This window comes from Bos indicus x Bos taurus, chromosome 16 (assembly GCF_003369695.1).
Source record: "Bos indicus x Bos taurus breed Angus x Brahman F1 hybrid chromosome 16, Bos_hybrid_MaternalHap_v2.0, whole genome shotgun sequence".
In the NCBI taxonomy this organism is placed as follows: Eukaryota; Metazoa; Chordata; class Mammalia; order Artiodactyla; family Bovidae; genus Bos; species Bos indicus x Bos taurus.
In genome coordinates, this window is record NC_040091.1 from 4,805,799 (window position 1) to 4,949,977 (window position 144,179).

The window sequence follows — 144,179 nt, forward strand, 5'->3', positions numbered from 1 at the left end:
CCAGAGGGTCACAAAGAGCTGGACACAGCTGAGCGACTTTCACTTTCACTTTTAAAAGGTACAAACTTCCAGTTGTAGAATAAATTAGCCATCTGTATGAAATGTATAGTGTGGGGGAATATAGTAACTATGTTATATTTTTGTATAATGACATTTTCTAATTCTACTTATCATGGTGATCATTTTGAAATGTTTCAGTTCAGTTCAGTTGCTCAGTCATGTCCGACTCTTTGCAACCCCATGAATCATAGCAGCCAGGCCTCCCTGTCCATCACCAACTCCTGGAGTTCACTCAGACTCACGTCCATCGAGTCAGTGATGCCATCCAGCCATCTCATCCTCTGTCATCCCCTTCTCCTCCTGCCCCCAATCCCTCCCAGCATCAGAGTCTTTTCCAATGAGTCAACTCTTTGCATGAGGTGGCCAAAATGTTTAGAAATATTAAATTATCATGTTGTGTAACAGGAACACTATGATACATGTTGTGTACCATAATGTTGTTCTAAATCAATATACTTCAGAAACTAACAAAGAAAAAGAGATCAGACTGAGATGATTGGATGAAAGCAGTCAAGAGGTACACACTTCTAGTAAAAAGATAAATCTGTACTAGGGATGTGATGTGGGCTTTGCCAGTTGGCTCAGTGGTAAAGAATCTGCAGGAGACTCAAGAGCCACAGGTTCAGTCGCTGGGTCAAGAGGAAGAAATGGCAACCTGCACTGGTATTCTTGCCTGGAAATTTCCATGGACAGAGAAGCCTGGCAGGCTACAGTCCATGGGGTCACAAGGACTGAGCACATTCACACACAGGGATGTAAAGTACTACATAATAAATATAATGCATGTTGTATATGAAACATATGTTACATTGAAAGTGTTATATGCTATCACATATGCTGTATGCTATATATGAAAGTGTTAAGGGAGTAAATCTTCAGGGTTTTTACTCACAAGAAAACATTTTTTCTATTTAATTTTGTATCTATATGAGATGATGGATGTTCATTAAACTTACTGTGATAATCGTTTGGTGATGTATATAAATCAAATCATTATGCTGTACACTTTAAACCTACGCAGTAGTATGTGTTAATTATATCTCAGTAAACAATGTGAGAGTTGGACTGTGAAGAAAGCTGAACGCCGAAGAATTGATGCTTTTGAACTGTGGTGTTGGAGAAGACTCTTGAGAGTCCCTTGGACTGCAAGGAGATCCAACCAGTCCATCCTAAAGGAGATCAGCCCTGGGTGTTCATTGGAGGGACTGATGCTGAGGCTGAAACTCCAATACTTTGGCCACCTCATGCGAAGAGTTGACTCATTTGAAAAGACCCTGATGCTGGAAGGGATTGGGGGCAAGGGGAGAGGGGACGACAGAGGATGAGATGGCTGGATGGTATCACCGACTCGATGGACATGAGTCTGAGTGAACTCCGGGAGTTGGTGATGGACAGGGAATCCTGGTGTGCTGTGATTTATGGGGTCACAAAGAGTCGGACACGACTGAGAGACTGAACTGAACTGAAACTTGGGAAGGGGTGGGGAGTAAGAAGCTGCTTGCTCTTCACTTCCTTTGTCCCCAGAATCAGGGCTGAAATGCAGACATAGTGCTGGTGAGCGAATTTCCACCATGTTTAGGACAGCATCCTGTGGGATGCTGAAGCAACAAGGAAGAAGGAATCTGGTCTTTGGTTGAAGTGCTGCTCTTCATCCTGTTCACAGTGCCAGATGTCTTGTTGCTCACATCGTCTGCACTGTTTGCTGAACCCAGGGTGGGCAAGGTGCGAGCTTGGAGGATGCAAGAAGATGTGAGAACCGCAGGGACTGCAGGGGTTTTTTTTTTTTTTTGCAGAGGTGTTTATTCTTTTCTGGCTGGCACAGCAGCTGTAGCAGCAGACATAACATAACACAGCTGCTCTCCTGGCTGACACAACAGCCATAACACAGTGTTCTCTCCTGGCTGATGCAGCAGCCCTGGCAGTATTCACACTATATTCTTTCCGCTTGTGCCTGACCCAACAGACACAGCCATGGCGCAGCAGTAATTCCTGCCACTTTATTGGTGGAGCTCATATATCTGCGCAGCACAAGGTAGTCGTGTGCAGGGCTATAAATGATCTCACTTCAAGTTTTCTATTTACAAAACTTGGGGCGAGAGAGCCTGAACACGCCATCTTGGCTAATTTCCCCACTGTTGATCATGTGGTCAGAACAGCTGACCATCCTAAATTCCTTTAATGCCTCCTCTTTCATGAAAGACAAATAAACTTCTGTCTACTTTGAGCCACTGAGCTTTCTGATGTCCTATTTCCTGACAAGTACAGGGTGAAAGTGAAAGTGGAAGTTGCTCCGTCGTGTCCAACTCTTTGCGACCCCATGGACTTTACAGTCCCTAGAATTCTCCAGGCCAGAATACTGGAGTGAGTAGCCTTTTCCTTCTCCGAGGGATCTTCCCAACCCAGGGATCGAACCCAGGTCTCCCGCATTGCAGGCAGATTCTTTCCCACCTGAGCCACAAGGGAAGCCCAAGTACAGCGTAGGGACTCCCCAAATATTAGTGCTTATTAGTGTTTTCTCTGTTGCTGTCCCGTGTCTCCAGAGAAGCGGTTTCTGGTCTTCTGCCTACTTGGTTACTTGAACTTCTATCATGCAAAATGAAAAGGTTACTGCTTCTATATTCTCTTTGAATTCTGTTTTCTCCCTCCACCTCCTCGGCCTATTTCCATCACATTACTTTTGCACTATCAATGCTGAGAGAACTTTCAGTCTTTCCTGAGATACTTGCTCCTTTTCTTAGAATGTAGAGGATTTGCATTTATCTCTTTGTTTTAACAGCGTTTTCCCTTCCACTATGATTAGTTCATCTTTGTATTTCACTCAGAGGTTTGCTCATAGTGGTGCCGAATAATTATATTGTGAGTAAAAAGTGTATACAGTTATGTGAAATGTTAATTTGGTGCTAAAGTTTAGTTCAGCCTAAGAGAAGTTAATTACAGAGCCTCTGCTGCCAAATATTTTCTGACCACAGGAAAATGAATTACAACAAAGTGAATTATTTCTGTTTTAGATTTAATAATCTTGGGGAGAAGTAAATTGGTAAACCATAGGTTCTGTCAAGAAAAATTTTAGCTAAAGGGAGACTATATTGATTGTACTGCCATTTTATATTTATGGGAACCAAAAAAAAGGCATGTTATTTTCTAAAATTCATCTGAATTCAGGAATTATTCTTCCTAGTTCTTTCACCAATTTTAGGCAAATAATAAATTTTCTGGTATGATAACGAGTCTATTTGCATAATTAAAAATTTGATGAATTCTCCTTCCTATGTTCAAAGTATATTGAAATATTCTACATGAGTTTACATAATTTAAAATTTTTATTTCTGAAAATACTTGTTTTTCTTAAAACCATTAGACGTCACCTAGCTCACCTGACAGGAGTTTGGGTATTATAAGTTTTAAATTATATCCATTTTTATTGTGTACCAAAATGTACATGTATCCATCTGGGTCTGATCTGGAAAGAAAGAAACGACACAGTGATTTAAATGGGGAAAGTTTAATATAAGGAATGGTGAACTTTTGATACAAGAGAAACTTTAGGCTTTAAGAAAACTCTATATGTTTTGCTAGGGCGGCAGGAAGGTACTCAAGCAGGACAAACGTCAAAGGTGGCCCTTTTCTGATGTTTGGGTTTAGATCTTGTTGGAAAAGGCATAATTGTAACCTACTAGATGCCAGAGAAGTTCAGTAAGTTGCCTGAACCGGAGCTGGTCTGCAGAAACCAAACCTTGGGAGTGCAGGCAGATTGTAACTGAGCTGCAGCTGGTGACTATGCTTGTGGGCCTCCAGCTGGTCCGGGGCAGGACAGCATTCTTTGTTTGTGCAGGGGCTGCCCGTGGTAGCCAGGAGCATAGGTGTCCATAGTGACAGGGAACCCAGTTGCAAGCCTACAAGACAGAGATGGGTGTAGGCACATAGCAACTGGCAGCCAGGTGTGCAGACATGCATCAGAGTGCTGGTATGGCAAAAAGTCTGGCATAGCATCCCTGTCAGGAGAACCTATAGGAAGCTTGTGGCCAGGCCAATTCATGGCTGCAAAATTACCATGAAATTCTGCTTTCTGAGCAAGGACCGGGGCTGACTGCTGCTAGATAACCTCACGCTCACAATGCTAACCTACTGTGAAGCAGCAGGAAACAGCTGGAGATACCTTCTTCCTACAATGTTCCTTTAGCACCCTCTGCTGAGAAAGCTTAGCATCATGCTCACTGCAAAGGGGAAATACTCATCACAGTTGTCTGTAATTGGAGTCAAAGGGCAATATAGTGATAACTGGCAGAGAATTTATACCTTAAAGTTGCTAAAACAGAAATGTGAAGTCAAGACACTCCATGATTGCTTCAGAATTAAATCTATAAAGAAGGAAATGCTAGAAGAGAAGCAGAAAATTCATTAAAACTCAGGTTTATTTATTTATTTTAATTTTTGACTGCACCACACGGCATGTGGGATTGTAGTTCCCCAACCAGGGACTGAACCCATGCCCCCAGCAGTGGAAGTGAGGAGTCTTAACCACTGGACTGCCAGGGATGTCCCAAAACTTAGATTTATAATCTAAAGGTTCCATCAAGGGAAAAATGAGAAATGTTATATATTTTCTGTTGGTTGATAAAACTAGACATATTTCTGACAGAGGGCCTTATTTACTCTTACTAAAACAGGTAATATTAAATAGAAAATTAAACTTGATCTCAGGTTACTTTATAAGAAACTGAACAACAGCGTGGACAACACCATCACCAACTGCAAAGCTCTTCTTTCAATAGCCAAATGTATAGCCTTTATAAGAACTGAGTTGGTTGATCTATTAAAGCATACGTTGAGATTGATGCATTTGAAAGGAGGTAAGCTACTGATATTCAGATAAATAGCTACTAAAGCTCTATTTTGAAACAAAGATAGACCCTGGAATACATAGAGAAATGAATAAATAGCATCTCCGTTAGATTTGTGGTTCCCCAATTTGTTGCATAAGAGAATCACTAGGGCCATTTCAGGAATGTTTCAGATCCTTGAAGCCTTACCAGATGTATTTCTTTAGGGGATAGAGCCTGAGAATCTGGATTTTTAACCACCATAAGGCATTTTGGGGGAACACCTGAGTTTTAATGAATAAAATAATAAATAATAAATGAATAAAATAATAAATAAACCTGAGTTTTAATGAATTTTCACCTAAATTTGCAATCTCTCCTTGAGGGCATCTGATAATTATTCACAGGTTGATACAGTGTTTCAAAGGCTCACCTCCCTTGACCTTGATCTTCCATCTTTTGAGTGCCCCGGGGGATCTGCTGTAACTTCTGATGCAACTGCTTCTCAGGTCAGCTTGTCCCTGCACCCAATCCTGTCCCCATCATGCCTTTAAGGCAATGTTCCTGAAAGGACTCCTGAATGACCCATCTGCGTGCAGCCTCCATCTTTGAATCTATTTCTCAGGGAATGGAATGTATGAACTATTCATTGGTTAACCCAACCTATGAAATATCTCCTTTTCTGATTTACTTGTTCTTTGTCCATATTTTTATGTGCTAGTTCTATTTTTGGAATGATTTGTAAAAAAGTCTTTTCTCTTTATAGTGTTAAGTCTTAATTTGTTATATATGTTTTAATTATTTTATTATCTTTTCTACTGTTTGAGGTGTGAATGGTGTAAAAATTATACTTGAGTTAAGCATTTTCCTCTTTGTTTTCACCTTTGATATTGTGTTTAAAAACTTTATACCCCCCAAAATATGTGATTCTCCATGGACATTGAGAATGCTCCCAAAATAAAAAAAATCCATAGATAAAGGAAAAAACAAACAATTCATAGATAAAAGCAATCTTCAAGGATTGCCTACAATTAGATCCATAGAAAAGGACATGTCAGAAAAGTAAATAGTGAACAAAATGACAAAGGGATAGAGTGAGAATCAGAAGGAACAGACTGGGGATTCTAACTGTTACTTCTGAAGTTTTGCTATAAAGAAGAAAATATTAAAGATCTCATCAGCAAACGCATAAATGCCCTCACACTGAAATTACAAAGCCCTGAGAGGATCTGGCTCCAGCAAGAGGGCACTTATAGTCAGAACACCTTTGTCATGGGTAATATTTGAGGATACAAATGTTTAGTGATGACATTTGTATCATGCTTTAATCACGAGCAACAAATTTGGCCTCAGACAACAATCGATGTACCTATGTGATGGTTTTAATCAAGTCCTCACTTTCGAATCCAAATCTTTCAAGAGTGTTTGGGAACTAAGACAGTATAGATGCTCCTACTCAGCATGTAGGAGCTGCTGCTGCTAAGTTGCTTCAGTCGTGTCCGGCTCTGTGCGACCCCATAGACAGCAGCCCACCAGGCTCCCCCGTCCCTGGGATTCTCCAGGCAAGAACACTGGAGTGGGTTGCCATTTCCTTCTCCAATGCATGAAAGTGAAAAGTGAAAGTGAAGTCACTCAGTCGTGTCTGACTCTTAGCGACCCCATGGACTGCAGCCTACCAGGTTCCTCCGTCCATGGGATTTTCCAGGCAAGAGTACTGGAGTGGGTTGCCATTGCCTTCTCTGAGCATGTAGGAGACTCTGGTTCAATATCATAGTATTTCTTATCTATTCAGTTTCTATCCACCTCCGAAATATATCTTCAATTTACTTCAGAAAGGCTCCAATTCTGTCTGCCACAACTTTGTCTTACATGATTTCGTTATGCCTCCATCATTGTCCTATCACTTCCCCCTAACCCCAAACATCACCACTCTCTGGATGTGTAGTGGTCACTCCCTTTATGTTATTTATGAAATAAGTATGCATCCTTAATTACTAGCTTGCATGCTCAGTCACTTGAGTCATGTCCGACTTTTTGCAACCCCACGGACTGTAGCCCACCAGGTTCCTCTGTCCATGGAATTTTCCAGGCAAAAATACTAGAGCGTGTTGCCATTTCCTTCTCCAGGGGATCTTCCCAACCCAGGGTTCAAACCTTCGTCTCCTACATTGGCAAGTGGACCTTTAACCACTGAGTTACCCAGTAAGTCCAATTACAAGCTTGGGGTTGATTTATTTCTTTTTATTATTGGGATCATACAATATGTATTATGGACTCAGGTGGCTCAGTGGTAAAAGAATCCACCTGCCAATGCAGGAGACACAAGAGACACAGGTTGGATCCCTGGGTCAGGAAGGTCCCCTAGAGGAAGCCATGGCAACCCACTCCAGTATTCTTGCCTGGAGAAACACATGGACAGAGGAGCCTGGTGGGCTACAGTCCATGGGGTCACAGAGAGTCAGACATGACTGAAGCGACTTAGTACACACATTCATGCACTATCTCAATTGCTGCTGGTGAGATGAGCTTTAAGGTGGATTTTATTTATGCATTGTTTAAACAATTATAGGAGCTAGTTCTTCATCTAACACTCTGAGTTAGGAGTAGCAGGTTTTAATGCTTTCATTTTTCAGCAAATAAAATCCAGACCCCAGGACAGGAAGATATCATAGATCCAGCTTTCCTAGCCTCCAGTTCTACATTTTTTTCCCCAGTGAACACTGTTCTTTTTTTGGTTAGGTCATGGGAATCATCCTTCTAATTATCCCTCATGGGCAAGGTAAGCAAAGGGAACAATGAACTATTATGACATGTTATCAATTTGAAGACTGGTTAAGGGGAAGGAGGAAATTAAATATCTACTGACACTTTTCTCTGCAGTTAATCATTTGCAAGGACAATTAACGGTTACTTCTTATCTATGCCAACTGCTCATTTTTACCTGACCAGACAGCCACCAATCACATTGCTGGAACTCAGAGGATTTTCAGCTGAGCACTTGCTTGAAAGGCAAGGATGTTGTGATAAATTCTGTTGTAGAGAGGGTTAAGAATATCTGAGATCAAAGGTAACTCATTCTGAGAGAAAGAAATCAAGGCAACACTGTGGAGTCTGTTTCTTGTTCAGAAACCTACAGGTAAGTAATTTACTAAGCACTCAGATTACCTTAAGGAAGAGACTGATGTTTTTGTCTGAGGAGTGAAGGCTTCAAAGGATAAGGCAGAGAGAAATAATCAAGTGTCTGTTCATCAGAAATCCTTTCAGGATTCCTATGTTTTGTGGTAGAAATAAAACGGTTTGTGGGACTTGAAAAGTATTTAAATTTTTTTGAAGACTTGCCTACCAATGAAATAAATTGGAAAGTAAATCAGGAGTGTAAGATGCTATTTTTACTGATTCTAAAATATGTGTGTTTGTTGGTTTTCTGCCTATGTCTCACGTCTGGGAGAAGAAGCTGGAAGTAACTCAGATTTGCTGGAAAGACAAGAGGGGTCCAGTGAGAAAGTAGGACATAGAAGGTCTGGTTTTCAGAGCCTGCATTCAGCAAATGTGTTAGGTTTCTCTTTGGAGATTTCATCTACCTGTCATCAGTCTTTGAAAGCAAAGATTTGTAGATAATAAGTGGATACTGGTAACCCTCTATTCAGTCTTTTAAGCATGAAATCATAGTCTTCCTCACCTCTTTTCTCTCCTCACTTTCCGTAATTGGCATTGTTCTCTTCTGCCTTGAAATTCTCTTCTACCTTGGTTGAGCATGGCATACTTGCATTTTGGTTGCGAATTCATTCATTTCACCCACTACTTACCTTGGCTGCATCTGTTCTGACTTAAACTGGTAGTAAAAGAAGAGTGAAAGTAAAGTAGCTAGAATAAGCAGAAGCATTAAAACAAAACAAAACAAAACACCAAAACTCAGAATGGATCTCAGACAAGCAGAACTAAAACTGTGAAACACTTAGAAGAAATTATAGGAATAAAATCTTCACATTGAGTTAGGCAATGGTTTCTTCAATACATAAGCAACAAAATTAAAAAATAAATTAAAAATTCATCTAAATTAAAAACATTTGTGCTTCAAAAGATACTATCAATAATAAGTAGAAATCCCACAGGATGACAAGTGGCTTGTATCCAGAATATATAAAGACCTCATACAACTTAGAAACAAAAAGGCAATTAACCCAATTAGAAATGAGCAAATGATTTTTAATAGAGATTTCTTTAAAGAAGATATCCATATAATAATTAGCACATAAAAATATTCAACATCATTAGACATTAGAGAAATGTAAATCAAACCCACAATGAGGTACCACTTCATACATACTAAGGTGGCTAAATTAAAAAAGACAACCAATTTCAAGTGCTGAGGGATAATGCAGAGAAACTGGAGCCCTCATTCACTGCTGCTGGGAATGTAAAATGATGCAGTCACTTTGGAAAATTATTTGGCAGTTCATCAGTATATTAAACCTAGAGTCACTGTATGATCCAGCAATTCTAGTCCTAGAAAAAAGGGAATACACCCAATAAAAAAATGAAAACAAGTGTATATGCACAAAAATGTACATGAATGTTCATAGCAGAATTATTCCTAATAGCTCAAAAGTGGAAACAACCCAAATGTCCATCAGCTAAAGGATGGAAAAACAAGAGGTGGAATAGTCATAGAGCAGAATACTATTCAGTTATAAAAAGGAATGAAGTACTAAAGTTATGATATCAATGAACCCTAAAACATTATACTAAGTGAAGGAAGCCAATCACAAAATCCCATACACTATATGATTCTATTTATATGAAAAGTCTAGAATAGACAGATCCACAGAGATGGAAGGTAAGTTAGTGGTTGCCAGGGCCTGGGAGGGAGATAGACATTGGGGGGTGACTGCTAATGGATATAGCACTTCTTTGGGAGTGATAAAAATATTCAAAAATCAGATGGTGGTAATGGTTATACAACTCTGTGAATGTACTGAAAGCTGTGAATTTTATGCTTGAAGTAGGTGAAATTTGTGGTTTGTGAATTATTTCTTAGTAAATCTTTTTATAAAATGATTACATGTGGGATGAAAGAGGGTAGAATAAGGTTTTTATTTTATAAGATTTTTATTAACATACATGCCCCATAAAAACCAGAGATAGCTGGGCGCAGAGATCCGTGAATGATTCATGGATGATGGTCAGAGTCAGGAAGCTGATGAGCTCCTCCCAGGAAGACAGTTAAGGTGAGGGAAGAAGCAGCCCAGAATAGAGCTCTATGGATGCCCCATGGTCTGGGTATGGCACTGGGTTTCTCTATTACCATGAGCCATAGTGAAGGCCAGACCAAGGCTTCTGGCTGAAATCCAGCGTGCCTTCCTCTGCACCAGGGCTGAGTTAAAAACTCCTGGAATTGTAGCCACCAGTCATTATAAGTTTAGATCATTATTGTGATGATGTTTTGTCTTCTAGGAGTTCACCTTCCAGCAGAGTCACATGCTAATTCCAGTTCTGTCCCTGTCTTCCCTAGGTTTAACAACTGCCAGCACCATGGCAGTTTCAGTGACTATGCCAAGCCCTTTACAGAAAATATTCTTATTTAATTTTCTCAACAATTGTCAGAGAATTGTGTAGTTTTTATAGAGGAAATTTGGGCTTAGCTGAGTATCTTGCCATGGGAACACATTTCGCATGTGGTAGAACCAGGAGTAAAATCCACATGGCCTGGGCCTGATTCCAGAGCTCACACGTGTGTACTGGCCACACACTGTCCTCCTCTGTAGATAACACTTTGGCTGTGGCCTTGATACGTTGAGATAAAAGGAGTGAAATCATTTCCCATCATTTTCCATTTGCCATCATTGCCTAACTTGGCTGTGAGCTGCAGAGAAAGGAGAAACATTTTTTATTACTCTCTCTCACTCTCCTTTTACTGGTCTTACGCCATTGCTCTCCATTAACTGGTTGATGACATTGACTCAGGTTAAAGATGGGGAAGGGGAACCTTGGAACCTACAATGAAATCACCTGGTAGTATCTTACTAAAATAAAGAGATGCTGATTCAATCCCTTGGTTAGGGAGAGCTCCTGGAGAAGGAAATGGCAACCCATTCTTGCCTAGGAAATCCCATCTGTCCATGGGGTAGCAAAAGAGTTGAACACAACTTAGTGACTAAACAACATCTTTAAGATAAATACAATCTGACCACACATACACACACACACGGATAGAAATGGACATGAAGCATTTTTTCCTCTTTAAAGCATATTTTGTCATAAATTTAGAAATATTTGTTCAGCACCTTTTCTGTGCAAGGCGGTCATAAATGAGGGTTTTCACCCTCTCACTTCAAGGAGTTTATGGTTTAGCTGAAAGACAGACTTTTGACATTAGCTGTAATCCAAGTTGCAATTAAAATAGAATTATGAGCACTGAGCGCTGAAGAACTGATGCTTTAGAACTGTGGTGTTGGAGAAGACTCTTGAGAGTCCCTTGGACTGCAAGGAGATCCAACCAGTCCATTCTGAAGGAGATCAGCCCTGGGATTTCTTTGGAAGGAATGATGCTAAAGCTGAAACTCCAGTACTTTGGCCACCTCATGCCAAGAGTTGACTCATTGGAAAAGACTGATGCTGGGAGGGGTTGGGGGCAAGAGGAAAAGGGGACGACAGAGGATGAGATGGCTGGATGGCATCACTGACTCGATGGACGTGAGTCTGGGTGAACTCTGGGAGTTGGTGATGGACAGGGAGGCCTGGTGTGCTGCGATTCATGGGGTCACAAAGAGTTGGACACGACTGAGCGACTGAACTGAACTGAACTGAAATTGTAACTGGAATATGGAAGCTGGAATTTTGGATAGGACCAGTGTTTGAGATGTGTCTGGAAAATGGGTGGGATTTAATGGAGGAAAGGGTGAAAGAGCAGATGATGTAGACAGGTAAGATGTGAACTAGTAAGACAGTGGAAAAGTGTTTGAAAATTTCAGAATATATTGAAGAATACAAATAATTTCAATTGAAGATAGTCATGAGAATATACTTAACATCATTTTAAGACTGTCCAATGCACTGATCACGTGTCAGAGCTAGTGTTGTTAGAGTCTATTATTTACAACGAGTGTATTCAATGCATATATTTTCCTTATAAACTTAAGTACAAATATGGAGTTATTTAGAGGAAATTTTCATTTTAAAGTGTCATTACAAAAATTTAAAGCCATTTACTTCTTTGCCAACATTTTAGTATTTTAAGATTTTTTATTCCTTTCATTAAATGACCAGTTTACCATAGCTAGCAAATTACTGGCTTACTGACAAACTACAGTTTTTTCTTTTTCTTTGGGAAGATTTAAATATTTTTGAATAGTTCTGTGAGCTTGGAGTTGTTTGGTTTTCATCATGTACAAATTGTCTTGTGACAGCTCCCTCTGCCTTAGAGGAAGGTGGTAAGGAGACATCCCAGATGGCGACTGGACAAAGGTGGTCAGTGGTCCCGCCTCTCCTGGGGCTGTCCCAGTTTTAGTATGGAAAGCCTCACATCCTAGAAGACCCCCTCAGTCTCAAGCAAACAGATGGTGACCCTGTGTCGCAGAAGTGGGATGGTGTGAATGCCTCAGAGACTTAGATTTCTATTTCTGCATGCTTGCAGAACATGCTGACTCATTCCATATATACTCAACATTACTTGTTATAGACAAATTTGCTATTATGTTGACTGAATTTTTGGCAGAATTGAAGTCATGAATAGAGCATGTGGAATGAGGCAGGAGGATTGGGTACACATGCAGGAGATAAGTTTGGAGGAGTGGTGTGATTGCAAGATTTAGAAAGTTAGTGTGATTTGAGTCTTCACTCAATCAAAGAGCTAAGCCGCTGCTAAAATAGACAGCTAGTGGAAAGTTGCTCTGTATCACTGGTGGCTCAACCTGGTGCTCTGTGACAACCTAGATGAATGGGATGGGCTGTTCAAGAGGGAGGGGGCTATGTATACTTATGGCTGATTCATGATGTTGCATGGCAGAAACCAACACAATGTTGTAAAGCAACTATCCTCCAATTAAAGATTTAAAAACTGAGCAAAGCATGTGAATAGATATTTCACCAAGGAAGAGATCAGATCAGATCAGATCAGATCAGTTGCTCAGTCGTGTCCGACTCTTTGCGACCCCATGAATCGCAGCAGGCCAGGCCTCCCTGTCCATCACGAACTCCTGGAGTTCACTCAGACTCACATCCATTGAGTCAGTGATGCCATCCAGCCATCTCATCCTCTGTCGTCCCCTTCTCCTCTTGCCCCCAACCCCTCCCAGCATCAGAGTCTTTTCCAGTGAGTCAACTCTTGGCATGAGGTGGCCAAAGTACTGGAGTTTCAGCTTTAGCATCATTCCTTCCAAAGAAATCCCAGGGCTGATCTCATTCAGAATGGACTGGTTGGATCTCCTTGCAGTCCAAGGGACTCTCAAGAGTCTTCTCCAACACCACAGTTCAAAAGCATCAATTCTTTGGCGCTCAGCCTTCTTCACAGTCCAACTCTCACATCCATACATGACCACAGGAAAAACCATATCCTTGACTAGATGAACCTTTGTTGGCAAAGTAATGTCTCTGCTTTTGAATATGCTATCTAGGTTGGTCATAACTTTCCTTCCAAGGAGCAGGTGCCTTTTAATTTCATGGCTGCATCCACCATCTGCAGTGATTTTGGAGCCCAGAAAAATAAAGTCTGACACTGTTTCCACTGTTTCTCCATCTATTTCCCATGAAGTGATGGGACCAGATGCCATGATCTTCGTTTTCTGAATGTTGAGCTTTAAGCCAACTTTTTCACTCTCCACTTTCACTTTCATCAAGAGGCTTTTGAGTTCCTCTTCACTTTCTGTCATAAGGGTGGTGTCATCTGCATATCTGAGGTTATTGATATTTCTCCCGGCAATCTTGATTCCAGCTTGTGCTTCTTCCAGTCCAGCGTTTCTCATGATGTACTCTGCATATAAGTTAAATAAACAGGGTGACAATATACAGCCTTGACGTACTCCTTTTCCTATTTGGAATCAGTCTGTTGTTCCATGTCCAGTTCTAACTGTTGGTTCCTGACCTGCATACAGATTTCTCAAGAGGCAAATCAGGTGGTCTGGTATTCCCATCTCTTTCAGAATTTTCCACAGTTTATTGTGATCCATACAGTCAAAGGCTTTTGCATAGTCAATAAAGCAGAAATAGATGTTTTTCTGGAACTCTCTTGCTTTTTCCATGATCCAGCAGATGTTGGCAATTTGATCTCTGGTTCCTCTGTCTTTTCTAAAATCAGCTTGAACATCAGGAAGTTCACAGTTCATGTATTGCTGAAGCCTGGCTTCGAGAATTTTGAACATTACTTTACTAGCGTGTGAGATGAGTGCAATTGTGTGGTAGTTTGAGCATTCTTTGGCATTGCCTTTCTTTGGGATTGGAATGAAAACTGACCTTTTCCAGTCCTGTGGCCACTGCTGAGTTTTCCACATTTGCTGGCATATTGAGTGCAGCACTTTCACAGCACCATCTTTCAGGATTTGGAATAGCTCAACTGGAATTCTATCACCTCCACTAGCTTTGTTCATAGTGATGAGATACAGATGGCCAATGAGCACATGAAAAGTTGTATAGCATAATTAATCACATGGGGACACAAATCAAAACCACAGTGAGATCCCACTGCACATCCATGAGGATGACTGTCATCAGATAGACCAACAGTGACAGGTCTTGGTGAGGATGGAGAGAAATTGGAATCCCCCAAGCTGCTGGTGGGAATGTGACATGGTGTAGCTGACATGGAGAACACTTGGGCAGTTCCCTTCAGAAGTCAAACAACTTACCACATGACCTAGCCATTCCATTCCTAGGCATCCTCTAGAAGAACTGCAAACACCTGTCCTCACAATGACTTGCACACCATGAGCACAGTAGCTCTAGTTTCAACACCACATGGAAAAAGACCCAAATGCCTATTGATGGATGAATGGATGAGCACATTCTGATGCAGTCATATAGTATTATCCAGGAATACAAAGGAAGCAGCCAATATAGCACAAATACACACAACAATATGCATATATCTCATAATAATTCTATGAGAGCGAGAAACCAGACAAATAAGAGTATACCTGTATGTTTCTGGTCACACAGCTTTCTAGAAAATGCAAACTATCCTTCAGTGACAGACAGCAGGCCAGAGGTTGCTGGGGAAGGGTGCAGAGGGAATAGGAAGAGGCTGGAGGGCTGGATGATGAGGGGAAGACTGTGGTTGATGAAGGTGTAGAAGTGGCTTCACAGGTGCCACATGGGTTAAACTACCAGACTGCACATTCATACATAGGTTTATTGCATACAAAACACACCTAAACAAAATGTTCAGAGGAGGGAGGAAATCATATTTAGCAGCAATCTTTTCTTTTATGGATTCAGGATCTCATGACATTTTTCTCCTAGTATATTTTTGAAAGAATGGGCAAAGATTTCTTAGGAACAACATCTCAGATAGTTTCATTTTTCATGTGCATATAATTCCATTTGGAATTTGTTTGAAATACTGTGAGGTAGAAATCCAGCTATTTCCCCCAATTAGGTCAACACTATTCATTGTAAAAATTCATCTTTCTACCCTTACTTGAAAAGCTACTTTATCCCATAACAAAGTGTGTATACATTTGGAAAAAAAGAGAGTTAAGCTGCTGTGTACAATGTGAGAGGTACCATAAGCTTCCCCCCGTAGCAAGGAGCACAGTGACAGCTTTGGGGAAAATAGAGAGAAAACTGCTTTGACTTAAGTGGGCATCTGCTGGCAATTAGTATAATTAAGGGTCAATGGTAATATGAAACCATCTCAATCTATGTCAGTTTTTAGAGTAAAAAGTGAAATTTTGGATTTTACTGAAACTTAATTTCATATATCAGGCTTCCCAGGTGACTCAGTGGTAAAGAGTGATAAACAAGTAGGAGATGCAGGTTCAGTCCCTAGGTTGGGAAGATCCTCTAGAGAAGGAAATGGTAACCCACTCCAGTATTCTTGCCTGGGAAATGCCACTGACAGAGAAGCCTGGCAGGCTACAGTCCATGTGATTGCAAAGAGTTGGAGGTGACTTAGCGATTAAACAACAACAATTTTATATATCGCTTTAGATAAAAGGACTATTTCTTAAGTAAACTAAGAGTATTTGAGGTTTTATCCCCCAATTACGGGGTAAAAATGGCCCAATAGGGCAGGCCATTAAAGACGTCTCTGATTAATGAAAGACCAGAACCAAGAAAAACACCAGGAATGCCTCTCCCCTTTCCTCCTTCCTTCCTTTCTCCCCCACTCCTCTCTTTCCCTCTCTCTCTCTTTCCTTTCTTTTTGGTGGCAAAACCGATGCTTTTAAAAGTTTGAATTGACCCAAAGGATTACTGTTCTTGTTGATAGCTGCCATAAGAAACGTACATAGCTACAGATAGATATATAAGTTGGTAAATAATAGATAGATCAATAGGTGTAACTCCTTTCCTCTGTCTCATCATTTCTCACTTTTCTTTCATTTGCTTCTACTTACCTAATTCCTGTGCCATTTCCTTGTTCAGAGCATTTCCATTGGTTTATCTGGCCAATTGCAATAATTTTCTTAATCTCCCTGTCCTCTCTCTCTGCCTCTTTCAGTCTATCTTGTTCACAGCTGTCATAGTGATCCCCAAAGCAAAGCAAATCATGTCACTTAAATCAGTGGCTGTCCATTTCCTAACCAAACTCCTAACCTTGGCACTGAAAACTCAATAAATCCCAGTTCTAATCAGTCCTATCTTTCACCATTTGTCTCTATCACACATTCCTTACCTGCCAAAAAAATGGAAGCACTAATTACTGTTGCCCAGAAATAATCTTTACCTTATATACCTCACTGTTATGTTTTTCTATATCTTCATTTTTGTTTTATTTTTTAAATTTTATTTTATTTTTAAACTTTAAAATATTGTATTAGTTTTGCCAAATATCAAAATGAATCCGCCACAGGTATACATGTGTTCCCTATCCTGAACCCTCTTCCCTCCTTGCTCCCCATACCATCCCTCTGGGTCGTCCCAGTGCACCAGCCCCAAGCATCCAGTATCATAGTTCGAACCTGGACTGGCGACTCATTTCATACATGATATTATACGTGTTTCAATGCCATTCTCCCAAATCTTCCCACCCTCTCCCTCTCCCACAGAGTCCATAAGACTGTTCTATACATCAGTGTCTCTTTTGCTGTCTCGTACACAGGGTTATTGTTACCATCTTTCTAAATTCCATATATAGGCATTAGTATACTGTATTGGTGTTTTTCTTTCTGGCTTACTTCACTCTGTATAATAGGCTCCAGTTTCATCCACCTCATTAGAACTGATTCAAATGAATCCTTTTAATGGTTGAGTAATACTCCATTGTGTATATGTATCACAGCTTTCTTATCCATTCATCTGCTGATGGACATCTAGGTTGCTTCCATGTCCTGGCTATTATAAACAGTGCTGCGGTGAACATTGGGGTACACATGTCTCTTTCCCTTCTGGTTTCCTCAGTGTGTATGCCCAGCAGTGGGATTGCTGGATCATAAGCAATCATAATTCTATTTCCAGTTTTTTAAGGACTCTCCACACTGTTCTCCATAGTGGCTGTACTAGTTTGCATTCTCACCAGCAGTGTAAGAGGGTTCCCTTTTCTCCACACCCTCTCCAGCATTTATTGCTTGTAGACTTTTGGATCGCAGCCATTCTGACTGGTGTGAAATGGTACCTCATAGTGGTTTTGATTTGCATTTCTCTGATCATGAGTGATGTTGAGCATCTTTTCATGTGTTTGTTAGCCATCTGTATGTCTTCTTTGGAGAAATGTCTATTTAGTTCTTTGGCCCATTTTTTGATTGGGTCATTTATTTTTCTGGAATTGAGCTGTAGAAGTTGCTTGTATATTTTTGAGATTAGTTGTTTGTCAGTTGCTTCATTTGCTATTATTTTCTCCCATTCTGAAGGCTGCCTTTTCACCTTGCTAGTAGTTTCCTTTGTTGTGCAGAAGCTTTTAAGTTTAATTAGGTCCCATTTGTTTATTTTTGCTTTTATTTCCAGTATTCTGGGAGGTGGGTCATAGAGGATCCTGCTGTGATGTATGTCGGAGAGTGTTTTGCCTATGTTCTCCTCTAGGAGTTTTATAGTTTCTGGTCTTACGTTGAGATCTTTAATCCATTTTGAGTTAATTTTTGTGTATGGTGTTAGAAAGTGTTCTAGTTTCATTCTTTTACAAGTGGTTGACCAGTTTTCCCAGCACCACTTGTTAAAGAGATTGTCTTTAATCCATTGTATATTCTTGCCTCCTTTGTCAAAGATAAGGTGTCCATATGTGTGTGGATTTATCTCTGGGCTTTCTATTTTGTTCCAGTGATCTATATTTCTGTCTTTGTGCCAGTACCATACTGTCTTGATAACTGTGGCTTTGTAGTAGAGCCTGAAGTCAGGTAGGTTGATTCCTCCAGTTCCATTCTTCTTTCTCAAGATAGCTTTGGCTATTCGAGTTTTTTTTGTATTTCCATACAAATTGTGAAATTATTTGTTCTAGCTCTGTGAAGAATACCATTGGTAGCTTGATAGGGATTGCATTGATTCTATAAATTGCTTTGGGTAGGATACTCATTTTCACTATATTGATTCTTCCAATCCATGAACATGGTATTTTTCTCCATCTATTAGTGTCCTCTTTGATTTCTTTCACCACTGTTTTATAGTTTTCTATATATAGGTCTTTAGTTTCTTTAGGTAGATATATTCCTAAGTATTTTATTCTTTTCATTGTAATGGTGAACGGAATTGTTTCCTTAATTTCTTTGTTTTCTCATTATTAGTGTATAGGCATGCAAGGGATTTCTGTGTGTTGATTTTATATCCTGCAACCTTACTATAATCACTGATTAGCTCTAGTAATTTTCTGGTGGAGTCTTTAGGGTTTTCTATGTAGAGGATCATGTCATCTGCAAATAGTGAGAGTTTTACTTCTTTTCCAATTTGGATTCCTTTTCTTTTTCTGCTCTGATTGCTGTGGCCAGAACTTCCAAAACTGTGTTGAATAGTAATGGTGAGAGTGGGCACCCTTGTCTTATTCCTGACTTTAGAGGAAATGCTTTCAATTTTTCACCATTGAGGATAATGTTTGCTGTGGGTTTGTCATATATAGCTTTTATTATGTTGAGGTATGTTCCTTCTATTCCTGCTTTCTGGAGAGTTTTTATCATAAATGGATGTTGAATTTTGTCAAAGGCTTTCTCTGCATCTATTGAGATAATTGTATGGTTTTTATTTTTCAATTTGTTAATGTGGTGTATTACATTGATTGATTTGTGGATATTGAAGAATCCTTGCATCCCTGGGATAAAGCCCACTTGGTCATGGTGTATGATCTTTTTAATGTGTTGTTGGATTCTGATTGCTAGAATTTTGTTAAGGATTTTTGCATCTATATTCATCAGTGATATGGGCCTGTAGTTTTCTTTTTTTGTGGGATCTTTGTCAGGTTTTGGTATTAGGGTGATGGTGGTCTCCTAGAATGAGTTTGGAAGTTTACCTTCCTCTGCAGTTTTCTGGAAGAGTTTGAGCATGATAGGTGTTAGCTCTTCTCTAAATTTTTGGTAGAATTCAGCTGTGAAGCCATCTGGACCTGGGCTTTTGTTTGCTGGAAGATTTTTGATTACAGTTTCAATTTCCGTGCTTGTGATGGGTCTATTAAGATTTTCTATTTCTTCCTGGTCCAGTTTTGGAAAGTTGTACTTTTCTAAGAATTTGTCCATTTCTTCCACATTGTCCATTTTATTGGCATATAATTGTTGATAGTAGTCTCTTATGATCCTTTGTATTTCTGTGTTGTCTGTTGTGATCTCTCCATTTTCATTTCTAATTTTATTGATTTGGTTTTTCTCCCTTTGTTTCTTGATGAGTCTGGCTAATGGTTTGTCAATTTCATTTATCCTTTCAAAGAACCAGCTTTCGGCTTTGTTGATTTTTGCTGTGGTCTCTTTTGTTTCTTTTGCATTTATTTATGCCCTAATTTTTAAGATTTCTTTCCTTCTACTAACCCTGGGGTTCTTCATTTCTTCCTTTTCTAGTTGTTTTAGGTGTAGAGTTAGGTTATTTATTTGACTTTTTTCTTGTTTCTTGAGGTGTGCCTGTATTGCTATGAACTTTCCCCTTAGGACTGCTTTTACAGTGTCCCACAGGTTTTGGGTTGTTGTGTTTTCATTTTCATTCATTTCTATGCAAATTTTGATTTCTTTCTTGATTTCTTCTGTGATTTGTTGGTTATTCAGCAGCGTGTTGTTCAGCCTCCATATGTTGGAATTTTAAATAGTTTTTCTCCTGTAATTGAGATCTAATCTTACTGCATTGTGGTCAGAAAAGATACTTGGAATGATTTCTAGTTTTTGAATTTACCAAGGCTAGCTTTATGGCCCAGGATGTGATCTATCCCGGAGAAGGTTCCATGTGCACTTGAGAAAAAGGTGAAATTCATTGTTTTGGGATGAAATGTCCTATAGATATCAATTAGGTCTAACTGGTCTATTGTATGGTTTAAAGTTTGTGTTTCCTTGTTAATTTTCTGTTTAGTTGATCTATCCATAGATGTGAGTGGGGTATTAAAGTCTGCCACTGTTATTGTGTTATTGTTAATGTCTCCTTTCATACTTGTTAGCATTTGTCTTAACATATTGCGGCGCTCCCGTGTTGGGTGCGTATATATTTATAATTGTTATATCTTCTTCTTGGATTGATCCTTTGATCATTATGTAGTGACCATCTTTGTCTCTTTTCACAGCCTTTGTTTTAAAGTCTATTTTATCTGATATGAGTATTGCTACTCCTGCTTTCTTTTGGTCCCTATTTGTACGGAAAATCTTTTTCCAGCCCTTCACTTTCAGTTTGTATGTGTCCCCTGTTTTGACGTGGGTCTCTTGTAGACAACATATGTAGGGATCTTGTTTTTGTATCCATTCAACCAGTCTTTGTCTTTTGGTTGGGGCATTCAACCCGTTTACATTTAAGGTAATTACTGATAAGTATGATCCCGTTGCCATTTACTTTATTGTTTTGGGTTCGAATTTATACATCGTTTTTGTGTTTCCTGTCCAGAGAATATCCTTTAGTATTTGTTGGAGAGCTGGGTTGGTGGTGCAGAATTCTCTCGGCTTTTACTTGTCTGAAAAGCTTTTGATTTCTCCTTCATATTTGAATGAGATCCTTGCTGGGTACAGTAATCTGGGCTGTAGGTTATATTCTTTCATCATTTTAAGTATGTCTTGCCATTCCCTCCCGGCTTGAAGAGTTTCTATTGAGAGATCAGCTGTTAGCCTTATGGGAATTCCCTTGTGTGTTATTTGTTGTTTTTCCCTTGCTGCTTTTAATGTTTGTTCTTTGTGTTTGATCTTTGTTAACTTGATTAATGTGTGTCTTGGGGTGTTTCACCCTGGGTTTATTCTGTTTGGAACTCTCTGGGTTTCTTGGACTTGGGTGATTATTTCCTTCCTCATTTTAGGGAAGTTTTCAATGATTATCTCCTCAAGTATTTTCTCATGGTCTTTCTTTTTGTCTTCTTCTTCTGGGACCCCTATGATTTGAATGTTGTAGCATTTAATATTGTCCTGGAGGTCTCTGAGATTGTCCTCATTTCTTTTAATTCGTTTTTCTTTTATCCTCTCTGATTCATTTATTTCTACCATTCTATCTTCTAATTCACTAATCCTATCTTCTGCCTCTGTTATTCTACTATTTGTTGCCTCCAGAGTGTTTTTAATTTCATTTATTGCATTATTCATTATATATTGACTCTTTTTTATTTCTTCTAGGTCCTTGTTAAACCTTTCTTGCATCTTCTCAATCCTTGTCTCCAAGCTATTTATCTGTGATTCCATTTTAATTTCAAGATTTTGGATCAATTTCACTATCACTATTCGGAATTCTTTATCAGGTAGATTCCCTATCTCTTCCTCTTTTGTTTGGTTTGGTGGGCATTTATCCTGTTCCTTTATCTGCTGGCTATTCCTCTGTCTCTTCATCTTGTTTAAATTGCTGAGTTTGGGGTGTCCTTTCTGTATTCTGGCAGTTTGTGGAGTTCTCTTCATTGTGGCGTTTCCTCGCTGTGTGTGGGTTTGTATATCTTCATTTTTAACATAAAATGTCTTGCATCCAATGCTCCAATTTCATAACAGTGTCTGCCACCTCAGATGTATCCATGTCCATAAAGCCCACTCCCATTTCTTTACCTGGAATTAACTGTTCTCCTGAGCATGCTCCTGAAACAGATATATGCTATCTTTTATTGCAAATATTTGTGCTTAATGTTTTATCTTCTACACTCAGTTGTAATCTCCTTGAAGGGATGGTTCCCATGAGATTTTTTGTAGCACTTTACATGGGGAAATTCAATAACTATTTATTAACATGAGTTCTTCCAACAGAGAGATATTGAGGAAACATCAGATCATGCATCCTCCAAGAGTTCCACATGGGGTCCTTGATACAAAAAGGAAAATAGCAGCCAGGCCCTTCTCTGGGCTGTGGAAAGTCTCTGATCCAACTCTGTTACAAATGACCTTGGTCGCTGGTCTGTTGGCTTCTGTTCTTGGTGAGTAATGGGAAAATGAGGTCAGATTGTCACCATACAACTGAGTTCATCAGCACATCCTATTTTAACAGTTGTCTAAAAGATACCCATCCTTAACACTGTGGAGAGTATTTGGCCACTTGAAATTTAGGGAAATTTATTATAACCCCCTGCCTTCCCCCAGCGCTAAAGGTTTATTATGGTCAGTTTTAATACTCCTTTTTAGAGCTTTCTCTCCAGGGACTCTTCAAAAGATCTAACCTTCATTGCCTGTGTGGTTCTTTAGAAAGTAGTGAATTGGTGTAATTATGCTGGGGCTCCCATCCCTTTATTTAATTATTCCAAGGGAGGTAGAATTAAGGCTTTACTTTTTAAGGATTTAATTAATCTCTACCTTGTGATGCTTTTTGAAAAACATTTTATTTTCAGATATATAGTCTATTTAAAACCATGTGTAAAATAGATAGCTGGTGAGAAGTTGCTACATAACCCAGGGAGCCAAACCTGGCATTCTGTGATGACCTGGAAGGGTGGAATGAGGGGAAGGGATACATACATAACTATGGCTGATCACATTGTTGTATGGCAGAAACCAACACAACACTGTGAACAATTTTCCTCCAATTAAAAAACAAGTTTAAAAAAGAACTAGTAGAGGGAAAAAAAGAAAAAAAAAAATCCCAAGGGTCCTAAAGGACATAAGGAAATGTCTCCTCATTTCTGACTCCTGAGCCAACTAATCTTATATAATGCTATTATTGCTAAAATATATATTATTTCTCAGACAAGAAGATAGGATTACATGGCAAGGTATAAATGCCAGTGTTCTGAATATGTAGATTGGGGAATCTAATATAATGATGAAATTCAGGTCTGTTTTTCCATTTTCTGACAAATTATCACATATACGGGAGAGGAAGGATGAATTTTTTCTGCCTTTTCCCATTATTGTCATTGTTATCAAACAACAAACATGCTTTATGGATTGTTTACTATGTTTTCATTGAACAGCAGAGTAATAGGAGTCATGATAAAGAGGAGCATGATCTCTGCTCTAAAAGTCCTATTACTGAATAATTGAGGTGCAATGTCCTAATCTATAACTTGATTCTCCTTGTCATTTTGGTATCCAGGAGATTGTGGTCCTCCACCTGATTTACAGTTTGCTTCTCCAGACAACAAGTTGAATAACAAAGACTTCAAAACTGGAACTACACTGAAGTACACCTGCCTTCCTGGTTATAGCAGAATCAAACCAAGTTCAGTTACTTGTAATGATAGAGGCTCATGGGACTATCTTGTTTTTTGTGCTAGTAGGTATCAAAGTTTATTTTTCTCACCTGTCAGTTCAGTTGCTCAGTCATGTCTGACTCTTTGCGACCCCATGGACTGCAGAACCCCAGGCTTCCCTTTCCAACATCAATGCTCAGAGCGTGCTCAAACTCACGTCCATCGAGTCGGTGATGCCATCTAATCATCTAGTTCTCTGTCATCCCCTTCTCCTCCTGCCTTCAACCTTTCCCAGCATCAGGGTCTTTTCCAGTGAGTCAGTTCTTCCATCAGGTGGCCAGAGTATTGGATTTTCAGCTTTAGCATCAGTCTTTCCAATGAATATTCAGGACTGATTTCCTTTAGGATTGACTGGTTGGATCTCCTTGCAGTCCAAGGGACTCTCAAGAGTCTTCTCCAACACCACAGTTCAAAAGCATCAATTCTTTGGCTCTCAGCTTTTTTTATAGTCCAAGCTGTATATCCACTGTACTTTTTTTGGGGGGGGGTGGAGGGGGTGGAGTTCTCTTAAGAACTTAATAAATTCTTTAATTCAAAGACTACTTTGATGAAAGTAGTCTTTAAAATTAACATTACCTATAGTAATTGAAGCCAGTATTTGGAGCCAGTCTGTTGGAAATATACACAGATATTTTGCTAACAGTAAAAATAAAGAATATTTTCCTTTCTTTTGTTTCCTTGTGACCAAGGACAGATATTTTTAGAACATACTTTACATGGATAACTTGTCCATCCTTTATTATCACAATGATCTAACTAAGCCATCAAATATAAGCATATTTTTTCTTCTTTTAAAATTTTTTAAAATATTCGAAAAATGGGATAAATGTTTACTTTTATTTTTCCTCAAAATATAAAGTTCAGTAAGTCAGGGTGATATATGGCAAAACCAATACAATATTGTAAAGTAATTAACCTCCAATTAAAATAAATACATTTATATTAAAAAAATTTAACAAAGAAATAAGTTTTGAAAAAATTTTCTGTGTTTATGTGGAAGTAGCAGTTAAAGCCAATCAATCAGACTCCCCCCCCGCCCCCATTACTGCTATTCAGTAATTGTAATCAGTCATTAATTTCATTTTCCTTCTAGAGAAGCAATGCAGAAACCTAGGAGACTTACCAAATGGGAAAATAGAAGTTAAGACAGATTTTCTTTTTGGTTCAACTGTAGAATTTAGCTGCTCAGAGGGGTAAGTATAAGGCAATCCAAAGCAATACTTTTCCTTGCAATTAATTTTTTATATGTAGATAATGCATTCACATATTTCAAAAATAAAATGATATGGAAAAGTATCATCCAGAATTCTTACTTCCCGTCCATCTCATTCCTCTCTGCCCACTGACAGGCAGTGACTTTAGTTTCTGATTTATTTTCTTAGTTTTTACATGTGTAAATACAAATGAGTACTTTATCACACAGAAGACAGCTGACTACCCATGTTAGTTTAAACCTTGCTTTTATTTTGTTCACTTAACAATATTGCCATGGATTGAATGTTTGTATCCTTCCCAAATTTGTATGTTGAACCCTGATTTTCAGTGTGATAGTATTTGGAGATAAGGCCTTTGGAAGTTAATGAAGTCATAAGAGTGGAGCCCGCATGATGGGATTAGGCCCAATATAAGATGAAACGCAGAGCTAGTTTCCTTTCTGTTTGCACCATGTGAGGACACAGCAAGATGACTGCCACTTACAATCCAGGAAGAGGGTTCTTGCTGCAACATGATCATGCTGGTGTCCTGATCTCCAACTTCCAGAACTGTGAGAAATAAATTTCTGTTGTTTAAACCATCAATCTATGATATTCCATTATAGCACCTTGGACTAAGATACATATGTACTGGAGATCTCTGATATTCATGTGCTGTTTCCTCATTCTGTGCATATATGTTTACAGCTGTATAGTTTTTCAGTGGATGAATCATAGCTTATCATAGTTTATTTAATGGTTCCTATTGATAGAATTTGTGAGTTTCTATTCTTGTGTTATTACCTACAATGCCCTGATGCATAATTTTCTGTACATGATATTTTGCATGCATGCAGTTATGTCTGTAGGAAAAATTCCCAGAAGTAGGATTACAGGATCACAGAAATGATACTTTAAAATATTGATAAATATTGCTAAATTTCTCTTCACAGACTTTGTACAATTTTGTAATGCAAACAAACATCTATTTTCCCACCATCTCTTCAATTGAGGATTGCCCATTCAGATTAGAAAATAAAACTTCCTTGTAGTTTTAAAAAACTTATTAATTTGAGATGTGTAGGTTGATATGCAGTCACAAGAAACAGCAGAGAGAGATTCTATACATTATTGTTTCAGTTTGTCCCAGTGGTACTGTCTTCCATGACTGTAGTACAGTATCACAATCAAGAAATTGACACTGATATAATTCATTAACCTTATTCAGGTTTCATTTCTCTCTCCGTGTGTGTGGGACTTTATTGCTGAGACTATATTTCATGGTATGAAATTTGTTTAGCCATTCACCTGTTGAAAACATTTGCATATAGGTTTTGTGTGTGTGTAAATGTGAACTTACGTCTTCATTTTTTTCTGGGGTAGATACATAGGTGGGTCATATAATAGTCATAGATTTAATTTTTAAAGGAAATTGCCTGTTTTCCAGAGATGTCGAACCATTTTATGTTCCCATCAGCAATGTCAGACTAATCCGTACCATCCACATCAGCATTTGATGTTGCCAATTATTTTAGACACTTCGATAGGTGTGGTGATATCTCACTGTGGTTTTAGTTTGTATTTCTGTCATAGACATTGATGTTGAACTTCTTTTTATGTGCTTATTTGCCATTTGTATCTTCCTCCATGATTGTTGCTCAGTCATTCAGTTGTGTCTGACTCTGCGACCCCATGGACTGCAGCACACCAGGCTTCCCTGTCCTTCACCATCTGTGGGAGTTTGCTTAAACTTATGTCCATTGAGTCAGTGATGCCATGCAACCATCTGATCCTCTGTTGTCCCTTTCTATATCTGTTCATATCTTTTGCCCATTTTCTAACTGGATTATTTAGCTTTTTACCATTGAATTTTCAGATTTTTTTAAAAATATATTCTGTATACTCGTCCTTTGTTGGATATATGATTTGCTAATGTTTTCCTCTAGTTTGTAGTTTGATTTCTCATCCTTTTCACAGATCTTTCACAGGGTTAAGGTTTTTAATTTTGGTGAGGTGCAACTTTTCAATTTTCTTTTAGGCATCATTTTATTGGTGTCAAGTCTAAGAATTTATCGTTTAGTCTTTGACACTGTGTGCTTGTGTGGATCTATTTCTGGGTTTTCATTTTGTTCCACTGGGTCTATTTTTCTGCCAACACCACACTGTCTTAATTACTATAGCTACATAGGAAGTCAACGTTGGGTAGAGAAATTCCTTTCACCCCCTTTTTGTTTTTCAAAATTGTTTTAGGTATTCTAGGTTCTGTGTATTTCCATATAGCTTTTAGAATAAACTTCTCTATGTCCACGACAAACTTTGCTAGAATTTTGGTAAGTCTTGCATTCTGTATAGAATTTGACATCTTTAAAATGTCTAGTCTCCCAATTCATGAATACAATGCTCTTTTCCATTTACGTAAGTCTTTTAAAATTTCTTTTTCAAAATTTTGTAACTTTTAGTGCATATTTTATATACATATTTTATTATATTTATATCTATATTTGTATCATTTTCTTTGGAGCAATGGTAAATGGCATTGTCTCTTAAAGTTTGATTTTCTCATATCTGTTCTTGGTATATAGTAATATGATTGATCCTGTGTGTTGATCTTTGTCCTGCTGTCTTACTGAACCCACTAAACTAGTTCTGAAAGATTTTTGTTTTGTTTTTGTAGGTTGCTTGTGATTTTCTACTTAAACATTAATGTCATCTATTAATAGAAACATTTTTTTTCTGCCTTCACAATGTGTATGTCTTTTATTTATTTTTCTTTCCTTATTGTGCTAGCTAGAACTTCTAATTCTATGTTGAACAACCACGGTGACTGTGGACACCCTTGCCTTATTCCCAATCTTGGAGAAAAGCTTCAATCTTCCACCATTAAGTATGTTAGTACAGGCTTTTTTTTTTTTTTTTAATAGATGCTCTTTATTGAGAAGTGCTCCTCTATTCTTAGTTTACTGACAGATTTTATCATGAAAGCTTACGGATTTTTAAAAAATGTTTGTTATTCATCACTGTGCATATGATCACATAATTTTTCTTTTTTTTTTAATCCTGTTGGTATGATGGGCTACACTGACTAGTTTTCAAGTTTTAAAACTGTTTACCTCAAATAAGTTTCATTTGGACATGATGCATCATTGTTTTTTACAAATTCTTGGGTTGATTTTCTAATATTTTGCTGAGGATTTTTGTGGATACTTTTAAGAGAAATAAATTGGTCTATATTTTTCTTTTTTTTGTACTATGTCTGAATTTGATACATGAGTAATGATAAGCATTATAAAGTGAGTTAAGAAGTGTTCTTTTCTCCTCAGTTTTCCAGGAGATATTGTGGAAAATAATTTTTTTAAAAATATCTGACAGAATTCTCCTATAAAACTATCTGGGCCTATATATTTCTTTTCCTGTACTCTTAATTATGAAGTCAATTTCTTTAATAGTTCTAGGATTACTCAAATTGTTTATTTTGACTTTGTTGCATTTTGTACTTTTCAAAGAATTATTCTTTTTCTTTTAAGATGTTGAATTTATGAGACTAAAATTGGATTGTCCGCGGCTGAAGTGAAGCGGTCGCCCGGGCGGTGGGGTTATTACTGTTGCCGCTGCCGCCGGCCCGGAGGATAGGGAGAACGGGCGGGGAGAGCTGGCGCCTACACTTGCGCCTGGCTCGCCTCCAGGGCAGGTCCCTTGGCCCGCCTCTGGCTTCGCGGAGGCGCTGGATCGACTGGGAGGGCCCGGGTGAGCCCCGCGCGTCGGGCCTTTGTCCCCCGGGCGGGAACCCTAAGCTCACGGATTATTTAAAAAAAAAAAAAAAAAGAGAATAAAATTGTTCATTCCTTTATTCTTCCTTCAATGGCTTCAGGATCTGTAGTGAAATTCTCTGTTTCATTTCATGATATTCATGATATTGCTGACTTCTGTCTTCTACCTTTATCAATCTTATAAGAGATTTACCAATTTTATCATTTTTTTTTTAAGAGTCAGCTTTTTGTTTAATTATTTTCTTATTGTTTTCCTGTTTTAAACTTACTGATTTCTGCTTTTGTTTCCTTTTTCCTCCTTGCTTTGGGTTTATGGCTTCTTCTTTTTTCATGTTTCTTGAAGTAGGAATTTCGATTCCTGATTTGAGAACTTTTCTATTTTCCAATGTAAGCATTTATTGCTATGAAACTCCATTTCAGCACTGATTTATCTGTGTTCTACACATTCTCTTATGTTATAGTTTCATTTTTATTCTGTGTATTTAATTTCCTTTGAGATTTCCCTTTGACCATGGATTATTTAGAACTGTGCTATTTAATTTTCAATTGTTTTGAGATTTTTCTCTTGTCTTTCTGTTATTTGTCTCTAGTTTAATTCCATTACAGTCAGAAAATATACATTGCATGATTTAAATTTTTATATGTCTGCTGAGATTTATTTCATGGTCCAGGGTATAATTTTTCCTGATGAATTTCTCTGGGTGCTTGGGAAAATGTGTATTCTGCTGCTGTTGAATGGTTTCCCTGTAGTCTTAATGTGCATTTTTCTATTTACAAGTGATGTTGAGCATATTTCATATATCTGAAAGATGTTCAGCTGATGCTGAAGCTGAAGCTCCAGCACTTTGACCATGTGATGAGAACAAATGACACATTGGAAAAGACCCTGATGTTGGGAAAGATTGAGGGCATAAGGAAAAGAGGGCGACAGCGGATGAAATGGTTGCATGGCATCACCGATTCAATGGATATGAACTTGGGCAAACTCTCGGAGATGGGGAGGGACAGGGAAACCTGGCGTACTACAGTCCATGGAGTTGTGAAGAGTTGGACACAACTTGGCTACTGAACTACAACAAAAAGATATCTATATTTTTTCTTTTTAAATGTCAATGAATTACAGTATTTTTTTCTCACTGTGTCATCTTTCCTTTGACTTGTCATCCTTTCCTTTCACTTTCCTTCCTCTTTCTTGCCAAGCAAAATGTATGTGCCATATATGTTGAACTTATCAATCTTTTTTTTTTTTTTAAAGGCTTTTGGATTTGAGTTATAGTCAAAAGGCCTTCCTTGCTTGAAGATTGTAATTATCCACAATTATTCAACTACTTTTATGGTTTAATGTTTTAATTCAGAGTTCAGAGGCACTAGCCAATTTTATCTTTCCTTAGGTGGATTTCATATTGTCTTGCCACCATTTATTAAAGTCCATGATTAATTCTCTGGTTGGCTTCCCTGGTGGCTCAGATGATAAAGCGTCTTGGAGACTGGGATTCGATCTCTGGGTTGGGAAGATCCTCTGGAGAAGGAAATGTCATCTGAAAATAATGATACTATTATTTTTCCTTTCTAATTTTTTTTCAGCATTTTTAAACCATATATATTTTTTGATCTGTTTTAGATTTACAGAAAAATTATGAGGATAGTGCAGCTACCTCCCATATGCCCTATACCAAGTTTCCTCTAGTGTTAACATTTAACATCAGTGTGACACCCTTGTTACAACTCTTGAAGCAGTATTGAGACATAATCATTAGCTGAAGTCTGACCTTTATTCAGATTTCATTCAGTTCAATTCAGTTCAGTCACTCAGTCATGTCCGACTCTCTGTGACCCCACAAATCGTAGCACGCCAGGCCTCCCTGTCCAACACCAACTCCCGAAGTTCACTCAGACTCACGTCCATCGAGTCAGTGATGCCATCCAGCCATCTCATCCTCTGTCATCCCCTTCTCCTCCTGCCTCCAATCCCTCCCAACATCAGAGTCTTTTCCAATGAGTCAACTCTTCGCATGAGGTGGCCAAAGTACTGGAGTTTCAGCTTTAGCATCATTCCTTCCAAATAAATCCCAGGGCTGATCTCCTTCAGAATGGACTGGTTGGATCTCCTTGCAGTCCAAGGACTCTCTAGAGTCTTCTACAACACCACAGTTCAAAAGCATCAACTCTTCGCCACTCAGCCTTCTTCACAGTCCAACTCTAACATCTATACATGACCACAGGAAAAACCATAGCCTTGACTAGATGGACCTTTGTTGGCAAAGTAATGTCTCTGCTTTTGAATATGCTATCTAGGTTGGTCATAACTTTCCTTCCAAGGAGCAGGTGTCTTTTAATTTCATGGCTGCATTCACCATCTGCAGTGATTTTGGAGCCCCCCAAAATAAAGTCTGACACTGTTTTCACTGTTTCTCCATCTATTCCCCATGAAGTGATGGGACCGGATGCCATGATCTTCATTTTCTTAATGTTGAGCTTTAAGCCAACTTTTTCACTCACCACTTTCACTTTCATCAAGAGGCTTTTTAGTTCCTCTTCACTTTCTGCCAAAAGGGTGGTGTCATCTGCATATCTGAGGTGATTGATATTTCTCCCGGAAATCTGGATTCCAGCTTGTGTTTCTTCCAGTCCAGCGTTTCCCATGATGTACTCTGCATATAAGTTAAATAAGCAGGGTAACAATATACAGCCTTGACGTACTCCTTTTCCTATTTGGAACCAGTCTGTTGTTCCATGTCCAGTTCTAACTGTTGCTTCCTGATCTACATACAGATTTCTCAAGAGGCAGGTCAGGTGGTCTGGTATTCCCATTTCTTTCAGAATTTTCCACAGTTGATTGTGATCCACACAGTCAAAGGCTTTGGCATAGTCAATAAAGCATAAATAGATGTTTTTCTGGAACTCTCTTGCTTTTTCCATGATCCACGGATATTGGCAATTTGATCTCTGGTTCCTCAGTCTTTTCTAAAACCAACTTGAACATCAGGAAGTTCACGGTTCACGTATTGCTGAAGCCTGGCGTGGAGAATTTTGAGCATTACCTTACTAGCATGTGAGATGAGTGCAATTGTGCGGTAGTTTGAGCATTCTTTGGCATTGCCTTTCTTTGGGATTGGAATGAAAACTGACCTCCTTTTCCAGTCCTGTGACCACTACTGAGTTTTCCAAATTTGCTGGCATAATGAGTGCAGCACTTTCACAGCATCATCTTTCAGGATTTGGAATAGCTCAACTGGAATTCCATCACCTCCACTAGCTTTGTTCGTGGTGATGCTTTCTAAGGCCCACTTGACTTCACATTCCAGGATGTCTGGCTCTAGGTCAGTGATCACACCATCGTGATTATTTGGGTCATGAAGATTTTTTTTGTACAGTTCTTCTGTGTATTCTTGCCACCACTTCTTAATATCTTCTGCTTCTGTTAGGTCCATACAATTTCTGTCCTTTATCGAGTCCATCTTTGCATGAAATGTTCCCTTGGTATCTCTAATTTTCTTGAAGAGATCTCTAGTCTTTCCCATTCTGTTGTTTTCTTCTACTTCTTTGCATTGATCGCTGAGGAAGGCTTTCTTATCTCTCCTTGCTATTCTTTGGAACTCTGCATTCAGATGCTTATATCTTTCCTTTTCTCCTTTGCTTTTCACTTCTCTTCTTTTCAGCTATTTTTAAGGCCTCCCCAGACAGCCATTTTGCTTTTTTGCATTTCTCTTCCATGGGGATGGTCTTGATCCCTGTCTCCTGTACAATGTCACGAACCTCAGTCCATAGTTCATCAGGCAGTCTATCTATCAGATCTAGGCCCTTAAATCTATTTCTCATTTCCACTGTATAATCATAAGGGATTTGATTTAGGTCATACCTGAATGGGCTAGTGGTTTTCCCTACTTTCTTTAAGTCTGAATTTGGTAATAAGGAGTTCATGATCTGAGCCACAGTCAGCTCCTGGTCTTGTTTTTGTCGTCTTTATGGAGCTTCTCCATCTTTGGCTGCAAAGAACATAATCAGTCTGATTTCAGTGTTGACCATCTGGTGATGTCCATGTGTAGAGTCTTCTCTTGTGTTGTTGGAAGAAGGTGTTTGCTATGACCAGTGCATTTTCTTGGCAAAAGTCTATTAGTCTTTGCCCTCCTATTAGTACCACTTTTCAGTTTCAGGATTCTATCCAGGATAACATGTTACTTTTAGTTGTCACATTCCCTTGGACTCTTGGCTGTGATAAGTTCCGAGTGTTTCGTTGTTTTGGGTGACCTTGTCAGTTTTCAGGACTACTGGTACTTTGAGGATGCCCCTCTGTTGGAATTAGTCTGATGTTTTTCATGGTTAGACTGGAGCTGAACACAGAAGTTGGCAGTCAGTGGATCAGGGTTAGGTACTACTGTTTGCTCTTAGACTCAGTATCCTTTTTCTCATTATTATGCTAGCAATTTTATCTCAAATAAAATACTTATACTGGCCTTTGCTTTCTTCTTCTCGACTTTAGCAGAAACAACTCTAATATTTCCTGCCTAAGTTTGGTAGGGCTCTGTCTCCACTGTTTCCCATTATATTGGACATTTTTGCTAAGAATGCTTGATTTTTTTCAAATGTCATTTTCTTCTTAGATTTATTCATGTATATATTAATCTGATCAGGCTGTCACAGCAATAGAAATTTATTTTTACAGTTCTGAAGCCTGGAAGTCCTAGATTTAGGTCTGATAGCATTCAGTCACATGGCCTTCCCTCTGCATATGCATGAGGTTGAGAGAGAGTGAGCTCTGTGATGTCTCTTCTTATAAGAACTCTAATGCTAGTGAATCAGGGCCCCTCCTTTATCACTTAATTTAGCCTTAATTACTTCCTTACTCCAGATACAGCCATACTGGGGTTGAGGGTGTCAATATATGAATTTTGGGAGGACACATATATTCAGTTCATAACAATATATTGTATATTGATATATTTCCTAATTTTGAAGATTCCTTTCATTTTTTGTATAAACCTATTTGATTATGGTATGTTTCTCTTTTGAAGTGTTTTTAAATTTTGTTTATTTTATTCAGGAACTTGTTATTGATATTCAGGATATATTGATATATAATTTTTTTTTAAAGTAACAAGTTCTGGAAGAATTACTGAGACTTGTTTCAAGGGCAAGAATAACAAGATGATATATAATTTTTTTTTAAAGTAACAAGTTCTGGAAGAATTACTGAGACTTGTTTCAAGGGCAAGAATGACAAGATGATAATCAGGAAGTTAGTGATTTATGAGAGTAAGCCGAACTCTAGTGCCAGAAGAATGATTCAAATTAGAGGTCAAAATTGTTTTGTTAATCAGCAATTTATCTGGATCTTCTATTCAAATGAAACTATATAGGAAACTCAAGTATATTTTTACTCTTTTGTATTGCTTTATTTGTAGCTTGTTAGATAAAGAGTTTAAGTGGAGTTCTAAGATTCTGAATGCAAACCTTGACATTTACTTTTTTTTTTATGATGAATATATGCCCTGTAGAAAAAGCTTAGTAATATGGTTTAAAAAATAAGTAAGTAAAAGAAAAATGGAAAAATAAGTCTTTCTCCTTGATATGATGAAATTTAACTCCACATTGGCCTAAATGGTAATTAGTAATCAAGAGATCATTATTTTTTCATTTTTAAATGTTGAATAAAATTTCTTTTCATCCAGACCTTATGAACTGGAAATTTACACTTAGAATAAGACAAATTCCACTAAAATCTCTGGCCTGTCTTATTCAGATATTTCTTGATTGGCTCAGCTACTAGTCATTGTGAGATCCAAGATAAAGGAGTTGACTGGAGTGATCCTCTCCCTCAATGTATAAGTAAGTAAAGACTCCTTATGACTTGACTATAAACCTAAACCATGTTAGGTAATAAAACACCTGTGCCTCTTTGTTGCTTATTGTACACTCCATTAGAATTTGCATCACGAGTGTTAGATTTGTAAGTATGCCTTCCCTCATTATTTCTTCCTCTTCATTCATCTCAGTTGTCAAGTGCAAGCCTCCTCCAACCATCAGCAATGGGAAGCACAATGGTGGAGATGAAGATTTCTACACATATGGCTCTTCTGTCACCTACAGCTGTGACCCTGACTTCTCAATGTTAGGCAAAGCCTCCATTTCTTGCAGAGTGGAAAATAAAACAATAGGTGTCTGGTATCCAAGCCCTCCTACTTGTAAAAGTAAGTGACAATACTGAATGTATTAAAAGAAATGGAATGATTCAAAGGCAAACTAATCAAGGCAAAGTTAAATTAATTCACTTGTTCAGCTACTCATATGCTATTATTAGTCAGAAAGCATAGGCTATACTGCAATAATAATCAATACCAAAATCCCCAGATTTTTTTAACAGTAAAAACTTTGTTCTTTGTTTGGTTTTTGTTTGTGTGTGTGTATATATATGTATATATATATATATATACACACATATATCAGTCAGTCAGTTCAATCACTCAGTCGTGTCTGACTCTTTGCAACCCCATGGACTGCAGCATGCCAGGCCTCCCTGTCCATCACCAACACGTAAATGTATGAAAGTGAAAGTGAAGTTGCTCAGTCACGTCCGTCTCTTTGCGGCCCCATGGACTGTATGTAGCCTACTAGGCTCCTCCGTCCATGGGAGTACTCCAGGCAAGAGTACTGGAGTGGGTTGCCATTTCCTTCTCCAATGTAAATGTATACATATATACACATTTTAATTTTTTTTTAGGCTCCTTGTTAGTGCACAGCTCACTTGGGAAATCCTCTAGAGGGCAGTCATTTACATGGTAATCCAGATTGTTTATATCTTCTGACAACTCCCTCACAAAACATCCAAAATCTCGTCTGTTCTGTACATCTGCATCTAAATTCCTGTTCTGCAAACAGGCTCACCTGTACCATCTTTCTTGATTCTGCTGCTGCTGCTAAGTTGCTTCAGTCATGTCCGACTTTGTGCGACCCCATACACGGCAGCCCATTAGGCTCCCCCGTCCCTGGGATTCTCCAGGCAAGAACATTGGAGTGGGTTGCCATTTCATTCTCCAATGCATGAAAGAGAAAAGTGAAAGTGAAGTTGCTCAGTCGTGTCTGACTCTTAGCAACCCCATGGACTGTAGCCCACCAGGCTCCTCTGTCCATGGGATTTTCCAGGCAAGAGTACTGGAAAATGGGTACATATGCATTAATATACAATATTTTTGTTTTTCTCTTTCTAACTTATTTCACTCTGTATGACAGACTTTAGGTTCATCCACAGCACTACAAATGACCCAATTTTGTTCTTCTATTTTTTGGCTGCAGAAAATAGCACAACATTGTAAAGCAATTATATGCCAACAAATAAGTTAAGGAAAACCACAAAACTTCCACAATCAGTTCATCAGGGGATGTGAACAAGTAGACAGTCCTGGGCTCATATATTCTTTGACTTGGAAGTAAAATATCTTGCTTTTCATTAAAAATTTTGGCCAAACTAGTCCCTTGTTTCTGCCTAGTATAAATGAAATAGGAAATATAGTTTTCTGTTTCCTTGGAACAACTAGAAATATGGGTGGACACCACACTTGTAATGTTAACCACGTATGTATACAGGGCACACAAAGTCATACCAACGTTAGCAGATCAAAAGTAAAAGATAAGCATAGAAGATATTTTACCTTTCATTTCTAAAAGCCATGCCAGGATCAGGAATGACTCATCTTACTGGTATAAAACACCTCTAATTGTGGCATTTAATGGACTTTAACAACACAGTGTCATTTACTGTTTTGATTTAGTACAATGCTGGGGCTAAAGAAATAATCGTGAAGTGTTCGAAATGCCTAGAGTCTCACTGCAAGAGCTGGAATTGACAGGACCTGAGTCTGGAAAGTTTGCAGGGCTAGGTTATGAAGGACCTTGTCTGTCTTCAGAACTTCAGAACAGACAGAATGTCTGTGAAGGGCAGACACTGAGAGGCTTTAACCAGGGGAGTAAATGTGCTGCATTTTAGAAGGAGAAGTCTGGCTATAGAGTGAGCAACAATTCAAAGTGGGACAGAACTTAACCCATAGACATCTGCTGCAGCTATCCAGCCAAGTAGTGAGGCTGGTTTCAGCCGAGGCAATGGCAGTTGGCCTGGAGAGAAGTTGAGAAATGCTGAAGGAATTAAAAGTGGCAGGACTGACAGGTCTTGATGACTGATGGCTGTGGGGTGGCGGGGGAGGGGGGATTCGTTCTGTGCTTGTGATCTGGGATGCCCTGGCTGCTCTACATCACAACCATCACATCAATACTATTGGCCACTGAACATGAAAGTGAAAGCTGCTCAGCTGTGTCTGACTCTTTGCAACCCCATGGACTGTATAGTCCATGGAATTCTCCACGCCAGAATACTGGAGTGGGTAGCCTTTCCCAACTGGCCACTGACCCACCACCAAAATCATCCAGGAGTGTAAGCCATTAGAAGAGGAAGATTTTGGGGTCTTTGGAATTTGGGTTTTAGATATTGATTAGGGGTTTTTGAGATATTGACACATAATATTAATTTCATATGTACATCATAGTGGTATGATATTTGTGTATATACAGTGGAATTGATCATAATAAGTCTAGTTGACATCTTTCACCATACATAGTTACAAAATAATTTCTCTTGTGATGAGACTATTAAGACTCTACTCTCTTTGCAACTCTCAAATATGTATTGCAGTGTTATTAACTATAGGCACCAGGCTGTACATCACATCCCCATGACTCATTTATATATCTGGAAGTTTGTACCTTTTAACCCACATCACTCATTCCCATTGCACATTCCCTCCTCTGGAAACCACCAATCTATTCTTTGTAATGATGAAATGGGTTTTTCAAATACTTCTTTGATGAGAAATATTAGGACTTTATCCACATGGACTAATATGACAGGACCTCATTTTGCTGAGATTCCTAAGAATTAAAAACACATACATAAAGCTTTAAAATATTTTCTTTGTATGTACTTGATGTAGGCTTGTATCAAGTCTCCCTGAGAACTATATATCAATAGTAATCACATCATTATTGCCATTTCTCTTTTATAACTCATATGTCCTTTTTATGCTTCGTTAGATATAGTCTGTCACAGACCACGAGTTCGAAATGGAATCATTCTGTCTGGATTTGGACCCATCTATCACTACAAAGACTCTATTCTGTTCAGCTGCAAGAAAGGTTATATCCTCAATGGAAACAATTTAATCCATTGTGATGCTAATAATGAGTGGCATCCTTCTCCTCCCACTTGTGAACTCAGTGAGTATACACCAAAGGGATTTTCATAACTGGCATCTAAAGTTATCCAGGAATATGGGTGTAGCATGCTCACAGGCACAAGCCCACTTAAATCCCAAGAGTCATTTTACATTAAATTAGTACTTTTCTCTAGTTTTCTCATGTCGGGAGAAAGGTTTTTTCCTTTCTTTTTTTCCTTTTCCTGCTAGTAATCTCTTTGTGTTATCTGAGGGTTTTCTATACATATACATCAAACAGTTTTGAGCCCAGTGACATCACAGACATGGCAGATTTATTTATTCCTTACAAAATATTTCAGTAGACACTAGTAAATTGTCTCATCCTAACAAAATAAACATATTCTGAGAATTTTTTGAAAGATGGAGGTAAAATTCCTTCAAGATGTTCCATTTTAAAATTTGCACAGAGATGCTGTATGGGCTAATGTTGGCCTTGATACCTTGAAGTTTTAAATACATACAGCTCAGTCATAAGGTTAATGATACTTATTGCTAAGAATTATTAAGTACTTTATATCAAGCATTGCTCTAAGTACATGACATCAATTAATTCATTTAGTATTTACCATGATCCTAAGAGGTGGATATTACTTTTTTAAAAATCACATTTTAATGATGACAGAACAGAGTGATTAAGTAACTAGCACAAGCTTACATAGTTATTTGGCAATGGAAGCCACTGCTACATTGTGATATATTCATTTCCTTCTGCCATTAGGAGAAATAGGTGATGATTTACATATGTACTGACAAAATTTGATAAATATGTGATTTGACAGATCTGTACCCCTTCTTCAATCCATATATACCTTTGGCATCATATCCATTAGGGAATAAAAGCAGAATCCAATATTATGTGAAACAAGGTTTAAGCTCAAATCAGAAGTTCCTGGTGACAGTGTTATAGTATCTGTATAGTATCTGGGGAACACAAAAACTCTTATTCTAATTCCCTTTTAGGCAAGGAGAATCAGGTGAACATTTCATTTATTTAGCAGCAAACTTGTGCTGTGTATCCTCAGTGATCTCTGATGCTCCCATGCTGAAGTGCTTTGACATCGAAGGAGAACTAAGCTCCTGGAGGTTGACCCAGTAATCTAGATATTGCCCCTTTCTGCACCATGGTGTGTTGCCTCAATAACATCCTCTGGATTGCTGTGTGCTTTGAGTGCTTGGCAATAGTCTATCAGAGGTTGATGCTGTCAAGTCTGTTCCTAGAATTCCCATCTAACCTTTGCCATCTGTTTCTCCCTCAGTTAATATGAGCTACCTTTTCTGGGGATAGGGGCGGGTGTGTGCCAGGCTTATTGGGTCAGTCTGCCAACCCCCAAAACAGGTTTCTTTCATCCTTGCATTTTTTTCATGATCAGATAGTTGTATTGGGTTACCAGACATTCCTCATGCTGTCTGGGATGGAAAAGACAACAAGCTAAAAAATCAAGAGGTATTCGAAGTTGGGACCGAGTTGAAATATCAATGCAAGTTTGGCTACAGACCTATTCCAGATGAACCTCTGACTTTTACTTGTCAGAAAAATTTCACGTGGACACCATCCAAAGGGTGTGAATGTAAGTAAACTTTGTTTTGTGTACTCTAATTTGTGGTATCTTCTTTTCCACTGAAAATGTTGAGCATGTGCTCGGATTTTGTACTTTACTGGTTACAATTGATTTCTTAAAATGTATGCTTTGAAATACTTCCAGAGTTAATTTATTGGATCTTTGCAAATTAGTAGAGGAGCTATTTTAAAGGTCATCCTGAAGACTGGGAGAGCTAAAAAATCATGTCCTTCATGATTTTTCGAAGGGCCTCTGCCCCTTCGAATTCAGCATCAAATGAAAAATCAACTTGGGTATCAAATATGGGTATCACCTTTATAATTGGTAACCCTCTAGGGCAGCTGTCATTTATATGGTAATCCAGATTGTTTAGATCTGTAACAACTCCAGTGTAAAACCTCAGTGGTCAGTTTTGCAGGCAAAATGAACAAGGAATCAAAAATCTTTGACCTGGAAATGGTATATCTTACTTTTCATTAAAGCTTTTTGGCTAGTCTGGTCCCTTTTTGGGGCTTCCCAGAAGGTGCTAGTGGTAAAGAATCCATCTGCCAATGCAGGAGATATAAGAGATGTGGGTTCAACCACAGGGTGTGGAAGATCCCCTGGAGGAGGGCATGACAACCCACTTCAGTGTTCTTGTCTGGAGAATCCCATGGACAGAGGAGCCTGATGGACTTCATGGGATGTGTCCATAGGGGCACAAAGGCACACAACTGAAACCACTTAGCTCACACACACACACACACCCGCGTGCACACACACAGAAAGAATACCCTATCGCTGCCTAGTGAAAAATAAATAAAAAATATAGTATTCTGCTTCTTCTGAAGCAACTGAAAATATCAATGGACATCACACTAATGATGTCAACGGGCCTACAGGACAAAAAAAAAGGAAAAATCATACTGACATTAGTAGATCAGTAGTAAAAGGCAAGCAGAGAAACCATGTTCACAATCTTCTCTGGAAAAATCAGAAGGGAGGTTATGTAAATTTCAGTGATGACTTGGCTTCCTGGTCTAAAACTTATCTTTACAGCAATTAACATCACAGTGTCATTTACGTCTTCATTCAGTACAATGCCAGGCCAAGAGAGCATTTTTGTTTTTTAGTCACTAAGCTGTGTCTGACTCTTTGGGACCCCATAGAATGTAGCAGGCCAGGCTTCCCTGTCCTTCACTATCTCCCTGAGTTTACTCAAATTCATGTCCATCAAGTCAGTGAGGCCATCCAACCATCTCATCCTTTGTCACCCACTTCTCCTTTTGCCCACAATCTTTCCCAGCACCAGGGTCTTTTCCAATGAGTTGGCTTTTCTCATCAGGTGGTCAAAGTATTGGAGCTTCAGCTTCAGCATCAGTCCTTCCATGAGTATTCAGGGTTGATTTCCTTTAGGATCGACTGGTTTGATCTCTTTGCTGTCCAAGGGACTCTCATATGTCTTTTCTAGCCTGCAAGTGCTGAAATGGACAGGACCTGAGACTGGAAAGTTAGCAGAATTAGGTTATGAAAGAACCTGTGTATGACTCTCAGGAGTTCAGTATGAAGATGAAGGGGAGACAGTGAAAGTCTTTAGCCAGGGGAGTAAATGTGCTGCATTGTAGAAAGAGAAGTCTGGCTATAGGTGGGCAACAATTTGAAGTGGAACAGAACTTAACCCATAGACTTCTGCTGCAGCTATCCAGCCAAGTAGTGAGGCTGGTTTCAGCTGAGGCAATGGCAATAGGCCTGAAGAGAAGTTGAGAAATGCTGAAGGAATTAAAGTGGCAAGACTGACAGGTCTAGATGACTGACCAGCTGTGGGGTAGCAGGGGAGGGGGAGGTTTGTTCTTTGCTTGTGATCCCTGATGCCTCTACATCACAACCCTCATGTCATTATTATTGGCCACTGACCCACCACAAGAGAAACAAGACCAAGAGCTGACTGTGGCTCAGACCATGAACTCCTTATTGCCAAATTCAGACTTAAATTGAAGAAAGTAGGAAAACCACTAGACCATTCAGTTATGACCTAAATCAAATCCCTTATGATTATACAGTGGAAGTGAGAAATAGATTTAAGGGACTAGATCTGCTAGAGAGAGTGCCTGATAAACTATGGACAGAGGTTCTTGACATTGTACAGGAGACAGGGATCAAGACCATACCCATGGAAAAGAAATGCAAAAAAGCAAAATGGCTGTCTGGGGAGGCCTTAGAAATAGCTGTGAAAAGAAGAGAAGCGAAAAGAAAGAAAAGTAAAGATATAAACATCTGAATGCAGAGTTCCACAGAATAGCAAGGAGAGATAAGAAAGCCTTCCTCAGTGATCAATGCAAAGAAATAGAGGAAAACAACAGAATGGGAAAGACTAGAGATCTCTTCAAGAAAATTAGAGATACCAAGGGAACATTCCATGCAAAGATGGGCTCGATTAAGGACAGAAATGGTATGGACCTAACAGAAGCCGAAGATATTAAGAAGAGGTGGCAAGAATACACAGAAGAACTGTACAAAAAAGATCTTCACAATCAAGATAATCACTATGGTGTGATCACTCACCTAGAGCCAGACATCCTGGAATGTGAAGTTAAATGGGCCTTAGAAAGCACCACTATGAACAAAGCTAGTGGAGGTGATGGAATTCCAGTGGAGCTCTTTCAAATCCTGAAAGATGATGCTGTGAAAGTGCTGCACTCAATATACCAGCAAATTTGGAAAACTCAGCAGTGGCCACAGGACTGGAAAAGGTCAGTTTTCATTCCAATTCCAAAGAAAGGCAATGCCAAAGAATGCTCAAACTACCACACATTTGCACTCATCTCACATGCTAGTAAAGTAATGCTCAAAATTCTCCAAGCCAGGCTTCAACAATACGTGAACCATGAACTTCCAGATGCTCAAGCTGGTTTTAGAAAAGGCAGAGGAACCAGAGATCAAATTGCCAACATCCACTGGATCATCGAAAAAGCAAGAGAGTTCCAGAAAAACATCTATTTCTGCTTTATTGACTATGCAAAATCCTTTGACTGTGTGGATCACAATAAACTGTGGAAAATTCTGAAAGAGACGGGAATACCAGAGCACCTGATCTGCCTCTTTAGAAACCTATATGCAGGCCAGGAAGCAACAGTTAGAACTGGACATGGAACAACAGACTGGTTCCAAATAGGAAAAGGAGTACGTCAAGGTGTATATTGTCACCCATATTTAACTTATATGCAGAGTACATCATGAGAAATGCTGGGCTGGAAGAAGCACAAGCTGGAATCAAGATTGCTGGTAGAAATGTCAATAACCTCAGATATGCAGATGACACCACCCTTATGGCAGAAAGTGACGAGGAACTCAAAAGCCTCTTGATGAAAGTGAAAGTGGAAAGTGAAAAAGTTGGCTTAAAGCTCAACATTCAGAAAATGAAGATCACGGCATCCGGTCCCATCACTTCATGGGAAATAGATGGGACAACGGTGGAAACAGTGTCAGACTTCATTTTTCTGGGCTCCAAAATCAGTGCAGATGGTGACTGCAGCCATGAAATTAAAAGACGCTCACTTCTTGGAAGGAAAGTTATGACCAACCTAGATAGCATATTGAAAAGCAGAGACATTACTTTGCCAACAAAGGTCCTTCTAGTCAAGGCTATGGTTTTTCCAGTGGTCATGCATGAATGTGAGAGTTGGACTGTGACGAAAGCTGAGCACTGAAGAATTGATGCTTTTGAACTATGGAGAAGACTCTTGAGATTCCTTGGACTGCAAAGAGATCCAACCAGTCCATTCTGAAGGAGATCAGCCCTGGGATTTCTTTGGAAGGAATGATGCTAAAGCTGAAACTCCAGTACTTTGGCCACCTCATTTGAAGAGTTGACTCTTTGGAGAAGACTGATGCTGGGAGGGATTGGGGGCAGGAGGAGAAGGGGACGACAGAGGATGAGATGGCTTGATGGCATCACTGACTCGATGGACGTGAGTCTGAGTGAACTCCGGGAATTGGTGATGAACAGAGAGACCTGGCGTGCTGCGATTCATGGGGTCGCAAAGAGTCGGACACTACTGAGTGACTGAACTGAACTGAACTGACCCACCTCTTATCTTCATTACTGCCACCATATTTGGCCTCAGGTCAAATGATAGGGAGGGAACACAGCCCCACCCTTCAACAGAAAATTGGGGTAAAGATACTGAGCATGGCCCTGACCATCAGAACAAGACCCAGTTTCTCCCTCAGTCAGTCTCTCCCATCAGGAAGCTTCCATAAGCCTCTTATCCTTCTCCATCAGAGGGCAGACAAACTGAAAACCACAATCACAGAAAACTAAGCAATCTTATCACATGGACCACAGCCCTGTCTAACTCAGTAAAACTATGAGCCATGCCTTGTAGGGCCACCCAATGGACGGTTCATGATGGAGAGTTCTGACAAAACATGGTCCACTGGAGAAATGCAAACCACTTCAGTATTCCTACCTTGAGAAGCTCATGAACAGTACGAAAGGCAAAAAGATAGGACACTGAAAGATGAACTCCCCAGGTCGGTAGGTGCCCATCATTCTGCTGGAGATCAGTAGAGAAATAACTCCAGAAAGAGTGAAGAGATGGAGTCAAAGCAAAAACAACAACCATTTATGGATGTGACTGGTGATAAAAGTAAAGTCTGATGCTATAAAGAGCAATATTGCATAGGAACCTGAAATGTTAGGTCCATGAATCAAGGCACGTTGAAAGTTGTCACACAGTAGAGGGCAAGAGCAGAGAAGGCAATGGCACCCCACTCCAGTACTCTTGCCTGGAAAATCCCGTGGACGGAAGAGCCTGGAGTCCATGGGGTCGCCTAGGGTCGGACATGACTGAGCGACTTCACTTTCACTTTTCACTTTCATGCACTGGAGAAGGAAATGGCAACCCACTCTAGTGTTCTTGCCTGGAGAATCCCAGGGATGGGGGAGCCTGGTGGGCTGCTGTCTATAGGGTCGCACAGAGTTGGACACGACTGAAGTGACTTAGCAGCAGCAGAGGGCAATAGTGAACATTGATATTTTAGGGATTAGCGAACCCAAATGGGCTGGAATGGGGGAATTTAACTCAGATGACCATTATATCTACTACTGTGGGCAAGAATCCCTTAAAAGAAATGGAGCAGCCAACACAGTCAACAAAAGAATCCAAAATGCAGTACTTGGGTGCAATCTCAAAAATGACAGAATGATCTCTGTTCGTTTCCAAGGCAAACCATTAAGTATCACAGTAATCCAAGCCTATGCCACAACCAGTAATGCTGAAGAAGCTGAAGCTGAATGGTTCTATCAGGCAAGTGTATGCTCCTTGGTTCTGTCTTGTCACAGCAAAGATTTGGAGTGATGGACATTAAAGCCCTCGGCGTGCCACAGCTCTCAGGTCTTGGACAGACCATGTTACAGCTCTCAGGTCTCAAACAGACTGTGTTATAGCTCTTAGACAAATCAGGGTTACAGCTCTATTTTACTTAGAAGATAGCAGGATCCATCCTCAAACCGTGAGGGCATGCCAACCCAAAGACGTGAAGAGAAAAGAGTGGAGGAGTGCACCAGCGTGCTGGAGACAGAGAGACAGAGAGAGAGAGAGCCCACTGGCTCCTCTTTTTATATGTTTTTCCCTCCCCCTGGGCCTGCCCTATGCAAATTGGGCTAGCCAGGAGTGCTGTTTGTTTACCCGAAGGCCTCACTCTGGTCCTTGGACCTTCTTTTGACCTTCCTTTGTTCTATTTTCGTGGGCTTTTCCCTTCCTTGTCTTTTAGCCACTGCCATTCTGGACTCCTGTTTCCTATTCTAACTACCTGACAGTTCTATGAAGACCTACAATACCTTCTAGAACTAACACCCCAAAAAGATGTCCTTTTCACTAGAGGGGATTGAAATGCAAAAGTAGGAAGTCAAGAAATACCGGGAGTAATGGGCAAATTTGGCCTTGGAGTACAGAATGAAGCAGGGCAAAGGCTAACAGAGTTTTGCCAAGAGAATGAACTGGTCATAGCAAACACCCTCTTCCACAACACAAGAGAAGGTTCCACACATGCACATCACCAGATGGTCAATACCAAAATCAGACTGATTATATTCTTTGCAGCCAAAGATGGAGAAGCTCTATACAGTCAGCAGAAACAAGCCCAGGAGGCATGACTGTAGCTTATAGCATGAACTCCTTATTGCCAAATTCAGACTTAAAATGAAGAAAGTGGGGAAAACCACTAGACCATTCAGGTATGACCTAAATCAAATCCCTAAAGACTATACAGTGGAAGTGAGAAATAGATTCAAGGGATTAGATCTGATAGACAGAATGCCTGAACAACTATGGACAGGGGTTCATCATTTTGTACAGGAGGCAATGATCAAGACCATCCTCAGGAAAAAGAAACGCAACAAGGCAAAATGGTTGTCTGAGGAGGCCTTACAAACAGCTATGACAATAAGAGAAAAGGAAAGGAAAGTGAAATCACTCAGTGGTGTCTGACTCTTTGCGACCCCATGGACTGTAGCCCACCAAGCTCCTCTGTCCATGGGATTCTCCAGGCAAGAATACTGGAGTGGGTTGCCATTTCCTTCTCCAGGGGATCTTCCTGACCCAGGAATTGAACCCAGGTCTCCTGCATTGCAGGCAGATGCTTTAACCTCTGAGCCACCAGGGAAGCCCCAAATGATAAAGGAAAGGAAAGTGAAGAAAATAAGAGAAGTGAAAGGCAAAGGAGAAAAGAAAAAGATATACGCATTTGAATACAGAGTTCCAAAGAATAGCAAGGAGAGATAAGAAAGCCTTCCTCAGTGATCAGTGCAAAGAAATAGAAGAACACAATAGAATGGGAAAAACTAGAGGTCTCTTCAAGAAAATCAGAGATACCCAAGGGAAATTTTCATACAAAGATAGGCACAATAAAGGACAGAAATGGTATGGATCTAACAGAAGCAGAGGATATAAAGAAGAGGTGGCAAGAATACACAGAAGGAAAAAGAGATCTTCATGACCCAGATAACCCTGGTGGTGTGATCACTCACCTAGAGCCAGACATCCTGGAATGTGAAGTCAAGTGGGCCTTAGGAAGCATCACTACAAACAAAGCTAGTGGAGGTGATAAAATTCCAGTTGAGCTATTTCAAACCCTAAAAGATGATGCTGTGAAAGTGCTGCACTCAATATGCCAGCAAATTTGGAAAACACAGCAGTGGTGACAGGACTGGAAAATGTTAGTTTTCATTCCAATCCCAAAGAAATGTAATGCCCAAGAATTCTCAGACTAGCACACAACTACAATCATCTCACATGCTAGCAAAGTAGTCCTCAAAATTCTCTAAGCCAGGCTTCAACAGTACGTGAACTGTGAACTTCTAAATGTTCAAGCTGGATTTAGAAAAGGCAGAGGAACCAGAGATCAAACTGCCAGCATTCATTGGATCATCAAAAAAAGCAAGAGAGTTCCAGAAAAACATCTACTTCTGTTTTATTGACTATGCCAAAGCCTTTGACTGTATGGACCACAACAAACTGTGGAAAATTCTTAAAGAGCTGGGAATACCAGACAACCTGACCTGCCTCTTGAGAAATCTAAATGCAGGTCAAGAAGCAAAAAAAAAAAAAAAAAAAAAAAACCCAATACAATATTGTAAAGTAAAAAAAAAAATAATAATTAAAAAAATTAAAAAAAAAAAGAAGAAGCAGTTAGAACTGGACATGGAGCAACAGACTGGTTTCAAACCGAGAAAGGAGTACCTCAGGGCTGTATACTGTCACCCTGCTTATTTAATTTATATGCAGAGTACATCATGGGAAATGCTGGGCTGGATGAAGCACAAGCTGGAATCAAGATTGACGGGAGAAATATCAATAACCTCAGATATGAAGATGACATCACCCTTATGGCAGAAAGTGAAGAACTTAAGAGCCTCCTGATGAAAGTGAAAAAGTTGGCTTAAAATTCAACATTCAGAAAACAAAGATTATGGCATCTGGTCTCAACACTTCATGACAAATAGATGGGGAAACAGTGGAAACAGTGGCAGAGTTTATTTTTTTGAGCTCCAAAATCACAGCAGATGGTGACTGCAGCCATGAAATTAAAAGACACCTGCTCCTTGGAAGAAAAATTTATGACTAACCTACATAGCATATTAAAAAGGAAAGACATTACTTTTCCAACAAAGGTCTGTCTAGTCAAAGCTATGGTTTTTCCAGTAGTCAGGTATGGATGTGAAAGTTGGACTATAAAGAAACCTGAGCACCAAAGAATTGATGCTTTTGAACTGTGGTGTTGTAGAAGACTCTTGAGAATCCCTTGGACTGCAAGGAGATCCACCCAGTCCATCCTAAAGGAAATCAGTCCTGAATATTAATTGGAAGGACTGATGCTGAAGCTGAAACTCCAATACTTTGGCCACCTGATGTGAAGAACTGATTCATTCAGAAAAGACCCTGATGTGGGAAAGATTGAAGGCAGGAAGAGAAGGGGACTACAGAGGATGAGATGGTTGGATGGCATCACTGACTCAATGGGTATGAGTTTGGGTAAACTCCGGGAGTTGGTGATGGACAGGGAGGCCTGGCGTGCTGTGGTCCACGGGGTCGTAAAAAGCCAGAAACGACTGAGCGACTGAACTGAACTGAACTGAAGGGTGTTTTGTGATATTATTGACATATAATATTATTTTAGGTGTACCTTATACTGATTTGATATTTGTGAGTATAGTTAAATGATTGTAATAAACCTAGTGAACATATATCACCATACATAGTTACAAAATAATTTTTCCTATGATGAAAACTTTAAAGTCATATACTCTAAGCAACTTTCAAATATATATATATTACAGTGTATTAACTATAGACACTGTGCTGTACATTATATCCCCATAATTTATTTATAACTGAAAGTTTGTACCTTTTGATCCACTTCATTCATTTGTCCACTTTGCATTCCCACCTCTGGCAACCACAAAGCTACTATCTGTAACTGAGAAATTGCTTTTCAATTTTTTAATGAAAAATATATAGGACTTTATCCACCTCGAGTAACTTGACCAGACCTCACTTCACTCAGGTTCCTAGGAACTAAAAGGGTATCGTGCATGCTTAGTTGCTAAGTCATATCTGACTCGTTGAGACTTTGTGGTCTGTAGTCCACCGGACTCCTCTGTCCATGGGATTTCCTAAGCACAAATACTGGAATGGGTTGTTATTTCCTTCTCCAGGGGACTTTTCAGACCCTGAGTTGAATGCCCATCTCCTTTATTGGCAGGCAATTTCTTTACCACTGAGCCACTTGGGAAATCCACTAAAAGGATATACATAAAGCTTTAAAATGTTTTCTTTATAGTTACTTGATGTAGGCTTGTATCAGGTCTCCCGGAGACCCATATATCAATAGTAGTCACATCATTATCACCATTTCTTTTATAACTCAGATGTCCTTTTTATGCTTCGTTAGATATAGTCTGTCATGGACCACAAGTTCAAAATGGAATCATTCTGTCTGGATTTGGACCCATCTATCACTACAAAGACTCTGTTCTGTTCAGCTGCAAGAAAGGCTATATCCTCAATGGCAACAAGTTAATCCATTGTGGTGCTGATGACGAGTGGCATCCTTCTCCTCCCACTTGTGAACTCAGTGAGTATGCACCAAAGGGATTTTCATAATTGGCATCTAAAGTTATCCAGGAATATGGGTGTAGCATGCTCACAGGCACAAGCCCACTTAAATCCCAAGTCATTTTACATTAAATTAGTACATTTCTCTAGTTTTCTCATGTCAGGAGAAAGGTTTTTTCCTTTCTTTTTTTCCTTTTCCTGCTAGTAATCTCTTTGTGTTATCTGAGGGTTTTCTATACATATACATCAAACAGTTTTGAGCCCAGTGACATCACAGACATGGCAGATTTATTTATTCCTTACAAAATATTTCAGTAGACTAGTAAATTGTCTCATCCTAACAAAATAAACATATTCTGAGAATTTTTTGAAAGATGGAGGTAAAATTCCTTCAAGATATTCCATTTTAAAATTTGCACAGAGATGCTGTATGGGCTAATGTTGGCCTTGATACCTTTAAGTTGTAAATACCCACAGATGAGTCATAAGATTAATGATACTTATTGCTAAGAATTATTAAGCATGTTGTATCAAGCATTGTTCTAAGTATATGACATCAATTAATTCATTTAGTATTTACCATGATCCTAATAGGTAGATATTACTTTTTAAAAAATCACATTTTAAAAATTTAATTTAATTTTATTTTTAAACTTTACATAATTGTATTAGTTTTGCCAAATATCAAAATGAATCCGCCACAGGTATACATGTGTTCCTCATCCTGAACCCTCCTCCCTCCTCCCTCCCCATTTTAATGATAACAAAACAGAGTGATTAAGTAACTAGCACAAGCTCACATAGGTGTTTGGTGATAGAAGCCATGGCTATATTGTAATTTATTCATTCCCTTCTGCCATCATGAGAAGTTAGGTGATGACTTACATATGTAGTGACGAAATTTGATAAACATGCAATATGACAGACCTGTATCCCTTTTTCAATCCCTATGTACCTTTGACAACATATCCAGTAGGGAATAAAGAATCCAATATTATGTGGAACAAGGTTTAAGCTCAAATCAGAAGTTCTTTGGTAACAGTGTTATAGTATCTGGGAAACACTACAATTCCTATTGTAGTTCCACTTTAGGCAAGGAGAACCAGGGGAACATTTGGTTTATTTAGCAGCAAATTTGTGCTGTGTATCCTCAATGATCTCTGATATTTCCCATGCTGAAGTGCTTTGACATGGAAGGGCAACTAAGTCCCTGGAGGTTGACCCAGTACCCTAGATATTGCCCTTTTCTGCACCACAGTGTGTTACCTCAATAATATCCTCTGGATTGCTGTGTGCATTGTCAGTGTCAATCCGTTCAGTCACTCCGTCATGTCGATCCCATGGGCTGCAGCACGCTAGGCTTCCCTGTCCGTCACCAACTCTTGAAACTTGCACAAACTCATGTCCATCCAGTTGGTGATGCCATCCGACCATCTCATCCTCTGTGTCTGCTTCTCCTCCTGCCTTCGATCTTTCCCAGCATCAGGGTCTTTTCCAATGAGTCAGTTCTTCTCATCAGGTGGCCAAAGTATTGGAGTTTCAGCTTCAGCATCAGACCTTCCATGAATACTCAGGACTGATTTCTGGTTGTTTCTCCTTGCAGTCCAAGGGACTCTCAAGAGTCTTCTCCAACACTGCAGATCAAAAGCATCAATTCTTTGGTGCTCAGCTTTCTTTATAGTCCAACTTTCACATCCATACATGACTACTGGAAAAACCATAGCTTTGACTATAGAGACCTTTGCTTGCAAATTAATGTCTCTGGTTTTTAATATGCTGTCTAGGTTGGTCATAGCCTTTCTTCCAAGGAGCAGGTGTCTTTTAATTTCATGGCTGCAGTCAACATCTGCAGTGATTTTGGAGCCCAGGAAAATAAAGTCTCTCACTATGTCCATTGTTTCCCTGTCTGTTTGCCATGAAGTGATAGGACCAGATGTCATGACCTCATTGTTTGAATGTTGAGTTTTAAGCCAACTTTTTCACTCTCCTCTTTCACTTTCATCAAGAAGCTTAAGAGAACTAAACTTCATTTTCTGCCATAAGGGTGGTGTCATCTGAATATCTGAGGTTATTGATATTTCTCCTGTCAATCTTGATTCCAGCTTGTGTTTCATTCAGCCCGGCATTTCGCATGATGTACTGGCATGTAAGTTAAATAAGCTGGGTGGCAATATACAGACTTGACGAACTTCTTTCCCAGTTTGGAACCAGCCTGTTGCTTCTTGAGCTGCATACAGATTTCTCAGGAGGCAGGTCAGGTGGTCTGATTTTCCCATCTCTTTAAAAATTTTCCTTAGTTTCCTGTGATCCACACAGGCAAAAGCTTTGTCATAGTCAATAAAGCAGAAGTAGATGCATTTCTGGAACTCACTTGCTTTTTCAATGATCCAGTGGATATTGGCTATTTGATCTCTTGTTTCTCTGCCTTTTCTAAATCCAGCTTGACTATCTGGAAGTTCATGGTTCATGTACTGTTGAAGCCTGGTTTGGAGAATTTTGAGCTTTACTTTGCTAGCGTGTGAGATGAGTGCAATTGTGTGATAGTTTGAGCGTTCTTTGGAATTGCCTTTCTTTGTGATTGGGGCTTCCCTGATATCTCAGTTGGTAAAGAATCCACCTGTAATGCAGGAGACACTGGTTTGATTCCTGAGTCATGAAGATCTGTTGGAGACGGGATAAGATACCCACTCCAGTATTCTTGGGCTTCCCTTGTGGCTCAGCTGGTAAAGAATCTGCCTGCAATGGGGCAGACCTGGGTTCTATCCCTGCTTTGGGAAGATCCCCAGGAGAAGGGAAAGGCTACCACTCCAGTGATCTGGCCTAGAGAATTCCATGGACTGTAAAGTCCATGGAGTCCCAAAGAGTTGGACCTGACTGAGTGATTTTCACTTCACTTTCACTTTCTTTGGAATTGGGATGAAAACTGACCTTTTCCAGTCTTATGCCCACTGCTGAGTTTTCCAAATTTGCTGGCATATTGAGAGCATCACTTTCACAGTATCATCTTTTAGGATTTGAAATAGCTCAGCTGGAATTCCATCACCTCCACTAGCTTTGTAGTGATGTTTCTTAAGGCCCACTTGACTTAATATTCCAGGATGTCTGCTTCTAGGTGAGTGATCACACCATTGGGGTTATATGGGTCATGAAAATCTTTTTTGTACAATTCTTCTGTGTATTCTTTTTAATATCTTCAGCTTCTGTTAGGTCCATACCATTTCTGTCCTTTACTGTGCCCATCTTTGCATGAAGTGTTCCCTTGGTATCTCTAATGTTCTTGAAGAGACCTCTAGTCTTTCCCATTCTATTGTGTTCCTCTATTTCTTTGCACTGATCACTGAGGAAGGCTTTCTTATCTCTCCTTGCTATTCTTTGGAACTCTGCATTCAAATGGGCATATCTTTCCTTTCCTCCTTTGCCTTTTGCTTCTCTTCTTTTTTCAGCTATTTTAAAGACCTCCTCAGACAACCGTTTTGCCCTTTGCATTACTTTTTCTTAGGGATGGTCTTGAGTGTGCAATGACTGCTTGGCAATAATCAGAGATTGATCCTTCCATGTCTCTTCCTGGAATTCCCAATTAGCCTTTGCCATCTGTTTCTTTCTCAACTAATATGAGTTATACTTGTTCTGGCAATGGGGAGACAGGGTGTGCAGAGTTCATTGCATCTGACTGCCAACCCCCAAAACAGCTTTCTTTCATTCTTGCACTTTTTTCATGATCAGATAGTTGTATTGGGTTACCAGACGTTCCTCATGCTATCTGGGATGGAAGAGACAACATGTTAAGCAATCAAGAAGTATTTGAAGTTGGGACCGAGTTGAAATATCAATGCAAATTTGGCTACAGACCTATTCTAGATGAACCTCTGACTTTGACTTGTCAGAAAAATTTCACATGGACAACATCTAAAGGATGTGAATGTAAGTAAATTTTGTTTTATGTACTCTTATTTGTGGTATCTTCTTTTCCATTGAAAATGTTGAGCATGTGCTCGGATTTTGTACTTTACTGGTTACAATTGATTTCTTAAAATGTATGCTTTGAAATATTTCTAGAGTTAATGTATTGGATCTTTGAAAATTAGTAGAGGAGCTATTTTAAAGGTCATCCTGAAGACTGGGAGAGCTGAAAAATCATGTCCTTCATACTCTGCCCCTTTGAATTCAGCATCAAATGAAAAATCAACTTGGGTATCAAATATGGGTATCACCTTTACAATTGGTGATAAAGGGCAGCTGTCATTTATATGGTAATCCAGATTGTTTAGATCTGTAACAACTCCAGTGTAAAACCTCAGTGGTCAGTTTTGCAGGTAAAATGAACAAGGAATGAAAAATCTTTGACCTGGAAATGATATATCTTACTTTTCATTAAAGCCTTTTGGCTAGTCTGGTCCCTTGTTGGGGCTTCCCAGAAGGTGCTAGTGGTAAAGAATCCATCTGCCAATGCAGGAGATATAAGAGATGTGGGTTCAATGACAGGGTGTGGAAGATCCCTGGAGGAGGGCATGACAACCCACTTCAGTGTTCTTGTCTGGAGAATCCCATGGACAGAGGAGCCTGGTGGATTTCATGAGGTGTGTCCATTGGGTCATAAAGGCACACAACTGAAACCACTTAGTGCACACGCGCGTGCGCACACACACACACACACAGAATACCTTGTTGCTGCCTAGTGAAAAAGAAATAAAAAATATAGTATTCTGCTTCTTCTGAAGCAACTGAAAATATCGGTGGATCCACACTAGTGATGTCAGCAGGCCTATAGGATGAAAATAAAATCATTCCAACATTTGTAGGTCAATAGTAAAAGGCAAGCAGAGATATCATGTTCACCTTCTTCTCTGGAAAAGCCAAAAGGGGATGTTATGTCAGATTCAGTAATGACTCGGCTTCCTGGTCTAATACATATCTTTTACAGCAGTTAAAAATGCAGTGTCATTTACTGTTTTGATTCAGTACAATGCTGAGGCAAGAGAGCATTGTTGTTGTTCAGTCACTAAGTCATGTGTGACTCTTTGGGACCCCATAGAGTATAGCTTTTGGGGCTTCCCTGTTCTTCACTATGTCCCTGAGTCTACTCAAACTCATGTCCATTGAGTCAGTGATGCCACCCAACTATCTCATCCTTTGTCATCCCCTTCTCTTAACCTCAATCTTTCTCAGCACCAGAGTCTTTTCCAATGAGTTGGTTCTTCCCATCAGGTGGCCAAAGTATTGGAGCTTCAGCTTCAGCATCAGTCCTTCCAGTGAATATTCAGGGTTGATTTCCTTCAGGATTGACTGGTTTGATCTCCTTGTGGTCCAAGGGACTCTCATGTGTCTTCTTCTAGCTTGCAAAAGCTGGAATTGACAGGACCTGAGGCTGGAAAGTTTGCAGGGCTAGGTTATGAAGGACTGTGTGTGTCTTCAGGAGTTAAGAATGTATGTGAAGGGCAGACATTGAAAGGCTTTAACCAGAGGAGTAAATGTGCTGCATTTTAGAAACAGAAGTCTGGCTGTGGAGTGAGCAACAGTTCGAAGTGGGACAGAACTTAACCCATAGACATCTGCTGCAGCTATCCAGCCAAGTAGTAAGGCTGGTTTCAGCTGAGGCAATGGCAGTTGGCCTGAAGAGAAGTTGAGAAATCCTGAAGGAATTAAAAGTGGCAGGAGAAGGCAATGGCACCCCACTCCAGTACTCTTGCCTGGAAAATCCTGTGGGCGGAGGAACCTGGTAGGCTGCAGTCCAAGGGGTCGCTACAAGTCGGACACGACTGAGCAACTTCACTTTCACTTTTCACTTTCATGCATTGGAGAAGGAAATGGCAACCCACTCCAGTGTTCTTGCCTGGAGAATCCCAGGGACGGGGGAGCCTGGTGGGCTGCCGTCTATGGGGTTGCACAGAGTCGGACACGACTGAAGCAACTTAGCAGCAGCAGCAGCAGGACTGACAGGACTGGAAGACTGATGGCTGTGGGGTGTCGGGGGAGTTGGGGTTCATTCTGTGCTTGTGATCTGGGATGCCCTGGCTGCCTCTACATCACAACCATCACATCAACACTTTTGGCCACTGACCCACCACCACAATCATCCAGGAGCGTAGGCCATTAGAAGAGGAAGATTTGGGGTCTTTGGAATTTGGATTTCAGGCTTTAGATATTGCTAAGGGTTTTTTTTTTTTTTAGATATAATTGACTTATAATACTAATTTCAGGTGTACATCAGTGATTTGATATTTACGTAAATACAGTGAAATGATCATAATAACTTTAGTGAACATCTATCACCATACAAAGTTACAAAATAATTTTTCTTATGATGAAATGTTTTAAGTTCATTCTCCAAACAACTTTCAAACATATATTACAGAGGTATTAACTTCAGGCACCATGCTGTACACTACATCCCCATGATTTATTTATAACTGGAATTTTGTACCTTTTGACCCTTCATTCCTTTTGTCCACTCTGCATCCGCACCTCTGGCAACCACCAACTTATTATCTGGAATGAAGAAATTGTTTTTTCAATTTTTTTCTACACTGAATAACATGACGGGACCTCATTTCACCGAGGAACTAGAAACTAGAAGGATATCATCCATTCCTAGTTGCTAAGTCGTTTCTGACCCTTTGCGACCCTTTGGTCCATAGCCTGCCAGACTCCTCTGTCCATGCGATTTCCCAAACAAGAATACTGGCATGGGTTGTTATTTCCTTCTCCAGGGGATCTTCCAGACCCTGGGGTTAAATCCCTGTCTCCTTCATTGGCAGGTGGTTTCTTTACCACTGAGCCACTTGGGAAGCCCACTAAAAGGATATACATACAACTTTAAAAAATTTTCTTTGTGTGTTCTTGATGTAGGCTTGAATCGGGTCTCCCGGAGACCCATATGTCAATAGTAGTCACATCATTATCACCATTTCTCTTTTATAACTGAGATGTTCTTTTTATGCTTCTTTAGATATTGTCTGTCATCCACCTCAAGTTCCAAATGGAAACATTCTCTCTGGATTTGGACCCATGTATAATTTCAACGACTCTGTTCTGTTCAGTTGCGAGAAAGGCTATATCCTCAATGGCAGCAATTTAATCCATTGTGGTGTTGATGACGAGTGGCATCCTTCTCCTCCCACTTGTGAACTCAGTGAGTATGCACCAAAGGGATTTTCATAATTGGCATCTAAAGTTAACCAGAAATATGGGTGTAGCATGCTCACAGGCACAAGCCCACTTTAATCTGAGTCATTTTACATTAAATTAGTACTTTTTTCTAATTTTCTCATGTCAGGAGAAAGGTTTAATTTATTATTTTTTTCTGCTAGTAATTTCTTCATGTTATCTGTCTGAGGATTTTGTGTACCTATAACATGATTTTGACAAGTGACATCATAGATATTGCAGATTTATTAATTCCTAACAAAAATATTTCAGTAGACACTAGTGAAGTGTCTCATCCTCATGAAATAAACATATCCTGAAAATTTTTTGAAAGATGAAGGTAAAATTGCTTCAAGATTTTTCTTTTTAAAGTTTGCACATAGATGCTCTATGGGCTGATGTTGGCCTTGATACCTTGAAGTTGTAAATACATACAGATAGGTCATCATATATAATGATACTTATTGTTAACATTCATAAAACACTTTATATCAAGAACTGCTCTAAATATATAACTTTCAATTAATTCAATTACTTAATATTTACTGCATATTCAGTCTCGGGTTAGGAAGATCATTGGAGGAGGAAATGGCAACTGACTCCAGTATTCTTGCTTGAAAAATCCCAAGGACAGGGAAGCCTGGTGGGTACAGTCCAAAGGATTTCAGAGTCAGACACAACTGATTGACTAGACACACACACATGATCCTAAGAGGTAGTTACTACCTCTTTTTAAAATTTTAAAATTCCGTTTTAATGATGGGAAAAGAAATGAGTAAGTTACCAGCACAAGCTGAGTTAGTTAGGGGTGGAAGCCACTGCTACATTGTGGTTTATTCAATCCCTTCTGCCATTACAAGGAATTAGGTTACATTTTACATATGTAGTGAAAAAATTTGATAAGTATGCAAATTGACAGACGTGTTGTTGTTGTTCCATTGCTAAGTCATGTCCATTGACTTGCAACCCATGGACTGCCGCATGCCAGGGTCTTCTGTCCTCTACTATCTCTGGGAATTTGCTCAAATGCAGTCAGTGATGCTATCTAACCATCTCATCCTCTGCCACCCAATTCTCCTTTTGCCTTCAGTCTTTCCTAGTGTCGTGGTCTTTTCTAATGAACCAGCTCTTAACATAGGTGGCCAAAGTATTGGAGCTTCAGCTTCAGCCACAGCCCTTCCAATGAATATTCAGGGTTGATCCTTTAGGATTGACTCATTTGGTTTCCTTGCAGTCCCAGGGACTCTCGAGTCTTCTCTAGCACCACAATTCGAAAGCAGCAAAATTTTAATAGAAGGAGCAAACAGCCTTCTCTATGGACCAACTCTCACACCCATATATGACTACTGGAAAAACCATAGCTTTGACTATGTGGACCTTTGTTGGCAAAACAATGTCTCTGGTTTTTAATATGCTGTCTAGGTTTGTGATAGCTTTTCTTCCAAGCAGCAGGCATCTTTTAATTTCATGGCTGCAGTCCCTGACCACAGTGATTTTGGAGCCCAAGAAAATAAAGTCTGTCACTGTCTCCATTGTTTCCCCATCTATTTGCCCATGAAGTGATGGGACCAGATGCTGTGATCTTAGTTATTTGAATGTTGAGTTTAAAGTCAGCTTTTTCACTCTCTTCTTTCACCATCATCAAGAGGCTCTTTAGTTCCTCTTTACTTTCTGCCATTAGAGTGGTATCATCTGCATATCTGAGGTTGTTTTGATTCCAGCTTGTGATTCATTTAGCCTGACATTTTGTATTATGTACTCTGCATATAAGTTAAATAAACAGGGTGACAATATACAGCCTTGTCATTCTCCTTTCCCAGTTTTCAACCATTCCATTGTTCCTTGTCTGGTTGTAACTGTTGCTTCTTGACTCACATACAGGATTCTCAGGAGACAGGTGAGGTGGTTAGATATTCCCATCTTTTTAAGAATTTTCCGCAGTTGTGACCCACACACTCAAAGGCTTTCACATAGACTATGATGCAGAAGTAGATGTTTTTCTGGAACTCCCTTGCTTCTCTATGATGTACTGCATTCTGTCAATTTGATTTCTGGTTCCTCTTGCCTTTTCAAAACCCAGCCAGCACATCTGGAGGTTCCCAGTTCACATACTTCTGAAGCCTAGCTTGAAGGATTTTGAGCATAACCTTGCTGGCATGTGAAATGAGCACAGTTGTTCGGTAGTTTGAACATTCTTTGGCCCTGCCCTTCTTTGGGATTAGAATGAAAACTGAGCTTTTCCAGTCCTATAGCCACTGCTGACTTTTTCAAATTTGCTGGCATATTGAGTGCAGCACTTTAACAGCATCATCTTTAGGATGTTAAATAGCTCAGTTGGGATTCCATCACATGCACCTAGCCTTGTTCATAGTAATGCTTCTTAAGACCTAAGGCCCACTTGACTTCACACTCCAGTATATCTGACTCTAGATGAGTGACCATGCCATCATGGTTATCAGGGTTGTTAAGACCATTTTTGTATAGTTCTTCTGTGTTTTTTTGCCATCTCTTCTTAATCTCTTCTGCTTTTGTTAGGTCCTTACCATTCTTGTCCTTTATTACATCCATCCTTGCATATGTTTTCTTGGTATCTCCAATTTTCTTGACGAGATCTCTCATCTTTCCCATTCTATTGCTTTCCTTGATTTCTTTGCATTGTTCATTTCAGAAAGCTTTCTTATCTCTCCTTGCTCTTCTCTGGAACTCTGCATTCAGTTGGGTATGTCTTTCACTTTCTCCTTTGCATTTTACTTCACTTCTTCCCTCAGATGTTTGTAAGGCCTCCTCAGATAACCACTTTGCCTTTTTGCATTTATTTTTCTTTGGGATGGTTTTGGTCACTGCCTCCTGTACAATGTTATGAACCTCTGTGTGTAGTTTTTTTTTTTTTTAATTTTTTTTCTTTCTTTTTTTTTTAATTTTATTTTATTTTTAAACTTTACATAATTGTATTAGTTTTGCCAAATATCAAAATGAATCCACCACAGGTATACATGTGTTCCCCATCCTGAACCCTCCTCCCTCCTCCCTCCCCATACCATCCCTCTGGGTCGTCCCAGTGCACCAGCCCCAAGCATCCAGTATCGTGCATTGAACCTGGACTGGCATCTCGTTTCATACATGATATTTTACATGTTTCAATGCCATTCTCCCAAATCTTCCCACCCTCTCCCTCTTCCACAGAGTCCATAAGACTGTTCTATACGTCAGTGTCTCTTTTGCTGCCTCGTATACAGGGTTATCGTTACCATCTTTCTAAATTTTTTTGGGGCATTCTCTCTACCAGATCTAACCCCTTGGATCTATTCATCACCTTTACTGTGTAATCATAAGGGGTTTGATTTAGGTCGTACCTGAATGACTTAGTGGTTTCCCCTACTTTCTTCAGTTTAAGCCTGAATTTTACAACAAGGAGCTCATGCTCTGAACCACAGTCAGCTCCAGGTCTTGTTTTTCCTGTCTGTATAGAGATTCTCCATCTTTGGGTGCAAAGAATATAATCAATCTGATTTCGGTATTGACCATAAGGTGATGTCCATGTGCAGAGTCATCTTTTGGGTTGCTGGAAAAGCTGTTTGCTATGACCAGTGTGTTCTCTTGACCAAACTTGTTAGCCTTTTCCCTGCTTCATTCTGTACTCCAAGGCCAAACTCACCTGTTATTCCAGATATCTCTGGACTTCCTCTTTTTGCATTCTATGAAGAAAAGAACATTTTTTTTAAAATTTAAATTTACTTATTTTAATTAGAGGCTAATTACTTTACAATATTGTATTGGTTTTGCCATACATCAACATAAATCTGCCACGGGTTTTTTGATGTTAGTTCTAGAAAGTGTTGTAGGTCTTCATAGAACCAGTCAGCTTCAGCTTCTTCAGCATTAGTGGTTGGGGCATAGATTTGGATTACTGTGAAACTGAATGGTTTGCCTTGGAAACAAACTGAGATCATTCTGTTGCTTTTGAGATTGGACCCAGGTCCTGCATTTCATACTCTTTTGTTTGACTATGAGGGCCACTCCATTTCTTCTAAAAGATTCTTGCCCACAGTAGCAGATAGAATAGTCATCTGAATTAAGGTTTTCCCTTGTGGATCAGCTGGTAAAGAATCTGCTTGCAATGCGGGAGACCTGGGTCCTCTCCCTGGGTTTGGAAGATCCCCTGGAGAAGGGAAAGGCTACCCACGCCAGTATTCTGGCCTGGAGAATTTCATGGACTGCATAGTCCATGGGGTCGTGAAGAGTCGGACACAACTGAGTGACTTTCACTTTCTGAATTAAATTCGCCCATTGCCATCCATTTTAGCTCACTGATTCCTCAGATATCGATGTTCACTCTTCCATCTCCTGTTTGACCGCATCTAATTTACCTTGATTCATGGACCTAACATTCCAGGTTCCTATGCAATAGGTCCTTTATGGCATTGGACTTTACTTTCATCACCAGACACATCCACAATGGAGTGTCATTTCTGCCTTGGACCAGCGACTTCATTCTTTCTAGAGCTATTAGTAACTGCCCTTCACTCCTCCCTAGTAACATACTGAAAAGCTTTTGCCCTAGAAGGCTTGTCTTCGGGTGTCATATCTTTTTGCTTTTTCATACTGTTCCCGGAGTTCTCATGGCAAGAATACTGGAGTGGATTGTCACTTCCTTCTCCAGTAGTCCACTTTTTGTCAGAACTCTTCACTAGATGCCCATTTTGGGTGGCCCCACATGGCATGGCTTATCATTTCATTGAGTTAGGCAAATCTTTTCACCAAGAGAACAAGGCTGTGTTCCGTGAAGGGGCTACATGACAGACATGTATCCTCTCTTCAATCCATGTGTGTCTTTGGCATCATATTCAGTAGGGGAGAAAAGCAAAATCCAAGAGCTAAGTGGAGGCGAAGTTCAAGCTCAAGTCATGAAGTTCCTGCTGACAGTGTTATAGTATCTGGGGGACAGTACAACTTCTATTGTAATTCCCCTTTAGGCAAGATCTGGGCCTCCTTACCTGGTCTAGGGAACATAGACTCAGGAGTTAGGTCCTGCCATAGGAGGAAGAAAGCCTTGACCAGAAATGGAGAGACTTTTTCATAGATGAGACACTCCCATTGTCTCTTCCTCCACCTCCTTTTCCTTTGGGAAAAGTGAGCAAGGAGGTGAGGGATCGGTGGATGCTCTTCTGGTCTTAGATGGGAATGTTGGGAAATGAGGAAAATTACTCCATTCAGACTACAAGAATTCTGTCATTGTGTAAGTGACATCAAGGAGACCCAGACTACATGGATTCCATACAGTTAGATTTTAACATATTATGTAGAGACAAATAATGAGCAGTCCTGGTTTAGATCAACCTATTGAGAAATCAATATTCAATATCAGGAATTAACTAAATACACTTGAAAAGAATGATATTCATAATATGACTATGATTCTATTGGGAACATAGGGAATATTTTATTAATAAAAAAACAAAATTAAAAGCATATTTAAAGAAGAATAGGAGGGTGAATAAATAGCATCTTTGGAGGAATCTACCATAATGAGTAGAAAAAACAGCTAATATATTAGTTTCTCATATATAAATAGAGGCTCACAGATTCTTAAAAATCAACCTGTTTTCTAAGTTAGGTTTAAAGTTTCAATGACCGCTATGTTAAAAACAAAAAACTTTTTACCGTCTATAAATCATAAAATGAAAAGTTGTATATCCAAGTTGTCACAAATGTGCTATATCCATATATTTGTAATTGGTGATATTTATGGGTAAATTATAACCTGATATAAATGTCAGGTATTACTATGACATTTTAAGGCTTATTTTGAAAAATTAAGAAGTTTGACAGATACAGAGATAATTCTAGATTTATTTGCAATTAGAGAGCTAGAGTATTTTATTCTAAATTATTTAAAAAGAAATCTAGTGTGGAAAAGTGTTATCTGAGAGAAAATTACTACAGCTTTAAAAAGTATATTTATTTGATGCATATTAATATATGTACATTTGTGTCTGTGTGTGTATGTATAACTGACTACATTATACACCTGAAACTAACATAACATTGTAAATCAAATACATTTCAATTAAAGTAAAATAAAATAAATATGTATTTATTACATTTCCCTTATGTCAGCTTTTTAGAACATTTCAAATTAGGTATTTTTTTACAGCTTTATTTTTTTATTGACATGCAATAAAATACATACATGTAGAATATGTAAGTCTATCAATTTGACATATGTATGCACTTTTGAAATTATCAGTACAATCAAGATAATGAACATATCAATCTGTCTGAAAAGTTTTCTCATGCTTCTTCCTCAAGCCCTTCCCTCACTGTCCCCAGAAATTCATTGCTCTGCTCACATTGGCTCGCATTGGTTCATAGATTGGCTCACATTTTCTAGAATTTTATACAGATGAAATAATATGCTTTTTTATAAGGCTTTTTTCATTCAGCACAATTATTTTCAAATTGATAGATGTGATTATGTACATCAATAATTTATTCCCTTTTATTGCTGAATAGTATTCCATGGTATAAATATCCCATAGATGTTCAGCTATTTCCTTACTGAAGGACACATCAAGGGAAAATCTTTCTACTTATTTACATATTTACCATTTCTGATGCTCTTCATCCTTTGTGTAGATACAGATTTCTATCTGGTATCATCTTCCTCTTGCTTGAATTACTTCCACCAATATTTCCTATAATTTAGACATGCTGGTAATGAATTCTTTTAGGTTTAAACGTTTGAAAAAAAATTTAGTTTGCCTTTGTATTTGGAAGATATTTTTTCTGAGTAGAGAATTCTAGATTGTTTTTTTTCTTTTGCTACTTTAAAAATATTGCTTCTATTGTCTTCTTTAAAAAAATACTTATTTATTTGGCTGTATCAGGTCTTAGTTGCAGCAAGTGGGACCTTCGCTGTGGCATGTGGGATCTTTTTGTTGTGGTGGTCAGGTTTCTCTCTGATATTGCATGTGGGCTCCCAAGTGTGCAGGCTCAGTAGTTGTGGGGTGTGTGGGGGGAGCTTACTTGCCCCATTGCACGTGGGATATTAGTTCCCCAAACAGGGATTGAACCTGAGTCCTCTGCATTGAAAGGCAGATTCTTAACCACTGGATCACTGGGGAAGTCCCTATTATCTTTTTTTTTTCTTTAACTTTTGTTGAAGTATCATTGGTTTTTAGCATTCTATGTTTGATGTATGCAATAGTATATTTCAAATTTGGCATATACTACAGCATGCTCACCACCAGAATTTGAGTTTACACTCATCACCATACAGTTGATCTCTTTCCCAATTTTGCCCTCCCCCCACCTCTTTTCCTCTGGTAGCTACTACTCTGTTCTCTGCATCCACATGTTTGTTTTATTCATATAGTTTGATTGGTTTTTATGTTTTGCATATAAGTGAAACCATAAAATACTTTTTATCAACAAGATGTTTGTTGTCAGCCTTGTTCTTTGCTCCTCTGTATTTAGGGTGTCTTTTTTCTTTCAGTTCAGTTCAGCCGCTCAGTCGTATCTGACTCTTTGCGACCCCATGAATTGCAGCATGCCAGGCCTCCCTGTCCATCACCAACTCCCAGAGTCCAACCAGACTCATGTCCATTGAGTCAGTGATGCCATCCAGCCATCTCATCCTCTGTCATCCCCTTCTCCTCCTGCCCCCAATCCCTCCCAACATCAGAGTCTTTTCCAATGAATCAACTCTTCACATGAGGGGGTCAAAGTATTGGAGTTTCAGGCTCAGCATCAGTCCTTTCAATGAACACCCAGGACTGGTCTCCTTTAGGATGGACTGGTTGGACCTCCTTGCAGTCCAAGGGACTCTCAAGAGTCTTCTCCAACACCACAGTTCAAAAGCATCAATTCTTCAGTGCTCAGCTTTCTTCACAGTCCAACTCTCTCATCCATACATGACCACTGGAATTAGAAAGATTAAAAAAAATTTTTTTTATCTTTGATTTTAGGAAATTTGATTATGATATGTTGTATCTTCATTCAGTTTTCTTTTTGTTTATTGTCACTGGAGTTTATTGAGTTTATTTAATTTTGGTTAATAATTTTCACAAAACTTGATAAATTATAACCATTATTTACTCAAATATTTTCCACCTCTATTCCCTTCTTTCTTTCAGGATCTCTGCTTATGCATATATGAAACCATCTGAAATTGCTTCACAATTGATTGTAGCTCTGATTCTTTTTTCCCCAGTCTTTTGATGTTTGGTATTTCATCTTTTATAATTGTTATGTGTTCAAATTTCTTAATCTTTTCCTTTGGTATGTCTAATATAATGTAAATCTGACTAAATTTTTTTTTTTTTTTTACTTTTAAACACTCATCTGTTAAGTGAGACCTCTCAACTACAAGTTTTTATTTTTATAAGTTTAAGTTGGGTCTTTTAAAATATTTATTTTATTTTATTTATTTATTTTTTTACTTTACAATATTGTATTGGTTTTGCCATACATCAACATGCATCTTCCATGGGTGTACACGTGTTCCCCATCCTGAACCCCCCTCCCACCTCCCTCCTCATACCATCCCTCTGGGTCATCCCAGTGCACCAGCCCCAAGATTCCTGTATCCTACATCGAACCTGGACTGGCGATTCATTTCTTATATGATATTATACATGTTTTAGTGCCATTCTCCCAAATCATCCCCTGCCTCCCTCTCTCACAGAGTCCAAAAGACTGTTCTATACATCTGTGTCTCTTTTGCTGTCTCGCATACAGGGTTGTCGTTACCATCTTTCTAAATTCCATATATATGTGTTAGTATACTGTATTGGTGTTTTTCTTTCTGGGTTACTTCACTCTGTATAATTGGCTCCAGTTTCATCCACCTCATTAGAGCTGATTCAAATGTATTCTTTTTAATAGCTGAGTAATACTCCATTGTGTATATGTACCACAGCCTTCTTATCCATTCATCTGCTGATGGACATCTAGGTTGCTTCCATGTCCTGGCTATTATAAACAGTGCTGCAATGAACATTGGGGTACACGTGTCTCTTTCAATTCTGGTTTCCTCCATGTGTATGCCCAGCAGTGGGATTGCTGGGTTGTATAGAGGTGGTCTTAAAATATTTTTAATGTCTCCACTTATCATGCTCAATCTCTCATCTATATACTTAAATATATGAAATATAGTTATAATAACCATTTTAGTATCTTTATTTTCTAACTATATCACATGTCACTTTAGGGTTTGTTTCTATTGATTGATTGAGTTTTCTCTTCATTATGTGTTATATTTTCTTTGCCTCTTTGTATTTATTGTAGTTTTAAAGTTGAATACCAGACATTTTGAATGTGATGTTTTGGTGCTGGATATTTTTGAATTTGTTGAAAATATCTTTGAATTTAGTCTGGGATGCAGTTAAATTATTTGGAAGCTGATTATCTTCAGTCTTGCTTTTTAGCTTTGTCTAGAGGGATCAGAGAAGCCCCCTGCAGAGACAATATTATTCTGATTATTTTATCAATTCCCCACAAAATATGAGGCTTTCCAGTCTATCTGGTGGTAAAATGAGCTATATTCAGGCCTGAGTGAATATAGATATTGTTTTCTCTGCTCTTTGGGGTTCTTTGTTGGTTATTTGCTTACATGCAGCTGAAACTTAACATGTAGCTGAAAACTTGAAGGGGATCCTTTGAAGATCTGCAATGCTCTGTCTCTGACCAGACATTTTCTCTTTGTCACTCTGCCCTGTGAACACTGACCTCTCTGAACTTCCATCTCTATTTCATTAACTTCTTAATAACCTTCAGGGAGAGGTGGAGTTTCTGCCTTGGTTCTCCCCTCTCTGTGCTGAAGCCTGAAAACTCTCAGACTGTGACCATCAGAGAGCTTTTCTCATTTGCTTCCTCACTACTAGGGCCCAATGTCTTCTTACTGCTTGATACTTTATGTCAAAAAACATTATTTCACTTAGTTTGTCTTTTCCCCCTTTGCCCTTTTTAAATTGTTCCAGGCTGAGAGTGAATCCTATCCTTGTTATTCCGTCTTGATCAGAAGCAGACATCCAAATAAAGGTTCTAAAGTATTCTTTCTCTTCAATTTTACAACAAAAGAAGAAAAAACCCTGACCTCAGGCAATGACTAAATTTCATCCTGTGTATTACCTCTAAAGCTGATATAAAACTCTGAAAATATTTATTTCTTCATCCTTGACAATAGAGAGAGAGGTATATATAAGTCAATAAAGACTTGCCAAGAGGTATATGTTAATAGGCAGTTCCAATCATTCTGGATGTGGTAACCCCAAGGAAGATCACAAAAAGATGAATTAAGAATTTATTATTGTTCATGAAAAAATGTTGAAAATTAAAATTTTATACAGGCTTCCTTTAGCACCTAAGTTTTCAACATTTTTGTTGAAGAGTAACACACAGAAGAGAGCACAGCAAACACCCCCATGTAACCACTGAGAGGTATCCCCATGGCGTTAGCCAGTCGTCAGTCACTTTCCTATCCAAAGGTAAATGTTCGGCTGACTTACAACATATATTTTAGAGCTTTATATAAATAGAATGGTTTGGTGTTTGTACTTTGCTTCTTTTGATCACATTATATTTGTGATATTCATATTCTGGATTGAAGCTCTGGTATGTTTCTTTGTATACCTGTTTATTACTCCCTTGTAACATATATATAATTGAGTTATTCATTCTCTTCTTGATGGGCATTTGGATTGTTTCCAGTTTAGAGTTATTAAGAATAATTCTGCTTTTAGTATTCTTGTATGTCTTTGGGTGCACAGATGTATGCCGGATAAACATGCAAGAGTGAAACTGTTATGGCATAAGTATAAATGTTCATAAATAGTAGATAATGTTAAAGTTTTAAAATAGTAGTCTATATGATCTCAGTCCTTTAAATTTATTGAGACTTCTTTTATTGCAAAGCATGAAGTAATTTTTTGCAAATGTTTAGCATGTACTTGAAAAGTGTATTTTGCAATTTTGGGGTGCAAATTTGAAATTTTTGAATTTGCTAATGGTGCTATTCAAATATGCATCCATTTCCATGCTGACCTCTTGTCAATTTTATCAGTTCCTGAGACAGGTTTGCATGTCTCCCTGATGATTTTCTTAAACATGAGTATCATTTTTTATTTATCAGAGGTATACTGCTCAACACAAGGGATGGAGACTGTTAGAATCACAAATGAAAAGAGAGGTTTTCCTGTTAGGAGTGAGTATACCAATGAGGACCATATTTCATATACATGTGATGGAGGCGATTAGCCTGTTTCTCCTGATGGAAAAAGTGTATGCCAAGAAGATGGCACACGGAAGCCTGAAATGCCAGCATGTAAAAAAGTTAAGAATAGTGAGAGAGCTTTTCACAAGTATTCTACAGATTTCTCAAATGGTCCCACTTGGTTCCACAAATGATCATAGTACTTAATACCAGGTGACTTTGGGGTTGTTCTTTTAAGAAATATTGTGCAAAAGTGGTTGCAGATACTATACCTATCACTAGTGCCATGCAAGGAGCTATAGAACAAAGTTTATCAGTTGGAAAACATAAACAAAAAGTCTTAGAAGAAAAGTTTTCTTGCAAGAGAAAATAGCAGAGTTGATAAAATCCCCCTCAAAGTCTCATTTTCTCATTTTTCCTGCATATATACTGTGTAAGCACTGTGCCCGATGTTCCAGTAAAGAGAGACACCATCCTACAAAGCTCTGTATTTATAAGTCAAGAGGGCAAGAAGCATTTATAAACTTCTGTAAAAATGGAAGCTCCCACATTGAGGAATTAACTTAGGGGAGCCTTTGATGTCTAGTGACATTTCTTGCTCTAACTCAGCCTTGCTGATCCATCTGATAGTTTAAATGCCAGAAAGCAGAAGAAATGAGTACCTAGGGCTATAAAGATCTGTCTCTAATCAGGTTAAGAAACGAAATGTCATCATTGTGAAAGATTCTTCACACCAACACGATAGAGATTATTGGGTACCATAGTTTGGGTTACTCTGAAAGCCAAGCTTGACAAAATGACTGGAGTACCAGTGGTTCATTTTGGATGCGCTCGGCTCCAAAAATGGGAACTAGGATCTTGGGGAGCAGGCGTGCAGGATGACATGGAAACAGGGAAAAAAGGAAAAGATAAGTATCGTAAACAGTAGGTGCTCAGTTCTTTGAGACCACTAAGTATAAGGAATGCCTTTTAAAATTGTCTGTCTGAAGGGTGGGAAACTGAGGTGTTTATCCACTGCTTTCTGTCTCCCATAGTTTAGGGTTGCCCTGAGGGCAGTAACTGCCCCCTCTTCAATTCCAATTATAGTTCTCCAGCTTCAGAGAAGGCCCAAGGCAGGCAAACTGAGATTTACTGTGAATGCTTTCTGTAGAATACCATCCATTATGTCCATGGTATTTTCATGATTTTTCTAACAATTTCATTTAGCTCAGGAAGATTATGAGGCCTGAACAATGAAAAGTATATACCTAAGACCATATGTAGATCAAGGCTGGCAGCGGGTGTAGCAACTAAGAGCAAAGTTTCTGCTGCCTAAAAGGATGTGACACTGAGGAAATTATTTTACAGTTTCTCTGTAGTATCTGATCAGAGTTGTAGTGGGAATTAAATGAGATAAGGCATGTAAAGGATTTAGCACATGACTGACAAAAGGACTTGCTCAACAAATGTTAATTATTACTACTGTAATTTGTATTATTGCTATTATAATACTATTGTATTATGAAAATGAAAGATAATATAGAACAACTTGAAAGACCTGAGTGTAACTTATGAACAGACTTTCTCATCATTCTGATTGTTAAATGCTGTTATATTGCCTTTTATTGAGAAACAGTGTGCTCAAAAATATGTTTCCCTTACAGTTACGTGTTTGAAACCCAAGGTAGAAAATGGAAAGCTGTCCGTGGATAAGGAAAAGTATGTTGCATCTGAGAATGTCACCGTCCAGTGTAACTCTGGGTTTAGTTTGGTCGGTCCCCAGAGTATCACTTGCTCAGAGAATACCACCTGGCACCCAACCGTGCCCACATGTCACTGGGTAAATTGCACCCATGTATGTCCCTGTATGTCCCTTTCAAACCTTAAAAATTATGCCTCCCCCAAAGCACTTATCCCAGCCAGCACAGGTGAGATCTGACTTTGTCAAGCTGTATAAACAACTCACTAAAAGTACCACCACTTTCCACCTTGAAGCACTGTGGTGAGCTGGCAGAGGCAACTTTCCCTGCTAGATTTGGTGGGTTCCCATAGTCCCAGGTATCCTTACCCTTGGCTCTACATTTTATATAATAAATGCTGCTTGCTCCATTCCTTATTGGTCATTAGAATCATTCCTCAGTTATCCTTTCGGGGGTGCTCTAGGTCTCCTTTGCATCTCTGCATCTTTTCTGCTTCACCTCTGCTTGGCTGCTGCTCAGAACAGGTTTGGGCTTGGCCTGAATGGTCACCTTTGCTAGGATGCAATCTTTCTTGATATTCTACTCATCTATCCATCCACCAGACAAGCTTGCATTTGTTAGTAATGCCTCTTAAATCCTCCCGACCCCTTTGCCTCCTCTTTTCTTTAAATCACTTTTAGGAAGTCTGTGAGCAAGTGCACACAGGCAGACACTTCAGGCAGTGTCTCCCAAGCCTGCAGGATATGAAAAACGACCCTAGAGTTGTATAAACTGTCTTTAAGGACCAGACGTTTTTTATTGAAGGATACCCTGGCCAGCTCACCAATTCTTCCAGCCATTTAAGTAGAATATGCACATTTGTGTAGGTCAGGGCTTTGAATTAGGCAGATGCCCTGTACCTTTACTTCCCTCATAGCCTGGTTGGTAAAGACTCTGCCTGCAGTGCAGGAGACCCGGGTTTGATCCCTGGGTCAGGAAGATCCCCCTGGAGAAGGAAATGGCAACCCACTCCAGTATTCTTGCCTGGAGAATCCCATGGACAGAGGAGCCTGGTGGGCTACAGTCCATGGGGTCGCAAGAGTCAGACACGACTTAGCGACTAAACCCCCTCCCCCCCAACCTCCCGTACCTTCAAAAACTGCCTCCTGGACTGGGCCTTTCCCTGACAGCAGCAGCATTCTAGGTGCTTGGCTATCCTCAGCTGCGTGGCCCCCCATGCTCAGTGTGCCCCTCTTCTGCAGGCCTTTGGCAGCGGGAGATCTCCAGGCCCTGGAGCCAGAGCTGATCCCACTCACCTGCAAAGCCTTTAGGGTGGAGGGAAGGTTTTTTGAAAATCATTCTGAGGTGGCAGCTTTAAACTTGTGACAATCAGCCCCCATGTGCACTTGCTGCCTGATAGGAGCTCCTCTTAAACAATTGGAAGGAGAGAGTCAAGTTTAAGGGCATCACTGAGACATTCTCTTAAAAAGAGGAAAGAAAGGGGTTATTTTTGCCTTTAGATCAATGTACAGAGTCTCTGGTCAACAAATGTGCTGTTCCTTAAGCACCATCACTTACTGTAATAAGTGTCTTGGCTTGGAGAGCTGGGATTATGGTGATTGCTACTGAAAATGTGTAATTTTTGATTATCTAGACTTTTCTGATTCAAATATTTAATCTTCTGGACTTGAAGCACTGGTTAATTAAATAAGCATTTTTCAAATATCACATTGTCTCTGTTGTCGTTACTGTGCCATGTCCGTTGTTCCACGCACAGCAAACCAAAGCTTACAAGGAGAACAAATCTCAAATCCACTTCTCTGAAGGCACAGGGCTTGGGTATTTATGAAATAAAGAATGAAGAAGCTGGGAGGGTATGAGGCACAGGGAGTATGTGGAGTATGGGGAAAGGTGATTGGGAAAAGGCATAGTAATTGTCATTTACACAAGTATACCTAAGCTATGGGCCTCTGCAAGTTCAAAATGTCATCAAATGGACACTGGTGAATGCCCAGTTGGAGGGTCAGTGGTCCTATCTAGTGTCAACCAGCTTAGGTCCAACCAGATGCAACTGACTCCACGTCCCTGGAAAACAATGGGCAAACATCTGATTGTTTTGGCTACATGCTGCTTAGAGGACATGCAAGTCTTTTGTTGTAACAATTAAAATGACCTCCTTTATATCTAGGGCTGATTCATGTTGATGTATGGCAAAAACCAACACAATATTGTGATTATCCTTCAATTAAAAATAAATAAAATTTAAAAAATGACCTTGACTAGATGAAATGGATTTAACTAATGACTACTCATGGGTTCACAAGTCATCTTGGTTAGTATGTCACATAGAATATGACACATTTCTAGTACAAAAATCCACAAATATCTGCAACTAAGTTCTTCTTCTTTTTTTTTTTTTTTGGTACCTCAGAAAGAATGCAAACCAGGAAATTCAAAGGTATTTATAAGTTACTTTTGCTTGAATGCTTTTACTCCACATCTCAATATATCCAAACTCTACCTACTCTTTATGAACAGAATAGGGCACAAAGCATTTTGGATTCTCAAAGTAAAACATTTATGTAACTAGAAACCAAAGCAATGAAACAACAACAACAACAACGCTGAAAGTGCAGAAGTCCTTTATTGCTCACTTGTTAGTTACTAACTCACCACTCTATCCCTGCAAAGGATTCCACTATGCTCACTTTTAAGAGCACAAATTGGTTTATGTTATTTAACTTTACAGAAATGGAATAATACATTATGTATTCTTTCTTTCATGACTTTTCCCACTAAATATTGTATGTGTGAGATTCATCTATCTTGTATGTAGTTAAGGTTCATTCATTTCCATTTCTATTAAGTATTTCATTGTTGTATGATTATATCACAATTTACATGTTTATTCCATTTTTAATGGACATTTATTTTCAGTTTTCTTGGCTATAAACATCTTTTCATGTGTCTTTTGCCGAACGTATGTATTCTTGTTGCACAAATACCTAAGGATGGAATTGCTGGATCATGAGAGGTATGTATGTCGGAGAAGGGGATGGCACCCCACTTCAGTACTCTTGCCTGGAAAATCACATGGATGGAGGAGTCTGGTAGGCTGCAGTTCATACGGTCGCAAAGAGTCAGACACGACTGAGCGACTTCCCTTTCACTTTTCATTTTCATGCATTGGAGAAGGAAATGGCAACCCACTCCAGTGTTCTTGCCTGGAGAATCCCAGGGACGGGGGAGCCTGGTGGGCTGCTGTTTATGCGGTCACAGAGTTGGACACGACTGAAGTGACTTAGCAGCAGCAAGAGGTAGGTATGTATTTGTTCAGCAGTTTTCCAAAGTGGCTATACCAAATTGCATCCCTCCCTACACCCCCCACTCCCTACTTCAATCTCTGCCAGAACCTGTCTGCTCACCAATGCAAGCTGTGTTCCTTTTCTTCCCTTCCATTTTTACATCTCTGTTCCTTTAATGATGCTTTCTAGAATTACTTATCAGATAGATTTCTTGCACTCAATTCCGGTGTCAAGAACTACTTGTTGTCAGACTAAGGCAAACAGCAAATTCTTATTCATTCATATATTTTGTTTATTCAGCAGGTGTTGAGGTGATCTTTTCACGGAGAGTTAGGCTTAAAATTTTTTTTAAGACCTATTCCTGTCCTTCCTACCCTTTATTTAAGAAAATAAATACGTATTTTCTTCACTCTTTTGCATAAACTTAGAATTTCTGAACTGAAAATATTAGATCCCATCTACTTCTAGTTCAGTTCAGTTCAGTCGCTCAGTCGTGTCCGACTCTTTGTGAACCCATGAATCGCAGCACGCCAGGCCTCCCTGTCCATCACCAACTCCCGAAGTTCACCCAGACTCACGTCCATCGAGTCGGTGATGCCATCCAGCCATCTCATCCTCTGTCGTCCCCTTCTCCTCCTGCCCCCAATCCCTCCCATCATCAGAGTCTTTTCCAATGAGTCAACTCTTTGTATGAGGTGGCCAAAGTATTGGAGTTTCAGCTTTAGCATCATTCCTTCAATCCCAGGGCTGATCTCCTTCAGAATGGACTGGTTGGATCTCCTTGCAGTCCAAGGGACTCTCAAGAGTCTTCTCCAACACCACAGTTCAAAAGCATCAATTCTTTGGCGCTCAGCTTTCTTCACAGTCCAACTCTCACATCCATACATGACCACTGGGTGGCGGGGTGGGGGGGGGAGGGGGGGCAGGGAATACTATCTACTTCCAAACCCTTCTTTAAACATATGTGGAGACTGAGGCCTGCGGTTTGTTTTTGTTTAGTTGCTGTAGGGAGAGAGAAATTAGCCAAGATGGCATGGTCAGGCTGTCTCGCCCCTCCTTTTGTAAATAACCACTATGTAACAGCTGAGATCATTTATAGCACTGCACATGTGTGCGTCAGGAGGCACTCGCTACAGCTACTTTGTGCTGTAAGGATACGGGAGCTCCACTTGGAAAGTGGTGGCATTACTGCTGCGTCATGGCTGTGTCCATTGGGTCAGCCATGAGAGGGGAGAATATAGCGAGTCTACTGCTGTGACTGCTGCATCAGCCAGGAGAGAATACTGTTATGGCAGCTGTGCCAGCAGGAGAGAGGTTGTGTTGTGTTAGGTTATGCTATGGCTGTTGCCTGTAGGGAATAAACGTGTCTGCAGTTCCTGCCAACTCCCCCAATCTTCTTCCAACCTCTTAGCTGGAGTCTTGCCTACCCTGGTTTCAGTGAATAGTGCGGGCAGTGTGAACAGCAAGATAACTAGCACTGTGAACAGGATGAAGAACCATACAATTGGCATGGTCTGCAGGATACCCAGCGGGTAGAGGAGCCTGATGCTCCTCAGAAGAAGAGTTGGCAGGATACACAGTGGGTAGGGGAGCCTGAGGTTCCCCTGAAAGGAGGAAGCCAGTGGCCGGCATACAGAATGTGGTACTTTGTTAAACAACCCAATCAAAAAGTGGGCCAAAGAACTAAATAGACATTTCTCCAAAGAAGACATACAGATGGCTAACAAACACATGAAAAGGTGCTCAACATCACTCATTATCAGAGAAATGCAAATCAAAACCACAATGAGGCACCATTTCATGCCAGTCAGAATGGCTGCGATCCAAAAATCTACAAGCAATAAATGTTGGAGAGGATGTGGAGAAAAGGGAACCCTCTTACACTGTTGGTGGGAATGCAAACTAGTACAGCCACTATGGAGAACAGTGTGAAGATTCCTTAAAAAACTGGGAATAGAACTGCCATATGATCCAGCAATCCCACTACTGGGCATACACACCGAGGAAACCAGAATTGAAAGAGACACATGTACCCCAATGTTCATCGCAGTACTGTTTATAATAGCCAGGACATGGAAGCAACCTAGATGCCCATCAGCAGATAAATGGATAAGAAAGCTGTGGTATATATACACAATGGAGTATTACTCAGCCATTAAAAAGAATGCATTTGAATCAGTTCTAATGATGTGGTTGAAACTGGAGCCGAAGTAAGCCAGAAAGAACACCAATACAGTATACTAACGCATATATATGGAATTTAGAAAGATGGTAATGATAACCCTGTATGTGAGACAGCAAAAGAGACACAGATGTATATAACAGTCTTTTGGACTCTGTGGGAGAGGGAGGAGGGGGATGATTTGGGAGAATGGCATTGAAACATGTATAATATCATATAAGAAACAAATTGCCAGTCCAGGTTTGATGTAGGATACAGGATGCTTGGGGCTGGTGCACTGGGATGACCCAGAGGGATGGTATGGGGAGGGAGGTGGGAGGAGGGTTCAGGATTGGGAACATGTGTACACCCGTGGGGGATTCATGTTGATGTATGGCAAAACCAGTACAATATTGTAAAGTAATTAGCCTCTAATTAAAATAAATAAATTTAAAAAAATAAATAAATAAAAAGAAAAAAAAATCCCTAGAGTAGTGGGGATATGTCAAAGAAGACAGGAATGAGCTTTCAATGGCCAAAACTATAACAAGATGAGCAATGTAATAAATTAAGTTCAGCTTTTGGGATTATACCGCAAAGTATAAAATGAATACCTATGGGTCCATACTCACATAAATAAATGACTGAATACATGTGAGACAATAGACAAATTTCCCATGCAGAATTTCAGATAATTGACATAGGTAATTCTGCTCTCAGGGAGGTGGAGTGTAACTCCCTGTTCCTGAAGAGTGAGTCATAGTGACTTCCTTCCAAAAAGTACAACACTATGGAGAGGGAGAAAAAGACTAACTTGGCAGTGGAATAACCTGACAAACACTACTTTAGCCAGGTTGTCAAGGTCAACATAAACAGGGATAACCATACTGATTGTATCACACGATGAAAAGGACACTCCACCTAGGCAGTCTTCCTCCCCCAAAATCTATGAAATGAAAGTGAAAGTGAGTGGAGAGTCAATGAACTGTGAATTAAAAATATTTACTAAAAAAAACAAAAAACAAAAAACAACTTATAGAAAGTTTCAAAGATCAAAATTCAAATTTTCCATGAACTGGCCACTATTTACATATTATTTACATTGTATTAGGTATAAGCAATCTAGAGATGATTTAAATATATGGGAGAATGTGTGTAGTTTAGATGCAAATCCTAAAATACTATGTTACTTTTTATAAGAGACTTGAGCATCTGTGGATTTGAGTATCATATTGTTGGCAATTTGTTCATTGGCTCTCTGCTTGCAAAACCCATGGATAGGAAAAGGTGACTGTATAGAGTACTTATCTTTGGAGTCTCCAGATATACAATTATGTCATCAGCAAATAAAGTTAATGCTGAGGGAGGAGTTAAGATGGTGGAAGAATAGGACCGGGAGACCACTTTCTCCCCCACAAATTCATCAAAAGAACATTTAAACGTCAAGTAAATTCCACAAAACAACTTCTGAATGATGGCAGAGGACATCAGGCACCCAGAAAAGCAGCCCATTGTCTTCGAAAAGAGGTAGGAAAAAATATTAAAGACAAAAAAGGAGACAAAAGAGGGAGGGACGGAGCGCCGTCCCAGGAAGGGAGTCTTAAAAAGAGAGAAGTTTCCAAACACCAGGAAACACTCTCACTGCCAAGTCTGTACCGAGCCTTGGAAGTACAGAGGGCAACATAACAGGAAGGAAACATAAATAAGCAATTAAAACCCACAGATTATGAGCCCAACGGTAACTCCCCCAGAGGAGAAGCAGCGCAGACACCTATACCCGCCACTAGCAAGAGTGGGCTGGGCAGGGAGGCGCGGGCTACATCGCTTAGAGTAAGGATCTGGCCTGAATGCCCCGAGAGCTATCTGAGCAAAATAATTTGGGCTAGCAAACCAGACTGTGGGATAACTACCAAGCGAAAAGCCAGCCCTAACCTAAGACACCTCCAGGCCCGCGCACGGAACAAAGGACTGAACAGAGATTGCCGGCTGCAGACCTTCCCCCTCCGGTGACAGGCAGCCAGAGGTGGAAGGGGGCAATTGCAGCCCCAGAGAGACATTATCTATAAAACTGTAAGCAGGCTTCTTTGCTAACTAAGACTTCTTGGGGTTCTGGACGGTCAACATCCGCCTGAGAAGGTGCGACGGTTGTACACCCAGAAAACCGAGCAGTGGGTAGGCGATAAGTCACAGTGACCACGCTTGCCAAACACATCACCTGAGCTGCTCGGACATGGGAAGGGCACAAAACGCAGGCCCAACAGCCTGCGCCTCTGAGGACTACCTGAGTGCCTGAACCTGAGTGGCTTAGACCTGGGAGGTGCATGCAGCCCAGGGCCGGCCTCGGATGATTCCCGGCAGAGCAGCCCAGAGCCTGAGCAGTGTGGTCAGGAAGGGTACATGCGCCGTGAGCGGGGGCAGGCCCAGTGTGGCTGAGGCACTGTGAACACACGCCAGTGTTATTTGTTTGCAGCATCCCTCCATCCCCACAGCACAACGGAGCAAGTGAGCCTAAAAAAAAAAAAAAAAAGTGTCCACCACCGTCCCCTTTGTGTCAGGGTGGAAATCAGACACTGAAGAGACCAGCAAACAGAAGAAGCTAGAACAGAGGGAATCGCCTTGGAAGCGACAGGTGCAATAGATTAAAACCCTGTCGTTAGTACCGACTACATAGGAAGGGGCCTATAGATCTTGAGAAATATAAGCCGGACCAAGGAACTAGCCAAAAATGAACTGACCCCACAATACCCACAACAACACCAGAGAAAGTCCTAGATATATTTTTACTATTTTTACGATCATTCATTCTTTCTATTTTTTTTAAATTTTTAAAAAATTTTAAGTCCTCTATTACTCCTTTAATTTTCACTTTATAACCTACTATTACTTTGCAAAAAAAAAAGGGCCCTATTTTTTTAAAAGCAAACTTCATATATATATTTTTTATAATTTTTGTGACTTTTTTTTTCTCGTTCTCTTTTTTTCTTCTTCTTTCCTTTAACATTGTATTTTGGAAATTCCAAACTCTACTCTAGATTTTTAATTTTTGCTTTTTGGTATTTGTTATCAATTTTGTACCTATATTTTCTTTATATTTTTGTGACTTTGTTTGTTTTTTTTTTCTCTTTCTTTCTCTTCTTCTTTTCTTTAACACTGTATTCTTGAAATTCCAAATTACACTCTAGATTTAAATTTTTTGCTTTTTGGTATTTTTATCAATTTTGTACCTTTAAGAACCCAATCTTCAGTACCCATTTTTACTGGAGAGTGAGATTACTGGCTTGACTGCTCTCTCCCCCTTTGGACTCTCCTTTTTCTCCACCAGGTCCCCTGTGTCTTGTCCCTAACCCCTCTCTGTGAATTTCTGTGTGTTCCAGACAGTGGAGAACACTTAGGGAACTGATTACTGGCTGGATCTGTCTCTCTCCTTTTCATTCCCCCCTTTTATCCTCCTGGCCACCTCTGTCTCCTTCCTCCCTCTTCTCTTCTCTGTATAACTCTGTGAACATCTCTGAGCGGTCCAGTTGTGGAGTGCACATAAGGAAGTGATTACTGGCTAGCCTGCTCTCTCCTCTATTGATTCCACCTCATCTCATTCGGGTCACCTCTAACTCTCTCCTCCCTCTTCTCTTCTCCATGTAACTCTGTGAACCTCTCTGTGTGTCCCTCACTGTGGAGAAACTTTTCATCTTTAACCTAGATGTTTTATCAATGGTGTTGTATAGAAGGAAGTTTTGAGACTACTGTAAAAATAAGACTGAAAACCGGAAGCAGGAGGCTTAAGTCCAAACCCTGACTCCAGGGAACTCCTGACTCCAGGGAACATTAATTGAGAGGAACTCATCAAACGGCTCCATACCTACACTGAAACCAAGCACCACCAAGGGCCAAAAAGTTCCAGAGCAAGACATACCAAGCAAATTCTCCAGCAACACAGGAACACAGCCCTGAACTCCAATATACAGGCTGCCCAAAGTTACTACAAAACCATAGACATCTCATAACTCATTACTGGACACTTCATTGCACTCCAGAGAGAAGAAATCCAGCTCCACCCACCAGAACACCGACACAAGTTTCCCTAACCAAGAAACCTTGACAAGCCACCTGTACAAACCCATACACAGTGAGGAAACTCTGCAATAAAGAGAACTCCACAAACTGCCAGAATACAGAAAGGACACCCCAAACTCAGCAATATAAACAAAATGAAGAGACAGAGGAATATCCAGCAGGCAAAAGAACAGGATAAATGCCCACCAAGCCAAACAAAAGAGGAAGAGATAGGGAATCTACCTGATAAAGAATTCTGAATAATGATAGTGAAAATGATCCAAAATCTTGAAAGCAAAATGGAATCACAGATAAATAGCCTGCAGACAAGGATTGAGAAGATGCAAGAAAGGCTTAACAAGGACCTGGAAGAAATAAAAAAGAGTCAATATATAATGAATCTGCAATAAATGAGATCAAAAACACTCTGGAGGCAACAAATAGTAGAATAACAGAGGCAGAAGATAGGATTAGTGAATTAGAAGATAGAATGGTAGAAATAAATGAATCAGAGAGGAAAAAAGAGAAACAAATTAAAAGAAATGAGGACAATCTCAGAGACCTCCAGGACTATATTAAACGCTACAATATTTGACTCATAGGAGTCCCAGAAGAAGAAGACAAAAAGAAAGACCATGAGAAAATACGAGGAGATAATAGTTGAAAACTTCCCTAAAATGGTGAAGGAAATAATCATCCAAGTCCAAGAAACCCATAGAGTCTCAAACAGGATAAACCCAAGGTGAAACACCCCAAGACACATATTAGTCAAATTAACAAAGATCAAACACAAAGAACAAATATTAAAAGCAGCAAGGGAAAAACAACAAATAACACACAAGGGAATTCCCATAAGGATAACAGCTGATCTTTCAATAGAAACTTTTCAAGCCAGGACGGAATGTCAAGACATACTTAAAGTGATGAAAGAAAATAACCTACAGCTCAGATTACTGTACCCAGCAAGGATCTCATTCAAATACGAAGGAGAAATCAAAAGCTTTAGAGACAAGCAAAAGCTGAGAGAATTTAACATCACCAAACCACCTCTCCAACAAATACTAAAGGATATTCCCTAGACAGGAAACACAAAAAGGGTGTATAAACTAGAACCCAAAACAATAAAGTAAATGGCAACGGGATCATACTTATCAGTAATTACCTTAAACGTAAATGGGTTGAATGCCCCAACCAAAAGAGAAAGACTGGCTGAATGGATACAAAAACAAGACCCCTATATAGGTTTTCTACAAGAGACCCACCTCAAAACAGGGGACACATACAGACTGAAAGTGAAGGGCTGAAAAAAGATTTTCCATGCAAATAGAGACCAAAAGAAAGCAGGAGTAGCAATACTCATATCAGATAAAATAGACTTTAAAACAAAGGCTGTGAAAGAGACAAAGAAGGTCACTACATAATGATCAAAGGATCAATTCAAGAAGAAGATATAACAATTTTAAATATATATGCACTACCATAGGAGCACCGCAATATGTAGGACAAATGCTAACAAGTATGAAAGGGGAAATTAACAATAACACAATAATAGTGGGAGACTTTAATACCCCGCTCACACGTATGGATAGATCAACTAAACAGAAAATTAACAAGGAAACACAAACTTGAAATGATACAATAGACCAGTTAGACCTAATTGATATCTATAGGGCATTTCACCCCAAAACAATGAATTTCACTTTTTTCTCAAGCGCACACGAAACCTTCTCCAAGATAGATCACATCCTGGGCCATAAATCTAGCCTTGGTAAATTCTGAAAATTTGAAATCATTCCAAGCATCTTTTCTGACCACAATGCAGTAAGATTAGATCTCAATTACAGGAGAAAAACTATTAAAAATTCAAACATGTGGAGGCTGAACAACACGCTGCTGAATAACCAAAAAATCACAGAAGAAATTTAAAAAAAAAATCAAAATTTGCATTGAAAAGAATGAAAATGAAAACACAACAACCCAAAACCTGTGGGACACTGTAAAAGCAGTCCTAAGGGGAAAGTTCATAGAAATACAGACATACCTCAAGAAACAAGAAAAAAGTCAAATAAATAACCTAACTCTATACCTAAAACAACTAGAAAAGGAAGAAATGAAGAACCCCAGGGTTGGTAGAAGGAAAGAAATCTTAACAATTAGGGCAGAAATAAATGCAAAAGAAACAAAAGAGACCATAGCAAAAATCAACAAAGCTAAAGTATAAATAAAATTGACAAACCATTAGCCAGACTCATCAAGAAACAAAGGGAGAAAAACCAAATCAATAAAATTAGAAATGAAAATGGAGAGATCACAACACAAAACACAGAAATACAAAGGATCATAAGAGACTATTATCAGAAATTATATGCCAATAAAATGGACAACGTGGAAGAAATGGACAAATTCTTAGAAAAGTACGACTTTCCAAAACTGGACCAGGAAGAAATAGAAAATCTTAACAGACCCATCACAAGCACGGAAATTGAAACTGTAATCAAAAATCTTCCAGCAAACAAAAGCCCAGGTCCAGATGGCTTCACAGCTGAATTCTACCAAAAATTTAGAGAAGAGCTAACACCTATCCTGCTCAAACTCTTCCAGGAAATTGCAGAGGAAAGTAAACTTCCAAATTCATTCTAGGAGGCCACCAACACTCTAATACCAAAACCTGACAAAGATGCCACAAAAAAAGAAAACTACAGGCCCATATCACTGATGAACATAGATGCAAAAATCCTTAACAAAATTCTAGCAATCAGAATCCAACAACACATTAAAAAGATCATACACCATGACCAAGTGGGCTTTATCCCAGGGATGCAAGGATTCTTCAATATCCGCAAATCAATCAATGTGATACACCACATTAACAAATTGAAAAATAAAAGCCATATGATCATCTCAATAGATGCAGAGAAAGCCTTTGACAAAATTCAACATCCATTTATGATAAAAACTCTCCAGAAAGCAGGAATAGAAGGAACATACCTCAACATAATAAAAGCTATATATGACAAACCCACAGCAAACATTATCCTCAATGGTGAAAAATTGAAAGCATTTCCCCTAAAGTCAGGAACAAGACAAGGGTGCCCACTCTCACCACTACTATTCAACATAGTTTTGCAAGTTTTGGCCACAGCAATCAGAGCAGAAAAAGAAGTAAAAGGAATCCTAATTGGAAAAGAAGAAGTAAAACTCTCACTGTTTGCAGATGACATGATCCTCTACATAGAAAACCTTAAAGACTCCACCAGAAAATTACTAGAACTAATCAATGATTATAGTAAAGTTGCAGGATATAAAATCAACACACAGAAATCCCTTGCATTCCTATACACTAATAATGAGAAAACAAAGAAATTAAGGAAACAATTACGTTCACCATTATAACGAAAAGAATAAAATACTTAGGAATATATCTACCTAAGAAAACTAAAGACCTCTAGATAGAAAACTATAAAGCACTGGTGAAAGAAATCAAAGAAGACACTAATAGATGGAGAAATATACCATGTTCATGGATTGAAAGAATCAATATAGTGAAAATGAGTATACTACCCAAATCAATTTATAGATTCAATGCAATCCGTATCAAGCTACCAACGGTAATCTTCACAGAGCTAGAACAAATAATTTCACAATTTGTATGGAAATACAAAAAACCTCGAATAGCCAAAAATTCTTGAGAAAGAAGAATAGAACTTGAGGAATCAACCTGCCTGACTTCAGGCTGTACTACAAAGCCACAGTCATCAAGACAGTATGGTACTGGCACAAAGACAGAAATATAGATCAATGGAACAAAATAGAAAGCCCAGAGATAAATCCACACACATATGGACACCTTATCTTTGACAAAGGAGGCAAGAATATACAATGGATTAAAGACAATCTCTTTAACAAGTGGTGCTGGGAAATCTGGTCAACCACTTGTGAAAGAATGAAACTAGAACACTTTCTAACACCATACACAAAAATAAACTCAAAATGGATTAAAGATCTAAATGTAAGACCAGAAACTATAAAACTCCTAGAGGAGAACATAGGCAAAACACTCTCTGACATACATCTCAGCAGGATTCTCTATGACCCACCTCCCAGAATATTGGAAATAAAAGCAAAAATAAACAAATGGGACCTAATTAAACTTAAAAGCTTCTGTACAACAAAGGAAACTCTAAGCAAGGTGAAAAGACAGCCTTCAGAATGGGAGAAAATAATAGCAAATGAAGCAACTGACAAACAACTAATCTCAAAAATATACAAGCAACTCCTACAGCTCAATTCCAGAAAAATAAATGACCCAATCAAAAAATGGGCCAAAGAACTAAATAGACATTTCTCCAAAGAAGACATACAGATGGCTAACAAACACATGAAAAGATGCTCAACATCACTCATGATCAGAGAAATGCAAATCAAAACCACTATGAGGTACCATTTCACGCCAGTCAGAATGGCTGTGATCCAAAAGTCTACAAGCAATAAATGCTGGAGAGGGTGTGGAGAAAAGGGAACCCTCTTACACTGCTGGTGGGAATGCAAACTAGTACAGCCACTATGGAGAACAGTGTGGAGATTCCTTAAAAAACTGGAAGCAGAACTGCTTTATGACCCAGCAATCCCACTGCTGGGCATACACACTGAGGAAACCAGAAGGGAAAGAGACACGTGTACCCCAATGTTCATCGCAGCACTGTTTATAATAGCCAGGACATGGAAACAACCTAGATGTCCATCAGCAGATGAATGGATAAGAAAGCTGTGGTACATATACACAATGGAGTTTTACTCAGCCATTAAATAGAATACATTTGAATCAGTTCTAATGAGGTGGATGAACTGGAGCCTATTATACAGAGTGAAGTAAGCCAGAAAGAAAAACACCAATACAGTGTACTAATGCATATATATGGAATTTAGAAAGATGGTAATGATAACCCTGTATATGAGACAGCAAAGAGACACTGATGTATAGAACAGTCTTTTGGACTCTGTGGGAGAAGGAGAGGATGGGATGATTTGGGAGAATGGCATTGAAACATGAATAATATCATATATGAAATGGGTCACTAGTCCAGGTTCAATGAACGATACTGGATGCTTGGGGCTGGTGCACTGGGACGACTCAGAGGAATGGTTTGGGGAGGGAGGAGGGAGGAGGGTTCAGGATGGGGAACACGTGTATACCTGTGGCCGATTCATGTTGATATATGGCAAAACAATACAATATTGTAAAGTTAAAAAATAAAATAAAAAAAAGATTAATTTGGAAATCATAAAAAAATAAAGTTAATGCTGCCTCTACTGCTCTATGTATTAAAAATAAATTTAAAAAGAATGTTAGAATGATGTTAGATTTACAAAAAGTGAAGATAGTTTCCATATATCAAAAAGTTCCCAAGTATCACGCATAGTGGTGTCCTAGAACAAATCTTCCTCAGAAATCAAGGGAGCGATGTATTTTCAGGGAATTGAGCTAGAAAGTAGGATAAAAATAATAATATATAAAACAGTGTTCCTTTATACTAACAACCAATTACATTTATAATGGAAGACACCATTTATAATAGCTAGAAACAGATAAATATTAAGAATATATATAAGAACAAATACGCAATAACTATTTTAAGAACATTCTGAAATTCTACAAAAAACTCAATGCAATGCATGACAAAATAGAAAGTTATCACTTTGGGGAGTATGAAAAGATTTTATACAGATATCAATTGTTGCCAAATTATTCTATAATTATGATAAGATTTCAAGAAAAATAGTAATATGATAGGTGTGAGAAATAAGTTAATCCTAAAATATATGTAGAAAAATAAACATGTAATAAAAGGCAGGACATAAAAAAAAAAAAAGAATGTGGTACTTTGTGACGGTGACCCTCCCAGCTTTGGCGGAAAACTGGGAAGTGGTGAATGGGTCACCAAATAGCACTGGAAAGGCGCTACAGGCGGTGAGTTCCTGATTGCTGTACAACGTGTCTCGGACCTCTGCTGGCATTGTGGGGTGGATTTTCTGACTATCCTGAAGGAGAATATGGATCGCGCCATAGGCGATGCTGCACCAGTGTTCAAAGTGCAGAGACTCTTGAAGAACTAGAGCAATGCATATTGGTGTCAGAGCAAGAACCTTGTGGCCTTGAGGAACCCAGCATCTCTGACTGCGAGGTGGTAAGTGATGGTGATGATGAACGTTATGACACTGTGGGCCCCCGCGTGGCAGCAAGGGCCATGGTACAGCAGAAAGTGAAGCGTGAGCAGCCTATGGCCCAGGGAGGACATCTTCAAGGGGCCCCCAATGCGACTGAGTTCACCACGTATCAACCATATACTCAGGAGGATGGTCAACTCAGGTAAGAAGTTTCAGCAAATGCACAGGGAACCCTTGGCAGCATGGATTTTGCGACTTTGTTATGCAGGGGTGGGCCCAGCAACTGTGGGGGTTTTTGTATGTCCTAACTGAGAGAAATAGAGGGATGGAATGCAAGATATCATTTTGAAAGTGTGAAGACCCTCAAAGGGGGCCCGAACTTGCAGGGGTCCCACCTGGGTGACGCGGTTGAGCATGTGGGCGGATTTGCTCAGAGGTGTACTGTAAAGGCTGTGTCCTCAGATTTAGAAAAGTATAATCATGTGGGTGGGCTGTGAATGCCACAAAAATCCCCTCCTTGAAGGGGTGGGCCTGGTGCCTGTGGGGTGTTTTGCAGATCCTTAATGAGAAATCCCGCAGGGATGGAGGTGCCCCCGCCGAGGCTCTTATGCAATTTCACAGGGCGAGATGGTGGATTGGACTTGGCTGTGAAAAGAAGAGATGTGAAAAGCAAAGGAGAAAAGGAAAGATATAAGCATCTGAATGCAGAGTTCCAAAGAATAGCAAGAAGAGATAAGAAAGCCTTCTTCAACGATCAATGCAAATAAATAGAGGAAAATAACAGAATGGGAAAACTAGGGATCTCTTCAAGAAAATCAGAGATACCAAAGGAACATTTCATGCAAAGATGAGCTCGATAAAGGACAGAAATGGTATGGACCTAACAGAAGCAGAAGATATTAAGAAGAGATGACAAGAATACACAGAAGAACTGTACAAAAAAGATCTTCACGACCCAGATAATCACAATGATGTGATCACTGACCTAGAGCCAGACATCCTGGAATGTGAAGTCAAGTGGGCCTTAGAAAGCATCACTATGAACAAAGCTAGTGGAGGTGATGGAATTCCAGTTAAGCTATTCCAAATCCTGAAAGATGATGCTATGAAAGTGCTGTGCTCAATATGCCAGCAAATGTGGAAAACTCAGCAGTGGCCACAGGACTGGAAAAGATCAGTTTTCATTCCAATCCCAAAAAAAGGCAATGCCAAAGAATGCTCAAACTACCGCACAATTGCACTCATCTCCCACGCTAGTAAAGTAATGCTCAAAATTCTCCAAGCCAGGCTTTAGCAATATGTGAACCGTGAACTTCCTGATATTCAAGCTGGTTTTGGAAAAGGCAGAGGAACCAGAGATCAAATTGCCAACATCCGCTGGATGATGGAAAAAGCAAGAGAGTTCCAGAAAAGCATCTATTTCTGCTTTATTGACTATGACAAAGCCTTTGACTGTGTGGATCACAATAAACTGTGGAAAATTCTTCAAGAGAAGGGAATACCAGACCACCTGATCTGCCTCTTGAGAAATTTGTATGCAGGTCAGGAAGCAAAAGTTGGAACTGGACATGGAACAACAGACTGGTTCCAAATAGAAAAAGGAGTTCATCAAGGTTGTATATTGTCACCCTGTTTATTTAACTTATATGCAGAGTACATCATGAGAAATGCTGGACTGGAAGAAACACAAGCTGGAATCAAGATTGCCGGGAAAAATATCAATAACCTCAGATATGCAGATGACATCACCCTTATGGCAGAAAGTGAAGAGGAACTCAAAAGCCTCTTGATGAAAGTGAAAGTGGAGAGTGAAAAAGTTGGTTTAAGGCTCAACATTCAGAAAACAAAGATCATGGCATCCGGTCCCATCACTTCATTGGGAATAGGGCTCCAAAATCACTGCAAATGGTGACTGCAGCCATGAAATTAGAAGACGCTTACTCCTTGGAAAGAAAGTTATGACCAACCTAGATAGCATATTCAAAAGCAGAGACATTACTTTGCCAACAAAGGTCCGTCTAGTCAAGGCTGTGGATTTTCCTGTGGTCATGTATGGATGTGAGAGTTGGACTGTGAAGAAAGCTGAGCACCGAAGAATTGATGCTTTTGAACTGTGGTGTTAGAGAAGACTCTTGAGAGTCCCTTGGACTGCAAGGAGATCCAAAGCGTCCATTCTGAAGGAGATCAGCCCTTGGATTTCTTTGGAAGGAATGATGCTAAAGCTGAAACTCCAGTACTTTGGCCACCTCATGCCAAGAGTTGACTCATTGGAAAAGACTCTGATGCTGGGAGGGATTGGGGCAAGAGGAGAAGGGGACGAAAGAGGATGAGATGGCTGGATGGCATCACTGACTCGATGGACGTGAGCCTCAGTAAACTCCGGGAGTTGGTGATGGACAGGGAAGCCTGGTGTGCTGCAATTCATGGGGTTGCAAAGAGTCGGACACGACTGAGCGACTGATCTGATCTGATCTGATGGAAGACAGAGGCACTCCACATGCAGTGGGTGGCTCTTCTAGCCCCACGAGGGCGAGGACTGCAACATGAGTTCAATGTGATTGGGCTTTGCTGTGTTTTGGGGATGTAACTGTTCATTGTTGTTGCTAATGCTGTTGCAAGATGTAAATCCAAGGGTCAGTGTTACTTGCCAAGGGAATATCACAGAAGACGAACTGCTCATAGAATGTGAGGCGAGAGACCCTGAAGGGTTGAAGTATGGGGAGAGAGTAAGTTAGCCAAGATGGCAGTGGTCAGACTCTCTTGCCCTTTGTTTTGTAAATAATGACTATGGAACAGCTGAGCTCGGAGAAGGCAATGGCACCCCACTCCAGTACTCCTGCCTGGAGAATCCCATGGGCAGAGGAGCCTGGTAGGCTGCAGTCCATGGGGTCGCTGGGAGTCAGACACGACTGAGCGACTTTCACTTTTCACTTTCATGCATTGGAGAAGGAAATGGCAACCCACTCTAGTGTTCTTGCCTGGAGAATCCCAGGGACGGGGAAGCCTGGTGGGCTGCCGTCTATGGGGTCGCACAGAGTCAGACACGACTGAAGCGACTTAGCAGCAGCAGCAGCAACAGCTGAGCTCACTTACAACACTGTGCGTGAGCATCATGACGTACTTTCTTGGTCAGGAGCTACTCTGTGCTGTAGGGATATGTGAGCTCCACCTAGAAAGCGGCAGCGTTACTGTCAGCCGCCAGAAGAGAGAATACAGTGAATCTACTTCTATGGCTGCTGTGTCAGCCAGGAGAGAATACTGTTATGGCCGCTGTGCCAGCAGGAGAGAGGTTGTGTTGTGTTAGGCTTTGCTATGGCTGTTGCCAGGAGAGAATAAATGCATCTGCAGTTCCTATTGGCTCCTTCAGTCTTCTTCCAGCCTCTTAGCTGGAGCCTTGCCTACCCCGGGTTCAGCGAACAGTATGCACAGTGAAATACAGAGAGACAATTGGTGTCATGAGCAGGATCAGAGATACAGTTGCTAAGTTGTGTCTGACTCTTTTGTATCCATGGACCATGGGGTTTCCCTGTCAAGAAAATCGGAAAAAAAAAAAAAAAAAAAAAGAAAGAAAATTGGAGTGGGTTACCAGTTCTGTCTCCAGGGCGTCTTTCCAACCCAAGGATCAAACTCATGTTTCCTGCTCTGCAGACCAATTCTTTACCACTGAAGCACCGGAGAAGCCCCTGAGGCCTTTGAAAGTGAAAGTAAAAGCTAGTCATGTCCAAATCTTTGCGACTCCATGGACTATACAGTCCATGGAATTCTCCAGGCCAGAATACTGGAGTGGGTAGCCTTTCCCTTCTCCAGGGGATCTTCGCAACCCAGGGATCTAACCCAGGTCTCCTGCATTGCAGGCAGATTCTTTACCAGCTGAACCACAAGGGAAGACCCTGAGGCCTGTTACTGAGTCCTATTTGAGCCTTAATTCTTGGTAGATCATACAGGGATCTAGTCTCCAGAGAGAAGGGCAGTCTGGGGTGTTTCCCACCATAGTAGAAACGGAAGGCTCCTAGACGTAGTCTTCTAAATGATAGGTACTGGGTTCTGTGCAGGAAAACTTTGTAGTCTAATTCCATTAGATAGAAAATAGTTTGGCATAGTGAAAAGGCCTGGGGATTTAAATTAGTCTTGGGTTCAGAATCTGACTTGGCCACTGATGAGAAAGGTTTTAGGATGTATACTCAGTTTTCCTGAATCAATTTCCTCATTTGTAAAATGTGGCTATACCATCTGTGTTATAGTATTGCTTTAATACTGTAAATTAACTGCAATGACTTATGTAAAACTTTGGAATATGATTAATAAGCGAAACTTTTCTGAAAAATAACAACCTCCTGTTAAATTATTTAAATTATCTATTTTATCTGACATATCTGGCATACTTAATTTAATTTAGTCCCTCTTTGTAAGACGACTGAATTGTGCTGTCATCAATATTTTGGAGGAGCTTACCCATTTATTTCTGGGGACTGTTCCTCTTTATTTTTGAGAGCTAAGCAGCTTGATTGTATATGACTCTTTTTGCACTCTTTACAGCTCATCTGAATAGTGAAGGTCATTTGGGGACATTTTCCAGTGTTCACCATATTTTGTGAATGAATATCCATGTATTTTCAAGCTGATGTATCCTCATACATATAGAGGTATCTTCAAGCACATGGTCCAAGGTCCAACATGAAATTCAGGTTAATAACTTCACCTATGCCCTTTGCAGATCCTGGAAAAAGGAATTATCTGAGTGACAGACTCCTTTTTTAATGGATCAGTCTTAACTAGTCCTGGGGTTAACAAAAAAGCCCTTTACAACTTATCATCTAGTGCATTTGTCAGAGATACATTGCTGGGCTGGAAGGTCTTTCAGTTCAATTAAGTTCAGTTCAGTATCACAGGACGCTGGGCCTCCCTGTCCATCCAACTCCCGGAGTTCGCCCAAACTCATGTGCATTGAGTCGGTGATGCCATCCAGCCATCTCATCCTCTGTCGTCCCCTTCTTCTCCTGCCCCCAATCCCTCCCAGCATCAGAGTCTTTTCCAATGAGTCAACTCTTCGCATGAGGTGGCCAAAGTTTTGGAGTTTCAGCTTTAGCATCATTCCTTCCAAAGAACACCCAGGACTGATCTCCTTCAGAATGGACTGGTTGGATCTCCTTGCAGTCCAAGGAACTCTCAAGAGTCTTCTCCAACACCACAGTTCAAAAGCATCAATTCTTCGGTGCTCATCTTTCTTCACAGTCCAACTCTCACATCCATACACAACCACTGGAAAAACTATAGCCTTGACTAGATGGACCTTTGTTGGCAAAGTAATGTCTCTGCTTTTGAATATGTTATCTAAGTTGGTAATAACTTTCCTTCCAAGGAGTAAGTGTCTTCTAATTTCATGGCTTCAATCACCATCTGCAGTGATTTTTGGAGTCCCCCAAAATAAAAACCTAGTGACATGCAGAAATTCTTGAAATTGTCATGCCCATTTATAAAGCTTAATTCTTTATCATTTAATTTTCCTTTATTTGTGCTATAAAAAACTACTCTAAGAAGTTTCCCTTTGCTTTTCGACCAGTGTAACCCCAAAGTTGATTAATTTGGTGCCAAAGATACTCAAGGAAACTTAAAAATTGAGGGACTAATTGTTGTTTGGTCTGTATTTTTGTCTTTTCACAATTATAGACTTTATTCCAATTAGTCTTGTGAAATATTTAAGAAGAGACTTTATAAATCTGTTTTTAATCCTATCTTCCTATTGAGAATTCACACTAGTGAATGAAGATTTGATACCTCTGAGGGATGGCAGAGAATACACTTTGGCATCTCACCCTGTTCCATAAAGAAACTGGCAGACTGTATCATTTGCCTAGTTTTTCTTGATTCTTCCAAGAGGAATGATGTTTATGGGTAGATAAGCCAACAAGTGCTCCCCACAACAGTGAGAAAGTCATGGGGTTACGATTGTAAAGACCCACAGACCCCTGGAGAGCTCTCACGACACACTATTATCATTCTCCTTAAGACTTGAGCTTTATTGAATTGCACCCCTCAAGTCCTATCCAGTACTTGGTCTCCTCAGTTCTGCTTCTTCCCTTTAGTAACTCACAGCAGTGGACTTCCCTAGCCTGAGTTCCTTGAGTCAGGCACCAACTTACCACTGACTTAGGGCTTTCACTTCAGCCTGATTCAGGGTCTGAGAACACTGAGTCTTAGTGCTGTGTTTCTGAGATTCTTTACCATGTCCCCCAAGTTGCAGAGAATTTTTCCAGCACTGTGTCTCCTTGGGGTCCTATCTCTATTGCATTGCCCACCTGTCCTGTGCGGTAAGTACAGAGGTGATAAGGAAGAGGGGAAAGTTTAAACTAAGGTAGGGAGAAGAATTTCTTATTTAGAATTCATTAAATATAACCAATCATAGGTTATATTAATTTCAATATTAAATAATTAATAATTAAATAATTTTAGTCCTTTTGATATAGGGTGTAATTACTTAGAAAGCAAAATATTGCAAGCCCTTGGGAGCTGATATAGCCACAAGAGAAACCTTTTAATTTTTATATTAAGTGCTTATATTTAAGTGGCTAAACTTAAATTCTTAGCTATTACTTGTGGATGCAGAACTTGAATTCTGATATTTTCTGTTCTCTGACTAAAATGTACTTCACAGAATGTAATAATTAAATAAAATTTTTCTAAAAAGAAAAAAAAAGAATTAATTCTTAAATAAGGTTCATTATTTTTCTGTTTCATCAAGGTTGTGTAGAAAATTTTTGCCATCCAGAAAGTAAACTTTTATATCATTGAAAATAATGAGTGAGATTGTTAGAGTAAAATTAGGAAGCACTGTATAAACTAAAAACATTATATAAATGAAAGATCTTGCATTGCAAACTAGGGTATAATTGTTCCTAACTAATGAGCACTGAAAGGAATTGCAAGGATTTGCAGGCTCCACTAGGGTGCAGTTCAGTTCAGTTCAGTCGCTCAGTCATGTCCAACTCTTTTTGCAATCCCACGGCCTGCAGCATGCCAGGCCTCCCTGTCCATCACCAACTCCCGGAGTTTACTCAAACTCATGTCCATTGAGTCAGTAATTCCCCCAACCATCTCATCCTCTGTTGTTCCCTTCTCCTCACTCTCCAGAGAGTAAAGAAGAGCTGAAGTTCCTCTTGATGAAAGTGAAAGAGGAGAGTGAAAAATTGGGCTTAAAACTCAACATTAAAAAACAAAGATCATTGCATTCAGTCCCATAACTTCATGGGAAATAGATGGGGGAACAATGGAAGCAGTGACAGACTTTATTTTTCTGGGCTCCAAAGTTACTGCAGATAGGTGACTGCAGCCATGAAATTAAAAGACGCTTACTCCTTGAAAGAAAAGTTATGACCAACCTAGACAGCATATTAAAAAGCATAGACATTACTTTGCCTAAAAAGTCCATCTAGTTAAAGCTATGGTTTTTCCAGTAGTCATGTATGGATGTGAGAGTTGGACTATAAAGAGCTGAGCGCGGAAAAATTGATTGTTTTAAACTGTGGTGTTGGAGAAGACTCTTGAGAGTCCCTTCCAACCAATCCATCCTAAAGGAAAACAGTCCTGAATATTCATTGGCAGGACTGATGCTGAAGTTGAAGCTCCAATACTTTGGCCACCTGATGCTTAGAACTGACTTACTGGAAAATACCCTTATGCTGGGAAAGATTGAAGTCAGGAGGAGAAGTGGATGACAGAGCATGAGATGGTTGCATGGCATCACTCACCAGATGGGCATGAGTTAGAGCAAGCTCCGAGAGTTGGTGATGGACAGGGAGGCCTGATGTGCTGCAGTCCGTGGGGTCGCAAAGAGTCAGACACGATTGAGTGACTGAAATGAACTGAAATGAACCCTTGTCTTTGTATCAGTTCCCTTCCCAGATTAGTCTGTCTGTGCTCAGTGGTGTCTGACTCTCTGCAACCACATGGACTGTAGCCTGCCAGGCTCCTCTGTCCAAGGGATTCTGCTGGCAAGAATACTGGAGTGGGTTGCCATTTCCCAGATTAGTACTTGTTTGAATCTGCCCTTTGGAACTCAGGGAAGGTCATGGTGGTTGGAGGTGTGTTCCTTATAAGAAACCAGGGACAAAAAAGCTTCCCTGCCCAGAAGCCCCACAAGATCCTGATCAATTTCATGCAGAAGAAAAAATGCTTACAACTGTGCAATTGTATGGTCAGATGTGAACCCACAGTTCAAAAAAGGGAAATGTTAAATAAAGATGGCACAAATTCTAATTAGGTCCCATTTGTTTATTTTTGCTTTTATTTCCAATATTCTCGGAGGTGGGTCATTGAGGATCCTGCTGTGATGTATGTCGGAGAGTGTTTTGCTTACGTTCTTCTCTAGGAGTTTTATAGTTTCTGGTCTTACATTTAGATCTTTAATCCATTTTGAGTTTATTTTTGTGTATGGTGTTAGAAAGTGTTCTATTTTCATTCTTTTACAAGTGGTTGACCAGTTTTCCCAGCACCATTTGTTAAAGAGATTGTCTTTAATCCATTGTATATTCTTGCCTCCTTTGTCAAAGATAAGGTGTCTATAGGTGCGTGGATTTATCTCTGGGCTTTCTATTTTGTTCCAGTGATCTATATTTCTGTCTTTGTGCCAGTACCATACTGTCTTGATGACTGTGGCTTTGTAGTAGAGCCTGAAGTCAGGTAGGTTGATTCCTCCAGTTCCATTCTTCTTTCTCAAGATAGCTTTGGCTATTCGAGGTTTTTTGTATTTCCATACAAATTGTGAAATTGTTCTAGCTCTGTGAAGAATACCGTTGGTAGCTTGATAGGGATTGCAATGAATCTATAAATTGCTTTGAGAAGGAAATTGCAACCCACTCCAGTGTTCTTGCCTGGAGAATCCCATGGATGGAGAAGCCTGGTAGGCTGCAGTCCATGGAGTTGCACAGAGTTGGACAGGACTGAAGTGACTTGGCAGCAGCAGCAGTATACTCATTTTCACTCTATTGATTCTTCCAATTCATGAACATGGTATATTTCTCCATCTATTAGTGTCCTCTTTGATTTCTTTGACCAGTGTTTTATAGTTTTCTATATATAGGTTTTTAGTTTCTTTAGGTAGATATATTCCTAAGTATTTTATTCTTTTCGTTGCAATGGTGAATGGAATTGTTTCTTTAATTTCTCTTTGTATTTTCTCATTATTAGTGTATAGGAATGCAAGGGATTTCTGTGTGTTGATTTTATATCCTGCAACTTTACTATATTCATTGATTAGTTCTAGTAATTTTCTGGTGGAGTCTTTAGGGTTTTCTATGTAGAGGATCATGTCATCTGCAAACAGTGAGAGTTTTACTTCTTCTTTTCCAATTTGGATTCCTTTTATTTCTTTTTATGCTCTGATTGCTGTGGCCAAAACTTGCAAAACTATGTTGAATAGTAGTGGTGAGAGTGGGCACCCTTGTCTTGTTCCTGAGTTTAGGGGAAATGCTTTCAATTTTTCACCGTTGAGGATAATGTTTGCTGTGGATTTGTCATATATAGCTTTTATTATGTTGAGGTGTGTTCCTTCTATTCCTGCTTTCTGGAGAGTTTTTATCATAAATGGATGTTGAATTTTGTCAAAGGCTTCCTCTGCATCTATTGAGATAATCATATGGCTTTTATTTTTCAATTTGTTAATGTGGTGTATCACATTGATTGATTTGCAGATATTGAAGAATCCTTGCATCCCTGGGATAAAGCCCACTTGGTCATGGTGTATGATCTTTTTAATGTGTTGTTGGATTCTGATTGCTAGAATTTTGTTAAGGATTTTTGCATCTATGTTCATCAGTGATATGGGCCTGTAGTTTTCTTTTTTTGTGGCATCTTTGTCAGGTTTTGGTATTAGAGTGTTGGTGGCCTCCTAGAATGAGTTTGGAAGTTTACTTTCCTCTGCAATTTCCTGGAAGAGTTTGAGAAGGATAGGTGTTAGCTCTTCTCTAAATTTTTGGTGGAATTCAGCTGTGAAGCCATCTGGACCTGGGCTTTTGTTTGCTGGAAGATTTTTGATTACAGTTTCAATTTCCGTGCTTGTGATGGGTCTGTTAAGATTTTCTATTTCTTCCTGGTCCAGTTTTGGAAAGTTGTACTTTTCTAAGAATTTGTCCATTTCTTCCACGTTGTCCATTTTATTGGCATATAATTTCTGATAATAGTCTCTTATGATCCTTTGTATTTCTGTGTTTTGTGTTGTGATCTCTCCATTTTCATTTCTAATTTTATTGATTTGGTTTTTCTCCCTTTGTTTCTTGATGAGTCTGGCTAATGGTTTGTCAATTTTATTTATCCTTTAAAAGAACCAGGTTTTGGCTTTGTTTCCTCTGCCTTTTCTAAACCCAACTTGAAATCTAGAAGTTCTCAGTTCACAAATGCTGAAGCCTAGCTTGGAGGGTTTTGAGTAAAACCTTACTAGCATGGGAGATGAGTTCAATTGTCTGGTGGTTTGAACATTCTTTAGTACTGCCCTTCTTAGGAAATGGGATGATATTGACCTTTTCTAGTCCTGTGGCCACTGCTAGGTTTTCCAAATTTGCTGACATATTGAGTACAGCACTTTAATAGCATCATCTTTTAGGATTTTAAATATCTGCTGGAATTCCATCACCTCTGCTAGCTTTATTGGCAGCAACGCTTCCTAAGACCCACTAGACTTCACATTCCAGGATATCTGGTTCTAGGTGAGTGATCACAGTATTTTGGTTATCTGGGTCTTGAAGATCTTTTTGTATAGTTCTGTGTATTCTTGCCACCTCTTCCTAATATCTTCTGCTTCTATTAGATGTCAGTGGGAAGCTGACATCTTAAATAGTTTAAAGACATTGTTATGTATCCTTGAGGCAGACCAAGACTGCCTCAAGGCTCTATTGTTTCTTGGGTGCCCCTCCCTTGTCTTTTCATCCCTTCCTTTCCCAAATTAATATTTGCTAGAATCTGCCCTTTGGAATTCGGGGAATGTCATGGAGGTTGAAGGTGTGTTCCTTACAAGAAACCAGGGACAGAAGGGCTTCTGTGCCCAGGAGCCCCACAGGATCCTGATCAATTTCATGCAGAAGAAAAAAAATGCTTATAACTGTGCATTCATATGGTCAGATCCGAATCCACACTTTAAAAAAAGAAAATGTTGAATAAAGCTGGCACAAATTCTATAGCTCCTGACTTCTCACTAAAGCCAACTGCTGACTTCTTAAAGATAGGGAGGGGTACAAAGCTCAGCACCCAGTAGCTTTCAGTCTCTATCTGCTAAACGAATGAAAGGAAAGAAAATCAGATCTTGAGATGAGTGTCATTTTTTCCCTCCTTACATTTTTGCAGTTTAAGTGTTGGAACATTACTAAAGAAGAACAATCTAGAGGCAGATGAAATTACTAAATTTAACTTTGATTTCTCCTCTTGGAAATCTACTTAGTTCTTCTGAAGTGTGTGTGAACTGAGAAAAGTTTCCAATACTAGAAATTTCTACTTTGGCACTTTTTAACCTAGAAGTTCCCATCTACTGCTCAGTTGTGAGTATGTTGATCTCAGGACCCCCTGGTTGAAACATTTGGGCACCCTCCCAGGACACCTGGTACTAGTGAAATGACCCTATTATTGTGCTGCTTATGGATCAATCACTTGGTCAGAGAACAAGCTTGGCTTTTGTCCCAATATCAAGGATGCTTCTAATATCATAGCATAATAGGGTTTTGGATATCCTCAAGGACAGATTTCCTCCTTGGATAATGGAAATTAGAACAATGAACTTCACAGGGGGATAAATATTAGTAACTGTTGTGACTTCCATCAAGAAAGAGGAACTATACCATTGTTCATTCTCTACCATGCATGCCTTTTTCATAATTTGCTTTTACAATGTAAGTTTAGAATTTAAGAAATGTGTAACAGTGGTGATTTGTCTGATCTGATGTTTTTATGTGTGTATTTTTTTTTTTTTTTACCTAGCTTTGTTTGTACAATTTGAACAAAGGAAATGAACTTGCAGTGAAAATCCTTTCCTGCAGCATCATTAAGTTGGAAAAATGAAACAAAACACACACACACCAACAAAAAGCACCTGAGGTTAAAAACATGTATATACTGAATGTTTTTTAAGTGGATAAGTTTGTTAAAAAATACTGCTTATTAGTCCAACTTTCTTTTTATCCCCCATTATTTGTTCCCATTCTTTGACTTTGCTGGTTTCCCTCCCTTTTCTGAATCAATGAAAATGGTCCACATCTAATAGATAAGCTAGACATTTCAATTATTACCTTTTGTTTCTTGGTATTTATTCTTTTTTCTTCCTTTCTTTCTGGTCCATGTGCCTTCACCTACTACATTATAAAACCTGCTCAAATCTATTTGAACCTGCCTTTCAGAGTTACATCTTTTCATCCTTCTCTACCTTCCTTACTCTGGAACATCATCATGCCACCTAGTCTTGCTTATTCAGTAGAGTTAACATGATGCCATTGATGTTCTGTATCAATGTGCTGTTCTATGGGTGCCTACATGGCCATGATATTTTCAGACTCTCTTATGACAAGGACAGAAGTGTTATCACAGCCAAGGACTAAAAATGCAGATGGATGATCTTGACCTTTCCATATGTATGCACACTTCTTGTGATGTTCTTTTCTGACAGGGATGGCAAAGAAGGCCTCTGCTGAATCAGTGGCCTTACCTACCAGAAGACATATTAATTTGCTCTAGCAAAGATACCACATGTGGTACAGTGGCTGCAATGCTGTTGCGTTTTTAGTAGTCTACTGTAATTCTCCAGAACCCGAATTTTTTGTAGTAGACCAACTTATGAAATACAGGGGATACGATGACCCCTCTTGCATCTTTAATTATTTAAGAGTAGCACATATTTCTCCATTTCCTCTACACATTGGTAAATGATATTTAAAAGAACTTATCTTCTTTGCCTCCAAGGGGAGGATATAGGTCATATCAATGACTTCTACTTGGTTTTCTTGGGTAGGACCGTCTTAACCCATAGGCCAAGGACCAATATGGGGATTATGCCAGTGACCAATTTTGTCTATCTGGCCCACACTTTCAAAGATAATGGAAATGCCCACCAAGTGGTTTAATAAGGGAGCCTTGATGGTTCCAGGTATCTATGTCAACTCAAACTCTATGTCCAATAAAACTTGGATTATTATGCACTTCTCATCTGTGCATAATTGCTTATGTAAATGGACACAGGTCCTCTCGGAAGACTGGGGAACTCATTACTGTGCATATGTCTCAAGTTGTTGTAGTCTCCTTAGTCATGGAAACTTTTTTCTTCAGTTAGTGATCTCCAGACCTGAGATTATTAATAGTACAGGTCCAGAAACTAAGCAACAGATTGTAATTTTTAATGGACCAAAGGCCATCAGCCTCCTGATCATCCATCCTTTATTTCTTTCCATGGTACAGATTGAGTAGTATCTAGTTGGCTGCTCATCTGTTTTCACCCTAAGGAATGTCATGTTCTATTAACCATCTTCCTAATCTCAGTCTGGTTGTATCTCTAACTTGCCACTCCTTATGATGATTACATTTACTTAGCTTCTAAAGCCTATGAGCACCACTCAGATTGTGACTGCTAAGAGTGAACCTTGTTCTTTAACAGTCTTCCCATCATCAGCTCTGGTCTCTGATACAGTGCTCCTCTCATTATGATATTCCTTCTGTCCTTGGTAAATGTATCCTCCAGGTCTTCCCAGACAACATAATCACTTGGTGGGGTTTCCTGCATGTGTGTGGCACATCTACTCCAGCATACTCACTCTTCTGAATCACTTAATCACTCTCTCTACCACTTGCCACAGCAACTCCAGCATTTGAACCTCATTGTTGGCATCACATTTTCCATGCCTCAAGGAGGCATCTTAGGATAGTACTGTAGATACTATTGTCCATCAGTTTAACATTTTACTGACATTTCCAAAAGTGTCAAGTGTTAGTTGCTCAGTCATGACTGACTCTCTGCAACCCCACCAGGCAGCCCACCAGGCTTCTCTATCCATGGATTCTCCAGGCAAGAATACTGGGGTGGGTTGCCATTCCCTTCCCCAGAGGATCTTCCTGATCCAGGGATCAAACCCAGGTCTCCCTCACTGCAGGCAGATTCTTTACCATCTGAACCACCAGGGAAGGCATTTCCAATGACCTGTTTTATTTAAACTCCTCATGCAGTGTGTGTGGGTCCTGACTGTTCTCTTTCACACAGGTGCTCAGCACTGTGTCGTGTCCATTGTTCCAACATGCAAGCCATCATTCTTATTCTTTCTATGAGCTCTTTCTGAACTATTTTAGAGGACAGTGAGTATATTCTTGGGAAGATAGATGGACTGGTCTTATTGGGAGAAATGAGTCAGAGATTGCAGATTTATTTTGCATCTTTAGTTTCTCCCAGACATACATCTCTGCATTTAGCACAAAAGCAGTGGAATGTGACACCAGCACAGTGTGACTTTGACTTAATTCCGTCTTCCTGTCAAAATGGCTCCTAAATAGTGTCAAGTTTAGTGAATTTTCAAAAAAATGAAGCCAATCCTAAGTGCTTGTCAGTCCATTGTAACCTTTCTGTGGTTCCCCAGCCTCAGGCCTTCATGAAGGCAGCTCGAGTCCTGTGTTTGGCTGAGTGATTGGATGGGTAGGGAAGACAGAAGGACAGATGGAAGCTTCCTTTGAACCACACAGATACTAGGAAGTGTTATTATATGCATTCTACATGCTGACCTTCTTTTACTTTTATGTCTCACCTCAAGATTGTGAATCCCCGCCTGTCATTGCCCATGGACAACGTAAAATAGTCTCTAACTTCTTTACATTTGATCACCAAGCTGTATATGAATGTGATGAAGGGTACATCCTGGTTGGAGCGAAAGAACTCTCCTGCACGTCTTCAGGCTGGTCACCTGCAGTCCCTCAGTGTAAAGGTAACTCTGGCTCCCTCTTCATTTTAAGGGGGCGGGGGTGGGACTATCATCAAAGGATTGAGAGCACAGTTTCTTTCCTGTGAGAGGCAGCAAAAAAACCATTTGATTTGATTTATTGAAAATAATTACTATGGACTGATGGTATCCAAAGCAAAAAGTACAGAGGGCACACAGAACATTAATTTCCCCTTCTTTTCCAGGTATAAAATTCAGCCTTTGTGAGGCATCTCCATTTCTCAGTTTCTTGTATAATTCCAGAAATAGTCTACAGATGGTACATTCTATCTGCATGTAGCTGTGGCTTGCAGGAAATTTTTCATGAAAAGTTGGTCTAGAATGTAAGCCCTAGTGGACTAATGCCAAGCATTGTGAAATCACAAGTATTTCTATCAGTGCCAGTGCAGGGCACCAGCTGCTCACAATGTAGCTGTGTGGTGAGGGACTCCTAATTTTCCAGCTGTTATGGGGACATGAGGTGAAAATGAGGTCTGATTATTGCATGCACAGAGGTTTAATATCATTTCATCATCAACAACTTCGGGGATGATTTGCCACCATCGTCTCCTTTGCACACAGGAGAATAATAGGCAAGAGGGAAAAATTTTCCTCTATTGTCTTACAGGAATCAAGATACAAGAGACAGCTGATTTGATAGTTGAAGATTTGGGGTCACATGCCCTTTTTATTGGAGAAGGCAATGGCAACCCACTCCAGTACTCTTGCCTGGAAAATCCCATGGACGGAGGAGCCTGGTGGGCTGAAGTCCATGGGGTCGCTAAGAGTCGGGCACGACTGAGCGACTTCACTTTCACTTTTCACTTTCATACATTGGAGAAGGAAATGGCAACCCACTCCAGTGTTCTTGCCTGGAGAATCCCAGGGACGGGGGAGCCTGGTGGGCTGCTGTCTATGGGGTCGCACAGAGTCGGACATGACTGAAGCGACTTAGCAGCAACAGCCCTTTTTATATTGTTAGGCTATTTAAAATATTTATATGTCCTTCAGCAAGTCACTTAACTTCTCTGTATCTCACTTTCTCTTAGATAAAATAGTGAGACTTAAATAAGATGATCACATAAAGATCTGCCCCAAAGTCTGATAAGGTACTATCCCAATGCTCAATAAATATGCTAACGAATATTATTTTTCTTCTCAAGATTAAAAAAAAGGTAAAACAATTAGCAACACTTAAATACAGCTCATTCTTAGTACCCTAGGCTTGCATGTTTTTTCTTAGATCTGTGTATTGCTTAAAGTTATGTTTCCATTGCAGCATTGTGTCTGAAACCAGAGATAGAACATGGAAGGTTATCTGTGGAGAAGGTTAGATATGTTGAACCTGAAAGAATTACTATCCAGTGTGAGTCTGGCTATAGTTTGGATGGTTCTGAAAATATCACTTGCTCAGAGGACAGAACCTGGTACCCGGAGGTGCCCAAGTGTGAGTGGGTAAGTCACACAATTTGAGGTAATTTTTGTTTTATTAAACCCCAAAGCACTGTCCTGCCAGCAAAGGTGGTACCTGACTTGTCAAGATTCATTCATTCAAAGGAACTCTCATTTTCGCTTTGGAGCCTTCTGGTCCGATAGGAGATGCAAAGTTTTCCTGCTCTCACTTGTGATCAGGGAAAACTGAGCCCCTTTGGAGTGGACCCTTCTCAGAGCTGGTAGTAGTGACTCCCAACTTTTCTAGAGGATTTGATATACTCTTTTCCCATTTCTGGATGGTCAGAAGTAGTGTCTGTTCCCACAGAAGCTTTCTGGGAGGCTGTCTCAGAGCAGAGTTATATTCCTCTCAGGAAGATGATGGTGGGAAGCAAGGTGTTTCTGGTTTTCCTGCTCCCCCACCAGTCCTGGGGTGTGTCTTGGTCCTGAATCTGTAACCCTGCCTGTTTCTACATGAACTGTGCCCCCTAACAATCGGGAGAGAAGTCTTTCAAGCATACTTATCATGTGTTTCTCCTTTAGGAGTATCCTGAAGGCTGTGAGCAAGTAGTCACAGGCAGGAAACTCTTGCAGTGCCTCTCAAGGCCAGAGGAGGTGAAATTGGCCCTGGAAGTGTACAAGCTGTCCCTGGAGATTGCACTCCTGGAGCTTCAGATAGAGAAGCCAACGGATGCCTCTTAGTGGTAATCACTGTAATGTTTCTCAAGAGAGAGAGGAAAACGTTTCTTGCTACCTTCATTCCAATATGGATCACCTGAGTTAACCACCTCTACCATCTCTTTTACACCACCAATTGTGGTAATAATTATCTAGAAAGGATAATTTTGTTAATATTTAGTGCTTTGAGATTGTGGAGTTATTGATGATTTTCTGACTCATGTTTTCCCTTTTCTGGACATAGAATACACATTTTTTAATTAAAAATTAGCATATCCAACATCATTTTGTCTTTGTGTTTAATTTTGTAAAATAAGGTCTGTGAACACACACATACATGAAGTTGATATGTTTACTTTTTACTGCCGGGATCTTGGACGTAGGGACTTGGGTTCACAGCAGTACATTTCCATGGATTGCCTTTACTCCACAATTCCATGTATATAGGTTACTCAGGAGCTCAATATTTAGATTAAACATCAACACACCCCAAAATTCTTGTCCACTGTCCACACTTTGAGGCAGTCAGGTCCTTTTGTGAGCCCCCATGCACTTGGCCTCTGCCTCAGTCATGCTCCCTCTTGGCTTTTGCCTTACAGGAAGGGGATTCCTGTCTGTCTTGGTCTCCTGACCCTTTCCTCAGAACAGACTCTGAAAGCCTGGTGAGTGGAATCCCACCTGGCAGCCACATTTGTGCTCCCAAATCCTCAAAATGATTGGTCCCATTTTCTTTATTAGAAGTGTTAAAATGGCTCGGGCAACCACCCCCCCCACCCCCCCATGAGAAGATGCCCTGTGTCAATCACCCTTATATCTTGGGGTGTTTGGAGGCTCTTATTCTTTGCATTTATCACTTTTCTCAACTCTTGCATCCCCTGATATCTCTCTCCCACTCATATCTTGGCTCCTTGTCCCATCTATTTTGTACATAGAACTCTATGGGGAATGTTGGCCTCATTGGTTTAACTTTCCCAAGTGTACTCCAATCAGGCAAAGTTGTATAGCAGGCTTTCCTTAACCCTTAGATGCTACAGAGGATCTTGAATGCTTAGAGAAACCTACTTAATAGAGAAGGTATTTATTCATTGTCTTAAAAGCTGTCACCTGCTCCTGCTACTAGGAATTATTTTGGCTGATATTTATTTTGGTTCTCCTGAGTCACAGACCTGTGAGTGTCTAGTTTCTGATCCAGGAAAGCACTGTGAGAGAAAGGTAATGAGATGGAGAAGGGAGGACAGCCTAAAGAGGCAGCAAGTTTGACGGGATCATTGTTGTTGCCAACAGGACCTACACTATGCCGAGTGTATGGAACAAATGTGTATGGAACAAAACTGAGAACCTGCTCCTGATGATTGAGATTTGAGGAGTTTTTAAAAAAAAATCTAGTTGGAATATAGCTGGTTTACAATGTTTTGTTAATTTCAGGTGTATAGCCAAGTGATTCAGTTATACATATAGATATATATATGTATCTATTTATACTGTTTCTATCTATACAGATATATATTTCTCTGTATCAGTTTCTTTTCTTTTATAGGTTGTTAAAAAATACTGAATATAGTTCCCTGTGCCATACAATATGTCCTTGTTGGTTTTCTATTTTATATATCAGTTTAGTTCAGTCACTCAGTCCTGTCCGACTCTTTCCAACACCATGGACTGCAACATGCCAGGCTTCCCTGTCCATCACCAACTCCCAGAGCTTGCTCAAACTCATGTCCATTGAGTCAGTGATGCCATTAAATCATCTCATTCTCTCTCATCCCCTTCTCCTCCTGCCTTCAATTTTTCCCAGCATCAGGGTCTATTCCAGTGAGTCACTTCTTGACATCGTGTGGCTGAAGTATTCGAGCTTCAGCTTCAGCATCAGTCCTTCCAATGAATATTCAGGACTGATTTCCTTTAGGATTGACTAGTTTGATTTCCTCGCTGTCCAAGGGACTCTCAAGAGTCTTCTCTAACACCACAGTTCAAAAGCATCAATTCTTCATGCTCAGCTTTCTTTATAGTCCAACTCTCACATCTGTACATGACTACTGGAAAAACCACAGCTTTGACTAGACAGACCTTTGTCTGCAAAGTTGTGTCTCTGCTTTTTAATATGCTGTCCACGTTGGTTATAGCTTTTCTTCCAAGGAGCAGTTCAGTTCAGTTCAGTTCAGTTGCTCAGTTGTGTCTGACTCTTTGCAACCCCATGAATTGCAGCACACCAGGCCTCCCTGTCCATCACCAACTCCCAGAGTTCACTCAGACTCACGTCCAAGGAGCAAGCATCTTTTAATTTCATGGTTGCAGTCACCATCTGCAGTGACTTTGGAGTCCAAGAAAATAAAGTCTGTTACTGTTTCCATTGTTCCCTCATCTACTTGCTGTGAAGTGATGGGACCAGATGCCATGATCTTAGCTTTTTGAATGTTGAGCTTTAAACCAGCTTTTTCACACTCCTCTTTCACTTTCAGCAAGAGGCTATTTAGTTCCTTTTTACTTTCTCCCATAAGGGTGATGGCATCTGCATATCTGAGGTTATTGATATTTCTCCTGGCAATCTTGATTCCAGCTTGTGCTTCATCCAGCCTGGCGTTTTGCATGATATATTCTGCATAGAAGTTAAATAAGCAGGGTGACAACATATAGCTTTGAGATTCTCCTTTCCCAATTTTGAACCAGTCTGTTGTTCCATGTCTGGTTCTAACTGTTGCTTCTTGACCTGCATGCAGATTTCTCAGAAGGCAGGTAAGGTATTCCCATCTTTTGAAGGATTTTCCAGGTTGCTGTGATCCACACAGTCAAAGGCTTTGGCGTAGTCAATGAAGCAGAAGTAGATGTTTTTCTGGAATTCTCTTGCTTTTTCTATGATCTGATGGATGTTGGCAATTTGATCTCTGGTTCCTCTGTCTTTCCTAAATCTGCTTGAACATCTGATAATTCTCAGTTCACGTACTGTTGAAACCTTTCTTGGAGAATTTTGAGCATTACTTTGCTGGCATGTGAGATGAGTGCAATTGTGTTTGAGCATTCTTTGGCATTGTCTTTCTTTGGGATTGGAATGAAAACTGACCTTTTCCAGTCTTGTGGCCACTGCTGAGTTTTCAAAATTTGCTGGCATATTGAGTGCAGCCTTTTTACAGCATCATCTGTTAGGACCTGAAACAGCTCAGCTGGAATTCCATCACCTCCACTGCTGCTGCTGCTGCTGCTAAGTCGCTTCAGTCATGTCCGACTCTGTGTGACCCCATAGACGGCAGCCCACCAGGCTCCCCCGTCCCTGGGATTCTCCAGGCAAGAACACTGGAGTGGGTTGCCATTTCCTTCTCCAATGCATGAAAGTGAAAAGTGAAAGTGAAGTCACTCAGTCGTGTCTGACTCTTAGCGACCCCATGGACTGCAGCCTACCAGCCTCCTCTGTCCATGGGATTTTCCAGGCAAGAGTACTGGAGTGGGGTGCCATTGCCTTCTCTGTCACCTCCACTAGCTTTGTTCATAGTGATTCTTCCTAAGGCCCACTTGACTTCACATTCCAGGATGTCTGGCTCTAGATGAGTGATCACACCATCGTGGTTATCTGGGTGATTAAGATCTTTTTCGTATAGTTCTTCTGTGTGTTCTTGCAACCTCTTCTTAATGTCTTCTGCTTCTGTTTCTGTCTTTTATTTTGTCCATCTTTGCATGAACTGTTCCCTTGGTATCTCTGATTTTCTTGAAGAGATCTCTAGTCTTTCCCATTCTGTTGTTTTCCTCTATTTCTTTGCACTGATCACTGAGGAAGGCTTTCTTATCTCTCCTTGCTTTTCTCTGGAACTCTGCATTCAGGTGAATATATCTTTCCTTTTCTCTTTTGTCTTTTACTTCTCTTCTTTTCTCAGCATTCGTAAGGCCTCCTCAGACAACTGTTTTGCCTTTTTGCATTTCTTTTTCTTGGGGATGGTCTCGATCACAGCCTCCTGTACAATGTTACAAACCCCTGTCCATAGTTCTTCAGGCATTCTGTCTATCAGATCTAGTCCCTTGAATCTATTTGTCACTTCCACTGTGTAATCATATGGGATTTGATTTAGGTCATACCTGAGTGGTCTAGTGGTTTTCCTTACTTTCTTCAATTTAAGTCTGAGTTATATATAGTAGTATGTGTATGTTAATCTCAGACTCCTAATTTATCCCTCACCCCTCCTTATCCTTTGGTAACCATAAATTTGTTTTCTACGTCTGTGGGTCTCTTTTTGTTCTGCTTATAAGTTAATTTGTATAAATCTTTTTCAGATTTCCCATATAAGTGGTATCATATGATATTTTCTTTTTCTGTCTGGCTTATTTCACTTAGTATTATAATCTCTAAGTCCATCCCTATTGTACAAATGGCACTATTTCATTTTTCTATGGCTGAGTACTATTCCATTATATAAATATACCATATCTTTATCAATTCATCTGTCAATGGATATTTAGTTTGATTCCATGTCTCGGCTGTTGTGAACAGTGCAATAATGAATATTGGGGTGAATTAGTCTTTTTGAATTATGATTTTCTCTAGATATATGCCCAGGAGTGAGATTGCAGGATTATATGCACAAAAATCTGGTGCCTCTGTATATTAACAATGAAAAATCAGAAAGAGAAATGAAGGATACAACCTCACTTATTGCATCAAAAAGAATAAAACACCTATGAATAAATCTATCTAAGGAAGGACAAGATCTGTACTCTGAAAACTATAAGACACTGCCAAAAAGAATAAAAGATGACATAAACTGAAGGAAAGATATATTTTTGGATTGAATGAATCAATATTGATTGTACTACCCAAGGCAATCTCTATAGTCGATGAAATCCCCATCAAATTACCAGTGTCATTTTTCATAAAACTAGAACAACACATTTTAAAATTTATATGGAAACGCAAAAGACCCCAAATAGCCAAAGCAATCTTGAAAAAGAAAAATGAAGCTTGGAGGCTCCCTGATTTTAGAATATGCAACAAAGTTACAGCAATTTAAAAAGTACTGGCATAAAAACAGACATGTAATTCAATGGAACAGGATAGATATCTCAGAAATAAACCCATGCGCCTATGGTCAATTAATCTACTACAAAGGAGGCAAGAGTATACAATGGAGAAAAGACAGTCTTTTTAAGAAATGGTGCTGGGAAAACTGGATAGTGATATATGAAAGAATGAAATTAGAACATTCTCTAACAACACACACAAAACTAAACTCAAAATGGATTAAAGACCTAAACATAAAACTGGATACTATAAAACTCCTAGAGGGTACATAGGCAGAACTTTGACATAAAATGCAGCAGTATCTTTTTGGATTCCTCTCCTAGAGTAAGAGAAATAACAAAAATAAACAAATGGGACCTAATTAAACTTAACAGCTGTACACAGCAATGGAAACTGTAATGAAAAGACAACATACAGAATGCAAGAAAATATTTGCAAATGACTTGCATGATAGGGGATTAATCTCCAAAATATACAAATAGTGCATACAGCTTAATAAAAAAAAGAAACTGAACCCAATAAAAAAAATACAGCTTACAGTGAATGGTGTCAGATTCGTGGTCTCTGAAGGAGAAGAATTCACTCTGGGACCAAAGACGTGGCCTCAGTCATTCAGAGGTTTATGTAGCAGAGATTTTATTAAAGTGAAAGGATAAGTAAAATCTTCCAGAAAAAGGCACTGGAAGGGGTAGAAGAGTACCCACCATCACTAGTTTAGGTGGGGCATTATATACTCTTTTAGTGGACTGCTAAACATAGGTCAAAGAAATACCTCGAGGCTGTGAAAGTTTTACCAGGCTCCTCTCCCACAACATACATCTTGCAATAACATCAATACAAGATTAACCAAGGGAAACAGTCTCAGGATAAGATGTCTCTGGATGAGATATTTTGTATCCATATAATCAAAGGCATAGGTTTTTGAAGAAAAATAGGTTTCCAAATAAGATATATTGGTTTGAATTATAATCATTAACATAAAGCCTAATAAAAACATTTCCATGAGTAAGATGTATTGTTTTGCTGAATAATCATTAGCTCTGGGCATAAAGTAAGCTAATTTCAGGTGAAATAGTTTGTTACCATAGCAACCCAGAGCTTAAGAAAAACATCCTATGTGACTAAGGTGAAGGAAAGTAGAAAAAAATGTTTGCCCCCTCCTTCTCAAGGGCGCTGGACTTCCTATCAACCAACCTAAGAATAAACTCTCTCAATAGGCAGAAAATCTCAATAGACATTTATTCAAAGAAGAGATACAGATGCCCAAAGGTCAGATGGAAAGATGCTCACCACTGCTAATTATTAGAGAAATGCATATCAAAACTACAGTGAGGTATCACCTCACGCAGCTAAGAGGGGCCATCAATAAGAAGTCTATAAATAACAAATGCTGGAAAAGGTGTGGAGAAAAGGAAACACTCATATATTGTTGGTGGGAATGTAAATTGGTACAGCCCCTAGGGAGAACAGTATGGAGGTTCATTAAAACAACTTAAAAATGGACCTGAGGTATTTGTCCAACCCCTCTTCCCTCATTGGAACAGGCTTGCTCCAGCAACACTATCTTCCAAGACATCTGACTTGCACTGTGGGTGCCAGCTGAGCACCCTCCTGAAAATGCCAACAGTGGAAGGCATGATATCTAAAGGGCTGTTTGCAGTGACCCCCAGGGTAGGAATATGAGTGGAGCACAGATGGCCTATTGTACAGCTAGCTGTGGCTATGTAGACATCATACAGAAAAGTGATATGATATGTTGTGATGATCCTGTTCATCACTTTTTATCTCTTTTCAATCTCTCACTTCCCTTTATCAGACCTCTGCATTGCATGTTTTTGCTGGCTCTTGCACAATTCTTTGAGTTTCCCTTTTTTGTTTGGGGCATAAGGATACCAGATGAGTCCCCATAGTGCCTCAGACAATTCCCAATTGATCATCTTTCTGCTCTCACTAAGTGTTTTGTGCATTTCCAACATCATTTCTCTACTTTTATCATTGAACATAAAATTGAGAGTGGAAGAGACTGTTTAGAATGTAGGTGAGACTAAGTGGCCTAGAAAAGCCTCATCAGAACTAATCAGAGGGTTCAATGTGATGCTCACTGATAGTTGGTGAAAGGGAAGGAAAGGAACCTGGATAATTTAATTTAAAATATTAAAAGTAACTTTTAGAACATATGGAAAATAATTCCTATTGCCTTATCAGGAGGTGGGCAGATTTACTACATGGAAAAAAAAAAAAAAAGCAAGAAATGAATTGCCAGCATATGTTAGCAGGATCAGCATAATTGTGAGAAAAAGAAATTCAAACAGATGTCCATTTTACGTCTGTGACTTCTCGAGTGGTGTTTTCCATGTACTTACTAAGTCTGCATGGCTTGGAGGAGAGGGTGTTGACTAGTTCCTTAAGGTTAGAGATAGATAATTATAAGGCATTTACTGTTTCACTTACTGGCTCTCATTAATTCTCACCTCCCACCGAAAAGAGTGACTATACCCTTCTTCCCAGCCCCCTTCTCTTGCTACCAAGCGTCAGAAAATTTTTTAATCATTAATAATATTTTTTAAGCAACACTTCCTTGCTTATTTTCTTTTAATTGCTTTTGAATTAGTTTTATATCTTAAGCAAGGCATTTCATTGCTTATTTACATCAGAATAAACTTTTTAGAGAGGAAGATGAAAAACCATTTAATATTTTATATTGTAGCATATCAGTGTATTCTGCAGCAAAAACTCACTTGTGAGTTCATCTAGTGATAGATAACTGATGTGTTAGGTGTTATATATTCAGAAATACTTGGTAGATTTTATATAGGTGCTTAAAATATGCTTATGAGTATTTAAGAAACTGAGTGAGATAAAGAGAAGACAAGGGAAGGTGGCCCAAAAGAGCTGCATTGTTAAGCCACCTACCTCTGTGGGTGACTGGAATCTAAACCCACGGGGAAGCTATAAAGGTGTGTCAAACATATACCTGAGGGTTATCTCTCTCAATGGCAAGGGATGAGATATTGGTACAATGTCTTCCATCCCTCATAGATGTTAAGGTTTGCCTTTGGGAAGTGCTAATTGCCTGATACTTTTGACCTGTTTTGCAAGCTGTCAGAGTAGCCTTCATAGGCTCTGAAAAAAGCCTGGGCATAACAAAGCAGATACACAGGCTTTTAAAAATTGTTCAGAGTGTGCTGAAGTGGTAGGGCTCTGGTGATACTGACAGGACTTTGACTCTGTCTGTTATACTCTTCGGCAGAAGTGGATACTCTCATGTCTGTATACTTGCCTCCCTACTCTGTCTAAGCTTCTTGGCTTCATGTTCTCCTCTTTATTAATTTATTTCCTCATTTTCCTGGAGTACGTCTTCAAGGAGCTGCTTAGGAAATGATACATATGTGCTAAGTCACTTCAGTCATATCTGACTCTTTGCGACCCCATGGACCACAGCCCACCAGGCTCTTCTGTCCAAGAGATTCTTCAGGCAAGAATACTGGAATGAGTTGCCATGTCCTCCTCCAGGGCATCTTCCCTATCCAGGGATAGAACTCATGTCTCCTCTGTCTCCTGCATTGTCAGGGGGGTTCTTTACCACTATTGCCATCCTCAAGGAGCTGCTTAGGAAAATGATATAAAGTAAGGCATTGAGTTCCTGCATGTTTAAAGTCTTTTCATTTGAACATGTGATTGATAACTCTGCTGAATGTAAAAAACTAGATTTAAAATAATTTTATTTTAGAACTTTTAAAGATAGGATCTTCTTAAGTGTGATAGTTTCCAACACTGTGATGAAAAAGTCAGAAGTCATTTTAACTATTACTTGTATAGGACTTTTTCATATATAATCTTCTGTAAGGACACTTGTATTATTTTCTTTCAGTGACATTTTGTATAGCTTCTATATATTTGGTATATTTTCTTCATATTTCTCTTATCCATTTTTTTTAATTTATGGGTATTCTATTAGTAAGATAACAAACCTCTTTATCAATCCTATAATTTTCTTTCTGTCTCCTATACCATCATTTCTGACTCATCCCTCCCCCACAGTCTTTGGGGATATTTCCTTGATGTTATGCTTTGATAATTTTATTGATTTTATAAAATGTTCACAGCATTTTAAAAAGTATTCTGTTCTTTAGATATGTGTGGGTTACTCACATGGTTCAGAGAATACTAATAACAGTTTCTTTGGAATTTCTATTCATCACAAATATCTGTTGATGATAATTTTGGATTGTATGTTCATTTTCAAGGGTGAGGCCCACAAAAACTGATTTAGGTTCTAGGTACATGGGGAAATTAGGCAGTGAGCTATTTTTTTCTTGGTAGGGGCTATAATGGAGGTGTTGTTTCGTAGTATTTCCTGCCTCCTGTAAATAACAGAACTACTCTTACCCCTTTAAATATTAGCAGGGCAAATGGCTCCTCAGCTAAACTTCCCTTGGAACAATCTCCCACTGGGTGCGGCTTCCTACTCACTTTCCTGAGAAGGAAGCTGCTTACTTTCCACTTCCTCTTTCACACTCTGAGGGCTGAAATGCTGACAGGGTGCTGGTGAATGAACTTCCACCATGCTCATGGGGACAACATGCTTGGAGATGTTGGAGCAACAGAGGAAGGGGCCTGATCCCTGATAACCTCTTTGGACAAGCTGCTGACCAATCTGAATACACTTCTGCCTGAACTACTACCCTTGTTTCAACTGCTTAGTTTTACCATAATAATAATAGCATAATTCAGGAGACTCTCCAAGCATCAGTGTTTATTGGTATCCTCTCTGATACCATTCAGTTTCTTCCAAGAAGGATCCTCCAGTCTCTTGCTGGCTTCTTTATTAACTTGAACTTCTACCAAGCAAGATGAGACTATTGCTTCTCCCTAAGCCCCTCAACTCATTTCCACTGCAACATTACTTTCCCATATTTAGCACTAAGATTGTTTTCTTTCTTCCTTGAAATGATTGCTCCCATCCCTAGAAAGTAGAGCAGTTGCATTCATCTCCTTGTTTTAAATGGAATTGTTCATCTTAAGTTCATCTTTATATTTCCATTAGAGGTTTGCTGATAGTATGTGCTGAATAATGTATGTCATGAAGAAAGAGTCTATGAAGTTACATGACATGCTAATTTGGTACTAACACAGCCGAACAAAAGATCAATGAAAAATTTTCTACCACTGAATATTGTTCTCTGACTATAGGGAAACAAACTGTAGGTATATGCCATTCTTTCTTCAGGTTTAATAAGAGAACCTGGGAGAAGAAAGCTGATAAATCAGAGTCTTTCATATGTAACATTTTATATGAATGGAAACTGAATTGAGCTGCCATTTTGCTACCTCCTTAGGGAAGCAAAGGGTCACGAAAGGAGCAAGATTTCCTTAAAATTCCTCTGATCTAATAGTGAATGTGAATAGCTCCTAATCATGTATTCCCATCATTTTTAGCAAATCATAAACATTCTGATACTGATAGTTTTAGGTTTAAAGATAAAATGAACTATCATTCATTATAACACTTATACATAACAAATGATGTGTATTTATATAACTGAAATTTTTTCTTGCTAAGGAGTTTTCTTAAGTAGTTTTCTTTTTTTAAAGGTTAAGCACATTATGCAGTAAAAACAATAATTTCAAAATTAAACAGGAATATATCAGTTTATATTAATAGTAGCTATACATAATTTAAGCTTGCTACAGTAAAAATGAAAAGTTAAAGTCATTAGAGATAGAAGTAAATTTACCAAAATTTAATTTACATAGTAATTTTGATTGAACTTATTTTCAGTGTCAGCTACAAATTTCCACTTGCCATGGGTACTTGTAGAGGTACTCCAAGGATTAAATCATGTGCTGCTACAGTTGCTGACCTTCAACACCGCTGAAAGGAGTTCAGGGTGGAGAGCAAAAATGAGGCACTCTGTGCTTGGGAAAATTGGCAGGACAGGTCTTCAGATAGATATTTTCAGGAGCTGATTTTATGAGCCCAATTCTTGTATCACCCCATATCTAGAAAAGCATTAAACTCCTTCATGGTGACGACTATTCCTTGTGACTAGCAAAAGCTTCACGAGACCAGTAGAAACCTGGGAAAATATGTGTTTGATTGCATGCATTCCCCCTTCACCAAAATCACACAAATACTGACCTTTCCCCTGCCTCTTAGGAGCAGATTCTCAGAGCTACCTAAGGTGCTGTTTCCTGGACTGTAGTCCTCATTCCCCTCAAATAAAACTTAATTTGCAACTCTCATATTGTGAATTTTTTGAAAGTCAACATCAAGCAAAAGTGGGAAATATAATGGATCAAATGTTTAAATCATTGTTAAAAAATTATTGTATAGGAGAACTTTTTTTGGTCTGATATAAAAATAGAAAAGCAGTTTATTGCTGGGGTTATTTTATAAGGAACAGTGAATAACATGATAGATTATGCCTTGAACCTCAGCTCATGAGTTTTTTAAAAAGCTGAATATATCACCCCTTTATAACAGCAGTCCCCAACCTTTTTGGCACCAGGGGCCAGTTTTGTGGAAAGCAATTTTTCTATGGTGGGGGGTGATGAGACGCACGGACAGTTCAGGTAACGTGACCAGTGGGGAGCAGATGAAGCTTCCCTTGCTTGCCTGCCGGTCACCTGTTGCTCACCTCCTGCTGTGTGACCTGTGGGTGGGGTGTGTGGGGAAAGAAGCTGGGGACCACTGCTTTATAAAACTGAGATGATATATTAAAATCTGAGTTAGCATTAACTCATTGCGAGGAGTTAAGTGACTGTGGTTCAGGCAGGTATGTGTTAGAGATAGAGTTCTATAACAAAGATTAGACCCTGGTATGTAAATAGAGGAATGAATGCATATTATACTAGCTAGTAGTTCTCAACTTAGTTTTATATTTATGTCTATGACCCATTTTGAAATAATATTTGCATATGGTAAAAGTTAAGAGTCAAACTTTTTTTTTTTTTTGCATATGAATGGCCAATTGCTCTGGTACCATTTGTTGAAGTCTACTCTTCTTGCTGTACCTTGGTACTTTTGCTTACAATCAATCAACTATACCTGTATTAGTGAATTCCTGACTTTATCTTTTCCATCGATCTTGTCAACCACAAGCTGGCACTTGCCATAGGCACTTGCCATCTACCTCTACCAGGATTAAATCGTGTGCTGCTATAGTTGCTGACTTCCAACACCCCTCTAAAGGAGAACAGAGTGGTGAACAGAAATGAAATGAGGCACTCTGTGCTCCCAGAAAACTGGCAGGGCAGGTCTTCAGATAGTTAGATATTCTCAGGAGCTGATTTTATGAGTCCAGTCCTTGTTCAGTTCAGTTCAGTCGCTCAGTCATGTCCGAACCCTTGTGACCCCATGGAATGCAGCATGCCAGGCTTCCCTGTCCATCACCAATCCCAGAACTTACTCAAGCTCATGTCCATCGAGTTTGTGATGCCATCCATACATCTCATCCTCTGTCGTTCCCTTCTCTTCCCACCTTCAGTCTTTCTCAGCATCAGGATCTTTTCAAATGAGTCAGTTCTTCACATTAGGTGGCCAAAGTATTGGAGTTTCAGCTTCAACATCAGTCCTTTCAATGAATATTCAGGACGGCTTTCTTTTAGGATTGATTGGTTGGATTGCCTTGCTGTCCAAGGGACTCTTAAGAGTCTTCTCCAACACCACAGTTCAAAAGCATCAATTTTCAATGCTCAGCTTTCTTTATAGTCCAACTCTCACATCCGTACATGACTATTGGGAAAACTCAGGAAGGCGATGGCATCCCACTCTAGTACTCTTGCCTGGAAAAGGCCATGCAAAGAGTAGCCTGGTAGGCTGCAGTTCAGGGGTCACTACGAGTTGGATACGACTGAGTGACTTCACTTTCACTTTTCACTTTCATGCATTGGAGAAGGAAATGGCAACCCACTCCAGTGTTCTTGCCTGGAGAATCCCAGGGACAGGGGAGCCTGGTGGGCTGCCATCTATGGGGTTGCAGAGAGTCAGACACGACTGAAGTGACTTGGCAGCAGCCCTGGGAAAACCATAGCTTTGACTAGACTGACCTTTATTGGCAAAGTAATGTATCTGCTTTTTAATATGCTGCCTAGGTTGGACATGGCTTTTCTTCCAGGGAGCAAGAGTCCATGGCTGCAGTCACTATCTGCAGTGATTTTGGAGCCTCCACAAATAAAGTGTCTTACTGTTTTCATTATTTCCCCATCTATTTGCCATGAAGTGATGGGACCAGATGCCATGATCTTAGTTTTCTGAATGTTGAGTTTTAAGCCAACTGTTTCACTCTCCTCTTTCACTTTCATCAAGAGGCTCTTTAGTTCTTCTTTGCTTTCTGCCATAAGGGTGGTGTCATCTGCACATCTGAGGTTATTGATATTTCTCCTGGCAATCTTTATTCCAGCTTTTGCTTCATCCAGCCTGGCATTTTGCATGATATACTTTGCATATAAGCTAAATAAGCAGGGTGACAATATACAGCCTTGATGTACTCCTTTCCTGATTTGGAACCAGTTTGTTGTTCCATGTCCATTTCTAACTGTTGTCTCTTGACCTGCATACAGATTTCTAAGGAGGCAGGTCAGGTGGTCTGGTATTCCCATCTTTTGAAGAATTTTCCGTAGTTTGTTGTGTGTGATTCACACAGTCAAAGGCTTTGGCATAGTCAATAAAGCAGAAGTAGATGTTTTTCTGGAGTTCTCTTGCTTTTTTTGATGATCCAATAAATGTTGGCAGTTTGATTTCTGGTTCCTCTGCCTTTTCTAAATCCAGCTTGAACATCTGGAAGTTCATGGTTTGTGTACTGTTGTAGCCTGGCTTAGAGAATTTTGAGCATTACTTGGCTAGGATAGGAGATGAGTGCAATGGTGTGGTAGTTTGAACATTCTTTGGCATTGCCTTTCTTTGGGATTGGAATGAAAACTGACCTTTTTCGGTCCTGGGGCCACTGCTGACTTTTCCAAATTTGCTGGCATATCGAGTGCAGCCCTTTTATAGCATCATCTTTTAGGACCTGAAATAGCTCAGCTGGAATTCCATCACCTCCACTAGCTTTGTTTGTAGTGATGCTCCCTTAAGCCCACTTGACTTCACATTCCAGGATGTCTGGCTTTAGGTGAATGATTACACCATCGTGGTTATCTGGGTCATGAAGATCTATTTTGTACAGTTATTCTGTGTATTCTTGCCACCTCTTCTTAATATCTTCTGCTTCTGTCAGGTCCATGGTATGGACCTTTATTCTGTCCTTTATTGTGTCCATCTTTGCATGAAATTTTATGAGTCCAATTCTTGTATTTCCTCATATCTAGAATAACACTAAAATCCTTCATAGTGACTACTGCTTCTCATGATTAGAAGAAGCTTCACAAGACAAGCAGAAACTTTCTTAAAAAACATGCTTGATTTCATGTACTCCCCCTTTACCAAAATCACATATATACTGTCCTTCCCTCCTACCTCTGTGCAACAGTTTCTCAGAGCTATTGGAGGTTCTGTCTCCCAGGTTGCAGTCCTCATATTGCCCCAAAGAAAGCTTAATTCACTACTCTCATATTGTGCATATTTTCAAAGTCAACAGTTATAATGACTGATGAAGTGACCTGAACTCTATGAGTATCTGGAGCTTTGGTTCCAGAAGCAGCCCCTGGTACCCATCCATCTCCTCAGAGAGTCCAGATGAATTTGGTAAGTCTCTCCTGGTTCTCAGATCTAGCATATATGTTGATGATCCTGAGTTTTATTTGGCAGTGAAGAAGGTTGCCTGCCCCCTCCCAGTTGAAAGATACTGGAGGGTGGCAGTTGAAATATACTAGGGCATACCCACTTATGGCCTAGACATTGAATGGGGCTCAGTTGAAAATACAGAGGAATTACCACCCAATTGAAAGATACTTGGGTGGGGAGCTTGCTGAAAGATACCAGGGAGGTCTGGTTGAAAGATAATGAGGAATATCCAGGGCTCAGTTGAAAGATATCAAGGTTGCTCAGTCATAGAAGACTGAGTGGTATGTGCTGAGTAGTTAGGTAAGATGCTTTTCCTGATCTGATGATTTTTCTCAATCCAGCTGCCTTAATAAAGTTTTATGGGATAAAGGTGAAGATATTAATGAGAGCTTTGCTCTGAAGAAAAGGAACAAGACTCTTCCTAGCCAGTTATGGTTTTCTCAAGTGACTGAAAAATTTACGGGAGTGGTGGAGGCCAAGTCATCATATTATGCAGTGCTCCTACAGGGAAACCCACTGATTAATTAAAACACTTGCTATTCAAGGGTCACAGATAAGAATTGGCCATTTAGATAACGAAGTTGTTGTACACATACACAGTGGAATATTGCTGCTGCCGCCAAGTCACTTCAGTCATGTCCAACTCTTTGTGACATTATGGACCATAACACACCAGGCTCTTCTGTCCATAGGATTCTCCAGGCAAGAATACTGGAGTGGGTTGCCATGCCTTCTCCAGGCAATGGAATATTACTCAGCTATAAAAAGGGAACACATCTGAGTCAGTTCAAATGACCTACAGCCTATTATACAGAGTGAAGCAAGTCAGAAAGAAAAAGACAAATGTTGTATATTAATACATATATATGGAATCTAGAAAGATAGTACTGATGATCCTACTTCATTTCAGTTCAGTTGCTCAGTCATGTCTGACTCTTTGCAACCCCATGAATCGCAGCACGCCAGGCCTCCCTGTCCATCACCAACTCCCGGAGTTCACTCAGACTCACGTCCATCGAGTCAGTGATGCCATCCAGCCATCTCATCCTCTGTCGTCCCCTTCTCCTCCTGCCCCCAATCCCTCCCAGCATCACAGTCTTTTCCAATGAGTCAACTCTTCGCATGAGGTGCACCAAAGTACTGGAGTTTCAGCTTTAGTATCATTCCTTCCAAAGAAATCCCAGGGCTGATCTCCTTCAGAATGCACTGGTTGGATCTCCCTGCAGTCCAAGGGACTTTCAAGAGTCTTCTCCAACACCACAGTTAAAAGCATCAATACTTCGGCACTCAGCTGTCTTCACAGTCCAACTTTCACATCCATACATGACCACAGGAAAAACCATAGCCTTGACTAGATGGACCTTTGTTGGCAAAGTAATGTCTCTGCTTTTGAATATGCTATCTAAGTTGGTCATAACTTTCCTTCCAAGGAGTAAACGTCTTCTAATTTCATGGCTGCAGGGCAGCAAAGGAGACACAGACATTTTGAACACAGCGTGGGAAGGAGAGGGTGGGATGATTTGGGAAAATAGCATTGAAACATATACATTACCATGTGTAAAATAGATAGCCAGTGGGAGTTTGATGTGTGACACAGGAAACCAAAGCTCTGGGACAACCTAGAAGAGTAGGATCGGGAAGGAGGTGGTGGTGGTGGGGGAGTGGGGTGGTTCAAGAAGGAGGGGACATATGTATACCTAATGCTGATTAATGTTGATGTATGGCAGAAACAACCACAATATTGTAAAGTAATTAGCCTCCAATTAAAATAAATAAATAAATAGAAATTAAGTAAAAAAAAAAAAAAAAGAATTGGTCATTTGGTGACCTGAGAACCTGTGGTGGTCTTGAACTGCTGAATGGAGGTACTGAGACACGTAAGAGGGCTGAAGCGGCTCTGGGGTGACTCCAAGAGGAGTTAAGCTCACAAAGAGCACACTGGCCTACCACACAATCTCACTAGTGAATTTCATCTATGACAAATTCAACTAAAAATGGGAAATAGAGCCTGTCAAACAGAAACAAGGAACGTGAGAAAGCAGACTCTAACACTCCATCTAGTGCTACAAGACTTGTACTTGAAACTACATACCAAATTGGGGAAATTACACTAAAGGAGATCTTTATCTAAAATGCCCAAACTGGAGGACTTTTGATATTCCAAAATTGTTATTTTGACGTGTGCAGTTAGAAAAAGCCGGTTGTAAAATCAAGCAGACTGAATGGAATGTTTACTTTGGCATCTAGAAGCTTCTAAAAGAGGAAACAATAATGTAACTTCTTTGCAGGATTCCAACTAGAAATTGCTTGAAACTGTGTCAGAACTAAAACAGGTGGCTAGCCCTGACACTGCCTCTCCCTCTGTTCCTTCTGTGAATCCTCTCCTATCTGAACTGCCTGGCCCAGATGCCTTTTTCTCTTCCAACTCTTCTGCCTCCTGCTGCTCCCTTTTCCCCAGCAAAGGAGGATTAAATACAAAAAGGCAGAACTGATTATAGCTTCCTTGCAGGGAAACTATTGAAGGGAGAAATGTATCATCCTCGGTTCTAATCTATACACCTTGGACTCAAACAGAATTTAAGGCCTTAGCCAAGAAATTTCCCAGTCCAAGTCAGGATCCTTTGGGATTTACTAAAGAATTTGAATTAACCATCCAGGCCTACAAGTCTGGGGTTTCAGATAGATATAAACTAATACAGCTGTTAGTTTCTGAAAGCAAAGCAAGGGAATGAATATAGAAAGCAGTGTGGAAATGCCCCTTAATGGACTTTGAATCACATAGTCCAGAGATTTGTACTGAAGGAAATAGCTTGAAAATTGCTCAAACCTCTCCCAGCACTTTCTTCAAAAACCATTAAGTGGACAATGATTCAACAATGCAAGCAAGGATTGAATGAATAGATCCAGGCTATTATGGGAGATTGTGGGGGGCAGGGGGACTTTTTGCAATATTCAGGCTTGACACCTGAATCATTCTCTAATCACCAAAATGATTCTTGCTTAACTGCACCTTTTTAGAAGGTCTAGATGAGGATTTGGTTACTCTGGTCAAAGGACACAATTTATGTTGTTCTGCTTTGCCTGGGAGTCAGCGTGAGGAACTCCGCCCGTGGCAAAGGTCATGAGGAAGGAGGCTGAGCATATGCAAAGGCGGGATCGAGCCTCAGGAGTCCCCCTGCAAATTCTTGAGCATCTACCCCCAAAACCAGAGTCTGTCTACTTTACTGCTTTGTGCTCTCACCTACACCTCTGACTTTATGGGGGGCTGTCCCCCACCACCTCTCTCGGAGAAGGAATTAACTTAGAGCTCTAGTTAATAAAGTTCCTGGGCATGACAAGAGTGTTTTAGTTCAGAAACTCCTTTGGAAGTTTTCTAGCCTGCCTGAATAGGCACACTTTTGCCCTATAGAAATGCAACTTTATCTAATGCTTTTGGAGGGTAGCACCTGACTTTAGAATAATCACCTTTAGAGAAAAATAAGTTTTCTGAAGAAAGGGTCATAAAATGTTAACAGGCCTCCTGGCCAGAAGATGATGTAAATCACCTAAACTTTTGCATATGATAAGTTTGCAGGAAGAAAGCCTGGCTTACTGCTGACTCTACCCCTTCCCCCATTATCCTCTATGTACAACTTAAGGTATAAAAACTACTTTGGAACATAAAGTGCAGGCCTTGTTCACCGAAGCTTGGTCTCCCCATGTCGTTCTTTCTCTCACCTTATGGCTGAATTCCCATCTGGAGTGTGGAGGCTCGTCAAGTCTACTAATTTTGCCTGAGCTTCTAAGATCTGACCAGGGAGGCCTTAGTGTCTCCTCTCCTTCTGGAGAATGGGAGGATGCCTGCGGCCTATGTAGGTGACGCAAACTCCTTGTCTTGGCATTTTATTGGCTTTCCACGTAAACCAAGTTATTCAGCCTCTTTTCTTCACTAAATTTCTTCACTGAGCTATCCCTATTTAACCACTCTTTGTATCTTAAATTCTATCGTATCCTGATTGCCGAAGCCGTCTTCCCTTCGAATTCCCTGGATCCACTGGGGCTGGACCCTGGCACTGCTTTACATGCCAACACCCATAAAGTAATGCTCAAAATTCTCCAAGCCAGGCTTCAGCAATATGTGAACCATGAACTTCCAGATGTTCAAGCTGGTTTTAGGAAAGGCAGAAGAACCAGAGATCAAATTGACAACATCCACTGTATCATAGAAAAAGCAAGAGAGTTCCAGAAAAACATCTATTTCTGCTTTATTGACTGTGCCAAAGTCTTTGACTGTGTGGATCACAATAAACTGTGGAAAATTCTGAAAGAAATGGGAATACAAGACCATCTGACCCGCGTCTTGAGAAACCTATATGCAGGCCAGGAAGCAACTGTTAGAACTGGACATGGAACAACAGACTGGTTCCAAATAGGAAAAGGAGTACGTCAAGGCTGTATATTGTCACCCTGCTTATTTAACTTCTATGCAGAGTACATCATGAGAAACGCTGGGCTGGAAGAAGCACAAGCTGGAATTAAGATTTCCAGGAGAAATATCAATAACCTCAGATACACAGATGACACCACTCTATGGCAGAAAGCAAAAAAGAACTAAAGAGCCTCTTGATGAAAGTGAAAGAGGAGAGTGAAAAAGTTGGCTGAAAACTCAAGATTCGGAAAACTAAGATCATGGCATCTGATCCCATCAGTTCATGACAAATAGGTCGGGAAACAATGGAAACAGTGAGAGACTTTATTTTGGGGAGCTCCAAAATCACTGCAGGTGGTGACTGCAGCCATGAAATTAAGACACTTGCTCCTTGGAGGAAAAGTTATGACCAACCCAGGCAGCATGTTAAAAAGCAGAGACATTACTTTGCCAATAAAGTTCAGTCTAGTCAGAGCTATGGTTTTTCCAGTAGTCATGTATGGATGTGAGAGTTGGACTATAAAGAAAGCTGAACTCCGAAGAATTGATGCTTTTGAACTGTGGCATTGGAGATGACTCTTTAGAGTCTCTTGGACAGCAAGAAGATCCAACCAGTCCATCCTAAAGGAAATCAGTCTAAGGACTGATGCTGAAGCTGAAACTCCAATACTTTGACCACTTGATGCGAAGAACTGACTCATTGGAAAAGACCCTGATGTTGGGAAAGATTGAAGGTGGGAGGAGAAGGGGACGACAGAGGATGAGATGGTTGGATGGCATCACTGACTCAATGGATGTGAATTGGAGTAAACTCTGAGAGGTGGTGATGGACAAGGAAGCCTTGTGTTCTGCAGTCCATGGGATCTGAAAGAGCTGGACACGACTGAATGACTGAACTGAACTGAAGGTTGTGTTTCCTTTGCTCTAATGTTGGTTTCAATCATTTCTAGTGATTTTTTGGGGGGCTTCCCCAGCAGCTCAGCAGTAAAGAATCCACCTGCCATGCAGAAGCCGCCAGAGACATAGTTTAATACCTGGATTGAGAAGATCCCCTGGAGGAGGGCATGGAAACCCACTCTAGTGTTCTTGCCTGGAGAATTCCATGGACAGAGGAGCCTGGTAGGCTACTTTCCACAGTGTCACAAAGAGTCAGACACAACTGAAGTGACTTAGCACGGACATAGTGATTTTCTTAAGGACGTGAAACATACCTCAGTAATATAATTTAATGACCTTGTTCTCTAAAATGGGAAGAGTCCCTCCCTCTGAATAGCTGGTTAAACTAGCTCATTCTTATCTACCCTTCTCTTTCCCCATTCAAGACTGCAGAATGTTTCTTAGTATCGCACATGGATCCTATGAAGATGTGAGTTCATTTTTATCCTTTACTACTGTGATGCAGGATAAACGTGATGAAGGATATATTTTGGTTGCAGAAGAAAAAAATCACCTGAAGAAATTCACATTGGTCATCTCCAGGGCCTCAGTGTAAAGGTAACTCCACTTTACTGATGGCCCTTGCTAAGACAGTAGGACCATCATGTATATTCTGACAGTATGGTTTCCACTCAGCCAGAGCCAGCACTTACTTAATTTTTCTCTCCAGCAATGATATGTATACAATAACATTAATATTATCATTATTAATTTTATTATTATAATAATACAATACCCGCAGTTAAAGGACAACTCTCAGCATGCAGGCATAATTTATTATTAGTGTTTCTCACTCCGCCAATATTCTTTACTACTGTATGATCTTATTCTGAGAATCACAAAATGATCATATTTGTCTTTCTATTACAGCTTTCTGTCTGAATCCAGAGGTAGAAGATGGAACTTTTTCTGTGGACAAGGATCAGTATGTTGAGCCTGAAAACGTCACTGTCCATGTGACTCTGGCTTTTGTACGGTCGGCTCTCCAAATATCATCTGCTCAGAGAATGGAACGTGGTACCCAGAAGTGCCCAAGTGTGAGTGGGTAAGTGGCACACCTCAGGTGTTCTATCACATTCTATAAATGGTAACCTGCTCCAGAGCACTGTCCCAGCTGACACTGATGAGGTTTGACTTGTATTAGGACTCATTTCTGAGCTGTTTAAATCAATTTCAGCATCAGCACTTTTACTCTCAACGTACATGTTGAGCTCTTAAGGCAAATTCTAATTCCCTTATTTTATAGCAAGATGGACCAAGCCCCTAGATAGGAGGGTTCCATAGATACAGGTATTTCTACCACAAATGTTATGATTTTGCATAGACATCAGATCCATCCCTTCAGCTGATCCTGAAGAAGTTCCCTAGGTATCTTTGGCAGTGCTGTTTCTTCTCTGTTTAGATCATTTCACTGCTGTTTTAAGAGCAGTGCTGGTCAGATCTTAAGATGAATACTTTGCTGAGATGTACAAAGTATCTTTTGATTTTTTGCATCAGTGCTATGGAAGGTCTTGATATTCCAACTTTACTGTTATTGGTAGGCATCCTGAAAGAAACATACTTTCAGTTTGGAAAGAAACCTCTCAAACCATCCTTTATCTCTTTCAGGAAGTTTGCATGGGCTGTGAGCAAGTGCTCACAGGCAGGAAACTCATGCAGTGTCTCCCAAGTCCTGAGGATGTAAAAATGACCCTGGAGGTATATAAACTGTCTCTGGAGATTGAAGGACTGGATGTACAGAGTTGAAGTTGAGCACCTGTTAAAAATCAGTACCTCTCTTTCCCTTCCCTTCCCTTAAAAAATAGAGAATTGGGTACATTTTTCTCATTAGCAACTCTACCGTTCCTTCAGTGCTATTATTTACTGAAAAAATACCTGTATTTGAAAGATCTTTGATATTTTTTGATGCCACTGATAGTGTGGAACTATTGGTGGTTGATATTTTCTCTCATCTTAAACTTCTGTTTTCCTGGCTTTGGTCATATGGCAGAAATAAATAATCACCTATCAAGAGTCCAGTGTCTTCGTTTTTACTTTTATTCTCTTGTAATGAGAAATTAAGGATGTACATCAATCACTTCCTAATGTTTCTCTGGTTAACATTCTTTTCTATTTTACATACTAGCACCTCGTATGAGAGATGTACTTATACTACACTTTCACTTCCTACTCATTCTTCAGTGCCCAGATCAAAAGCACATCTTCCTCTGTCTTCTGCTTTCTCTCTCTCTGTTGATCCCCAGTGTTTTTCTCAGTTCCTCTTTATATTTAATGTACACTTGGTTCTGCTTGGCATTCAATAATAACTAACTGGAACACTTTTGAAAGTCTGTATGCAACCTAAGTATTCCTCTTGGGCATGCCCAAATCTTCCAATCTAGTGTAATCACTCTTTAATATTTCAGTTAAAATAGCTTTAATGTTTCTTTTAAGACAGGTTCTCCAGAAGCAGATCCCAAGAAAAGAATTTATGTGCAAGTGATTTATTAAGGAACTTCTCCGAGTTCTCCAAGGAGAAATAGGAAAAGGAGTAGAGTAAGCAGGATGGAAGGGGCTTCCCTTGTGGCTCAGCTGGTAAAGAATCTGCCTGCAATGCAGGAGGCCTGGGTATGATTCTTGAGTCGGGCAGATCACTTGGAGAAGGGGTAGGGTACCCACTCCAGCATTCATGGGCTTCCTTGGTGGCTCAGACAGTAAAGAATCTGCCTATGATGCAGGAGACCTGGGTCTGATCCCTGGGTTGGGAAGATCCCCAGGAGGAGGGCACTGCAACTCACTCCAGTATTCTTGCCTGGAGAATCCCATGGACAGAGGAGCCTGGCGGGCTACAGTCTATGGGGTTGCAACGAGTCAGACAAGACTGAGAGACTAAGCACAAGCAGGATGGAACAGAGAAGGCACCTAGTAGGGCGACTAGGCAAAGTCATATGGAGGATGGCTTAGCCTTAACCCAAAAGGGAATCCTGGACTATAAGTTTGTGTATATTCTGTCCCAATTCCAGGTAAAGGAACTGGGCTTTCATTCTGCTGTACCAGTCAGTTATTGGTGGAGGGACACTCTGTGGACACACAAGCCTCCAGGGCATCCAGGTCTCTCTGTGTGACTTCAGAACTGGCCAGCATCCTGGGGCAAGTCCTCCCCAAAGAGTAGGAGGCAAGACCCTAAGAAATCAGAGCACACAGAGGCCTGCAGAGGAGAATACAGAAATGGGCAAAGGGTCTGAGGGCCTGGGTGGAACTTTCAATGCTTATCCCACACATGTCTCTCTTACAGCTTTGGATATTCTTGGAAGCCTTATAATATCTGATGGTCACCTCTTCTTCCAACTTTTTGCCTCCCCAAATGTCATTCTCACTCATACTTAGCTACTATGACTAGCCTCTGGTTCGCTACTGCATCTTGATCAATTATAGAGAACATGTCTCTTTTTTTGATTTCTTCAAAATACCAGTCACATAAGAAAGTTGCATAGCAGACTTTTACTAACATTTTAGAATTAACAGAGGGATGTCTGTATGGCTACATAGACTGGACTTTCATATTGAATATTACATAACTGTGATCTTAAAAAACTGTTGCCTTCCCCTGCCACCAGGAACCTCTTCTGGTTGACTCTGCATGACTCTGCCAGCCCCCAGGCTTTTCTGGTCTAATGCTTTCCCTCTTCAAATCACTCCTTCTCGCATTTCATGCGTTCTTGTTCTCACTGCTCCAGAACCCCACTTCTCTTTACTTTATTAAGAAAAGCATTTTAGCAATCTGTCTTTCCCTAGTTTCAGGGAGTTCATATCCAAAAATCCATGAATGTACTCAAATAATCAAAGGTCTATCCATTCCAAGTCTGGGAGCCAAGCTATTGAGAAGACTCAGAGGCATCTCTGAAGCCTGAGGCTCCTCTGTCTCCCCTGCTGTCTCTACTCAGGGCACTGTGAGGACCTTTTCACTTATGTGAATTATGCCACAATCTTTTCATTTGTTAGTTCTAAATTAATTACACATAATTATAACTATAGAAGCAACAGAAGGAAAATAAGAATTCAACCTTGCAAAAAGATTTATAAAAAGTCAGGTTATTTCCTTTTCTATCTCAGTGTTACTCTGTTTTGAGCTTTTCTGATTAACTTAGTCACTCTGAAGAAAGAATACACTCATTATATCATATGAATTTTTATCTCTAAGCATATATTTTGATTTCCTGCTATAAAATTGATCAATCTAGCTCCCATTTTCCCTCTCCTCTCTTTCTCCATTGGTAAGTCTCATTTAATTTTGTGTATTTTTAGTGATTAATTTTCTTTAAGACTCTAAATAACATATTTAAACCTCTATTATTTATGTAACTTTTAGTTTTGATAATTTACTCTTTAATCAAACTAGTACAAGCAAATAATAAGTAATCCAGAAAACATTTCAATAAAAACCCTAAAATTTTGATCCACTCAATCCCACCCTTTGGTCTCATTCACCCAAAATAATCACTTTCAACTCCTTTAGCTCTGTCTTATGATATTTCACTACATGTTTCCAAAAATATTCTTATTATACTTACATTTATTATTTTTAAACATCATGTATTGACTTACTATTAAGAGAGAATAGAGTTTAGAGTGTTATCCTTTACATTATTTGTAGTAGTATCTTTCCTCACAGTGCAGGAGTCTTACTCCTTTGGTTAAATTAGTATTCAGTATGAACACTATTTTGATTAAGCAAATCTTGATCTTTGCTAAGCCAAGGTAAGCTCAGTTGTAAATAATTATTTAATGAGCTTAAATATTTGTTTACAATGATTTAATTTTTATGGCATTAATAATTTATCTTGATTTGTTTGTTTGTTTAGTTTTCTACATTTCTATTGTTGCTTCTTGCTACATGCGCCAAAAGCTCTGTCATGGTCTAGCAATCTATTTCTTAATGCTCATACATGTCAGATGTTGTTTTAATTCCATGCATTTCTCACTGTTACTTCTGGAGACTTTCTTCCCAGCCTCTCTTTTCAGTGATTCTGAAATAAACAGTTTATGCTTAAATCCTAGGTCCTCCCTTTGTTGTTCTCTTTATTACTTTGATTCCAAGTCTTTGTTTTGATTTATTTCCTCATTTTTGCTGGAACAGATCCTTCAAAAGCTGCATAAGAAAGAGTATCTGGGAAGTAAATTTCTGAGTTGTTACATGTTTTAAAATATCTTTTTCCCCACTACCCTCATACTTATAGACTGCATGTAGAAGTTTGGGTTCTCTCAGAATTTTGAAGGCATTTCTCCATTGCCATGCCCCTTCCAGTTTTGCTATGGAACAATCCATGATATTCCAGTCCTTGATACAGTGTTGACTTTTCTCTCTCTCTGGGAAATATTGAGGCTTCCCTAGTAGCTCAGATAGTAAAGTATTCGCCTGCAATTCAGGAGACCCAGGTTTGATCCCTGGGTCAGAGAGATCCCCTAGAGAAGGAAATGGCAACCCACTCCAGTATTCTTGCCTGGAGAATTCCAAGGACAGAGGAGCCTGGAGGGCTAAGTCCATGAGGTTGCAAAGAGTTGGACACGATTGAGTGACTAACACACACTGAAAAATATTAATATTTTCTTTTTTATCCCTGTGGCCTTGCTGTAAGATGTTTTTCATGCATTAACTTGGGTACTTGTCAGAAATTTATGATCTGTAAACACATGTGCTTTAGGTCAGGAAAACTTTTAGAATATTTTTCTGTTATTTTTGGTTTTAATTTTCTCTTATCTCCCTGATCCCTCCCCTAGAACTCCCTTTAATAAAATATTGTTTTAACTATTTTTTTCTGTTTTACTTCCCATATTTTGTTTGTTATGTTCTACTTTTGGGAATATTTTCCAGACTTTGTATTTTAAGATTTTTATTGAAGTTTAAAATCTATCATATTTTAATTTCTAATAACTTGCTCTTGTTTTCTGCATTTTTAAAAATGTATCATTATGTTCTTTCTTCAGATTCAGTATGATTTTTTTCTGTCTCTGAAAGTAAAAGTCTCTCAGTGGTGTTCAACTCTTTGTGACTCCATGGACTATACAGTCCAGGGAATTCTCCAGGCTAGAATACTGAGTGGATAGCCTTTCCCTTCCCCAGGGAACCTTCCCAACCCAGGGATCGAACTCAGGTCTCCTGCATTACAGGCAGATTCTTTACCAGCTGAGCTACTAGGGAAGCCTGTCTCTGGAAATACTAATTATAGAGTGGAGTTTGGGGGACATTCTTTTTTTTTTCTTCTATTCATATAAAGGAGTGGAACCCTAAAATATTGTTTGATATCTCTGCATGTATAAGCAAGGCTTCTCTACTGGTGAACTTCTTTGGAGCATGGTAGCAGCAAGGTTTAACTATTTGTATGTTTGTTTTGGGCTTCCCTGGTGGCTCAGTGGTAAAGAATCCACCTGCAATGCAGGAAACCTGAGTTTAATCCCTGGATTGGGATGATCCCCTGGAGGAGGGCATGGCAACCCACTCTAGTGTTCTTGCTTGGAGAATCCCATGGACAGAGGAGCCTGGCAGGCTGCAGATCATAGGGTCACAAAGCGTCAGACATGACTGAGGCGACTGAGCACACAGGCATGGTTGTTTTCTTTTTAAATGGGACATGTATTTATCAGTCTTTGCAGATGCCCAATGTCTTCTGAGAAGATTTCCATAATCCTATTGATAATAGGATTTCCATAATCTCTATTGATAATAGGATTTCCATAATCTCTATTGATTTATAAATCTTAGTTTTTTTCTATTGAGTTTATAACACTTATTTAAAACGAAGAAATGGGTACTTCTAAGTTTATGTTCAACTTCACTGTCCTTCCACCTGTCAACTTCTGTCAACAAACCATTATTTTTATACTGCATCATTTATAGCCCTGTGATTCTATTGAGTATCTTTGACCACTACCCACTGAAGGTGAAACTAACCTCTGTCATATACTGCCCTTGCTATTTCATTTGTGGATTGTGTTCACAGTAGGTATCCAAAAATCATTTCATAAAAGGATGTTCAAATTTCATGAGCTAAGACTTAATACAAAAGATCAATTTTTAAAAGCCTCTGTTGAATGGAATTTCTTCTGTGGTACCAAAGGCCAAAACCAAGTGGTCTGTTCATTTTCTGGGTTTATCAGAAGACACTCAGGGGCATGAAAACATCCAAGAATAGCCAAGATAATTTTGAAACAGAACAAAGTTGGAGAACTAATATTACTAGATTTTAAGAGAGATGAACTATAAAGGTGTATTAATTAAAACAGTGGGTATTGGTACCAATGCAATTGAGTTGATTATACTTATATGTATTTTATATATACATATATAAAATTGATATTCATAGTAAAATATTTACCTTAATTGTGAAAAATTTGACTCTTCAGTGTTGTGGAAGAAATGATGTCTTTTCAATGCATATTTCATACATTAATTGTAGAGCTACATGGAAAAATTGTAACTTGACTCCTTACCTTACATTTACTGAAAAGAAGTCTGAAGTGATTGTAGATCTACATGTGAAAGGTAAAAAAAAATAAGTGACACATGTAAAAGAATTCTTTCATGATCTTAAAGTAGGCAAATAACCTTGTATATAACAACACAAAGCACATTATGAAAAGAGTTGTAAATTTTCTAATATTAAAACAAGCATTTCTGCTTATATTAAGTATGAAAGGAAAATAAAAAAAATGTTTGACAAAGAAGATGTACAAATTGCCAGTAGGTACATGAAAGATACTCAGCATTATTAGTTTTAGAGAAACACAAACCAGAACTGCAATGGCATACCACTCCCCACCTACCGAAGTAACTATAATTATTTTTAGTAGAAAATAAAAAGTGTTGGGAGGATGTGGAGAAATTAGAACACTAATAAATTGCTGGTAGGAATGTGAAATACTGTAGCTGTTTGAAAAAAAGTTGACAGGTTCTCAAAAATTAGAGTGCCTATGTGATCCAGCAGCTCATTGTCAGTCATATACCTAAGAGAACAGAAAGCGTATCTTCCTACAAACACATGCACAAGAATGTGCACAGCAGCATTATTCATAATAACCCCAAAGTGAAAACAACTCAATGGATGATTGGATAAACAAAATGTGGTCTATTCATACATGTGGTATATACTATGTATGTGTGTGCTAAGTTGCTTCAGTCATGTCTAACTTTTTGCGACCCTATGGACTGTAGACTGCCAGACTTTCCTGTCCATGGGATTCTCCAGGCAAGAATACTGAAGTGGGTTACCATGCCTTCCTCCAGCGGATCTTCCCAACCCAAACATTGAACCAGTGTCTTTTATGTCTCCTGCATTGGCAGGTGGGTTCTTTACCATTCATATCACTTGAGAAGCCCAAATGGTGTACTACTTAGCAACAAAGAAGAATGAAGTATTGACACATTCTACAATGTGGATGAACCTTGGGAACATTATGCTAAGGAAAAAAAAAAAAAAAACCAGACATAAAGGACTGTCCATCCTGTATGCTTTAATTTATATGAAATGTCAACTCTATAGAGACAAAAGGTAGACTAGTATTTGGCAGAGCTTAGGGGAGCAAGCAGAGAAGGCAATGGCAACTCACTCCAGTACTCTTGCCTGGAGAATCCCATGGATGGAGGAGCCTGGTAGGCTATAGTCCATGGGGCTGCTAAGAGTCGGACCCGACTGAGCAACTTTACTTTCACTTTCACTTTTATGCATTGGAGAAGGAAATGGCAACCCACTCCAGTGTTCTTTCCTGGAGAATCCCAGGGACAGAGGAGCCTGTTGGGCTGCCGTCTATGGGGTCACAGAGTCGGACATGACTGACGAAACTTAGCAGCAGCAGGAGGGGAGCGAAAGAATGAAGAGTGAGTGCTAAAGGATAAGAAGTTTCTTTTTGGAGTGATGTAAGCATTCTGAAATTAGATAGTGATGATGGCTGCACACTTTATGAATTATAGACATTAAAATGATAAATTTTGTGTTATGTCAATTATATCTCAAAAAAGAGCTACGAATTGAGGTGAATTGTGTCCACCCCAAACTCATATGTTGAAATTTGAGGTACTCTAGCACTTCAGAATGTAACACTATTTGGAGATAAGATCTTTTAGTAGATCTTTAGGATGAAAACACTAATTCAAAAACACACACCCCAATGTTCAAAACAGTTCTATTCACAATAGCCAAGACATAGAAACAACCCAAATGCCAAAAACAGATGATTGGTTTAACATAAGAACCTAATAGAAGCAGAGGAGATTAAGAAGAGGTGGCAAGAATACACAAAAGAATTATACAGAAAAGGTCTTAATGACCGGGATAACCATAATAGTTTAGTCACTAACCTAGAGCCAGACATCCTGGAGTGGGAAGTGAAGTAGGCCTTAGGAGCATTACTATGAACAAAGTTGGTTGAGATGATGGAATTCCAGCTGAGCTATTTCAAATCCTAAAAGATGATGCTGTTAAAGTGCTACATTCAATATGTAAGCAAGTTTGGAAAACAGCTGTGGCCACAGGACCAGAAAACATCAGATTTCATTCCAATCACAAAGAAGGGAAATGCCAAAGAATGTTCAGACTATCATATAGTTGTGCTCATTTACTATGCTGGTAAGGTTATGCTCAAAATTCTTCAAGCTAGGCTTTAGTAGTACATGAACTGAGATTTTCAACATGTACAATCTGTGTTTAGAAAAGGCATAGGAACCAGAAATGAAATTGTCAACATTCCTTGGATCACAGAGAAAGCAAAGGAATTCCAGAAAAACATCTACTTCTGCTTCATTGACTACTCTAAAACCTTTGACAGTGTGGATCACAACAAACTGTGGAAAATTCCTAAAGAGATGGGAATACCAGACCACATTACCTGCCTCTTGGGAAGCCTGTAAGCAGGTTAGGAAGCGACAGTTAGAGCCAAACAGGAACAATGGACTGGTTCAAAATTGGGAAAGGAGTATGTCAAGTCTGTATATTGTCACCCTGCTTATTTAACTTATATGCAGACTACATCATGTGAAGTGCTGGACTGGATGAAGCACAAGCTGGAATCAAGATTGCAGGGAGAAATATCAATAAACTCAGATATACAGATGACACCATCCTGATGGCAGAGAGTGAAGAGGAGCTAAAGAACCTCTTGATGAAAGTGAAAGAGGAGCATGAAAAAGCTGATTTAAAACTAAAATCATGGCATCTGTTCCCATAATTTCAAAGTAAATAGATGGTGGCAAAGTGAAAACAGTAACAGATTTTTTTTTCTTGGGCTCAAGAATCACTGCAGATGGTGACTGCAGCCATGAAAGGAAAGCTATGACAAACCTAGACATAATATTAAAAAGCAGAGACATTACTTTGCCAACAAAGGTACTTTTGGTCAAAGCTGTGGTTTTCCCAGTAATCATGTATGCATGTTAGAGTTGGACCATAAAGAAGGCTGAGTTCCATAGAATTGATGCTTTTGAACTGTGGTTTTAGAGAAGACTCTTGAGAGTCCCTTGGGCTGCAAGGAGGTCCAACCAGTCCATCCTAAAGGAGACCAGTCCTGAGTGTTAATTGGAAGGACTGATGTTGAAGATGAAACTCCAATACTTTGGCCACCTGATGTGAAGAACTGATCCACTGAAAAGACCCTGATGCTGGGAAAGGTTGAAGGCAGGAGGGAAAAGGGGTGACAGAGGATGAGATGGCATCATAAACTCAATGGACATGAGTTTGAGTCAAACTCCAGGAGATAGTGAAAGATAGGGAACCCTGGTTGGTTGCAATCCATGGGGTTTCAAAGTGTCAGACATGACAGAGCGACTGAACAACAACGTGTCCATTGAGTCAGTGATGTCATCTAACCATCTCTTCCTCTGTCACCCCCTTCTTCTGCCCTCAATCTTTTCCAGAATCAGTTTTTTTTTTTTTTTTTCCGGTGAGTCAGCTCTTATCATCAGGAGGCAAAAGTATTGGAGCTTCAGCTTCAGCATCAGTCCTTCCAATGAGTATTCAGGGTTGATTTCCTTTAGGATTGACTGGTTGGATCTCCTTGCTGTCCAAGGGACTCTCAAGGGTCTTCTCCAGCATCACAGTTTGAAAGCATCAATTCTTCAATGCTCAGCCTTTTTTATGGTCCAGCTCTCATATCTGTACATGATAACTGGAAAAACATAGCTTTTAGAGAGGTGGCCCCAAGATGACAGAGGAATAGGATGGGGAGACAACTTTCTCCCCCACAAATTCATCAAAAGATCATTTGAACGCTGGTCAACTTCCACAAAACAACTTCGGAATGCTGGCAAAGGACACCAGGCACCCAGAAAGGCAGCCCATTCTCTTTGAAAGGAGGTAAGGCAAAATATAAAAGACAAAAGGAGAGACAAAAGAGTTAGGGATGGAGACCCATCCTGGGGAGGGAGTCGTGAAGGAGAAATTTTTACACAGTAGGAAACCCTCTCACAGGCAGGTCTATAGGGAGTTTTGGAATCTCAGAGGGCAACATAACTGGGAGGAAAAAACAAATAAACAAGCAAACAGAGAATAGTGCCTAACTGCAACTGCCAATGGAGAAGTAGCCCAGATGCTCACGTCCACCACCAGTGAGCAGAAGCTGGACAGGGAGGCGTGGGCTGCATAATTGTTGCTTAGGGTAAGGACCGGGGCTAAATACCCTGAGGACAATCTGAGGGAGCTAATGTGAGATAGCAACCCAAACTGTGGGATCACCAGAGAGGGAGAAAAAAAAAAAAAAAGAAAGAAAGAGAACTTTCCTGCGAAAGTGCAAAAGGCTCTAATGTGCAGCCTGGCCCAGTCACAGAACAAGGAATTGAGTGAACACCAAAGGAGAGCTAACCAGCTGCATACAGACCCCTCCTCCCCCAACTCCCCCAAGGCAGAGAGGCAGGTGTGTGACAGCCAGAGTCGGAAGGCAAGGGGCTGCTCTAATCTTGGTCCCAGAGACAGCATTTTCTCCAAACTGTGAGCAGGCTCCCAGTTGCTAACCACGTCTTTCTGGGATCCTGGATGATTGGCATCTGGCAGGAGGGTTGCAGCCTCAGATCAGCACCCCAGAGGAGACACACAGCACAACTTGAGAAGGTGCTCTTGCGGTGCACCTGCAATCCTGGTGGGGACTGGGGAAGTGTTTAAGATGCTCAGCCTACCTGGACAGTGAGCTCGCCAAGCACCTGGTTGCCTGAGCAGCTCGGACCTGGGAAGGGCACAAAACACATGCCCAGCTGAGTCTGTGCCCTGGCAGAGTACCTGAGAACCTAAGTGGCTTAGACCTGGGAAGTACATGAAACGCAGGGCCCACTTGGGACAGTGCCCTTGCAGAGCACCCTGGAGCCTGAGCAGTTTAGACCTGTAAAGCACATGCTGTTGTGAGCTGTGGCAAACCCAGTGTGTCCATACACTGTGAGCACTCCCCACACATGCCAGTGATATTTGTTTGCAGTGTTGCTCCCTCTTCACAACACAACTGAACAAGTGAGCCTAAATAAGTGACCACCTTCACGCCCCCCTTGTGTCAGGGCAGAAATTATATGCTGAAGAAACTTGCAAGAGGAGGAAGCCAAAATAAACAAAGAAGAAGGAACCTCTCTGGAAGTGACAGGCACAATATATTAAAACCCTGTAGTTAATATTGACTAAGCATTGGAAGGGGCTGATAGACCTTGAGGACAAGCACAAGGTGGAACAAGGAACTATCTGAAACTGAACTGACCCCACACTGCCCACAACAGCTCCAGAGAAATTCCTAGATATATTTTCACTATTATTACTTTTTAATTTTGTTTTTCAAATTTAAGTTCTTTATTACTTCTTTTAGTTTTTATAACCTACTATTACCTTGCAAAAAAAAGACCCTATTTTTAAAGCAACTTTCATATATTAAAAAAAAATTTTTGTGATTGATTTTGTTTTGTATTTTTTATATTGCATTTTTAAATTTATTTTTTATATTATATTTTTGAGAGTCTAACCTCTATTCTAGATTTTTAATCTTTGTTTTTTGATATTTGTTATCAATTTTGTACCTTTATGAATCTAATCTTCAGTATCCATTTTCACTTAGGGATGTGATTCCTGGCTTGATTGCTCTCTCCCCTTTTGACTTTCCCTTTTCTCCCTCAGGTCACCTTTATCTTCCTCCTCCCTCTTCTCTTCTCTATGTAACACACCTAACCACCAGTAGCACCCTGTGCATGATGCCTTATCTAAACAAAAAACAAAACAAAAATACAAACCCCATCATCAGCAGACCGGATTACCATCTCACTCATCTTTGCCCATCAGAGAAAAAACAAACAAACAAACAAAACAAACAAAAAACTAAGCACAAATCTCACCCTATATAAAGATTCTTAGAAAAGTTCAATCTTCCAAGACTGAACCAGGAAGAAATAGAAATTATGAACAACCCAATTACAAGCACTGAAATTGAAGCTGTGATCAAAAATCTCCCTCAAAACAAAACCCCAGGACCAGATGGCTTCACAAGAGAATTCTATCGAACATTTAGCAAAGAGCTATTGCCTATCCTTCTAAAACTCTTCCAAAAAATTGCAGAGGAAGGAACACTTCCAAACTCATTCTACAAGACCACCATCACCCTGATACCAAAACCGGACAAAGACAATACACAAAAAGAAAACTGCAAGCCAATATCACTGAGGAACATAGATGCAAAAATCCTCAACAAAATTTTGCAAAACAGAATTCAACAACAACATCAAAAAGTTTATATATCATGATCAAGTTGGGTTTGTTCCAGGGATGCAAGGATTCTTCAATATATGCAAATTGATCAATGTGATACACTATATTGACAAATTGAAAGATAAAAACCACATGATAATCTCAATAGATGCAGAAAAAGCCTTTGATAAAATTCAACATGCATTTATGATTAAAGCTCTTCAAAAAATGGGCATAGAAGGAACCTACCTCAACATAGTAAAGGCCATATATGATAAGCCTACAACAAACATTATTCTCAATGGCGAAAAACTGAAACATTCCCCCTAAGATCATGAACAAGACAAGGGTGTCCACTTTCACCACTATTATTCAACATAGTTGTGGAAGTCCTAGCTACAGCAATCAGAGAAAAAAAAGAAAAGGAATTCAGATCAGAAAAGAAGTAAAGCTCTCACTGTTTGCAGATGGTATGATACTGTACATAGAAAACCCTAAAGATACCACCAGAAAATTACTAGAGCTAATCAATGAATATAGTAAAGTTGTAGGATATAAAAGTAATACACAGAAATCCCTTGCATTCCTATATACTAACAATGACAAAACAGAAAGAGAAATTAGGGAAATAATCCCATTCATCATTGTGATGAAAAGAATAGAAAACTTAGGAATAAATTTACCTAAAGAAACAAAAGACCTATATATATAAAACTATAAAACACTGATGAAAGAAATCAAAGATGACACAAATAGATGGAGAAATATACCATATTCATGGATAAGAAGAATCAATATAGTGACAATGAGTATACTACCCAAAGCAATCTATAGATTCAATGCAATCCCTATCAAGCTACCAACAGTATTTTTCACATAACCATGAACAAATCATGAAATCATGAACAAATCATGAAAAACATGATCTGTTTGGAAACACAGAAAACCTTGAATAGCCAAAGAAATCTTGAGAAAGAGCAATGGAACTAGAGGAATCAATGTGCCTGACTTCAGATTATACTACAAAGCTATGGTCATCAAGACAGAATGGTCCTGGCACAAAGACAGAAATATAGATCAATGGAACAAAATAAAAAGCCCAGAGATAAATCCACACACCTATGGATATCTTATCTTTGAAAAAGGAGACAAAAATATACAGTGGAGAAAAGACAATCTCTATAACAAGTGCTGCTGGGAAAATTGGTTAACCACCTGTAGACGAATGAAACTAGAACAGTTTCTAACACCATACAAAAAAATAAACTCAAAATGGAGGATAGATCTAAATGAAGATCAGAAACTATAAAACTCCTAGAGGAAAACATAGGTGGAACACTCTCTGACATAAATCACAGCAAGATCCTCTATGACCTACCTCCCGGAGTAATGGAAATAATAGCAATGGAAAAATAAAAATAAAAGTAATGGAAACAAATGGGACCTAATTAAACTTAAAAGCTTTTGCACAGTGAAGGAAACTATAAGCAAGGTGAAAAGACAGCCTTCAGAATGGGAGAAAATAATAGCCAACAAAGCAATTGACAAAGAATTAATCTCAAAAATATACAAGAAGCTCATGCAGCTCAATACCAGAAAAATAAATGACCCAATCAAAAAATGGGCCAAAGAACTAAACAGACATTTCTCCAAAGAAGACATACAGATGGCTAATAAACACATGAAAAGATGTTCAACATCACTTATTATCAGAGAAATGCAGATCAAAACCAATGTGAGGTATCATGCTGCTGCTGCTGCTAAGTCACTTCAGTCATGTCTGACTCTGTGTGACCCCATAGACGGCAGCCCACTAGGCTCCCCTGTCCCTGGGATTCTCCAGGCAAGAACACTGGAGTGGGTTGCCATTTCCTTCTCCAATGCATGAAAGTGAAAAGTGAAAGTGAAGTCGTTCAGTCGTGTCCGACTCTTCGAGACCCCATGGACTGCAGCCTATTAGGCTCTTCCATCCATGGGATTTTCCAGGCAAGAGTGCTGGAGTGGGGTGCCATTGCCTTCTCCATCTGGTCAGAATGGCTTCTATCGAAAAGTCTACAAACAATAAATGTTGGAGAGGGTGTGGAGAAAAGGGAACCCTCTTACACTGTTGGTGGGAATGCAAACTAATACAGCTACTATGAAGAACAGTGTGGAGATTCCTTAAAAAGCTGGAAATAGAACTGCCATCAGTTCACTTCAGTCGCTCAGTAGTGTCCAACTCTTTGCGACCCCATGAATCGCAGCACACCAGGCCTCCCTGTCCATCACCAACTCCTGGAGTTCACTCAGACTCATGTCCATTGAGTCAGTGATGCCATAGGACCCAGAAATCTCACTGCTGGGCACACACACCAAGGAAACCAGAATTGAAAGAGACAGGTGTACCCCAGTGTTCATTACAACATTGTTTACAATAGCTAGGACATGAAAGCAACCTAGATGTCCATTGGCAGACGAACGGATAAGAAAGCTGTGGTACATATACACAATGAAATATTACTCAGCTATTAAAAAGAACACATTTGAGTCAGTTCTAATGAGGAGGATGAAACTGGAGCCTCTTGTATAGAGTGAAATAAGTCAGAAAGAGAAACACCAATACACTATATTAATGCATATATATGGAATTTAGAAAGATGGTGACAATGATACTATATGCAAGACAGCAAAAGATACACAGATATAAAGAACAGACTTTTGGCCTCTGTGGGAGAAGGCAAAAGTGGGATGATTTGGAAGAATAGCTTTGAAACATGTATATTACCATATGTGAAAAAGATGAACAGTTCAAGTACTAGAGTGGGGTGCCATTGCCTTCTCTCTTATCTTAAGGTTGGGTAATTTCTATTAATGTATCCTTTGTAGGTTAAGGGAGTTAGAGAAGGCGAGATTCAGAAAAAGAATGAGACTGGCACTTTACAGGAACAGATCACCTTTAATCAGGTGAGAAGGGGCAGCAGTCAGATTAGTGAGCGGCTGCACTAACCCAAGAAAAGAGTAAGTATATATAGGCATATATGTGGAAACCTAATGTCTTAAGGGGGCCTGTTCTTCTCCAAGGTTGTTAGGAGTGGTTATCTCTTAAACAGCTGGGGCAAGGAATTGTGGAGATTGCCCAGAGGCTGGACTGGCTGGGAGCTGGGCCTAATCAACTTTAATGTCCATTTTTTTCTTCAGGTCAGAGAGTTTTTTGTTTTGCATAGAATGGTGGGGAGGACCTGGAGGGGAGTTTTAACTTCAGGTTATTTTGAGCTGTATAACTTTGCTTCATCCTTAAGTTCATTGATTCTTTCATCTGTCATTAAGTTCCTCCAGTAATGTTTTAAAGACTGTATTTTGCAGTTTTAGAATTTCTTTAGGTGGTTTTATATAGTTTTTGTTTTTCTACTGAAATTTGTTTCCTTTCATTAATAAGCTTATATTCCTTTACATCATTGAGCATAGTTTTTGTAGTTATCTTTAGATCTTTATTTACTTATTTCAACATTTGGATAATCTTGAGGATAGTTTTTTTACTTTTTCCCCTTAAGAATGGTTCAGGTTTTCTAGTTTCTTCATGTCAAATAATTTTGGACTGTATACTGGTCATTGTGAATGGATTCTGTTATTTCCCTCCAAAAGATGGGTTAAGGTTTGTTGGTTTAAGCGTGTAATTAGTTGGACTCAAACTGAAAATTCTGTCCTGGATAGCAGCTCAAACCTTAGTTTAGTTCTTTTACCCTTAGCTGGGGTGTTTTCACTAATAAGTGATTAGAGATCAGCCAGAGACAGGCAGGGTTTACAGACAGGAAGGTCTCCCCCTCTTTTGGCTCCTTAATTTTTAGCCCTTCATTTTCCAGTGGCTCTTATTACCAGAAAGTCTGCTGATTTTCTATATATATCCCTCACCAGGCCAAATGCAATCTTCCTTCTTCTAGTAGCTATTGCTCTCTAGAATGTATCCACTGAGGTTCACTCTCTAGTCCCTTTAGGTAGGTACTCCTCGCCTCCATGTCTTGCTCAGAGTTCATACTAGTTATCTGTGAGGGAGTAGAAACATAGAAGCTTACACAGCTATACTGAAAATAGAACTCTCCATACTCTTACACACATCCAGTCAAGTTTGCAGGACATGTTCTCTCTTTCAAGAAATATTTCCGCTGGGTATTTGCACAGTTTACTCTCCATATTTAATTCAAGTCTTCACTCAAGTGTCAATTATTCAGAAAGAACTTCCTTGGACAAATTGTTTAATATATGCTGCTCATTCCTCCTGAGACATTACTATCTTCCAATTTACCCTGCATTATTTTATTTCACAGTACTTATCTTTCTGACTTCATGATATGCATTAATTTTTCTTTTGCTGATATTGATTTTTCTTACTAGACCATAAGCTCTAGGAGTATGGAAATTTTTGTGTGCCTTGAGTAGTGTTGCACCCACAGCACCTAGAAGAGATTTTGGCTCATTTTGGGGGTTCAGTAAACATTTGTTGAATTAACAGCTCATGCTAGATAGTTAAAAACAAATCTACATACAAATATGCTTAACTGATTTTTGATGAAAGCAATAGCAAGCCAATGGAGAAAAGGTAGCCTTTTGGACAAACAGTGCTAGAGCAACTGGACATCTATTGGCAAAAGATGGACTTTGATCTAAACCTCCCACTTTACATAAAAATTAACTCAAAATGAATCCTGACTTAAAAGTGAAACATAAAATTAAAAAAAAAATTATGAAAATGTAGAGGAGATACAAATGGAATCTAAGACTTAAATGCAATGTGTAAAACTATAACACTTCTAGAAAAAAACATAGGAGAACTTCTTGGGATATAAGTCTAGGGAAATATTTTAGGCTTGACACCAAAAGACACAAAAGGAAATTCATAAAAGTAAAGTTGATAAGCTGGGCCTCATTAAAATGAAAAACTTTTCTCTGCAAAATACCATGTGAAGGGATGAAAGACAAGCTACAATCTTTTAAATCATATATATGACTAGAACTAATATGCCAGCAAAATTGGAAAACTAAGCAGTGGCTGCAGAACTGGAAAAGGTCAGTTTTCATTCCAATCCCCAAAACAGGCAATGAAAAAGAGTGTACAAACTACTGTACAATTACACTCATTTCTCATGTTAGCAAAGTAATGATTAAAATCCTTCAAGCTAGGTTTCAGCAGTATGGAAACTGAGAACTTTCAGATATACAAGCTGGATTTAGAAAAGGCAGAGGAACCAGAGATCAAATTGCCAACATCTGTTGGATCATAGCAAAAACTAGAGAATTCCAGAAAAATATCTGCTTCAGCTTCATTGACTACTCTAAAGCCTTTGACTATGAGGATCACAACAAACTGTGGAAAGTTCTTCAAGAGATGGGAATACCAGACCACCTTACCTGTGAAACCTGTGTGCAGGTCAGGAGGCAATAGTTAGAGCCAGACATGAAACAACAGATTGGTTCAAAATTGGGAAAAGAGTATGTCAAGAATGTATATTGTCACCCTGCTTCTTTAACTTCTATGCAGACTACATCATGTGAAATGCTGGGCTGGATGAAGCTCAAGCTGGAATCAAGACTGGGGAGAAATATCAATAACTTCAGATATGCAGATGACACCATTCTTATGGCAGAAAGTGAAGAGGTGGTAAGCCTCTTGATGAAAGTGAAAATTAGTCACTCAGGGTCTGACTCTTTGTGACCCCATGGACTAGGGTCCTCCGTACAGGCTCCTCTGTACATGGGATTTTCCTGGCAAGAGTACTGGAGTGGGTTGCCATTTCCTTTTCCAGAGGATCTTCCCCACCTAGGGATCGAACCTGGGTCTCCAACATTGAAGGCAGATGCTTTACCATCTGAGCCACTAGGGAAGTATTGATGAAAGTGGAAGAGCTGGCTTAAAACTCAACATTTGTAAAACAAAGATCGTGGCATCCAGTTCCATCACTTCATGGCAAACAGATGGGGAAACAATGGAAACAATGACAGATTTTATTTTCTTGTGACTGAATCCATGAAATGAAAAGATGCTTGCTCCTTGGAAGAAAAGCAGTGACCAACCTAGACTGCATATTAAAAAGTAGAGCATTACTTTGCCTACAAATGTCCATATAATCAGAACTATGGTTTTTCCAGGAGTCATGTATGGATGCGAGACCTGGATGATTAAAAAGGCTGAGTGCCAAAGGATTGATGCCTTTGAACTAGAGAAGACTCTTGAGAGTCCCTTGGACTGCAAGGAGATCAAACCAGTCAATCCTAAAGGAAATCAACCCTGAATATTCATTGGAAGGACTGATGCTGTAGCTGAAGCTTCAATACTTTGTCCACCTGATGCAAAAAGCTGACACACTGGAAAAAACCCTGATGCTGGTAAAGATTGAGGGCAGGTGGAAAGGGAACGGTGACAGGGATGAGATGGTTGGATGGCATCACTGACTCAATGGACATGAGTTTGAGCAAGCTCCGGGAGATGGTGAAGGACAAGGAAGCCTGGCGTGCTGCAGTCCATGAGGTCACAAAGGTTTGGACATGACTGAGTGACTGAACAATAACAACGACAACAATATCTAGAATAAAGGATTCTCAAAACTTTACAGTGAAAAACAATATAATTAGGAAATGGGCAAAAATCATGAAGAAATTGAAGAGCACATATAAATGGCAAATTAGCACAAGAAAAGCTGTTCAACATCATTACCTATTAAGGAAATGCAAATTAAGACCACAAGGTATTACTGCACACTTATTAGAATGGATAAAATAAAAAATGGTAACAACATCAAATTCTGGCAAGAATGTGGAAACCCTCATTAGGTGAACACTGTGTGATACATCTGTACCATGGAATACCACGCAGCAATTAAAAGGAAAAGACTGTTGACATGTACAAAGACTTGAATGGATGTCAAAGGAATTATGGTGAATGAAAGAAATCTAATGCCCAAAGATTTTACTGTACATTCTATCTATGTAACAGTTTTAAAATGACAAAGTTCTAGAAATGGAAACCAGATTAGTGGTTGCCAGGGGTGAGGAATAAGGAGATAGCCAAGAAAGAGGTGGGTGTGGCTATAAAAATTCCTTGTGATGATGGAATTGTTCTGGATTTTGACTGTGGCAGTGGATACACCAACTTACATACATGATAAAACAGTACAGAACTGACTAAATTCACACACAAGTATAACCATTTGAATAACATGAGTGGGTTGTATCAATATTGTCCATTTAGTGGCTCTTTAGGAGATGAATCTTGGATCAGCCATTTGTTTTTTGTAAATTTTTGGCAAGTCTTAACATTTTTCAATTAAAATTACTTATGGAACTTGCTTGGCACAGAGTAAGGGCTTAATAGAAGTGAGAATTCAAAATTGTCTTCTAGTGGATGTTCTAAGTTGCCTTTTTTCCTAATATTTGGTAATATCTTGGATTCTCTTTCTAAATTAAAGTAAACTCATGGTAAATGTGTTTGTTTTCCTTCATTTCTGGTAAGGCTGAAATTTGGTTGTTCTGTGATCAGTATTGCACCATAATTTACACAGCCCTGGTGAGAGTCAGCACTTTGGATTTTGAACACTTAAAAAAACTCTTTACCCACAGCTGAACTTGCTGGGAAGTTCATTTTCAGGCATTTCCCAAAACTCATTGCCTTCTTTTAATAAACATCAGTATATTTCCAGTTATTCCATTACAGATGAAAATTATGCAGGTAAACCCTTGTCTTTTGCTGTCTTTGTCAGAAATATAACACAGGACTGGATGTGTCTTTTGGCATTCTGAATACATTCTGAATATTCTTAACGTCTTCTGGAACCTTTCTCTCTTCATACTTAACCACTCCCAACCTCTTCACAGTCTAGTGCCTGATTATTCAGTACTTCAGGCACTACTCTTCCCTCTTCTAACAGATTAGAAAGGCACCAAAGGGTGACTCATTAAGTGTGTTAGGTAAAGCAGCAATAACTACAAGGAATGTCTCGCTCAAATATTGTCTGAGTAGTATTTTCAGTTCAGTTCAGTCACTCAGTCATGTCCAACTCCTTCCGACCCTATGGACTGCAGCACGCCAGGCCTCCCTGTCCATCACCAACTCCTCGAGTTTACTAAAACTCATGTCCATTGAGCCGGTGATGTCATTCAACCATCTTATCTTCTGAAATCCCCTTCTCTTCCCGCCTTCAATCTTTCCCAGTATCAGGGTCTTTTAAAATGAGTCAGTTCTTCACATCAGGTGGCCAAAGTATTGGAGTTTCAGCTTCAACATCAGTCCTTCCAATGAATATTCAGGACTGATTTCCTTTAGGATGGACAGGTTGGATCTCCTTGCTGTCCAAGGGACTCTCAAGAGTCTTCTCCAACACCACAGTTCAGAAACATCAATTCTTCAGCACTCAACTTTCTTTATAGTTCAACTCTGACATCCATATATGACTACTGGAAAAACCATAGCTTTGACTAGACTGACCTTTATTGGCAAAGTAATGTCTCTGCTTTTTAATATGTTGTCTAGGTTGGTCACAACTTTTCTTCCAAGGAGCAATTGTCTTTTAATTTCATGGC

At 39.6% G+C, this 144,179-nt stretch overlaps 2 protein-coding genes across 2 annotated transcripts; both read left to right on the forward strand.

The window, feature by feature from the left end:
• The first annotated feature begins 7,839 nt into the window (after nt 1-7,839).
• On the forward strand, nt 7,840-70,897 carry LOC113906354 (zona pellucida sperm-binding protein 3 receptor-like). The gene is made up of 12 exons (XM_027564360.1): nt 7,840-8,016; nt 22,346-22,512; nt 23,625-23,804; nt 24,875-24,974; nt 34,482-34,567; nt 34,735-34,929; nt 37,820-38,002; nt 39,372-39,569; nt 48,993-49,175; nt 52,880-53,077; nt 56,103-56,285; nt 69,155-70,897. Exons 2-12 carry the CDS (start codon nt 22,371-22,373, stop codon nt 69,427-69,429), a joined length of 1,923 nt encoding a protein of 640 aa, XP_027420161.1. The 5' UTR covers nt 7,840-8,016; nt 22,346-22,370; the 3' UTR covers nt 69,430-70,897.
• Nucleotides 70,898-90,967: 20,070 nt separating this feature from the next.
• Nucleotides 90,968-102,171, forward strand: LOC113906358 (C4b-binding protein alpha chain-like). Its single transcript, XM_027564382.1, has 4 exons — nt 90,968-91,158; nt 99,613-99,783; nt 101,057-101,232; nt 101,752-102,171. Exons 1-4 carry the CDS (start codon nt 91,074-91,076, stop codon nt 101,908-101,910), a joined length of 591 nt encoding a protein of 196 aa, XP_027420183.1. The 5' UTR covers nt 90,968-91,073; the 3' UTR covers nt 101,911-102,171.
• The last annotated feature ends 42,008 nt before the right edge of the window (nt 102,172-144,179 follow it).

Bases quoted from the DNA above. Each gene is read 5' to 3' on its own strand.
- LOC113906354 (XM_027564360.1), top strand. From the start codon at position 22,371: ATGCATCCTCCAAGAGTTCCACATGGGGTCCTTGATACAAAAAGGAAA. The intron at 22,513-23,624 runs GTGAGTAATGGG...TTTGGTATCCAG, and splicing joins TCTGTTGGCTTCTGTTCTTG to GAGATTGTGGTCCTCCACCT. The intron at 34,930-37,819 runs GTAAGTGACAAT...ATGCTTCGTTAG, and splicing joins AAGCCCTCCTACTTGTAAAA to ATATAGTCTGTCACAGACCA.
- LOC113906358 (XM_027564382.1), top strand. From the start codon at position 91,074: ATGTCCCCCAAGTTGCAGAGAATTTTTCCAGCACTGTGTCTCCTTGGG. The intron at 91,159-99,612 runs GTAAGTACAGAG...TCTCACCTCAAG, and splicing joins TTGCCCACCTGTCCTGTGCG to ATTGTGAATCCCCGCCTGTC. The intron at 101,233-101,751 runs GTAAGTCACACA...TTTCTCCTTTAG, and splicing joins AGGTGCCCAAGTGTGAGTGG to GAGTATCCTGAAGGCTGTGA.